This window comes from Balaenoptera musculus, chromosome 13 (genome assembly GCF_009873245.2).
Source record: "Balaenoptera musculus isolate JJ_BM4_2016_0621 chromosome 13, mBalMus1.pri.v3, whole genome shotgun sequence".
Taxonomy (NCBI): domain Eukaryota; kingdom Metazoa; phylum Chordata; class Mammalia; order Artiodactyla; family Balaenopteridae; genus Balaenoptera; species Balaenoptera musculus.
Window position 1 is genome coordinate 74,788,096 of NC_045797.1, and position 123,256 is coordinate 74,911,351.

General features: G+C 38.7%; 1 protein-coding gene across 3 annotated transcripts; it reads left to right on the top strand.

Annotated features, from left to right (window-relative positions):
* Window positions 1–22,608: 22,608 nt before the first annotated feature.
* LDAH (lipid droplet associated hydrolase) lies at window positions 22,609–116,413 on the top strand. 3 transcript variants are annotated; one of them, XM_036873250.1, is made up of 8 exons: window positions 22,618–22,688; window positions 34,139–34,294; window positions 44,018–44,161; window positions 55,438–55,607; window positions 86,878–87,112; window positions 99,858–99,940; window positions 112,641–112,877; window positions 116,103–116,413. In XM_036873250.1, the coding sequence occupies exons 2-7, from the start codon at window positions 34,141–34,143 to the stop codon at window positions 112,830–112,832; spliced, it is 978 nt and encodes a 325-aa protein (XP_036729145.1). In that variant the 5' UTR covers window positions 22,618–22,688; window positions 34,139–34,140; the 3' UTR covers window positions 112,833–112,877; window positions 116,103–116,413. The 3 variants fall into 3 exon arrangements, with proteins under 3 accessions (XP_036729144.1, XP_036729145.1, XP_036729146.1); XM_036873249.1 differs by lacking the exon at window positions 116,103–116,413 and having other exon boundaries at window positions 22,609–22,688; window positions 112,641–116,061; XM_036873251.1 differs by lacking the exon at window positions 116,103–116,413 and having other exon boundaries at window positions 112,779–116,061.
* The last annotated feature ends 6,843 nt before the right edge of the window (window positions 116,414–123,256 follow it).

Below are 123,256 nucleotides of genomic sequence, written 5' to 3' on the forward strand. Positions count from 1 at the left end.
ACCTCTTCTTTCTTTAACCGGACAGTCACCCATTATCCTGAATTCCTATGATGCTTGTACATCATTTTACTCACTTATTTGATCAAAAACAAAATCAAAGTTGGGCCACCTCCCTGAAGTTTGAAAAAATCATTTAATCCCTTAACATCTCTGAGCTTCAGCTTCTTCTTCTGTAAGAGTAACAGTTGGAACATGGCAATTACTATGCCTGCCTCACAGACTGTTGTGACTATCAGATGAGACAAATCAGGGAAAATGCTTCAAAATTTAAAAAGCAAAGAAAATCACAGAATATAAATTATTATATTGTCAGATCTGCCTTATACTGAAAAAATTCAGAAAACAGAAATTTTGTCTGTCTTCCCTTTCAATGTCATCATTCATCCCAAGTTCAAAATTTTGAAGTCATTTTCAATATCACTCTTTTTCATTCTCTAGTCCAAAGGTCATTAAACCTTTGAAAAAAATCCCCTACATTCTTCTTTCACTTTCCATCTAGGATGTTCTCAAGGCTCTCTTTAATTCTCCCCTACCCACCTCAGCCAGCAACTTCCAAATCCAATCATTGTGACACATGACTGCCATGTTAGTCTTCTTAAGCCATTTATGTTTAGAATTCCATTCCCCTCCTCAAGAATTACCAGAATCTCCTCACTTTCCTGTAGGATAAACTTCAAAGACCTTCACTTATCTTATCTTCCACTGCTTCTCTTTATAATTTGCCCAATCAGTAAAATCTTTCCTCATGTCTTGGTCATTCCAATGCTCATAATCTCTAATACTTTGCTTATAAACTATTTTTCTATACTGGATGATCCTTGTTTTATCCCATTCTGATAAGAAGTCTAATGTGGTTTATGGTGCTCAGCTCAGCCATGAATCATTAGAAGAAGGAAATGTTGGTTTGTGTCTGCTCTCATAATAACGCTAGTTCCATCAACATCGCTGATGTCCAGCCTCTTTGTACATATGAATCCGGGTAAGATGCTTGATTAGGTTTGTAAGTACATCTTGTCCTACAAGACTAAGCCAACAAGGGTAAAGACATTTTATTGAACAAAAAATGTCCAATGATTAAGAAAAATTAGTACTTGCAGCAATCAACCACATTCCTCTCTGTTTACATCTAAAGTTATGACCACTTAGAGCAATGGAAAAAATTTTGTGTTCTAGAACAGAAAGCAACATTTTAAAAGTATAAAGTAAACAAGGAGGAAAAATGTCAGAAAATCATCTCAAGAAGTCCGCCTCATCTTAAGAAGTTATCCACTTAAAGTATAATTTCAAAAAGTTAAAATGACTTTTAACTTGCAAATACAAAATGAACACAAGTCAAAGATTTTATTCAGTATTTTATTTTACTCAAGCTATTAATTAGTAAGAGAAACAGTAAGATATTAAGACTAGCTTAAAGGAGAATTTGAATATATATATGTTCATATATATGTATATATATACATACATATATATTGAATTTATATTTCTGAAATATCTTTGGAATCCTGAAATCGATTACCTAATAGATGTAAAACTGATTAATATTCTTAAGCCCAACAAGATATTAATGTTTAGGCTTCTCTTTTTTACCGAGAGAAATCAATTTTACCTCTACCAGACAAAATTCATTTGCATTACTAAGGACAATAATCATATGTACTACAATCAGTTTTTTATAAATTACCTTCTACCCCTATAGAAGGCCCATAGAAAACCAGTGAAAGAAGCACACCTGTTTTCAATTAGACAACCCCCAAGTATACACTAGACAATATCCAGCACTACACCGAAAGGACATACATCAATCTCTTTTGCCCATTTCCATGTCTGGGACAATGTTTCCTGATGATCCCCATGTAAGCAACACTCCACAGAGAAGTATAATAGGGAAAAAGAAAGCAGGGGTGGTCTGTAGTTAGATCAGCCAAGGCCACAAAATAGAAAAAGAGGAAGGGCAAATTAAAGCTGATGCCCCACTAAAGCACCATGGGTGGGCAGAGGTGACATCTTGACTTTCAATCCGCTGCTTCTAGGACCTTTGTTACTGTCACTAAGACCTTGCAAACAACCCAGACTCCTATTTGCAACTCCCTAAAAACTTCCCAACTCAGTCAGACAATAGAGGAGTGCTATACCACAGGCCAAGATGTGGTGGAGATCTTGAGCTGATTCTGATCAGTTCAAACTAAATGTAAGTCACAAGTCTTTGGTCTCACTCACCAGGATGCTGCCTTCCTTCAGGAGGATTATGGATGTCCTAGGACACCAAGTAAGAGGTAGTCCCATACAGAGTGGTTGGGTACCTTCCAATCAAAAGCTCTGAAAAGAAGGTCGTAACTCCTCCTGCTGAGGGGTCATGAGTGGCAAGTTGACCACTGCTAGGGAGTTTCTTATTAGGCAGCTAAACCCAAGGGCAAGTAGTAAAGCTCCTCAACCCAGGGGATGCTCAAAAGGAGAGACAGCCTGTGGACACTGGTCTAACTCCTTTATGGCTCATGGGTAGTGAATACTTTAATTGCTTGCTCAAGCGGGACATGGAATGGTCTCCAGATGCCATCTGTCTTCCTTTCCCCATGGTCCATCCCAGTTCCACCAAGCTCTCCCTTAATTGGTTGTATCTTCCCCTTTCTCTCGCAACCCTCCCAGACTAAAGAATGTCCCCAAGCGTCCTCTTATCAAAAAGTCTTCCAATCTATAGTCCAGTCACTTGAGTTTCTCCCCTTTCACTGAGGCTTAGAGTTTTGAAACAAAAACAAGGATGGCTTTCTTTCTGTCTTCTGCTGTGTCTTTCCTACCCTGATGCAGGGAATGTGGACTGCCCATTTGACTGGGTGACAGAAGGACCAGAAGGACACAATAGGAACAAAACTGAATCAGGTACTATTTCAACAGCATCATACCACAAATATTGTCTCAAAAGCATGGAGTGGATTTGAGACACCAGTGACCCAGCCAAGATGACTGGCGACATAGCTTACACCATCCACAGCTGCACTCAGAGTCAATGCTTCTCTTTCACAATGTTGTTTATTCATTCATTCATTCAAAGATGTTAATGTTTTGATATTTTATTTTGTTAACTACTTTGTCCAAGTAAAGGAAGCATGATGCATAAAATATCAAATAAAAATAAAGGAAAAAATTACTTTGGAGGTGAATATAATATTCAGAGTCAATATAGGTCAGAAACCATACTGGATGAGAGAGTTTCTGAGTTCAAATCGTCATTTGAACTGAGAAAACACTTGTGAAGAACAAAGGAAAATGTAACTGACTGAAGTGCCCTGGACCTTGCAATACAATCAATGGTGATAGAAACAAACTTCCATCTCTATGCAGGTAGAATCGGATACAGAAAATCCATATACCTCTGAATTGAGCACCTACTGTAGGAAAGGTATTTTCCTGTTAAAGCCATAAGTAAAAGTAAGGTGAGACATCAAAGGAAGAAGATTTCTGTGAGAATAAAAGCTACTTTTTCAGGAGAAAATCAGTTGGTAAATGGAGTTGGGGGGTGGGAGGGACTTAACGTGTTGGAATCTCATTCACAAGAGCTTGGAAAGCTGGTGAAGAAGTTGTGATGAAAACTGTCATCCTCCCAGAACTTATTATTTATGCTATGGCTCATGGATGCTCTGGCAAATTTGATTTTAAAAAACTGTGAATTTCTTCTCCCTAAAAATGCATAAACACACAACTTTTAAATGTTTTATTTCATTGAAAATTGACTTGTTCGATAACCTGGTATCAATATTGCACAATGGAAAGAATATTGAATGGGCTCTGCCACTGACATAGGTGAGTTCATGTAACCTCTGTGGGTCATCTGTAAAATGAGAGGGTTGGACTAAATGACCTCTATATGCCCTTCTAGAACTAACATCATACATGTTTGTAATTGAAGAGAAATTCCATATTCCTTAGCGAAGGATCTTGCATTGAAAGCAGGTACTCTTGGGGAAAAGGGTGTCTTCCCCCACTCACTCTTTCCTCCTGAGTTCTCCCTTACTCTTAAGGTCCCTGGTTGACTTTTGTAGTTACCATCATGCTGACTTCAGAAGGACTCTGCATATCCTCATGCCCAAGATGGACACAGGCCCTTGCCTTGGTCTCCTGAATAATGCTTAGATGCACCTGAAACATTTAAAATGGAAATACACACAGAGAGTAGCACACATCTAGAATAAATTGACTCATAAGCTATGACTTACTCATGCTCACTTTGTGATCTGCTACAGGGGTCCCACTCAGTCTACATCCTCATGGGCCTCCAGGGATAAAAAGGCAAACTTGAACACTCCTCACCTGAAGGTGTCCTTATAAAAACCTAGACTCCTCATAGTTCAGGTTCAGAGAGGGTGAGAAAGGCTCAGTTATTTCTTTTATCCACTGAGTTCCCCCTTACAGTGGTTCTGGCCTCTCATCTATATGACAGACACCAAGAATGATCTTTTGAGACCTGAAACCATAAAACATCTGGAAGAAAGCATAGGCAGTATACTGTTTGACATCGGTCTTAGCTAAATTTTTTTGGATATGTCTCCTCAGGCAAAGGAAACAAAAGCAAAAATAAACAAATGGAACTATATCAAACTAAAAAGCTTTTGCACAGTGAAGGAAACTATCGACAAAATGAAAAAGGCTGCCTACTGAATGGAAGAAGATATTCTCAAATGATATATCTGATAAGGGGTTAATAGCAAAAATATACAAAGAACTCATACACTCAACATTAAAAAAAAAAACAACCAACTTGATTTAAAAATGGGCAGAGGGGGCTTCCTTGGTGGCGCAGTGGTTGAGAGTCTGCCTGCTAATGCAGGGGACACGGGTTCGCGCCCTGGCCTGGGAGGATCCCACATGCCACGGAGCAGCTAGGCCCGTGAGCCACAACTACTGAGCCTGCGCGTCTGGAGCCTGTGCTCCGCAACAAGAGAGGCCACAGCAGTGAGGGGCCCGCGCACGGCGATGAAGAGTAGCCCCCGCTTGCCACAACTACAGGAAGCCCTAGCGCAGAAACGAAGACCCAACATAGTAATCAATCAATCAATCAATAAATCTTAAAAAAAAAAAAAAAGAGTCGCTAAAAATGGGCAGAGGACTTGAATAGACATTTTTCCAAAGAAGACATACAGATGGCCAATAGGCACATGAAAAGATGCTCAACATTACTAATCATCAAGGAAATGCAAATCAAAACCACAACGAGATATCAGTTCACACCTGTCTGAATAGCTATTATCAAAAAGACAACAAATAACAAGTGTTGGCGAGTATGTGGAGAAAAGGGAACCCTCAGGCACTCTTTGTGGGAATGTAAATTGTTCAGCCACTATGGAAAACAGTATGGAGATTCCTCAAAAAGTTAAAAATAGAACTACCATATGGGGACATCCCTGGTGGCACAATGGTTAAGAATCCATCTGCCAATGCAGGGGACATGGGTTCGATCCCTGATCCAGGAAGATCCCACATGCCACGGAGCAACTAAGCCCGTGTGCCACAACTACTGAGCCTGCGCTCTAGAGCCCGTGAGCTGAAACTACTGAGTCTGTGTGCCACATTGACTGTAGCCTGCGTGCCTACCACCTGTGGTCTGCAACAAGAGAAGCCACCGCAATGAGAAGCCTGTGCACCACAACGAAGAGTAGTCCCTGCTCGCCACAACTAGAGAAAGCCCATGCGCAGCAACGAAGACCCAACACAGCCAAAAAAAATTAATTAATTGATTTTTTTTTTTAAAAGGGAAAAAAATCTTAAAAAAAAAAAAAAAGAACTACCATATGATCCAGCAATTCTACTCCTGGTTATTAATCCAAAGAAAACAAAACCATTAATTTGGAAAGCTATATGTACCTCTATGTCCATTGCAGCATTATTTACAATAACCAAGATATGGAAGCAATCTAAATGCCCATAAATAAATGAATGGATAAAGAAGATGGAGTACATACTTACAATGGAATACTACTCAGCTATCAAAAAAAGAATTACATCTTGCCATTTGAAACAACGTGGATGGACCTAGAGGGTATTGCACTAAGTGAAATAAGTCAGACAGAGAAAGACAAATACTTTGTGATTTCACTTATATGTGGAATCTAGAAAACAAAACAAAGGAACAAACATAACTAAATAGAAACATAGTCATAGATACAAAGTACAGACTGGTGGTTGCCAGAGGGAGGGGGTGTGGGAGAAGAGAAAGAGGTATAAACTTCCAGTCACAAATGAGTCACAGTATGAAATGTACAGTGTGGGGGAATATAGTCAATAATTATGTAATATCTTTGTATAGTGACAGATGGAAAAAAAAAAAAAAAAAAGGCAGAAAAGAAATGAATGACCTTTTGGAAGACCTCACCCTCACCACCACCACCAATTCAAGAGTCATGCCCTGGCGGGATTCCGTTTGATCCTTCTATTAGAACACAACACAGTAACCCCAGCTCTCCTACTGGGAAATAACACAGGAAAGATATCTATGAAAGTAGACCAGTATTATACACTTTGGTAAGTGCTGTAAGGCATATGTATCGGTCAAGATTAGAGTTGGTGCACGTAACAGAAAACCTAAATAGGGCCAGGTTAAAACACAATAAATAAACCTCCATCTCTCATGTGAAGAGTTCAGAGGTACATAGTCCAAGGCTGTTAAGGCAACCTCACAGTGTCAATCTTAGATTTCTCCTTCTTTCTGCCCCACCATCTCTAACACATGGTATTTCTTCAAGGGAGCCTTGTGGTCCAAGATGAATGCTGGAGCCCCAGCCAATACATCCACATTTCAGGCAGTATGTAAAGATAAAAAAGGCCAGTTCCAGTTTTCGCCTTCTGAGAGGATTTCTTAGAAGTCCCACTCAGCATCTACTTGTATTTCATTGGCCAGAGATTGATCACTTGGCCAAAAGAAGTTTAGGAATTGGGCACACTGCCACTCCAAATAAAATCAGGAATCTCTTACGAACAGAAGAGGGGAGAAGGGATATTGGATTGGCTGTAAATTAGCCGTCTTTACTTCAGCAGGTGTGTACAAAATACAGTGGGAACTCTGTAGGATGCCTGAGGCAGGGTAGGAAAGGCTTCACTGAAAAGGTTTAGAATTTGAGTTAAAACAAAAGGAACGAAAGGAATTAATTAGCTTCCCCAGTTGGTGAAGAACATCCCAGGCCACACAAATAGGATGTGCAAAGACAAAGGGATCAGAATATAGCTTGTAGGGAAACTCTAGAAAGTTTAGACTCCTGGAGGGTGGAGATGAGGCCAGAATGGAAGATTAGGACCAGACCGTGAAGACCTTATTATGCTGGATAGAGTGTGGGTTTCAGCTTTTAGGTAAGAGGAAGCCAAGAAGCAATATTAAGCATGGGAGTGACACAGTCTAATGTTCACAACTCAAAGATCATTCAGCACTCACGTTAGGATATGTCCATTAATGAGTGGTGCAAGGGGAATTCTGTCACATCCTAAATGGTTCACCCCAATAGAGTCACTAAGAGATGTTAAGAACATCTCTAGTGCTGGGAGAAAAAGGAAGGAGGAGCAAGGCAAACAACTGGGCTAAAAACACTTTCCAAGACTTCCTTCCAAAGACACACACACACACACACACACACACACACACACACACGCAACACACTACAGACAAACCCAATATAAACACATTTCCAAATCTGCAGAAGTTTACAGGGAATCCTGGGGCTCAGATGAACATAAAGGAGGGAAAAAATTAAGAGACGGATAAAAAAGTAACACTTAATTCTGATCTATTCTTTTGTTCTGTCTTTTATAGATCAGTCTCCCCCACCACCATTTAAATCCTATCTCACTCTTAACATAATGGAGAGCCAATTTTTTAATCAAAAGCCATTTTAGGATCAAAGAGAAACATATTTCTAGGCGGATATGTATTTAGTTATATCTTGTAACATCATATGGTAAGGGGTATTCAACTAAAATTAGAGATGATATTCACTGAAATTCTCAAAAAAATCAAATGCCTCCAAATCCAGGGGGGGAAATTGAATCTTTTTTCTTCCAGGATATTTTTCTCAAGTACCAGCGGAAGTGCTAATGAGAGACAGGCCTCCTTGCCATTCAGTGACAAATGTAATAGGTTACATGAAACCACAGAAAATGAGTCTATTTAAAAATGTCAGATACAACACTAAAGGAAAACTAGGTCTTGTATTTTTTCCTCTTGATCATGGTCTAATAGAGACAATTCAGAAATGATTTCTTCTGAACTTGGTGATATTCATGATTGAAATAGTGTTGCTAATGATAACAATGTGTAGAATTATTACATGGAAAGTACTAATAATGCAAATCATATGGCCTGTAGTTGCAGTTCCTCTGCAGATTATTTTTTCCTAGGCATATTTGATTACTCAGAGATTAGCATACTAAAACTCAGATTTGTACTAACATATAGAGAATTGGGGTTTATAAGAACAAAATTAGACAATTAACCAAATTCTCACTTATGCCAGCTTTGCCATGTAAAATAATGACAATGTAAGGCAGGGGGCACTGAACCAAAAACATTATATTCAAATATTTTTGACATCTTACATTTTTGCTTAGATCTATCAATAAATATTTAATATTCTATAAGACATTACAATATTTGAAAAATTTATAAGCACTTGCTAAATCAAAGGCACAACTCTTAATTTATTGTGTTAAAAATAAGATGCATATTTTGGAATCTTTAAATATTGCCCGACTTCTTAACTATGTTTTCAAGAAAAAAATAGAGTATTTTCTTTTCCCTGTTTAGAATTTTTTAAACTATCTTCATATCCCACACTGTTTATATATCTGATGGTTATAGAAGACCATTTTTTTCCTTCTATAAGAGAGATCATTTATAAAGATATATTATATCACTATGATTACAGGTCATTTCCACTGGTTTTAAGGAGTAATAAAATGAGAATTTAAAAATTGCAAAAAGTAGAGGCAGTGTTATTTTTCATATTAGTGAATTTCTATAACCATGTCCCAAAGCTGACGGGTATAGAGCAATGGGATTTTCTCAAAGAAACAAACCTGTAATGGAGGAACTTTTTTTTTTTTTTTTTTTTTAAACGTGATAATCCATTTATTTATTTATTTATTTATTTATTTATTTATTTATGGCTGTATTGGGTCTTCGTTTCTGTGCGAGGGCTCTCTCCAGTTATGGCAAGTGGGGACCACTCTTCATCGCAGTGCGCCGGCCTCTCACTATCACGGCCTCTCTTGTTGCAGAGCACAAGCTCCAGATGCGCAGGCTCAGTAATTGTGGCTCACGGGCCTAGTTGCTCCGTGGCATGTGGGATCTTCCCAGACCAGGGCTCGAACCCGTGTCCCCTGCATTGGCAGGCAGATTCTCAACCACTGCGCCACCAGGGAAGCCCTGGAGGAACTTTTTTGACCAAAGGCTTGGAATCAAACAAATCATGACTATGACCACATATGTGTCATAAAAGCAAAGACACAACTATAAATTTTGATAAAATTTAATTAGCAAAAATTACATCTTAAGTTCCATAAAATATACATTATTTGTTCAAAAGATGTTACTATGCCATATTTGAGTATGCATATTATATGTATATGTATAGTATATAAAGGTACATATAAAAGAATATATATACATAAATATATTCAATATATGCTGTGTCAGACAGTTTTGCCAGCTGATTATGCAATAACAAAAAACCTCAGAAATCTCAGAAGTTTACAACAACAAAGATTTAGTTCTTGCTCCCATTACACATCCTTCACTGGTTGCTTCCACCTCTATTCCATGTCTTCCTCATTCTGGGACCCTGGATAAATGAACAACCCCAATCTGGGACATACTGATCTTGGGGCAGAGAGATAAGAGGAATGACAGAATCCCACAAGGGTAGAAACGCTCAATGGACCATCTGTTAACATTTCATTGTCCAAAACAAGCCACAAGTTTGATACCAATGGGACACAAAATACAATCTCTCAATGGGAAGGGCAGAAAATTATTGGGAATAACTTTATTGCTTAAGAGACTTCCTGGAAACATGTTTATCCAAACAATGGACTGTTCAGCTCTCTTCTTCACAGGACAGTAGGTCTCTCAACTGGGCAAATCTGCCTGCTTATCAAATGACTTTACCCATCAGTACATCAGAAATATGGGATAGAAGCAAAGCAAAGCTCAGAAGAAAATTCATAGCTGGAAAGTTTATATTTACAAACAAGTCTCAAGGTAGGAAAAAAAGAATGTCAAGGAAAGCAGAAGGGAAGAATCATAAAAAGTATTCAATAATGAATTTGAAAAGAAAAAACATAAAACTATTACATAAATCCAAGAGCTGCTTCTTCCAAAAAAAACATAGAAATATATAAACACAAACCATTAGGTCATCTGATCAAGTGGGGAAATGAGAGATAGCACAAAAGTACAAAAGTTGAAAATGATGATGGAATAACCACAAACACAGAGAAAACTGAAAGGTTCATAAGTGACTACTTTGCTCAACTCTAAGCAAATAAATATGAGAGCCTGAATTAAAAGGGTGATTTTTAGAGAAAATATAAATTATTGATAGTTCCAATACTATTTAAATTGTTCCAGAGCATAGAAAATAAAAAGAATGAAAGCTTCTAAATTCTTTTTATAAAACTAGTGTAACACTGGTAACAAAACCCCTAAAAGCCACAAATTAATCCCACTTAAGAATATCAATGTATAATTCTATGTAAAATATTAGCCAATAGAATATAGCAGCGTATTAACATACCATTTTATTATTATTTATATTTTTGACAAGACCCCCAAAATAGTACCCTTCATCTGGATTCTGAAAAAACTGAGAAATAAGACCCTAGTCTTATTTATGCTTACAGAACACCTGGAGGCCTAAATATCATCTTGATTTCTGATAAAGGCTATATTAGGGCCCATAGCTAGCATGCATATCAAAAGGGCTTGCAAAGTGAACCCCAGAATTAAACAGACTTACCCACTCAGTCAGAGGCAATCTTCTACAGGGGTGGAGAGTTGCTTAGGTTATATCATGGAAGAGCAAAGACCTCCTACTCCCTATGGGATGCTAGCTCCCAGAAGAAGAAAACAGAAATGAGTTAACCATGAATAGTTTATTCTTCCAAAAGTTACGTTATCAGGCAAGTCACTCCACTTTCCCTTGGCAGAGTGCAGAGGGGCTTGAGAGAGGCCAGGACTGTTAAATTAATTGAGGTCCTTCATTTTGAAAAGAAACATTGCGAGCGATAATTATAGTCCAGCTTGTTGGTTTTGTTGGTTTCTTAAAAATTCATTTGGTTTGACCATTAGCCTATGGTCTATATCCATCAAGAGAGAGACCCAATAGGAGAGTATTGCTCCCACCCTCAGGAGGCTATTCTACCAATAACTACTCTTTGGATGTCCTTCTAGGACCACTGATGGACGAGATAGATTTTGCCTCCAGAAGGCTATCAACTTCCTTAAGAGTACATTATTTAATAAATCCAAGGCCATGCTATGATTCATGCTCAAAGCTAAAACTTTATTTTATCTACATTTTATTTTCCATTTAAAATTTTGTCCTTGCTACACTGTCTAAAATAGACCATCAGAGGCTCTACAATGAGAGTAAATGACAACATTAATATACTCCAGTGGTAAAATGCAAACACTTACTGTTGTCCTAGGAGCCCCAGATTGGAACCATGAGAACACAGTCAGCTAGATCCATTTTAGAGAAATTGAATACGAGATGGATATTTAAAAACATTACAGAGCTATTGCTAATTTTGTGCAGTGTAATAGTGGTATTGTTGCTCTTTCTTTGAAACTCCTTATCTGTTAGAGATTCATACTGAAGTATTTAAGGTTAAAATAATAGTGTCTGGAATTTGCTTTTAAATGTTCCATCAAAACAAATAAACAACAACAACAAAAAAAACCAGTCATGTGAACATACTGTAGATGTAATAAATGTAAGACTACAGATATGTTTAAGGTATCTTGAAAGCCAAGTAGTCTAATTCTGCCTAGGAAAGTAAGGACAGTGATATTTGAGTGTTGAAAGTTGTGTAGGAATTTTCTGGGCAAATGGGGTAGGGTTACCAGGGAAGAGAATAGCATTCCAGGCAGAGGACATGAGATATGTAAGGTCACGAAGGCTTGGAAAGTATGTTGAAATGGACGTGAAAGGAGCACAGGGCAATTCTCAGTAGAAGCTGTGAACACCTTAGGGAAAATATTTGAGGTAAAAGCATTATTTGTCTTATTCTCCAGGATAGAGCATATCTTGGGTCACAAATCAAGCCTTGGTAAATTTAAGAAAGTTGAAATCGTATCAAGTATCTTTTCTGACCACAATGCTATGAGATAGATATCAATTACAGGAAAAAAAACTATAAAAAATACAAACAACATGGAGGTTAAACAACAATACACTACTGAATAACCAAGAGATCATGAAGAAATCAAAGAGGAAATTAAAAAATACATAGAAACAAATGCCAATGAAAACATGACGACCCCAACCTATGGGATGCGCAAAAGCAGTTCTAAGAGGGAAGTTTATAGCAATACAATCCTACCTCAAGAAACAAGAAACATCTCAAATAAACGACCTAACCTTACACCTAAAGCAATCAGAGAAGAAGATTAAAAAAACCCAAAGTTAGCAGAAGGAAAGAAATCATAAAGATCAGATCAGAAATAAATGAAAAGAAATGAAGGAAACAATAGCAAAGATCAATAAAACTAAAAGCTGGTTCTTTGAGAAGATAAACAAAATTGATAAACCATTAGCCAGACACATCAAGAAAAAAAGGAAGAGGACTCAAATCAACAGAATTAGAAATGAAAAAGGAGAAGTAACAACTGACATTGCAGAAATACAAAGGATATGAGAGATAATACAAGCAACTAATGCCAATTAAAATGGACAACCTGGAAGAAATAGACAAATTCTCAGAAAAGCACAACTTCTGAGACTGAACCAGGAAGAAATAGAAAATATAACAGGCCAATCACAAGCACTGAAATTGAAACTGTGATTAAAAATCTTCCAAAAAACAAAAGCCCAGGACCAGATGGCTTCACAGGCAAATTCTATCAAACATTTAGAGAAGAGCTAACACCTATCCTTCTCAAACTCTTCCAAAATATTGCAGAGGGTGGAACACTCCCAAACTCATTCTACGAGGCCACCATCACCCTGATACCAAAGCCAGACAAAGATGTCACCAAAAAAGGAAGCTACAGGCCAATATCACTGATGAACATAGATGCAAAAATCCTCAACAAAATACTAGCAAACAGAATCCCACAGCACATTAAAAGGATCATACACCATGATCAAGTGGGGTTTATCCCAGGAATGCAAGGATTCTTCAGTATACGCAAATCAATCAATGTGATAAACCATATTAACAAACTGAAGGAGAAAAATCATATAATCATCTCAATAGATGCAGAAAAAGCTTTCGACAAAATTCAACACCCATTTATGATAAAAACCCTCCAGAAAGTAGGGATAGAGGGAACTTACCTCGACATAATAAAGGCTATATGACAAACCCACAGCCAACACTGTTCTCAATGGTGAAAAACTGGAACCATTTCCTCTAAGATCAGGAACAAGACAAGGTTGTCCACTCTCACCACTATTATTCAACATAGTTTTGGAAGCTTTAGCCACAGCAATCAGAGAAGAAAAAGAAATAAAAGGAATCCAAATCGGAAATGAAGAAGTAAATCTGTCACTGTTTGCAGATGACATGATACTATACATAGAGAATCCTAAAGATGCTACCATAAAACTACTAGAGCTAATCAATGAATTTGGTAAAGTAGCAGGATACAAAATTAATGCACAGAAATCTCTTGCATTCCTATACACTAAGAACGAAAAATCTGAAAGAGAAATTAAGGAAACACTCCCATTTACCATTACAACAAAAAGAATAAAATACCTAGGAATAATCCTACCTAAGAAGACAAAAGACCTGTATGTAGAAAACTATAAGATGCTGATGAAAGAAATTAAAGATGATACAAACAGATGGAGAGATATACCATGTTCTTGGATTGGAAGAATCAACATTGTGAAAATGACTATACTACCCAAAGCAATCTACAGATTCAGTGCAATCCCTATCAAACTACCACTGGCATTTTTCACAGAACTAGAACAAAAAATTTCACAGTTTGTATGGAAACACAGAAGACCCCAAATAGCCAAAGCACTCTTGAGAAAGAAAAACGGAGCTGGAGGAATCAGGCTCCCTGACTTCAGACTATACTACAAAGCTACAGTAATCAAGACAGTATGGTACTGGCACAAAAAAACAGAAATATAGATCAATGGAAAAGTATAGAAACCCCAGAGATAAACCCACGCACATATGGTCACCTTATTTTTGATAAAGGAGGCAAGAATATGCAATGCAGAAAAGACAGCCTCTTCAATAAGTGGTGCTGGGAAAACTGGACAGCTACATGTAAAAGAATGAAATTAGAACATTCCCTAACACCATACACAAAAATAAACTCAAAATGGATTAAGACCCTAAATGTAAGGCCGACCCTATAAAACTCTTAGAGGAAAAACATAGGCAGGAACACCCTATGGCATAAATCACAGCAAAGATCCTTTTGGAGCCACCTCCTAGAGAAATGGAAACAAAAACAAATAAACAAATGGGAACCCCTAATGAAAATTAAAGGTTTTGCACAGCAAAGAAAACATAAATAAGATGAAAAGACAACCCTCAGAATGGGTGAAAATATTTGCAAATGAAGCAACTGACAAAGGATTAATCTCCAAATTTACAAGCAGCTCATGCAGCTCAAAATCACAAAAACAAGCAACCCAATCCAAAAGTGGGCAGAAGACCTAAGTAGACATTTCTCCAAAGAAGATATACAGATAGCAAAAAAACACATGAAAGGATGTCAACGTCACTAATCATTAGAGAAATGCAAATCAAAACTACAATGAGATATCACCTCACACCGGTCAGAATAGCCATCATCAAAAAATCTACAACAATAAATGCTGGAGAGGGTGTGGAGAAAAAGGAACCCTCTTGTACTGTTGGTGGGAATGTAAATTGATACAGCCACTATGGAGAACAGTTTGGAGGTTCCTTAAGAAACTAAAAATAGAACGACCATACGACCCAGCAATCCCACTACTGGGCATATATCCTGAGAAAACCATAATTCAAAAAGGGTCATGTACCACAATGTTCATTGCAGCTCTATTTACAATAGCCAGGACATGGAAGCAACCTAAGTGTCCATCGACAGATGAATGGATAAAGAAGATGTGGCACATATATATACAATGGAATATTACTCAGCCATAAAAAGAAACAAAATTGAGTTATTTGTAGTGAGGTGGATGGACCTAGAGTCTGTCATACCGAGTGAAGTAAGTCAGAAAGAGAAAAACAAATACTGTATGCTAACACATATATATGGAATCTAAAAAAAAAAAGAAAAAAATGGTTCTGAAGAACCTAGGGGCAGGACAGGAATAAAGATGCAGACGTAGAGAGTGGACTTGAGGACACGGGGAGGGGGAAGGGTAAGCTGGGACGAACTGACAGAGTGGCATGGACCTATATACACTACCAAATGTAAAATAGATAGCTAGTGGGAAGCAGCCACATAGCACAGGGAGATCAGCTCGTTGCTCTGTGACCACCTAGAGGAGTGGGATAGGGAGGGTGGAAGGGAGAGGCAAGAGGGAGGAGATATGGGGATATATGTATACGTATAGCTGATTCACTTTGTTATAAAGCAGAAACTAACACACCATTGTAAAGCAATTATACTCCAATAATGATGTACAAAAAAGCATTATTAGTCTTGATTGTGCAAAGTTGAGACTAGAGTCAACTTTTCTCCACAGGATCATGCCACTTAGACCATTTAATTTAGACTATTATATTTTGTTAAATCAATCTCCTCATCTAGAATGCCATTTTCTTTCTCCTTTATGCAAATAGTAGCTATCTTTCAAGGCAGGACTCAAGAACTCCTTTCAGTCAAAAGCTCTTCTTACCCAATTTGTAGTTCAGTGAATTCCCCCTCTTCTAACTCTTAAAAGCATGCTATTCAATATGGCACTTGATGATGAGCTTGTCTACAATATCAGGACAGTTTTATGTGGGATACTCTCATTTCCTCAGCTAGAAGGAGTTACCTTGAACCAAGCCCAGCACAATGCTTAGGATGTTATAAAATTTATCATGTGGAATATTTCCCCAAGCATTGGGAGAAGGCCAGATGTGGGCAGCCAAAAGTTCAGGCATCCACTCGGTCCCCAGAGATACTCTTTGTGGTCCATATCTCAATTTTACCATGTGGGAAAAAAAGATCAAAAAAAGCGAGAGAAAAGGAAAATGAATGTGGTTCTCTGACCTCTCTGAAATGTTACAAAAATGAATGATGCTTAAACTAAAAGTTAAGATGCTTTAATAATGTCAGAAATTCAACATTAAAAAAAATTTTTTTGTTTAATGCTATCAATTTCAGTAAGGAATTCTAAAGAAGACCATAATGAAAATGTACTCTGTGCTAATGACATGACTACTTTTTAGTTTTCAGGAACTAGACTATGAAAAGATAGGAAAGCATGAGACTCTTTTAAAAGGATCTAAATCGAAGAAAGCAGAAGTTGAACAGAGAAACCATAATAACAGAACAAGAGAATAGTAGACATTTTAGTTCCCCTGTTGTGTGGTAGCCAGCATTGTGGAGAACAATATCTCCATTGGATAATTCACAGAGAGCTAAATCATAGGCCTGGGCCTCATTAAGGTTGCTACTGAGAGTGTGAAACAATACGTTAGTCTGCTTGGTTTGGACTGAGAATAGAGTTCCTTTGCAGTTTTAAGGACACAACATAATGAATTTTTAAGCTATAAACTTAAAAACTAATACACATGGCTAAGCCAAAAGAAACTCAAACATTAGAGGAAAACATAAATTAGTCAATTAGCTTTCTCTCTATCAAGATTAAACACTTATCAAAAGTCACATGAAACAGGAATACAGTCGTCCCTTGGTATCCACAGGGGATAGGTTCCAGGATTCTGGCACCTCCAATTCCAAAATACGCAGATGCTCAAGTCTCATATAAAATGATGTAGCACTTATTCAGCAAATGGCATAATGGAGGAACAATGAAAGAGAAATGGGCTTCTGTCACGTTTGGAAGAAGAGAAGTCATAGGATTTGGGTAACAGCCTGTACTCTGAAGACTGAATTCTACCTGGCTAATATTATTCACTTGTTTACAAAACAGAAATGTCTAAGCCTTTATTTAGTTGGTATATTAGTTTCCTATTGTTGCTGAAACAAATTTATTGGCTTAAAATTTATTATATTACAGTTCTGGAGGTAAGAACTTCAAAATCAACTTCACTGGGCTAACATCAAGGTGGTGGTGGGCCTGTGTTCCTTTTGGAAGGCCTAGGGGAGAATCCATTTCCTTGCTTTTTCCAGCTATTGGCTGCCTGCATTCCTTGGTTTGTGGCCCCTTCCTCCATCTTCAAGCCAGCAGCATAGCATCTTCCGATCTCTCTCTGACTATGACTAGTGCTTTCACCATCACATTTTCTTCTCTCCTTCAGCTTCCAGTGTCACATAGCTTCTCTGACTCTGGTCTTCCTGTTTCTCTCTTATATGAACCCTTGTGATTACATTGGACCCACCTGGATAATCCAGGCTACTCTCCTCATCTCAAGATCCATAACACATTTTAATCATATCTGCAAAGCCCTTTTTGTCATGTAATGCAGAATACTTACAGATTCCATGGATTAGGACAAGGACATCTTTGGAGGGCCATTACTCAGTCTATGACGGTTGAATAGATGGATAATACAGATAGACATTTTGATTTATGAAAAACTCCATTCTTATTTTACTGGGGAATATAAAATCTCCATTAAAAAATAAGAAGGAACGATGTGTAAAATTTCTGTAGCAGTATAATTAGCCCACAAAAACCTTGTTGAAACGAGCAATTAGTTTCTGAGGAACCCAATAAAATGGGAACATACTATACTCTCAGGAGATATTCATCTGTAGCTAGTCCCAATCTCTACTTTGTTTTTAATTTATAGAGATAGTTGAACTACATTTCCCATATTTTTCTTATCCTTAACATACCGTGCTCTGCCACTAAAAGCTTCTTTATGGTATGGTTTCATTGAGGGGGACTAATGGATCATATCAATGGATAACAGTAAAACATTTGGAGCTGCAGTTATATAACATGTGGTGAATGACCTTGAAAGTCTTAAACTAAAAATATTATTCTAGTCTCTTTCATATATACGCATATATATGTATATATATATACATATATATGTATTATTTTTGATGGCCTTAACATCTAAATGTTGATGTTTGCCAGATTTTTTTTAGTTCATTCTTTTTATTAGCCAAGTGCCTCTACGAAGGCAATGTTATCAGTGAACAGTCCTATAGTGAGACACTCCAAGTCTCACAGTTCAGGTGTGCTGGCTTTTAGGACCAGCTATCTCTTGGTCAGGAGGAACAGTATAACTATAATATGGGGGTTAAATGTGGTTTTGTCGATTTTTAGCTACTGATTTTAAATTTATGTTTAAGAGAATCATTATGTGGACTTCTTGACCTAAAATGTTTGAAAAAAGACATTTATGTAGATCTCAGGGTACACCAGAGCCATCTTAAGGAGGCTGCATGGAGCAATGGTATTTTTACAAGCATTTAGAATTATTTACACTTAAAGATTTACAAATGAGAAAATTCACTATTAGAACCAGTGGAAAACCACAATTCAAAATTCACTGATACTCTCTCTAGAATATATATTGAAGATAAATCTTAGTTGTCTTCTACACTTAGAAATAAATCTTTATTTTTTTCTCTTATTTCCTTGCTCTTTTCTTCTTTTTCTTTCTCTTGTTCCTTTTTATATAATATTCAATCTACATATCTTAATTCAAAGGGTGTCTAAACTAAGAGTTTTAACTTTCTGTGTAATGGAATAATAAGGAAGATGGGAACATACTTTATTAATAAGTGCAGGTCCTTCTAACATTCTCATAACATCCACCAGAAATATTCTTTCCTGTTTTTTGAAACAAAACAAAACCACACTCGTAGATACAGAGAACAGATGGGTGGTTGCCAGAGGGGAGGGAGTTTGGGGGTAGGTGAAATGGGTGAAGGTACAAACTTCCAATTATCAAATAAATAAGTTGTGGGATGTAATGTACAGCATGGTGACTATAGTCGATAATATTGTATTGCATATTTGAAAGTTGTTGAGAATAAATCTTAAAAAGTTCTCATCACACACACACACACAAAAGAAATATTCTTTCCTATCAGAAAGATCTAAGTGTTACCTACCACTCTGTCTCACTCTCATTGCTATTGTGGGCTCTCAATCACTTCTGCAAAGTGTCCCCAACTACTCTCTTACCTCTGCTAAAGTGTCCCCAACAGCTGTGGCAGTTTCTAGGAGCTGTTTTTAAATATCCCTGCATAGTTGATCTGGGCCATATCAGAAATGCAAACTTTTTATTTTTTTCCTCTTTCTCTTCAATGATGTTGCACAAAAAATGGCAGGAGGCTGAGACACTACCTCCCCTGCAACTTCTTCCCTGTAAGTGCTACATGTGGTTGACAGTCTCCTTAAATCATCCCCTGTCCACGGGACACTGCACAGCTTCTCTGCTCAACAGAAGGCAGGTTTCCTTGGTACTCTGTCACAGTGGTTCCTGAGCTGCATTGCCTTGGGATCCCAAAATCTCTCAGAGATTTTGTGGGAAATTTCTTCTTTCTGCTTCCTGCCATAATCCTTCTCTTGCTAGGACTCAGACATGAATCCATATGGTTTGGGCAAAGAGGGGACCATTTATCTCAGACCATCATTCTGAACTCTGTCCTCAAACTTCTCTTTCCCTTCTAGACCTATGTAAAGCATTTAGCACAAAACTTGGCACAGTAAATGTTCAGGAAATATTAGCCATTACTCTCATTTGACAAAAGTCTCTCCTTCTAGTAATTTACATTCCTTAGAGTTCCATAATTAGAATAATTATTCTACATAAGCCTAAATTTACCTTTTGAAGCTTTCTTTCCATAAATTATTCCTTGCCATGCAGTCATGAAGTTAAACAGTCAGAAGATACCGCACTGCATCTCTTTGTGGACACTGCTAGATTAATGAAATGTGGAGTCAGCCTCTGAATGCTTTTATAATGAGTCCCCAGATGCCCCTGGAGTAGGTCAGCCTCTGGCCAACAGCCAGTGAGGAACAGTGGCTGGCTAACAATCACGTGACTGAGCTTAGTGCTGGATTTTCCAGCCTCAGTGGAGCTTCGAGATATCTGCAGCCCTGACCAACCAGCTTGGCTGAAACCTCAAAGACTTTGAGCTCCACGTAGGCTCTCTGGGATTCCTGACCCTCAGAAACTGTGCGAGATAATAAACGTTTTAAGCTGCTATGTTTTGGGGTAATTGTTAAGCAGCAGTAGGTGATGAATGCACTCCTCACTCTCTTTTACCCTGCCTTTTAGTTCCTCTTCCACTGTCACTATATGTCAATGTATTTAATTTGTTTATTTTGGGTTTTGGTGACAGCAAGTGTTTTTCTCTCTGGGTTGCCTTTGCGTCCTCTGTGCCTGGAAGAGTGTTTGGAATGTAATAGGTAGTCAATAAACATTGAATGAGTAATGAGAGTCTAAAATTCTTGTAAAAGGGGAAACTGTTTCAATTTCATTTATCATTTTTAAATCAGTATACAATGGTCTAATTTTATAGCCATGTCTGCTTGTAGTAGACACCTTTGTGGAATGTTTGCCTGCTCACTAAAATCCCCTTAACTGTAGCAGAGGGTCCCTGTCTACAAGGTACAATATGACCCCTAGTGCTTCTTACTGATGATTGGACAATTGCTGACAACCAGACCCAAGACAAGGCAATCAGAAAGTCTCCCCTGAGCATTTAGAATTAAAATCAAGAGCGTGAGAAGAAAGATCCTCTCTGTGTGGCTGTCCCTGTGTATCAATTAGGACAGGCTACATTGTAAGAACACCAAAAGTAACAACAGAGGTTTCTTTCTTTCTCCGAAGTATTCATCACAGGATGGTCAATAGGCTTTATGTAGCAGCAGCTACTGAAGGACACAGGCTCTTGGGACAGACATCATTCAAATGTTGCCATCACCTCACCAAAGGAAAAAGTGAAGTTTTGGAGCATCTCACACAAGAAATCAACTGCTCAGCTGGAAGTGACACAGCATTCTCCTCACAACTCATTGGCCAGAATTACTCACATCCCCTTGGTCCCTCCCTTCCTCCACTCTCCACCCCTGAACTATAAGGGAAGTGCAATCCTAATAAGTGCCTAGAAGGTAGAAAGTAGAAACTATTTGAACAGCAAATAATATGGGGATAATAACACAGACTGGCCAAAGGTCTGGAAAGATAGATTAAAAAAAAAAAAAAGGAACCTCTTTGGTTAACTTTTCTGGTACAGCCTTATTTAAAGAAGTCAGAGACACAAATCACTTGAGCAATGCACCATAAATGCATATGCAAGAATTGAAAGAACTGCTGCATTTGAACCACACTTATCGGAATTTGCACACATTGAGCCTGTGCATAGTACGAGGGACAATACCTTGAACATACCATGTAATGTCACTGCAATGTAATCATTCACTAATTTTGTGCATTTGTCTATGTTTCCAACACTATATGTTTCACACGTTAATACTGACCTCATTGGGGTTGCTGTGAGGATTAAAAATGAGTTGATTTATGAGAAGCTCTTAGCACAGTGAGTGGCATCTTCTAAACTCATTGGGTTAACTATTATATTTAGGAAGTAAAGTGAAAGCAGGGAAGGTAACGAAGAGGTACCAGTCAACTTCCAACAACTGGTTGGAAGGTGGTGCCTATCACTGAGATGTTGAATGAAAAAGGATCAAGTCTTCTTTTCTATGTGTGGGGGAGATTACTGATTTGCCAGTCTACTTGTCTGCTTCTACCCCTGGCTATAAAACTACTTTGTTTTCTCTATTGCATTTTTGAACAGATATATGCCACTCACCTATTACGTGCCAGGTGCTGAGGATGCCAACAGTTCGCAAGATGAATATGACCTTTGTCTTCATGGAGTTTGGATGTGGTAAGCTCGAAATACCTCTGGAATAGGCATTTTCAGCATTTTGCTAAAGGGCCGAGTAGCAGAGCCTGGGCATATTAATGCTAATAAACAGGGCAACTGAGAACCAGCTTCCCTGTGAATGTGGGGAAAGGAAGGGAAGAGATGCAACCAGTAACGTAGGAAGGGAAACATGGGCATGGGGGAGAACTGGAGAAAGGGAAGCTGAAGTGTATCAAGGATGACTAAAATAAGAGGCGGATGAAATTCAAATGAAAGGGAAGAGGCAGTTCCAGCATAGCGACAGCTTCCCAGCGGTCTCGCTGGATCTGGGCCACAGGGCCCAACCCAGGGTCAAGAACCTCCCAAGCCCCGCCACACCACGTGTCCTAAAGGTACCAGTTCCCCGGGAGCGGCGCGCGGCGCGGTGCTGTGACGTCAGAGAGAGGCGGGACTTCCGGTCCCGGTGACGCCTAACCAGGACGGCCACGGTAGAGCCAGCTGCCTTCTAGGCTGACAGGTGAGGACCTGCCTCCCACGCTCGGGGTGACTTTGTAGGAGAAAGGACGGCCGGGCAGGCACGCGGGAGCTGGAGCCCTTCCTCTCTATGGCTCCTCGCAGAGCCCGTGCTGTCCTTAGCCAGACGGCTGCGACCGCTCGGGGGTTCGGGGCCACTTTGGCCGGGAGCCCCTTTGGCTGCTTGCCCAGCGGGAACGTACCATTTGTACTGCTAACTGTAGCCCGCCTGTGGAGAGTCTTATGGCGGCCCCTCTGGGGGGTAAGGTCCAGGACGTTGGGCGACTGGCAGGGAAGAAGTGACTAGAAGTGACTAGAGTCTGGGCCGGGGACTCCAAAGGTCTGAGTTCTTGTATCAACCAAGCCTCTAGCCCTGGGCAAGTCACTCTCTTCCCTCCCTGGGTCTCAGTTTCCAACCTTGTCCATTAACGGGCTCTTTTGGTTTGGAATCGAGTTTCTCATCAGGATCAACTTCCTTCCCCACGCCTCTCCCAAATTTGTTACACCAGGTATCCTTGAGAACTGACTCTTGCACCAATCTCTGAACTTGACACTCCCCTAACCAGTTGTTTGAGGTTCACTATAGCTGCGGTAATATTTCTCCGTGGCGCCAAGGTCAAAACGGCGCTTGCTCCCTTGAATTTGGAGTGCAGCATTTTGGGGGAAACAATTGCGGCTTTGTTGCCTCTACCGAGTGCCATGCATCATGGTATTTTTCAGAAATAGTCTGTCTCATTTTTTCTCATGTATAAAATGGAGTACAGTAGTAGCCACTTGATAAGATTATTTTATTAACTGAGATAATTCATACAACACTTGGAACAGTGCTTTACATGTAATAAGCACTCAGTAAACATCAACTCTTAAAGAATGACCCATACACTGACTCTCACAGCTCTCTTGAAGTTCTTTGCAGCAGACCCTAGTGCTCACGCTGCTTTTCATCCACACATAGGCCTTACTGTAAACTGTCACCCTTGGGTTTTTTTCTTTTTCTACACGAGACAGGTTGCATAATTCCTTTAAGATCCATCCAAGTTGTTGAGTGTGTCAATAGTTTGTTCCTTTTTATCACTGAGTAGTATTCTATGGTATGGTTGTACCACAGTTGGTTTTACCATTCACTTGTTGAAGGACATTTGCGTAGTATCCAGTTATGGGCTGTTACAATAGAACTGCTGTGAATCTTTGCTTGAAGGTTTTCTGTGAATATGTTTTCATTTCTCTAGGAAAAATGCCCAATAGTATAATTGTTGTGTCATAGGGTGTGCATTTAGTTAATTCATGTGATCATATGTTTTTCTTTAGCATCTTGATATGGTGGACTACACTGATTGATTTTTGAACGTTGAATATACATGGAATAGATCCCACGTAATTCTTCTTATACATTGCTAGATTCTATTTGTTAATATTTTGTTAAGGTATAGATAGGAGAGGTATTGGTGTGTTGCTTTGTTTTGGGTTTTTTTTTTGGTTTGTTTGTTTCTTTGTGTTTTTTTTTTGGCCACACCGCATGGCTTGTGGGATCTTAGTTCCCCGACCAGGGACCAGGGTTTGAACCAGGCACAGGCAGTGAAAGTGACGAGTCCTAACCACTGGACCGCCAGGAAATTCCCATGTAGTTTTCTTTTTTTGTACTGTCTTTGTCCAGTTTTGGTATCAGGGCAATAGTATTGTGTAGGGTCTTTAGTGATAACCCCTGTTTCATTCCTGATGTTAGTATTTGCATCTTCTCTCTTTTCAGTGGTGGTTTATTGATTTTATTGATCTTTTTCAAAGAACTAGCACTTTATTTAATTTTTCTTTTTCAATTTTATTGATTTTTGCTCCATCATTTTCTTCTGCTTGCTTTAGGTTTATTCTACTATTCTTTTTTCTAGTTTCTTGATTATTAATTTGAGACCTTTTCTTGTTTCTAATGCTAGCATATAGTGCCATAAATTTCCCTCTCAGTATTGCTTTTGTTGTATCTCACAAATTTTGGTGTATTGTCTTTTCATTTTCATTGAGTCTATGTATTCTTAAATTCCTTTGCAACTTCCTGTTGGACCCATGGATTATTTAGAAGTGTGCTCTTTGGTTTCCAAGTATTTGGAGATTTACCTGTTGTCTTTTCTGTTACTGATTTCTAGTTTTATTCCATAATGGTCAGAAACATAAGCTGTATGATTTAGTTCTTTTAAATTTACGTTTGTTTTCTGGCTCATGATGAGGTATATCTTGGTGAATGTTCAATGGGCACTTGAAAAGAATGTGTATTCTGCTGTTGTTGGATGTCAATTGCATGTCAATTATATCCTGTTGGTTGATGGTATTGTTAGGTTCTTCCATACATTATTGATTGTCTAGTAGTTGTTTCATTGCTAAAAGTTTCCAACTATAATTGTGGAATTTCTCTTTCTCCGTTTAGCTGTATGGTATTTGCTTTATGTATTTTGAATGTCTGTTGTTCAGTGCATGTATATTTAGGATGTCTTCTTGGTGGATTAATCTGAAATGTCCCTCCTTGTTCAGTAATTTTCTTTGCTTTAAAGTCTACTTTATCTGATAGTTGCATAGCCATTGTGCTTTTTAAAAAAATAATATTAGCATGATATATCTTTTCCCATTCTTTTATTTGCAACCTACCAATGTCATTATGTTTGAAGTGAGTTTCTTGTAAGCAACATATAGTTAGGTCATGTTTCTTTTTAAATCCATTCTACCAATCTCTGCCTTTTAACCAGTATAATTAGACCATTTGTATTTTAAAATAATCATTGATATGTTAGGGCTTAATTCAGCCATTTTATTATTTATTGTTGTTGTTGGTTTCCTCTGTTATCATTTTTCTGTTCTCTTTTCTTGCCTCCTTGTAGGTTACTTAAATGCTTTTTAGAATTTTATTTGACTTGTTTACATTCTTGAGTATATCTCTTAGTATACTTTTTTTTTCATGGTTGCCCTAGGTATGACAGTATATATACATAAAATCACACAGCCTACTTTTGTATTGACATTTTACTACCTTAAGTGAAGTGTAGAAACCTCACTTACATTTACATCCTTTTACCCTTTCCATTTTTTAAATATAATTATCAGATTTCCTCTACATACACTGAATACCACATTAAACTTTTACTTCAACCATGAAATATTATTGAAGAAGCTAATGACGAGAAACATAATCCATTATATTTACCACTGCTTTTACCTATTCCATTGTTCTTTTTTATCTGAAGTTAAACCTTATTCACTTATTCCTTTCTGTTTGGAGAACTTCCTTTAAGAGACCTTACTTAAGAGGTAGCTATGTTAGTGACAAATTCCTTTAGTTTTTCTTCATTTGAGAATATCTTTATTTCTCCTTCATTCTTGAAGGATAGTAAGGATAGTTTTTTCTGATAAGGAATTTGGGGTTGAGAGTTACTTTCCTTCAGCACTTGAAAAACGTTTGCCACTTCTTCCTAGCCTCCTTGGTTTCTGATGAGAAATCTGCTGACATTCAAATTATTGTTTGCCTGTAGGTAATATGTCATTTCTCTCTGGCTGCTTTTTAGATTTTTTTCTTTGTTTTTAGTTTTCTGAAGTTTGACTATGATGTGCTTTGTATTGTATTTCTTTGGTTTTATCCTATTTGGGGTTAACTCAGCTTCTTGAATCTGTAGGTTTTATGTGTTTTGCCAAATTAAAGAGGTTTTTATCCATTATTTTTTTATAACATTTTTCAGCCCCATACTCCTTCTTCTATATCCCTGGGACTCTGGTTATACAAACGTTGGGCCATTTGTTATTTTCCTGCCAGTCCCTGAGATCCTGCTCATTTTTTAAAAAGTCTGTTTTCGTCTTGTTTAGATTTAGTAAATTCTATTGATGTGTCTTCAAGTTCACTGATCCTGTTCTGTCAATTTAACTCTACTAGTGAACCCATCCACCAAGTTTTTAAAAATGTATTATACTTTTCAATTCTATAATTACATTTGGTTCTTACTTTTGTAAAGTATTTTATCGTTTAAGAAGAATTACTTTGAATATCCATGTAATTTCTGAGCAAAATTAATGATAGCTGTGGATTATTTGTGCATATAAACTAATCATCTTACTCAAGATTTTAATCTTCTCAGCAGAATTATTGCTGTAATTAGCAGAAGAAAAGTGAACAGATGTAATTTTTCTCTCCTTGTTTCAGGCAATTTCATATTAGAAACTAATAAAAGGGAAATGGGGAAGGAATGAAGAAGGAAATCTAGGCCTTGGTAAATGGCAAACTGTAGTATCCCACTAGCAGGTGGAGCGGGAATTTTGGAATTCTAGAAAAAAGAAACCAAGAAGCAAAAATGAAATGAAAAATTTACATTTGCTTACTAAAACTTTTAAAGGAGTTTTGTGATATAGTTCCAGATTCAGAAAGCCCCCTCCTTTCCCCCTTTTTCCCTTGAATAACACTGACGATTTTAAGTACAACAGATAACTTTCACTGGCCATACTTGAGATTTAGGTAACGTTGATTCTTGGTTTTATTGGTTCGATTTCTACCCTTACCAAATAATTAAAAATTAATCATGGACCCAGTTGCCAGATTCATTGACATTATAGCACTGTGATTAAAAACGTATTTCCCTACCCAGATATTTCATTAAGTGAAAAAAAGTGAAGATTATGTAAAGTGTGCTACCATTTGTGTGAGGAAAAAATAACGTGTAAATGAATATGGTTCTAAAAATGCTTGAAATATCTCTTGAAGGATACTCAAGAAATTGATAACAACAAGAACCTAAACAGCTAGGAAACTGAGAAGAGAAGGATGCTTACTTTCACTGTCTACCCTCCTTACTCTTTGAATTTTGTACCATGTGTATGTAATACCTGTTCAGAAAATAAAGTTTTAAAAAATTAAAAAAAAAAAAAAAAAACAAACGTATTTCCCAGTAAGTATGAAAATTTAATATATGAAAAAGTGGGGAAAAGATGATTTTTTTAATTAAATAGGATAAGCACAAGTAGCTCTCTATTGTAAGAAAAACAAAGTTGAATTCTTATATAGATGGTTTAAAAGTTAAAATGTAAAAACTAGAATAATAAAAATTAAAATAAACGTCTAGGAAGCTATATGTTAAATATAGGAGTCCAGAAAAGGCTTAATATCAGCAATATACAAAGTTGTCTCACAAACCAATAAGAAAATGATAAATAACCCACTTGGAAGTCAGGCAAAGGATATGAATAGACAGTTCACAGAAAAGAAAGTCCAGAAGGCCAGCAAACATGAAAAGATGTTCAAATATACTAGTAGTCAGAGAAATACAAATTAAAGAGTGAGATATTTTATACCCAAAGACTACAAGAATTAAAAGTAATGGTACTGCTTATTGATGATAGGATTGCAGTGTTTCCATTCCCCTCATCTTTAGCATCAGAATCCAAGTCATCTTTGTCACTTTCCCTTCCCTGGATTCCCTTACAGAATTATTACCAAGACTTTAGTCTCTCATTCACTCCTTTCCCACTCTTGCCCTTATTTCTTGCTTAGGTTATTTTGATAGCTTCCAAACTCTAATGAAATCTTGTGTTTTTTCTGTCTTTCACAATCTTCTTAATAATATAATTTGAAAGGGTCTGCAGAACTAAAATCTTTGTTTAACCTATTTTGACAGATTGTGTTTTCCAAAGTTGGCTACAACAGTAACTCCCATACCACATACTATTCATATGATATGATACTTCCCTTATTTAGAGAGGTCCATTTTGCTCCCCTTGCATATGGGTGAGCTTGTGGCTAACATGGAAGTAATGCTGTGTGACTTCTGAGACTAGGTCTTAAAAGGTGATGCAGTTTCAGTCTGGTACTCTTGAGACAATTGCTCTTGGAACCCAGTTCTCATGCTCTGAACAAGCCCAAAATAGTCCATGTGGAGAGACCATACAGAGTAGACATGTATAGATATTCCTGGCCAGCAACCTATCTGAAAGCAGCATCAGTCATCAGACATGTGAATAAAGATACTTCCAGAGGACTCTCACTTCCAGAGGACTCTCACTTCCAGAAGACTCTTGCCCCCATGGAACATATCACACCCACCAGTGACCACAGGAGAAGCCAATAATAATATTAATAATAATAAAGATAAATAAAAGAAATAATAAAATAAAGAACCATAGCACAGCCCTTGTTGAGGGCAGTGGGAGAGGAGGGGCTGCTCCGAGTGTGGTCCTTGCCTGGATTTTGACACAGCAACTTTCTGTAGTGAGCACTTTGTATGAATTGTGGACTTCCTTTTCTCAAGGTGTGGGTATTTATTCTGTCATCTGTCTAGAGCACACATTGAAATCCAACTTCTAATAAACATAATGGTGCATTCCCCGCCCCCTGCCCCCCGCCCACAGTAAAAAGTCTCCTCAGCTAAGGCCACCAGATATTACAGATTAGAGATAGGCTATTCTTGCTATGCCCTTTCTTAATTCCTGACCCACAGAATCCATGAGTATAATAAAATGGTTGTTTTAAGCCACCAAATTTTGGAATAATGCAACAGGCATAACTAGAACACCCATATAATGTATATAATATTGGTGTTTGTGACTAATGACAGCTATCTTTCTTCCTATCCAATCTATATATATTTATTTCTCTTCTGTGTCTTATTACATTGGCAGAGACCTCAAGTACACTGTAGAATAGAAGTGTTGATAGCAGACTTTCTTGTCTTGATGTCAAACTCAGAGGTGCTTTTAGTATTTCACCCTTAGTAAAATATCTGCTGTAGGTTTTGTTGTTGTTGTTGTTTTTGCTGTAGGTTTTTTATAGATTCTTAGATTCTGTAAAAGATAATCCCTCTATTTCTTCTTTTTTAAGAGTTTTTCATGACTGTATTGTATTTTATCAAGTGTATTTTCTATATTGGTTGAGATGATTATATATCTTTCTCCTTTATTCTACTAATGTGTTACATTGATTACATTTTGAATGTTTAAACAACCTTGCATTTCTGATTTATACACAATTTGGTTGTCATGTATAACCCTTTATGTATCACTGAATTTGGTCTACTAATATTTTGAATAGAGTTTTTGCATCTGTGTTTCTGAGAGAGGTTGTCCCATATGTTTCCTTTCTTATAATGCCCTTGTTAGGTATTATACCAAAGTTTACTGGCCTCATAAAATGAGTTGATAAATGGGCCCTCTTTTTCTGTTCCCTGGCCAACTCTGTAAGATTGGTATTATTTCTTCCTTAAGTGTTGACTCTCATCTGGACTAGGAGTTATGAATTCAATGTCTGCTGGTTATAGGACTGTAAAGATGTTTCTAGCCTTTTTGTGTTTGTTTCAGAATTTGCCCACATCAAATTTATTGGCATAAAGTTCCTCATAATATTCTTTTATTATCTTTTTAATGTCCATGAAATTTGGAGTGATATCTTCTCTTCACTTCTGATATTGGTTATTTGTGCCCTTTTTCTTGATGTGTCTTCTCAGGGGTTTGTTTATTTATTTATAGGTCTTTTCAAAGAGCAAACTTTTGGCTTTGTTAATCTTTTAAAATGTAAACTTTCTTTTCCTATCACATTAATTTCTATTTTTTGTTATTTTACTTTTTCTATTTTATTTATTTGGATTCATTTAGTTTTTCTAACTCCTTAAGATAGATAGTTAGATCATTGATTTCCAGCCTTTTTTTCCTACTATTTTAGAAAATATTTTAGAAAGTATTTTAAGACTTTAAATTTTCTTACATTCATGCCTTTGTCTGTATCCTATACATTTTGATATATCATATTTTCATTATTTGTTTCATTATTATTTAGTTCTAAATTGCATTGTGATTTCTTCTTTCCCTCATCAGTTATTTAGAAGTATATTGCTTAATTTCCGAAAATTGGCAGATTTTCTTATTATTTTTGTTATTTAGTTTTGGCTTAATTCCACTGTGGTTAGAGAACATCCTCTATATTATTTCAGTTCTTTGAAATTTGTTGAGTCTTGCTGTATGGCCAAGTATATGGTCAGTTTTGGTAAATGTTCCATGTACACTTGAAAAGGATATGCATTTTGCACTTATTTGGTATAGAGTTCTATATATGTCAGTTATGTTGATTATGTTAACATAAATATTAATTATGTCAATCAAAATTTATATATTTTTGTTGATATTTTTTTCTGTGCTCATTCTATCATTCTAAGAGGTGTGTTAGAATCTTTCACTATGATTGTGGATTTGTCTATTTCTCTTTTTACTTCTGTCCCCATACAATGTTGTTACAATATTATTGACCATATTTCTTATGCTGCATATTACATCCCTGTGACTTATTTATTATATAACTGGAGGTTTGTACCTCTTAATCCCCTTCACCTATTTCACCCACCTTCCTACCCACTTCAGGATCAAACTTAATTTTAATGTACATTTTAAACTAAAAAAGCCTCTCTAATTTAAAACAATTCCTAGACTCACTTCTATTATATACCAAACATTTAATATACTACAGAGATAACCAGCATGTCAAAGTTTGCTACCAGGCTAATTTAAAAAAAAAAAGAACTTGGAATAAAGCTTCCGCTGCCAATTTTGTATGTATTTGTACTTCTTATATTGTGTTTTGATAACAATTACAAATTTTGTATCTCTTCCCTGGGCCTTTAAAAATTTAATCCTCACTTGTCTAGTCACTAAATACTTTACAAGTAGGTTTAGTACTATGCCCAGGAATACCACTAATTAATTGCCAGTCAAAGTGCAGATACATGCAGAGTGTATGCTCTGCTTTGTGTAACTATGGGACAGTAACACAGGTCACAACTTATATTTGATAATAATATATATAAAATTTTTGTCATTTGAAGAAGTTTCAGCAGCTCCTTATCTGCCTTATATACATGATAAATAATACAAGTTATTTTTAGATTTTGTTTGTGCTTTAACTTTGAAAGAAAAGTATCTTACTGTCTCTTTTTCAAATGTAATGTAGTTTCATTGAAGACTACCTGGACATTGCAACGAGTTTTTTAAAAAAACTTTTTTATCATGTGCAGTTCTTACATGATGGATAAAGTAGAATTCTGAGTAGCCAAAATAAAATGCAGACATTACTTGGATGGTGAGGGACTCATTTATAGTGATCAAATGCTGCTTTTCAGTTTTGTGTATTGTCTAGGTTTGTATAAGATTTAATTGGAAAAAAATTCTTTTACTAAATAAAGTTAGAAACCCATTAATATAAGCAGATGAACACCTATGCTTAGCTGAGTAAGGATTGCCTAAGTTGTACAGATTATATCTACACTGTACATATGGTTTTTATCCAGGCTAAGTCTTGCTGTTTATCAAAACTGATCATTAAAATTGCTTGTGGGTGGCGGCTGAAGGTGGGGCCATCAGCCTTTAATAATATATATTGGAACACATTGTCCTGTCTTAACCTGCCCATTGTTGGCAGCATTGAATTACCTTGGGTTCTTAGGTAAGGAAGAAAGTAAAGTTTTTCTTTACTCTTTTTATTTGGCTGTGTGAGATTCAGAAACATAAGAGTGCAGTAAAATAAAAAGATGCTTTACAAATACATACATTAACTCAGTGTTTCTCAGTTGTATTTTACTTGAAGTGTTTTAGAGTTGTTACTTTTTTGTTTTCTGATTTTCATAGACTGTTTAAGTTTCATATCTACTTGCATTCTCATTAACTTTGTGGCTAATCAAACTCCTAAGATGTCATTTACTTTGAAGTTAAGTATTTATGAGTTGATTACAGTTAATAACTTTGGATTCTCTTGTGGTGCAAATCTTAAATTTAGCCAGTGTTCTCTCTGTCAGTGCTCTAATTTAATACTGTGTATAACAGTTAAATCTAATATTGTTTCTAACACTTTACAAATGTCATAAGACCTTTATAAATATACTGTATTTTGTGATAGTTTCAAAGATTGGGCTACAGTGACATTTATAAGTGAACTAAAAATCAATCCACAAGAAAAGGTGAGATGATACTTTTATTTATTTAGTCAGTCAGTATATTCTTAATATAATTTTGAAAGGAGACCCCACTTTTTAAGTGAAAATTTTTCATTCCAGGTATTTTTCCAACCTTGGCACTGTTGACCTTTTGGGCTAGTGATTCTTGGTTGTGGGCGCCGTCCTGTGCAGTGTAGGATGCTTAGCAGTACCCCTGGCCTCTACTCACTAGATGCTGGCAGTAACACCTCCCCTGATGCCAAGTTGTGACGTTGAAAACTATTTTTATTTATTGCCGTATGTCTTCTGGGAGCAAAATTGTCTCTGGTTGGAAGTCACTGCTCTAGAGAGACCTCACAGCCTGAGCACGGGGGTGAGGGGACAAGTGCTCCAGAAGTCTTCTGAGAGGGTACATTGAAACCAGGGGAGAAATCCTTCTTCCTGCGGTGTCTCTCTTCCAGTACACTCTTCAAGGTCAACATCATATCAGTTGGCAGAGGAAAAATATTTAAAAGACCCAGATCCATTTTTCCAGAGAAGGCAATGAAGGATGAATTTGGAGGCAATAAATTGATAAGTGGCACAAGGGGGAAAGCATTCCAGAAGTGGTGGCAGAGTAAAACCATTAGCAAAGGTATAGGAGCAGAAAAGCATGAAGACACTGAGGAAATGCAGGGACAAGATAGACCAGAGTACAAGCTTGGCATAAAGTGGTAAGAGGAGAAAAAGCTTTAAGGGTACTTATAATCTAGACTCTAGAGGGCTCTGAATGAAAGGAGGATAGTTGAAGAGGAGGATAGAAAGACCAATGAAAGTTTGGGACATGGTCGTGTTGATAGACACAGGGAAGGCAGAGGTGGAGGGGTAATATAAATAATTTGGGACTGCATTTTTGCACATATCTTGATTATTCAGAAAATTGTTCATGATGTTATCTCATATTCTGTTTTCTTCCACCTATCCATTTCATAATTTAATAATGTAATGCTTTAAAAATTTATAAAAACATACAGAATTTGGGATGAGAGGATTAATAGAGGAAAACTCAGAGCTCATCAAGGAGTTCACTGTCCCTCTTTACAGTTCTATCTGAGAGAGTACAAGGGCAGCCATAGCCTCTGTATTTTTTCACCAGACTTCACCAGGTGAAGGTAGGGGGACTTCTCTCACTGGTAGAGCATATAGCTATACAAGAATTCCAGCAGAGGGAAAGTGGAAGTTAGCCATGGATATTGTCAATTTAGACTGGAGAGGAGAGTGGTGGGATTTTTGTTTTGATTCACACTCCTCTGTAGTCTTTAATTTCACCAAAGACATGCCCCTCTTTCTCTCTTCTCTTGTGGTTTAATTTTTTTTTTCAATCCTGTAATCTAGAATAGCTGAATAGTCATATATCTCTCATATCTCTTTGTGACATTTCCTTCTAGGTATATTGAATTTTGTCTTTTTTATTCTCGAATATTGTCTTTGGCTCAAAGTTTTATATTTTAGTGACTCTTCTTATTGTTCTTCTCCACTTATTTAGAAATGGACTCAGAAATCAAGGAAGAAATTCCTGTGCACGAGGAATTCATTCTATGTTGTGGAATTGAAACCCAGGTTCTAAAATGTGGGCCCTGGACTGACCTCATTAACGATCAAATTGCCAACAGGCCTAAGCTGCTTATTTTCATTATTCCTGGTAAGTTTAAAAATCTGGATGAGAAGACTGTATACAGATACTTATAACTATTTCTGATTTTAAGAGAATTTGATAAATATAAAAATCCTTATAGAAGGAAATAGAATCACTCAAACCATTGATAACAACCACCCTTGATACTTTAGTGGCTGGACATTTTGTTTGTCATCTATGCATTAATAGTACATATATTATATACATTTTTAAAATCACAATGTGTGCCATAAGTAGTTTTATAATCTGCTTTTTAAAATTTCTTAACAATATTTAGAATAATTAGAACTTTATCAAATAATATTTTTTGACAGTTTTCTAAATAATTTTTACTGTCTTATTTCAAGATGATTGTAAGTTTATGGTAGAACATTTATTTATTCTGGGATTTGTCAGCTGGGTCATTTGTGATTTATGCTGGATCAGTATCAATAGAATGTTAGGGGAAGATGCTTGATTGTAGGTATTCGAAGCACTTTTTAAAAATATGAGCTTGAAAAATGTATGTGTGTGTATATATATATATCAGCCTAAAGATTAAAAATGAAACTGTTAATATGTATCATATTATATCATCTCATGTACACAGCTAGGCCTATGGGGTATTATGATTTCTTTTCTTGTACATTTTTGTTTGTTTTCCCTGGATCAATGGTTGTCCCTTTTATTTGCTTAGTTTTCTGTGTTTCAATCGGTAATTTATCCTAAAATTATTCTCCAGAAGTGAAAAAAACTTCTCAGCTTTTGAGTAATAGGGTTTCTGTTTTGTTTTGGTTTGCTTTTTGGGGCTGTCCCTCCCAGAATTCTGTGTTCTTCGGCTCCAGTCTAGACTGGTTGCTCTCTAGGCTTCTTACACAGGCCATCCTGGGGACTCCTTTCACTTTTCTCCTGGTTGGATTCCTTGTTTCCTGGATCCCGTATTTTTTTTTCTGGGTTTATTCCCTTGTTTTTGGTGGAGCATACCTTCTAGGAGCTTCCTGAGAAGAGGTGCATGGGAAGTAGTCTTTTACATTTCTAGCATGTCAGAAAACGTCTTAAGAGTTCTAGGTTGGAGATCGTGGTTTCCTTAGAATTTGGAGGCCATGTTCATTGTTTTCCAGGGTTCAGACTGTTTTTGAGAAGTCTTGATATTATTCTGATTTTTTATCTTTTGTATGTGAAGCTCCCCCCCTCCCGCAGCAAAAAAATATTTTAGATCTTTTCTTTGTTCTAAGATTCTGAAATTTTATAGTCAGGCACCTTGGTATGGCTGTTTTTCATACACTGGATTTTGGTGGACCTTTTTAAGCCAGAAACTTATCTTCAATTCTCAGAGCTCTGTGTTCTTTTCTTTTTTATAGTCTTCTGTTTCATGTGTTTTGTGGGTGCATTATCTCTTTTTTTGGCTTCCTGCATTGTTAGAGTTTTTGCTGCATTCCTTTTTCTGTTCCTATTAGTGTTTGTTTTTCCTCAAATGTTTGATCATCCTTGACTACCCTTTCATTTTTAAGGGGAAGACGTAAAAAATTTATTGGAAGCTTGTATTCAGGGGTGGGGCTTGTCCACAGGTATGCCTAGGGTGACTAGCCATCCTAGTCTGAGGCGTTTTCGAGGACACATGACTTTCGGTACTAAAACCATGACAACAGGATGGGCAAATCGGAGTGGTTGGTTACCTTAGGTAATCCTCACCTTAAGGTGATTGGGTAGGGACTCAGCATTCCATTGGAGGATTTCCAGCTTTCAGTATCTGTAGCTGTTTCTTGGATTGTTCACTTTTCCAGGAAGGAATCTTCCAAGTATCCTATTTGAGGAATGGAAGCCTGTCTGCTAATGTTCAGATCTGAACAAGGGAGAGGAGGTTGGAGTTTCAGTGTTTCTTCTCAGTGTAGTGCTTTTGTTCTCAACTGGGCTAAGACTTCTGATCCAGAATCTCTCTTTGGTTTAACCTGTTCTGAAAATAAACTTCCAGTGTTCTGCCATGATGTAACAGTCTTTTTGGAAAGCAGTCTGTCAGCATCTATTAAAATTAAAAATACAGGGACTTCCCCGGTGGCACAGTGGTTAAGAATCCACCTGCCAGTGCAGGGGACACAGGTTCGATCCTTGGTCCGGGAAGATCCGACATGCCTCAGAGCAACTAAGCCTGTGTGCCACAACTACTGAGCCTGCTCTCTAGAGTCCGCAAGCCACAACTACTGAGCCCGCGTGCCTAGAGCCCGTGCTCCGCAACAAGAGAAGCCACCACAATGAGAAGCCCGTGCACCGCAACGAAGAGTAGCCCCCGCTCGCCGCAACTAGAGAAAGCCTGCGCGCAGCAACAAAGACCCAACACAGCCAAAAATAAATAAATAAATTTATTTAAAAAAATAAAAAATACATATGCTCTGCCAATAGTGAGGGAGAGTTTGAAATTATAGGCATGACAAGTGCTATTATATGAAGCGGAGATTTGGAGGCAATGGTGGAGTGTGGGATTGAGAAAATAATTAGAAACATTATATTGGACTGGAGAAGGAATATCTTTCTGAGGCTAGAATGAAGGAGGTGACGTTGGTTACTGTAATGGAGAAGTGTGAAGGTGTGTCAGAGGAAATAAAGTAGTTCCTGCCTCCTGACCTCTGTTTTCTCTGTTAATTAAGAGTTGAGGTGATCTGTGGAGAATAAGGATGGCAGAGGGTGGATTGGGGCCTTAAGGAAATTGGTCAGCATTGAAAATAGCAGACATTCAGGATGAAAGGAATTATTATTATTATTTTTTTAAACTTTGGGTTTATTTATTTATTTATTTATTATTTATGTCTGTGTTGGGTCTTCGTTTCTGTGCGAGGGCCTTCCCCAGTTGTGGCAAGCGGGGGCCACTCCTCATCGCGGTGCGCGGGCCTCTCACTATTGCAGCCTCTCTTATTGTGGAGCACAGGCTCCAGACGCGCAGGCTCAGTAGTTGTGGCCCACGGGCCCAGTTGCTCCGCGGCATGTGGGATCCTCCCAGACCAGGGCTCGAACCCGTGTCCCCTGCATTGGCAGGCAGACTCTCAACCACTGCGCCACCAGGGAAGCCCTGAAAGGAATTATTGACCAAAAACAAGTAGATAGATTTTGAGCAGGGCTGTGATCAAATAGCAGGTATATTGGGAGTGAAGTCTAAAAGGGTCAAAGATTGAGCTGGAGAAGGGCTATCAGAGTTAGGATGCTTTGGATGTAAACCATTTCTGGGTAATGAAAAGACATAGGCCTGTCATTGTTAAAGTTGTGGTCAGGATCAGCAGCATCACCTAAGAACTTGTTACACATGCAAGTTTTGGGACCCTATCCTAGATCTTCTGAACCAGAAACTCTGGGGGTGGGGCATCTGGGTTTTAAGAAGCCCTCTAGTGGATTTTGATATGCACACCACTGATCTAGGCTGTGGCTACTGGAATTAGTTGCTTAAATTGGATATAGGTGAAGTTCTTTGAATTTGATCGAGATAATGAATTATGGGACAAAGGTGTTGGCTCAGTCAGGCCGCCCAGATTTTGAAATCACCTAACTAATGGAATGGCAAGTGAAACTGACATTTAAGGGTCAAGGTTTTCAGGGAATGTGTGAGAATGACTAGAAAGTTGATAGATGGAAGCAGATGGCTTCAATCTTACGGGAGGAGAGGTTCTTACAGTAGGATGAACTATAAGTGGAGCAAACAGCCCACTCTATACTTCCCCACTCAGAGGTGTTTTCACTCACGCATTGGTATTAGGTGCTAGGAGTGGTGTGTTGCAAAAAGCCTTTGCTCTCATTGAGGTATACGAAGTGTTAGAGAATAGTGAGGTCTCTTCTGCAGGGCCGTGAAAGGAAGAGAGTCCATCATAGGGGAGAGCCAGGTTTAAGATATGGTGAAGAGATAGAAGGAGCATTCATTGAAGACACTGAGGAGAAAGGGAAGTTTAAAACACTTATTTTTTAAGTGTCATTGTTTTATAGTGCTTTGACATTTTCAGATCATTTTGTTTCCTGGTGTTCTTTTATGTTTGCCCGTCTATTCTCCTCCTGCCCTTGGCCCGTTTCCTTGGGCTTTGTGCAAGCTGTAGGCTCTTGCTGCTCTTTAGTTTGCAGAATTCAAAATTGTATTTTATTTGGGGAGCTAGTCCTTTTATACTGTGGGGAAAATTAAGATGACAGTATTTCAAAGATTGTTAAGCCACTATAGACCTTATGTTTAGTCCATCTCTGATAGACTGACGTAACATTTTATTTTAAATCACTTTTTTTTTAACATCTTTATTAGAGTATAATTGCTTTACAATGGTGTGTTAGTTTCTGCTTTAAAAGTGAATCAGCTAATCCCCATATCTCCTCCCTCTTTCGTCTCCCTCCCACCCTCCCTCTCCTACCCTCCCTCTCCCACTCCTAAAGGTGGTCACAAAGCACCAAGCTGATCTCCCTGTATTATGCGGCTGCTTCCAACTAGCTATCTGTTTTACATTTGGTAGTATATATAAGTCCATGCCACTCTCACTTCATCCCAGCTTACCCTTCTCCCTCCCCATGTCCTCAAGTCCATTCTCTACATCTGTGTCTTTATTCCTGTCCTGTCCCTAGGTTCTTCATAACCATTTTTTTTTAAGATTCTATATATAAGTGTTAGCATATGGTATTTGTTTTTCTCTTTCTGACTTACTTCACCCTGTATGACAGACTCTAGGTCCATCCACCTCACTACAAATAACTCAATTTTGTTTCTTTATATGGCTGAGTAATATTCCATTGTAGTGCCACATCTTCTTTATCGATTCATCTGTCGATGGACGCTTAGGTTGCTTCCATGTCCTGGCTATTGTAAATAGAGCTGCAGCGAACATTGTGGTACATGACTCTTTTTGAATTATGGTTTTCTCAGGGTATATGCCTAGGAGTGGGATTGCTGGGTCACATGATAGTTCTATTTTTAGTTTTCTAAGGAACCTCCATACTGTTCTCCATAGTGGCTGTATCAATTTACATTCCCACCAACAGTGCAAGAGGGTTCCCATTTCTCCACACCCTCTCCAGCATTTACTGTTTGTAGATTTTTTGATGACGGCCATTCTGACCAGTGTGAGGTGATTCCTCACTGTTTTGATTTGCATTTCTCTAATGATTAGTGATGTTGAGCATCCTTTCATGTGTTTGTTGGCTATCTGTGTATCTTCTTTGGAGAAATGTCTATTTAGGTCTTCCGCCCATTTTTGGATTGGGTTGTTTGTTTTTTTGATGTTGAGCTGCATGAGCTGCTTGTAGTATTTTAAATCACTTTGCTTATACACATAGCAAAATTAGTTCATCACTTTTAAGTTAGTAATGATAATGAGGAATTATTTATTGGAAGCCACAGATTGAGTAGCTTTTAATTTAGTTTCATCTTTTCCAATGAACTTTTGTTGTAGAATTTCTGCTAATAGCATCCTTGGACTTCCTTTAAGTAGTGAAATAAGCAAAGGGAGGCAATATGAGAACTCAGTATAGAACATATTGAATCATTATAATTCTCAAGTGGTCATATGGGGATAATGGAATCATGTGGCATGTCCTGTGTTGTGAGTACAGTGATTGGAGATGGAGCAGAGAAGGCTCCGTGGAGAAGCCCAAAGTTCTGTCCACATGACAACCTTCTCTAGATGCCATGCCACATTAACTTGATATATGGAAGTTTTGTCCCCTACAAGATTAACTAGAAGGCATAAGTCTACAATTGCAATGTTAAGTAGTTAAGGGTTTATTGGCAGTCAGGGTCTAGAGATGATCACCACAGCCTCTGTTATACGTTGCTTAGGCATTTCACTATGTGTATGTTCAAGCATGTGTTTATAACACCTTTTGATATCCTTTGATAAAAGGTATAACTTGCATTTCTGTATTGGAATGCTTTTGAACATCTTTACACCTGGAGATAGATATATATACATACATCTATATCTGATTTTAGTTGTATAAACAAGACCCTTTTAATTTTCTCTGTGATGTCCTAACCAGGAAGTTTAGTTCATGGTTCATAAAGTGTAACATAAGCCATAACATTTAAGTGGTGAAGTATGCAATGACATTTAAATGTTTTGCATTATATTTTCTACCTCTGTCTCTGTTGTAAGTTGGATCTCCATGCTACTGGCCAATGTGGACTGTCTTCAGGAGTCAAGCTCTTTATTACTTGAGGGCCTTTGCACCTATTCTTCCATCCTAGTATTCTTCTCCCTCAAATCTTTACATGGTGGATTTCTTCTCATCTTTTGAGTTATAGCTAAATGCCACCTCCTCAGACATTTTTCTCAGGCCATCCTAATCTTGTCCCTTCTCTATCATATGATCCTGTTTATCTCCTTCATAGAAATTATCACACTCTTGAACTATCTTATTTACCTACTTAGTTATGTGTATATATTCTCCTACTAGAATATAAATTACGAAAAAATAACTAAAAGAATACAGTAAGTCCCCTACATACGAACGAGTTCTGTTCTGAGAGCATGTTCATTAAGTCCAATTTGTTTTTAAGTCCAACAAAGTTAGCCTAGGTACCCAACTAACACAATTGGCTATATAGTACTATACTGTAATAGGTTTATAATACTTTTCACACAAATAACACATAAAAAACAAACACACAAAAAAGAAAACAGTTTTAATCTTACAGTACAGTACCTTGAAAAGTACAGTAATACAGTACAACAGCTGGCATACAGGGACATGTTCGCATCTTTGAAAGTTCGCAACTTGAAGGTTCATACGTAGGGGACTTACTGTATTCCAAAGAAGCTATAGTAGTGAATGGAATAAATGGACATGGAGTAGTTGGCATTATCATTTACTTCATGGTAATAAAATAGTAAATCAGAAGGTTTAAGGGGATTTGCTTAAGATCTTACAGTCATTAAGGGAAAGAACTCAGACTTAAACCCGGAGATAGAGAGAAAAAGTTGTTTTTTAGCAGTTCCATTATCTAGTACTCATTTATTCTGGTTTTGTGTATCCTGTCATTGCAACTATTGTGTCTAAATCATGTAATTGTTATCTTTGGATTCTCCTTAAAGTTAAACCAGTTTAACACTCTCTACATCCTAAACTTACAGAATGCTACATGTTAAATCTATTCAACTTAAAAAATTAAAAATGTAATAATAATTGTAGTCATAATAGCAATGATAGTAGTAATAATAGTAATAATAATAATGGCTGTCCACTCATTATCCTTGGTGATAATGTCAGCTACTTTATAGCGCTGTTGTAAGATTAACTAAAACAAGGTATGCAGAAGATCCTAGACTAGGTAATTTTATGTTCTTTTCAAAATTCAGTATTATTTACTTTTTATGTTCTTTCAGTCTTCAGATATTTATTGAGCACTTATCATTTGTATGATAACACTGGTAACACCTTTGGCAAGTTATTTAACCTCTCTACCTTAGTTTCCTCACCCATAAAATGGAAATAATAATAGTACTACCTCATGTGAGGACTAAATGAGTTAATATATATAAAACACTTAAATACTGCCTGGCATGTAATAGGTTATAGCACTTAAAAGTGTTATTATTTTCTAGTCCTATGAAGAAAACTATAAAACTTTACTGAGAGACAAAAAATATTTGAATATGAGACATGACACATTCCTAGAAGGTTATACTCAGTAATGTGGAAAATATCAAATATTTCTAAACTTATGTATAAATGAGATAAAATTTCAATCAGAATTCCAAAGAAATTTTTAAAACTTGAAACTGTTGAAAATAATTCTAAGGGCCTACCAGTTACTGAAACATTAAAAAACAAACAAACAAACAAACAAACAAAAAAACACAATGTAGTAATCAAGACAGTATGGTGCTGGCAGAGAAGAAAAGGAAAAAATAAGTGGAATTATTTGGAATCAGAAGTAGCAAACAAATGTAAGAATTCAGTATTGGATCAGAAGACATTTCAAATCCATGCAGGAAGAATGGGTAATATAATAAATGCTCTTGGGACACTTGGCTATTCACTTGAAAAGAAGCTGGATTACTGCTTTGTACTTTACACTCAAGAATATTCTAACCATACTGAAGATTTAAATATAAAACATGAAACAGTGCCATCACATCCACCATTGATGTTACAGTAACTCTGTGCTGATACACACCCTGTTTCCCTTCTTTCTCTAGCTGCACAGCAGACAATTAATCAGGTGACCAAAGAACACATTACTTTATTTGAGGAAGTCTTCACCTATTTAACAAAGATGACACTAGCACCATCACAAAAAGGAATTTGGAACTTGAGTCACTAGGTCAGAATGCAACAGAAGCAAAGTAACAATAGGGGTGATAAGGCCTTCATATATTACCATCATGGCTAGACACTGATGACAAGTTTGAATAGCTAACATTTATACAGCAAGCAGTGTATTGAGCAGTGTTTAAGTATTTTACATATATTAGTTCACTCAGTTCTCACATGAGGTAGTATGATTATTATCCTCATTTTATGGACAAGGAAGCCAAGGCCTGAGAGGTTAAATAACTTGCCAAAGGTCACACAGTTGGTAAGTGGCAAAGTAAGAAAACCATCCCAGGCAGTCTGGCTCCAGAGTCTATGCCCTTAACCACTTTGCTACATTGCTTATCTAGGAAACTAAAAGATATAGACAATGAAGAAGAAATCAGTAAAATTTGACAAGGATGGCAGAGGTTACATCAGTACAGCAAAACCCTGTCATGTAATTGCAAAGAGGAGAAAACCTAGCAGCATGAAGAAATAGATAAATTGATTGGAGAAATAGATATTGGTGGAAATGGACTAGTATTTATGAAGGTGTTATACAGATGATGATTGGAAGATGAAAACACCATTTCACTTTTTTCCCCCAAAGATGTATCAGATTGACTATTTTTAAAAAAGATCATTTATTCATTCTGTCTCTTTGTAGCAAACCCGTCTCAAAAATACCTTCTGTACATACACAAGAAAAATCTACATGTATTAGTTGGTGGTCTTTTCCCCCAAAGATCAAACTATACATCTCCACAATATAAGTACTTGTGATAAATGACCAGAAAACAATTCGTAGACTCCTTAAAGTTTTCTTTGTGAATGATTCTGACACTGATTGGTTTTTATGCAGCTTGGTAACTGATCATAGTCAAACCTTGAAGGGGCTGACAGGCAGTATTAATGATTTTAGACAATGCGAAACCACTGGAAGGTGTTTAAGTAGGGTACTGCTGTGATTCAATTTGAGGTTTGGAGATATCTCTCTGGGTACCCTGAAGAATGGATTCCCAGGGGACAAGAGTAGATAGAAGACCTGTTAGGAGGCTGTTGTGGGAAACCCAGTGGGAAGTGATAACACTAATGGAGAGAATTGGACAAAGTTGAGATGTATTTTGGAAGCAGAGTTGACAGGACTTATTGATGAATTGGATGTGAAGAACAGGAAGGAACCAAGAATGACTCCTGCTGTTAGGACTTGAGTATTTGATTTATGATTGGTGCTTCCACTTATTAAGATGAGGAACATGGAGGAAGAATTTATTTGAAGCAGTTGGAGAACAAAGCAGGAGCAGAAATTTTCTAAATGATAATTCCCAGACTTAAGGTATAAAAGATATTAAAATTGAGTTGTATGGGTAAATGTTACTACATTTGTATAGTAACATTTAGGGAAGTTTAAGGAGAAATAGATCTTTCTTTTTCAGTCAGCACATTGTCTTATGTGAGTTTATTGCTTTGGTTAATCTAAAAGTCTGTTTCTTTTCTTAGGTAACCCAGGTTTTTCTGCCTTTTATGTGCCATTTGCAAAGGCTTTGTATTCTTCAACAAAAAGACGCTTTCCAGTTTGGGTTATCAGTCATGCTGGGCATGCCTTGGCCCCCAAAGACAAGAAGATTCTTACAACCTCAGATGGTATGTGTTTGTTAACATCTGCTTTCCTTTACAGTGAATGGGTGTTCATATTTCTAGAAAGCCTGCTAAGGTTAAGAGTTATACCAGTGGAAACCTCCACTTGTGGCATTGGGCCCATGATGCCACATTCTGGTAATTTTAGGATTTGGGGGGTCATTTTAATCATTCTGCAGGTAATTTTCTTTAAAAGTTTGGGCAGATCAAACAGTTTGTCTAGGACTTGCCATTGGTATTTACCAACTAGTAACCAACTATATGTTTATCGATCATGTACTATAGTTCCAGGGTTGTATTAAGAGGAACGGTGAAGTAGTGTAAGATGACATGGTCCTTAGCCATGGTTCCTACTCTAAAGAAGCTCTCATTCTCATGTTTAGAGAGTGATTAAGTGATAAACTCTGGCCTGCTGATCATGTGGATACTTAAGGAGTAAACAAAGGAGAGAGTAAAAGAGTTTTAACAGTTGAGTAGAATTTGGAATTGAGGGGTGGAGGTGGGTGCCTTCTGTATAATAGGCAGAAGGATTAACATAGCAGGAAGAGAGATTCAGTAGGGACTTGAGTGCTAGGCAGGGCCAGATTGTATTAGTTCAGACTCCCATAACAAAACCCATAAACTAGGTAACTTAAATAGCAGGAATTTATTTTCTCATAGTCTGCAGACTATAAGTCCAAGATTAGAGTTTCAGCATAATTGTGTTCTGATGAGAGCCCTCTCCCTGGCTTTCAGGTGGCTGCCTTCTCTTTTTGTCCTCACATGACAGAGAGAGAGAGGGAGAGAGAGAGGGAGAGGGAGGGAGCACGATAGAGCAAGAAGGAGTGCAAGCCAGCAAGCTCTCTGGTGTCTCTTCTTATAAGGGCACTAATCCCTTCATGAGGGCCCCACCCTCATGACCTCCTCTAACCCTAATTACCTCCCAAAGTCCCCATCTCCAAATACCATCACAGTGGGGGCAGGGGGGTTGTTCAACGTAAGAATTTTAGGGGACACAAATATTCAGTCCATATAGTCATGAATGGGAATGTTATGTATTAACATTTTAAATCTGATCACAGGCATAGGTCAGCATATACATATGACATTGTACCTGAGCAATAGTAGAACATACAAATTATCTCTTTTTTTTTTTGCTAAATATTTTTTTTTGGCTAAATATTTGTTCAAGTTTTATTAGCTTCCCTTTGGTCCATCCTCAGAAGTATTACCTTACAGTTGTTAGAAGCAGGCCCTTTGAAGCCTCGATCCTGTTGAGTAGCAAAGGAAAAGTTTCTGTTCTAAGTGGCAGCTCTTTCCACAGTCATGAACATCTGCAGGCAAGCTAAATTGTAATAATTTTTTTATTTGAAGAAGTGGGTGACAATTAAGAGGTGATTCCTATTTTTATCCATGTCCTATTTTTGGCTGTTAACTGATACATATGGTCAAGACACATGTAGTTATTGCAGAATTTAAGAAATGAAATCACCCTGTGCATACAGAGTAGATAGATACTCTTTGGTTCTGTAGTTAGCATGGGATTTGGTTCTCTTTTCTTTTCCCTCCTGAAGCCATAGCTCAAACTATTCATGTGTCATCTCACTGTGAACATCACAACTCCCTGGCTCTTGATCTCTTCTCTTAATTCTTACATATCGTGGTATAGATCAGCTTCCTGAAATTTTAGTTCTGGTTCCAGAATCCTGTGTTAATTTTAGATTGACTTTAACATCAGATGCCAACTCTTGAGAATGGAATTTAAGCTTTCTTTTTTCCTAATTCCATTTACTCAGTTTAATCTTTTTTGAGTACCTGCTGTGAACCTGCCTCTTTGCTAGCACTTATGGAAAAATACCTCGGTGCTTAAAGCAAATCTGTTGCACTTACATTGTTTATTATTAGGTTATCTCACCACCCAGACTTCCTGTGTCTTTCTTTTTAAGGCATCACATGTAAGATTACATTTATCTTGGCTAATCTCCTCCTCTCTGTTAAAACAGTTTCCACTCTCAGTGATCAGGCCCTTGATAAGCAGGATCATCCAGATTTTGTTTCAGCTCTTTAGTTGCTCAGATTTCTTCTACTACCACTTTCACCTACTTTATCTTTTTTATTTCCCTAATTATCTTCTATTTAGAATTATAAATTTACAGATTAAGTGCAATCCCTATATAAATTCCTACAAAAATTACAGCTGCATTTTTTCACAGAAATAGAAAAAAAATCCTAAAATTTGTATGAAGCCACAAAAGATATCAAATAGCCGAAATAATCTTGAGGAAGAAGATTGAAGTTAAGGTTCAAAGGTGAAGTTATTACAATTCCTGATTTCAAACTATATTACAAAGCTAGTAATCAAAACTGTATGGTAGTGGCATAAAAACAGACCAGTGGATCAGAATAGAGAGCCCAGAAATAAACCCACAAATATAGGGTCAGCTAATCTTTGACAAGGGCACCAAGAATACACAATGGGGAAAGGATAGTATCTTCAATAAATGGTATTGGGAAAACTGGATATCCACATGCAAAAGAATGAAATTGAACCCTTAACTTAAACCATACACAAAAATTAACTCAAAATGGATTAAATACTTAAATTTAGGACCTGAAACCATTAAACTCCTAGAAGAAAATGTAGGAGAAAAACTCCTTGACATTGGTCTTGGCAATGATTTTTTTGGATTTGACACCAAAAGCACAAGTAACAAAGGCAAAAATAAACAGTTGGGACTTTATCAAACTAAAAAGCGTCTGTACAGCAAAGGAAACAGGCAACCAAATGAAAAGGCAGCCTATAAAATGGGAGAAAATATTTGCAAACCATATATCTGATAAGGAGAATTTCCAAAATATATAAGGAACTAATACAACTCAGTAGCAAAAACACTTAATAGCCTGATTTTTAAAATGGGCAGATTTTTCCAGAGAAGACATACAAATAGCCAACTGGTATATGAAAAATGCTCAACATCATCAGTCATCAAGGAAATGCAAATCAAGACCACGATGATATTATCACCTCACACCTGTTAGGATGGCTATTCTCAAAAAGATAGAAGTTAACAAGTCTTGGAGAAAAGGTCACTTGAGCAGTTATCTAGGTTACCCAAAGCTTTCTGAAAGGGAAAGCCTTCATGGGTGGGGGTGGCCTAGTTCCTTATCTGGTTGTTTTGCTAGTAGCTGGGTCATTACAGCTGGCAATATGTTTATTGAAAGTGGATGTCTCATCACTCAAAAGCTTAATGTCAGGCACTTACACTCAGTACATGAGGTGATGGATGTGTTACTCAACCTGACTGTGGTAGTCATTTCACAGTGTATATGTATATTAAGTCATCACCTTGTACACCTTTAAAAACAAGCATGTTGTACAACCTAAATATATACAGATTTTATTTGGCAGTCATACTTCAGTAAAGCTGGAAAGAAAAAGGAAAATAATTTTTGAAGCTGGACCATGGGTACATGGGGGTCTATTATACTATTCTCTGGACTTTTGTGTATGTTTCAAAATTTCCACTATTAAAAAAAGGTTTTAAAGAAAGGAAAAGGATTATAGGATCTTAGAGCTAAAAGTATCTACCATATGATCCAGCAGTTACACTCCTGGGTATATAACCAAAGAAAGTGAAAACACTAATTAGAAAAGAGATATGCATCCCAATGTTCACAGCAGCACTATTTACAATAGCCAAGGTAATGGAAGCAACCTAAGTGTCCTTCAGCAGATGAATGGATAAAGAAGATGTGATGTGTGTGTGTATACACACACACACTGTGTTTTACTCGCCCATAAAAAGAATGAAATATTGCCATTTGCAGCAACATGAATGGACCTGGAGTGTATTATGCTTAGTGAAATAAGTCAGACAGAGAAAGACAAGTACTGTATGTTATCACTTATATGTGGAATCCAGAAAGTAAAATGAATGAATATAACAAAACAGAGAAAGACAAGTACTGTATGTTACCACTTATATGTGGAATCCAGAAAGTAAAATGAATGAATATAACAAAACAGAAACAGACTCATAGATATAGAGAACAAACTAGTGCTTACCAGTGGGAAGAGGAATGGGGGAGGGGCAACACAGAGGCAGGGGGTTAAGAGGTACAAACCACCGTATATAAAATAAATAAGATACAGGAATATACTGTACAGCACGAGGAATGTAGCCAATATTTTATAATACTTTTAAATGGAGTATAATCTATTATATAAATGTTGAATCACTGTGTTGTACACCTGAAACTAATATAATTTTGTAAATCAACTATATTTTAATTAAAACAATCAACCTAAAAAAAAAAGTATTTACATTAAATTCCATCTTGAACCCTTATTTTTCAAGGAAGGAAAGTAAGGCCCAACAGGGCTAAATGACCTTGTGCTGGTGAGTGGTAGAACGCAGACAGGAAGCCAACACTTCTGACCCTGAGGTCAGTGCTCTAGTCCTGTGGTAGGTCATCTCAGGTGGCTGGTGCAAAGTGCTAGTGATTAGCCCTTCCACGGTCACAGATTGTACCCTGGTCTGTCACCCTTTTCCTGCCATGTCTTGTAAGGGGGACAGGATAAGTGGGGTGTAGATGAAACTATGCAACTCATGGCAAATGCTTGCCTAAATACCTCAAAGTGCCTCTTTTCATAGTGTCTTTTTCTATCTGTTTACGTGTATGTGTGTGTGTGTTCCTCTGTGAATGCAATTTACTTTCGAGCCTTTTACACTTCTCTTAAAGACTAGGGTATGCTTTGAAAGGCAAGCAACTATTGATTACCTAGCAGTGAGAGATTTTGTGAAGTGAAACCGAATATACAGATTTTATTGCCTTGATTAAAAACATCTATTTCAACAGCTATCACAGAAATGTGGCTGAATGTGAATCAAATGTATAGTATATACTTGCTTTACCTTGAAATAGTTTAAAAGATACATATTTATTGAGTTATTTCTTCATATATACCCAAAGAAATTTGGGGGTTTTAATACCACAGTTTTTCCTCTGTCAGGAAATTTGTACGTCTGCTTAGAATGTGCTTTGGCTATCTTACGTGGTATTGGAAAACAGAGGTGTTAAAAGAATTCTTAGAAAACAGGCTTGTTTAACATGCTAAATCTCGAAAAGCTACCAGTTTTGCTGGCCTATTATCTTAACTCTGGCAAGAGAAGAGATAACCAAGGACAGGAGGAGCTAGGAAGTAGTGGAAATACCTCATAGCACTCATGAAGGATAATACCTCTTCTTTCATGGTGCTCAAACTTAGTGATGATTAGCGAACATGTCTTATTCCTATATTCTTACCTCAGTGAGAACGGTCATCATAATAGAAGCTATATATTGAATTACCTAATGAAAGCAACATCCACCTCAGTTATCACAGTAAGCCCTTAAGTCATACTTGAAGACAAAACAAACGTTGAGCAGAACATGAGTAGCAACTTTGAAAGTTGAAAATAGACTCAAAAGAGTAACCCTACATCAGGGGTTCTCAAACTTTGGCTGGCATCAGAATCACCTGGAGGATTTATTGAAACACAAATTACTGGATGCTACCTCTTGAGTTGTTGATTCACTACAAGTGGGGTAGGACCTGAGAATTTGCATTTCTAACAAGTTCCTAAGTAATATTGATGCTGCTGGTCCTGGTACCACATTTTCAGAAGCCCTGCTGTAGATCTTCACCAGTAAACACTGGTGGGGAAAACCAGCAGAAAGTATCTATTGTGTCTGAATTTCTGAGAAATGTCTTTAATTCTTGTTTTAAATTGACATATTATTTATAACTTTATTTCGAGTATGCTTATTGCTTAGGCTGCTTGTGTGCTGTTGAGTTAATGACTTAGTAATTAGAGCCTGGGTCTTTTGCTACTAATGAGAACAGTGCCATCTAGAGGCATTAGCCCAAAGGGCCACCACAGGGCCAAAGGAAGCTGTGGTTTCTAGAGGGGGGTGAAAGGGCAACTCATCCATCATCAAGGATTTATCGACAACCTACTAGATTATTATGTGTGGTGCTACAGAGGTATACAAAGAAATGAAAATGCTGCCTTTTAGTGACTTTCCATCTGTGTTGTGAGTAGCCCAAAAGTTCTATAAAGGGCACATGGGGCTCTGAGCTTCACTAGTCCCCCCTATTCAACCAGAACAGTTCTGCCTTCATCTGTTTTACAAATTGGAGGTTATGTTTATAAATGCATGCTACAGTAGACTGAAATGGATAGGCAGGACAGATATATTATTCATCATCCAAGATTATTGTTCTAAAGTACAGGTTTTCTGACATGCAAAATCTGGTGTGAAAAATATGTAATCATTGAGAGAAAAGACATAAGCTATAACCACACATCAAATGTTGAAAGTACGTTTTGCTTCATATTAGCACATGTTAAAATTATGAACAGTTGGAAATAATATTCTAGTTGCACCACATTATCACAATCATAAATTGGGTATAATTGGGAGAACAGATGTTCATCAGTGTCAGAAGGAGGTGACTCAGGAAAAAAAAAGTGTGAAAAGAAAATTTGAGGAATTAGAAGTATAAACTCTTTCTGGCTTTGATTTACTATGGAGTCAGCTTACTTGATGGCAGATTCATTATCAACTATTTTGTCATTTGTTCCAAACGTGTAACAGAAAAGCTAGAAATCATAGCGGTTTAGTTTCAACTGGTAAAACATTACCTAAAAAAGTTACATAGTCTTTCAACTAATGATGAATTTGCGTCATGTTTATCCCGAGAATCATTAAACCGCTCCCACTCTAGTACCCAAAACTGAAAGAAAGAGAAAAACCAGTAGGGCTTTCTCTTGCCAGGACTCTGATTGGCAGAAGAACATGGCGGCTACAGGGAATGACTAGATTCTCCCGAGGCAGGGACGGTTAGTCAAGTCTCAGGGCTCTCAGTCACTAGAAATAAACAAGTAAGTGTCTCAGTAGGTGGGAAGAAGCAGAAAACCAAAGGGTAGAGCAAGAAGAAGAGTTAAGAATCGAGCAAACTGTTAGATTCTCAGGGAAGACAGAAGTAAGAAGCAGACAAGAGGAGGGAGAAAAGCATTATAGCTGATGTCCTGTAACACAGACCGGATCGTTGTCCCTCCCTTTGAGATCCTTGGGCATCTTCTCACTGCTCACACAGTGGAGTCCAGACTCCTTAGTGATGTTCAGGGTCCTACTTGATCTAGTCTCAACCTTCCTTTCTAACCTTATTTGTTCCATCTCTCTCATAACCACAAACAGGCACAGTACTCATCGCAGGGTCCAAAATTACACCTCACACTTGTATGCCTTTATGTTCTAGTATCATGAATTTAGAGTAAATTTCATTTCTCTTTTTTAGTTATGTATATGTAATGCTAAACAATACATGATATTGTTTTGTGTGTTTTTTAAAGCTTGACCTAAAGAGTAAACTGTATATTCGTCTTGCTCAAAGCATTCTTTAAAATAGGAAGTGCTATTTTTAGCCTTTTAATCTCCACGTGTAAGTTGTATAATTAAAGTTATTATTAAGGTATAGCTTTGGAGTAATGATGGGAGCAGGATGGAAGACTTCACTAGTTGAGAAAATTCTGGTGTAAGATTTAGAGAGTTTCTGTCTGCAGACTCAGTCCTAGCAGAAGGCTCATGTGGCACTAATCTTTGGTCTTGTTGGCTCTGTGGTCATTGGCGACTTGTAAATACTGTTTGTGTGACAATGTATAGTAAAACTTATGCATTTATATTCAATGTGTATCTAGATAAACATATATGTGGGTGCGTTGTTAAAATATGTGTTGTTAAATTTAGACCATTGTGATAGTATTCAAATGTGTAGTTAAAATTACACAGTTATAGTAATGTGCATGTAGTAAATAGTATTTTCCAGGTATCTCTCTTGGTTTATTTGGAGAAAGGCATAGTACTTTTTATGAATTCAAAGGGGCATTACCTTTCTATTTTGATCCAATAAAACCCTCTTAATTTCTCAAGGAAATGCTTGAGCTATACTTACTTCAGTGTTTTGTAATAATGTTTTTATCTACTTCTGTTTCCTCTTATTAGACTGTGAGCTCCTTGAAGGCAAGGGAGTATATTGTATTTATATCTGTGTTTTCAATATTATCATGGGCCAATTAGTCACTGTTTTCTGTCAGAGCAGTCAGTTTAGTTCATGAGAAATGGAAGAAAATAATAGTTATCAGATGTACCTGTGTCCTGAAGCTATAAGGGATGCATGATATTTTGATCCAGAATTGACAGAATTTTAATAACTGGATCAATCAGTTTGAACAAGTAGATGAAAAGTAAATGTGAAGTACTGATATTACTTAATTCCCCAAAGAACTACTTAGGAACAGATTATACATACCTTTTGAAATAAACTCCAGAATCAGTAAATGATCTATGAAGTGAATTCCATTGAGATGGGTCTAAGAAACAGGCTCGGGTTCTAAAAGGCAATTGTCAGTACTATATTCAGGACCATATATTGATAAAGAACTGATGAATTGGATTGCCATCTATCAATTCAGGCAGTTTTCAGTTTAGAAACAGTTTACTTTCCAAATATACTTAGTTGATCGTAACTTGGAGTACATTTTCCCTATAAAAAGAACGGTATAAATCATTTCCATATTATCATTCTGATTGTGATACAATTGAATGTGATTTTTTTACAATATTTTTATGGAGAGTAAGTAAATGATTCCTAGAATTTTTTCAGAGTATATTAAAATCATAACAGGAGAGAAAGTATAGAGTATACAGTCCAGTATATAGATATTCTTTTAGCTTTTAGTTTTTGCTAGTAAAATAATATCCAGAGAGCACATTGAAATTTTCTATCATTGATTATTTATTTATAGAAAGTACTTTCCCCATTAATCTCATTACTTCAGAAAACACTAAGTAGTGTGTTTATCTTGGAAATCTACTGAGCAATTCCCAGAGGTAAAGCCAGACTTACCTCTGAAATATTCACTTCGGTAATGATTTGAATGATAATGGTCATTAAAGTTCATCTGAAATATGTTTTAGGACCTTATTTCTAGAATCAATGAAGTTTTTAAATGTTTATTATATTTAGCTCATTTTCTTTCTCTTTGCTCTAACCATATAAATGTGTATTTGAGGGAGGCCTTAAATGACAGGAATTGAAATGATAGCAATCATAAGTTTCATTTCTCAAATAGTTTATGCCAGACACTTCCTATGTGCTTTAAAGTGTTATGCAAGCAACATTCCTCGGAGGCTAGAATTACTATCTCTGTTTTATATATGAGGAGACTGAAGCCAGAGGTCAAAGTATTTGCACGGAGTCACATAGTAAGGTGCTTAGCTGGGAGTTAGAACCAGATTTATCTTGTCTCCAACGCCCTTGATCTTTGTAATACACCATACTGTCCCAATGAAAGGAAGACTTCAACATTTTCAAAAGCTGTATATTTTGAAAAATAAAGAACTTGGGTTGCAAATATTATAGGTATTTGTTTTGGGGTATCAGAACAATATGATGACTCCTGGGTAGAGTGATCAGAGAAGGTATATGAGAGAAGTGGAGTATAAACAACTCAAACTTAAATAGAATATTAAATAAATAAAAACTTGGATTTGGAGCCATCAGAGGCCCTACGAAAATCAAATTTCCAGATTCTGTCTCTTCCCAATTCTGTTTTATGGGGAACTTCCTTGTTAAATAGAGAATGAATTCTAGGCTCACCTGGGAAGAAGGGTTAAAGCAGAACATGTCTCACCTGGGAAATCTCCTGTTTCAGTAGTACCACTGAAATGGGGAACTAAGCCTCATTAATTCAATAAAAAGCGCTTCAATAACTGTATGCCAGGCATTGGAGAAAGAGATAAGCAAGACAGGAAGTACAGAAGTAAATTAGGAGTAGTGTGGTGAGACAAACATGGGATGTGGTGGAAACTGAAAGGAAGGCTACTTTACTCCTCATCTACTGAATCATAAAAAGACTTCTCAGAGGAGGTAACACTTGTTGAGAGTTTGAAGGATAAAGAGGAGTTAGCCAGATTAACAAGGGGGAGCTGAGCACTGAAGGAAGAAAACCAGCATGTACAGATAAAACTGAAGAGCAGTTCTTCGTAATGAGTTTTGGGTACCTTTATTATAGTTTGCATCAGTACCTTGCAGGAGTCATGAAGGCAAGAAATTTAGTGTTCCAATGATTCCAATTTCAGAAGGCAATTGACTACCTTGTGATATCTTGAAATATTACACCCTGTCATTGGGGTTGTATATATGTTCATAGGGAAAGCCTACTGAAGTTTTCTCCGCTCATAGAATATTAGAGCTGGCAGCTTCCTCAGATTGTCTAGTCATTTCATATTTTCAATCAACAATAATATTTACTGGGTGCTAGTCACAGAGGACACAGAAATGAAAGATGGACCTTGCCTTCAAGGAGCTCGCAGTCGAAGGGAGGAAACAGACAGTTATACAAGTATGATAAAGTGCTATAATAAGAAGTGAATACTAGTTAAACACAAAGGAAGGCTCATTTATTTTTCTTGAAGATTAGCTAGATAAAGTTTTGAGTAGATCTTGAAGAATCTTAAAGACGTTCATTTGTGAAAGGAAGAAAGGATATTTCAGGTCAGGACTGTGCTGGTTAAAAGGAACAGTTTAAAACATTCCTACTTATGCCTTTTAGTCTTGACTTCTTTAAACAAAGATTATCTAAAATAATGAAGCAGTGTCATGGATTTTCTTGGTTATATATTAATCATGTAACTTAGCCTAACCAGTGGTTGACAATGTGTGGTCCTGGGACCAGCAATATCAGCATCTTCTGGAAACTTAGAAATGCAAATTTTCGGGCTCCAGCCCAGACCCACTGGATCAGAGACTCTGATGGTGAGGCCTAGCAATGAGTGTTTTAACAAGCCTTACAGAGAATTCTGATGCATACTCAAGTTTGAGAACCAGTAGCCTAAACTGTAGTAGTTCATGGAGTAGTTGAGAGTTCATGGGCTTTGAGGACAGACACCTGGGTTTGAATCTCACCCGTCCCACTTAACAGGTATGTAACTGCCAATCTATCACCTAACGTCGGTGAGCTTTGGGATTTTCATCTATAAAATGAAGATAGGAACACTTCCCTTCCAGGGTTGTTGTGAAGATTGGTAGATATACTTTAAATAAAGTGCCAACACTGTGGCTTGCACATGGTAGGCTTTCAATAAATGATAACTACTGCTATTGTTATTGGTTTTTTTTTTTTTAGATATTTTCCCCAGTGAAGTGATTGCTTTCACTTACTGAATGAAAACATAACTTATATTTTTTCTTTTAGATCCAAATGCTCAAGAAATTAAGGACATCTATGGACTCCGTGGTCAAGTAGAACACAAACTAGCTTTCCTGAGAACTCATGTGCCAAAGGAAATGAAACTTGTGGTCATTGGCCATTCCATAGGCTGCTATTTCTCCCTTCAGGTTCTGAAGCGTGCCCCTGAGCTCCCGGTAAGTACGCCTCAGGAGGTGACTGTCGGTGCTTGATTGTGCACTCGCACAAATCCTCTCAGATTTCCTTTGCTTTTTTGTCTCGTACTGAATTGATAAATAAAACACAGAGAGGGATACTTGGCAGCTGCCTTTATCCTTATCTCTGTATTACTGTGGGCCTGTGTGAGTGTATGTTCATACATTTCCCATAATATTTCAAAAAATAACGCTGAAGGAGGTAGGAATTTTCTGAATAAATGCGTCTTCTTTTTAAATTGAAGTATAGTTAATTTACAGTATTTTATTTGAACAAATGCTTTTTAATCTAGGGTTATCTGGAGTTCTTAAGTTACATACAACTTGCTGTTTTTGGTAAAGGAATATGTCTTTTTAAATATTTATTTATTTATTTTTTGGCTGTATTGGGTCTTAGTTGCAGCATGCAGGCTCTTCGTTGCAGTGTGTGGGCTTCTCTCTAGTTGTGGCACGTGGGCTTAGTTGCTCCGCAGCATGTGGGCTCTTAGCTCCCTGATTAGGGATCAAACCAGTGTCCCCTGCATTGCAAGATGGATTCTCAACCACTGGGCCAGCAGGGAAGTCCCTGTAAAGGAATATTTAAAAGCAGTCACCAACTAGGGCTGAGGCAATAATCTTGTCTAGGGAGAGTATTATGCAAATATTCATGCCTCCTCTCAAAAGGAAGAAAAATTATTATTATCACCATTGTTGATAGGCAAACAGTTATTCTTAAGGAACATTAAATCTTTATTTAGTCATAAGTCTGAATCCTTATCTGTTCTATAGCTTGGCAGCCTTTTTGAGACACTCATTTATTCATTCATTCATTCATTCACAAATACTTACTGGGTGCCACTATGTGCCAGATATTAAGTGAGACACTGGAGATATAAAGACCTATTTAAAGTGCCAGGAAAGCTAGTGAACTATACAACACTTCAAAACAAAACCAAACCTCATACTTTCACTGACATATACCATTGAAATGACCCATTAAATGAATGTGATTCACAACATAAATTATTTCTTCATTCAACAAACTTATATTAAGCACTTGCCATGTATCAGGCCTTGTGCTGTGTTTTGAAGACATCCCAGTGAATAAAATAGTCTTTGAGGTAAGAGAACCTGAAGTCTAAGAGAGGACACAGACGAACCCATAGGTGTGATACCTACTTCTTATGTAAATAGAGGGTGTGTGAGATCATGAAGGAGTGCTATTTAACCTGGTAATCTGAATACAAGATAGGAAGTGATTCCTTCCTGGAATCTCCCTATCCTAGGATACTGACTTTTCTCACTCTATGTGGTAAAATATCTTCAGTGGAGTCTTGGAGCTCACTAGGAGTTTGCTTCTTTTCCCACCAGCTTGACACACTTACTTCTTACTTATAATTAATTGTCTTTGGGAAAAGTACAACTATAGCCTCCCTGGGTGTGGTTTTTAATACCAAATGGAGGCTGTTAATTTCTTACACTGGCTATCAGAAAGTATATTTTTCATTTCTAAGTGTGAATTCAGTAAATTCTAGATTGCATTCCATTCACTATATTATTGCTTCTACCCTGGTTTTTTTCCCCCTAGATAAGGCATCTTAATCAGAAAACGGGCTTTCCTTTTGTTTTTAGCATTTTGCATGGCTTCTAATCTCTGTTGTGCCTCTAAAGCTCCTCTGGTACCATGTTATGAGGTTACTGTTTCCATAGTGTCCAGTCTTAGCCCTTAGCAGTTCTCTTTGCACAGTTGCCACAAGTCCTCACTCTAGAAACAAGACACCTACGTTCAAATACTTGCTGTCATATTTTGTCTTGGTGACCTTGGGCAAGTTATTGAGTCTCTGTACCTTTGTTTCCTCATCTGTAAAAGGGGGATAGTAGTATGTTCTTCAAAGGATTTTTGTGAGGAATTATATAAAGAATTAAGAATGGTGCCTAGAACTTAAAAGTTCCATATAAGTGTTAGCTATTATTATTATAATGGAGATGACTGGAAGCACTGGCTCAGTAATTAGGTTAACTACTGTGTTAGTGATCTACAGCTGTGTAACAAGTGACCTCAAAACTTAACAGCATAGAACAATACACATTTATCCTCTCACAGTTTCTGTGGACCTGGGACTGGTCACAACTTAGCTAGGTTCTGTGGTTCAGGGTATCTCACAAGACCGTAATCAAAGTGTCTTTCAGGGCTGTGGTCTCATGTGAAGATCTGAATTGAGGAGGTTCTGCCTCAATTCACTCCCTCAAGGGTTGTTGGACGGAGGGCCTTGGTTCATCACTGGCAGTTGGGTGGAGGCCACCCTCAGTTCCTTAGAATGTGGGCCTTTCTAACTCGCCCCATGAGAGCAAGTCTGGGAGAAGAGCCAGAGAAAGAGTCTGCTGGCAAGATGGAAGTCACAGACTGTAACCCAATTACAGAAATGATATCTCATTACTTTTACAGTATTCTCTTTGTTAGAAACAAATCACTAGGTCCAGCCCAAACTAAAGGGGAGGGGATTACACTAGAGCATGAATATTAGGAGGTGAGGATCACTGGGGACCATGTCAGAGGCTGCCTACCCCACCACTAACTACAGTTAGGATTTCACTTGTGTGATGTACCATCAAGCATGTAGATATATAGGTATATATCAATATATAAATTAAAATACTGGATTTATTTCCTGGTGTAGGAAGTAACTTGGTCCTGTCAAATAAAATGTTGCAAACTGATATGACATATAATTTTTGGCTATTAGTTGTTCCAGGTGTTTTAAAAAGAGTACTTGCATGTTTGCAATAATAATAACATTATTATTTGTGGTGGTTAATTTTACATGTCAAGTTGATTGGGCTAAGGGATACTCAGATAGCTGGTAAAACATTTCTGAGTGTGTCTGTGAGGACTTTTCTGGAGGAAATTAGCATTTGAATTGGACTGAGTAAAAAAGATCTGCCCTCACCATTGTGGGCGGGCATCATCCAATCTGTTGACGGCTCAAATAGAACAAAAATTCCCAAGAAGGGCAAATTCTTTCTCTCTTCTTGAGCTGAGTCAGCCATCTTTTCATGCCCTGTGACAGTGGAGTTCCAGGTTCTCAAGCCTTCGGCATCATCTGTTCCCCTGGTTCTCAGGTCTTCGAACTCGGACTGAATTATACAACTGGCTTTCCTGGTTCCCATCTTGCAGATGGCATGTTGTGTGGGACTTCTTGGCCTCTATAATTGTGTGAGCCAATTACTATAGTAACTGTTCTTTTATCTATATCCATATATATATAGTCTGTTTCTCTTGAGAACCCTGACAAATACACTACTCTAAACATAGGGAAGAAAGTAACCATTTCTGAGTCCTTCAGTTTGTTAACTTAATCAGAGATCTTTCCTTTTGGTTTTTGTTTGTTTGCACCACATCCATTCTGCATGTAATGTATAATTTCTCTTATGCATATTTGAAAACAGTTGTTCAACACATTTGTTTTGAACCCATCTCTCTTTTTTGGCTTGCGTTCACAGTGTCTGTTGGGAAAGAAGTACAATGCGTCTTAAGGTTAATGTAGCTTCTTATAGCTTCCTCAGCTCTATAACTTTCTAATTAAGGCTCTGCTTTCAGGTGTTCTTACCTTTGCAGGAATAGTGGTGAAAAGGAAAAAGGCAGATGAAACATGAGCTTAACCTAGTCTAATTGTGAAGACATAAGTCATACTGTGATCATAGAGTTTTCAGAGAGACATGAGAAAGTGTGTTTTCTTATAAAGGGTGTACTGTAGAAAATAACGCATGCAATAAATTGTCCACAAAGGTTACCCGGGGAGGAGGGCGAACATCTGTATGATTTTTTTATTATTCAAAAGCTTTATCTGGTTTCAGTTAACTACATTATTGAAGTCCACCCCCGCCCCGCCCCGCTTAAACACCTGGCCCAGTTAATATTGGTGGTGTGACCCCAGCTGAAGTGTTGAAATTTCAGTGTCTCTGGGCTACTCTAAGATGGCACAGCGCCTGCATGCCTGAAGTTAGCACGACACACTCCATCTAAGATGCATTTGACAATCAAATAAGTTTGTATTAGCCAGAGTGTTGCAATCCCTAATCATTTTGCCAAAAATAAGTTAGCTGTTATGTTTTACAACATATGAAGTGTGATAATAAGAAACTTGTGTTTCCATCTCTGTGTTATTTTTACTGGAATATTTGACTCCTATAAGATTTTAAGGACATATGTGTAGTTTAGTAGCTGGTTTATTTGGTTTTATTTTGGTTTAATTCTTTATAATATTTTTGTAACTAATTATAGGAAACTTTGGTCTTAAAATTATTTTAAGAGACTTACTGCATATTTTAGACATAATGTCTGACCTATGTTTTCGTATGCTAAAGAAAATAATTGACTCTTAAAAATCTGGTAGTAAAAAAAATCTGGTAGTAAAAATTTTGTTTGTTTCTTTAAGCAAATTTGGAACATAGAATTATAGAAAGTCTTCATATATTGTGACAGTAATGTCCAGAATAAAGAACTTAAAAAAGAAACTTAAGAAAATAGATAATTGGAAGATTGTTAAATAGTACTGTCATGACTTAAAATAATAAACACAATTTCAGATTCATAGGATTTTTAGAGACAATCTAGTCCCATCTTTAATTTTATAGGTAGAAACTGAGAGAAAAGTGCCTTGCCAGGATCCAGCCTCGGCTCTGTCTTAATCTAGGGGTGGGGTACGGTTATGTTAGCTGTGGATATAAAGACAGTCTACAAAGATATCTGATGGTTCTCTCAACCTTTGGATGATGGCAGAGACTCCAGATAGTATGGCGTGTTCCTGGAGTGTTCACAGCTAGCTCCACGTGACTCATTACATTGCAGCTCAAGGAGTAGGAGACCCCATGAATACTGTTCTAGCAATTTGGGGCAGATGGGGTGACATGGGAATAAAAAAGTAATCATCTTACCCCCACTATCTAGAATCTTCTTTCCCTCAACATCAATCCTCTGTATGTTTAAAATGTTCCGTCTGATTTTGCCAATAAATTGCATAAAGTTCAAGGTTGGGAGTTGAAAGCGCTCAATTCTTTTTTTTTTTTTTTTTTTAATAAATTTATTTACTTTAGGCTGCATTGGGTCTTTGTTGCTGTGCACGGGCCGTCTCTAGTTGTGGTGAGTGGGGGCCACTCTTCGTTGCGGTGCACGGGCTTCTCACTGCGGTGGCTTCTTCCGTTGCAGAGCACGGGCTTCAGTAGTTGTGAAAGCCCTCGGCTCCTAACTGGGCACTGCACTAAGTCATAAAGTGAAATTCAAGTAACTTAACTATTATTTTCCTCTAAGAATTTATATGGCATTTAATGATAATACTTCCTCCCCTTCCAGGGGTATCATATCCTTCAAAACTTAATTTTTTATGTTATTTGGCCTTCCTTCGGGAAGATGCACAATAACATAGACCTTCCTTTGTCTGTCTGGTTGGCAAAAATATCTTCTCCCTAAATGAAATTTCCAGATTACTTAAACTGACTCCTTTAAGCCCCAGACTATTTTATCCAGTTGGGTAAAAATTTGTCTAAAATATATTTTTTACTTATCTGCCTTCTTCAACAATGTAGGTTGATTATGGAAGAATTTTTCCCTAATGATTCAAGGACATCATTTTGATACTGTTATTATACTACAGTAAAATACAATTAAAGGGATTTTGCCTATGTCCTGAAATTTCTTAGGTGATAGTGCTTCGTTAAAAAAGAATTCTCATGTCTGTTTATTTTATAGTTTTTCCATCTCCTCTCCTAGTGTTAGGTGCCATTTCTCTTCCCTACTTACACTTTGTTGCTACTAATTTGCTGCAGATAGAGAAAACAGATAACCATGTTAGAATTTTGTCTCAAGTAAGAATGAACACATCTTAAATGAAGATACGAGAGTAAAATTGACAAAATTAAGTAAATGGATTTCGTTATTGTTCAGAGCAATAAAAAAAAACTTTCTTTTGTTTCTTTTGGGATCCCCAGTGGTGTTGTACATACTCAGAATTTTAGAGACTCAAAACACACCACAGGCACAGCTGAGAAGCTTGAAAAACTTTACCGAAAGAGTCAAAATAGTATGTTAGATCATGTATGTGTTGAATCAGGAGTACATCTCATCTAAATTAGGAAAAAAATAAATTCACATATTCTGGAAGTAATGAGATCATTGAGCCTGTGGTGTACTTACACTATTCTGATGAACCTGCGTATCTGCAAAGTTAGACATGCTTGTGAGAAACATTTATATGACGTCACTAAGTTGTGTTCAGCAGTCAAGATAATCTGGAGGTGGGGGGAGAATAGGAGATAATTCATTTGTCAGAGTAACTGTTGTCAGAGTCCTGTCCCTAGATTAATTGATAAGAAGCCAAAGGCAAAATGAGGAAGTACCGTGAGGCTCTGAGTGTTTTAAAAAGAGAGATGGCTTGTAACTGGGAAGATCAAAAAAAGCATCATTAAAGAGCTGGTATTTGAACAGAGGAAGGATGAGTCAGTATTTAGAAGTATTTATACACAGAATTTGATGGGGTTTTTGGGCGGGGTGGGGGTTGCTATGCCTTCTAAGCGGTAGGAAATGTATGAAGAGAAGAGAAATGGGCTTTAGCACTGGGCACATGAAGAGAGCATTGGGTGGTCGGATTTGGATGCAACGCAGTGTGTGTGAAGGGAGCAGTGGGACAGCAGAACCTAGGCTGATAGAGTGGAAAGGCAAGAGAGTTTGCACTCTGTTTTCTGGACAGCAAGGAGCCCCTGAAGGATCTGTGATAGTAATAGTCATTCATCGGGTAAATTAATGTCTCATTGAAAAGGAAAATAAAATGAAGAGAGAGTATAGAGTAAAAAGTGAACAACCAAGTGATAGGCAAGTTTGCTAGTCCAAATGAGAAATAATGAAGACAATATATGGGACTTGCCCAGGGAAGTTGTTAAGAGAGAAAAGAAACAGGTCATAGATGTACATTAGGGGAGTGACTTTATTTGGTGGAAAGGAGGATGAAGAGGAGGAAGCAGAGAAAAAGGCAAAAGGTATAATAATTTTCCACGCTGTTGGCTGCAGTCTATTAGTGGGTCCTGTATTCACTTCAGTGGGTTGCAACTAGTGGATTAGTCAAGATGCAGTAGACTATGCCATGGTAACACAGTGTTAGTGGCTTTTAACGACAAAGATTTGTTTATCGCTCATGATATAAGTCCTTTGAGGGTGGGCTGCCCTTGTGTAGTTCTCTCCATGCACTCTTAGTCCAGAATCCAGATTGATGTAATAGCTTCTATCTGGAATATTCCAGTCTCGTGGCAGAGAATAAAAAGGAAATAGTGAACTACATGCAGCATTCTAAAACCTCTGCCTGGAAGAAGTAACATTTGTCACTCCTCATACTGCATTGGACACAGCAAGTCACATAACCAGGTCTGCCAACAGGTATTGGTAATCGAAAGGCCATTAATGGTCTGGAAGAGAACATTTTTAGTGAAATAATGGGAGAAGGAGTTTGCAGGAAGTTAGGTGATCCAGGAATTGGCCAGTGAAGGGGAGAAGACAAGAAGATAACTTAAGGAAGAAGCTGGTCAAGGGAACATCTTTTCCCTGTAATTGGGAGAGAATTTAGCATATGCTGGGGGGAATAACCCATGCAGAGAGAGAGATGCTGAAAATGAAAAAGGAATAGAAATGTTTATCGGAGCAGATTTCCTTCTCTTTGTCCTTTAAGCCTGCACACTTGAAAACCAGGAAAATTGGATTTTTCTTAATCTTCACATCCTTGCAAAAGTGTTTTGGTGCCTTATACTTGGTTCTTCATTTGAGCCCAGAAACCTGAAACAGTTAAAAATTGAGGTTATTGTCATTACTAACAGTTATACATGCATTTGAAATTTACAAAACATGTTCATATGTAACAAGGTTATTTAACAACCTAATTTTTTCCCATTTTACAGATGAGACCAAAGTTCCAAGGAGTTATGTGTCTTATCCATATGTCAGTTAGCTAGTAAATGGCAGAACTAGGACTCTCTATTCTGTTCTCTAACTTTTCCATCATCAGCCTTCAGGTGAGTTAGTTAGGAAGGTTACGATTATAAATAATTAGAGCAAGTTACTTTGACAAACCATCAAAACCTATTTAACCTAAACTTAAGTTTTCTACTGTTATTTCTTTAAGATTTGAGGTCTTCAAATACACAAGGAGGGTTTTAGCAGTTAGTGGGTGAATGCTTTCGGGGGGAGGTCAGAGAGAATTGGGAGAAATGAGAACATGTCTTGAGTGTCTGGAGCATAGAAGATCAAGGGAGCTGGTAGTGAGGTATGGACCAAGGGTAGAAGTTAAACTCTGAAGACAGTGAATCAGAATCCTAGAATTGTGCTGGGACAAAAGGAAGATTCGAATTTGAAGGGAACTGGAAGATTCTGCAAACACAGTGCACAATAGTCTGCAGTTGTGTCTGCATAACCCGTTAGTGAACCCCAGTGTGTGAAAACCACAGGGGTCAGGCAGTCGACAGCCACTCTGGGTTTGTGAAAGACTTTCCATTTCAGAAAACAACACATCTCCTATTCTGAGGAAAGTTCGTACTGAATATGATGAAATGCTATTTTTCTAATCACTTATGCATTTATTTAAATATATATATGTTATCTGTTTATGTGTACACACACACACATTATCTTTTCTGAATTACCCACAGACTACCTTATTGAAAATTAGACACATGGAAAGTTTCAACTTTTCAACTTCAGCCATTTTTTAGTTATCTGCATATTAAAAAAAGATCCTGAAATTGCTTTGAAAGTGGAAAAATTGTGTGGGCTTTTTTCATTTTTCATAACTCAAAAACTATTTAATATATTTTTCTCAAACTTTGCAAAAAAAAAAAAAAATCACCTTTGGGCTGAAACCAAGCATGGAAAATTTCACCACAAAGGGCTAATTTTTTGGAAAGCTGCAAGAAAATGAAAACAGTGGTTTATAATAGAACGTTCTTCATGCATGTTAATACTTAGTACTTTATCTAATGCATTTCATCTGAGAATTTCTGAACACTTTTCAGATTTAAATATTGAGCCATTTTAATATATGTGTATCCGTGATAGACTGTTAGATATGGAAAATTCCCCCCATGCTCTCAAAGGTCCAGTATATATTGGGAGTTAGTGAGATGTGTTTAAAGGGACAGGTAGGACAAATGATGTGAAGTGGCTACTAGCCAGAGAAAGCCTTACATTTACTGCCTAAACATATTTTAGCACCACCTCTTCCTGGCCCAGGAGTAGTTGTGAGTAGAGTATACTTGATGACGTAAGGTATTTGATTCATATATCTGAGCCAGTAGTTCTCAAACCAGTATCAGCATCACCTGGGATCTTGTTCGAAACACAAATTATTGGGCCCCACCCAGACTTAAGAATCTTAAACTCTAGGGCTGAGACTCACCAGTCAGTGTTTTAACAAGTACTCTAGGTGATTCTGATGCATGCTCTAGTTTGAGAACTAGAACTTTTTCCAAAAGCTTGGAACGTAGAATATTCTGAGATGTTACGGACAATTAAATCTGTCCTCGGTCTTTCCATACATGTCATCTCTACCTTCTCATATTATTCCTTGGAAGCAGGAGGAATACTTATCAAGTTCTCTAAAAGAAAGATCTTCTTTTCTATATTTCATGTTCTCTAGCTCTTTGCACCTATGACCTTATCCACAAGCACAGTGAGCCCCCTTGAGTAAAATGTTGATATAGGGAAACAGCACGGCCAAGACGTATTTTCTCATTTCCATAATTCAAGCCTGGGATGGGACCATATATTTCATTCTCATTTCTTTGAAGTCTTAAGATCCAAGATTTAAGCAGCAAGGTAGCAGAGGTCTGTCAGTGGAAGCTGAGTTAAGCCCTGCTCTTTTATGGGCAAGTTCTTAATCTTAAGTTTCGTAGGGGCCCTCTGCATTCCAGCAAACTCCAGTGTCGGTATTTTTGTGTGTTTAGGCACTGAAGTAGTTGTGTATGTGGCATTGTAACAAGTTTTGAGAATATTCTCCTGATGACAGAAGTGGACTTTTAGCTGATCACTGGTGCCCCAGCTTGTAAGGGTGAAGCTTAGGTATAGCCTGGGAGAGGTGTTTAAGCAGTTTAAGGTGTATGTCTTCAGTTGCAACCCATCTTGACAGAAGCATGAATATAGCTATCTAAGCTAATATCAATGGAAAGGAAAAAGAGACATCTTTTTTAATTGATCATTTAAAATTTTTATTATGAAAAGTTTCAAACAGAAAAAAAAAAAAAATTGTATAATGAATCTCCAGACACCCATTATCTAGATTAACATAGCTACTAATATTTTATCTTTACCTCATTTTTTTTTTTCCTCAAATACTTTCAGGTAGATTACAGCCCTCATAATATTTCACCCTTAAAAACTTTATTGTGCATCTTTTAAAAAGGACTTTTTCTTATATAACTACCATGTCATTATCACACCTAGCAAAATTAATGGTAATTCTTTGATATTATCTAATACAGTTCATATTCAGATTTTCTTAGTCCCCAGAATGTCTTTTTACAATTGGTTTGTGAGATCTTTCTTTAAATTAGAGGCTTTTCTTTCCAATTATAAAAGTTAATATATTTGTAAATTTCAGGCAGGTAGGAAAAGCAGTAAAAAAAAGCAAATGTGCCTTTGAGGATTGCTGTAGTATCCAGAGAGACATAACATACTTACCACAAATTGCTTTTATAAAACAACAAGTAGCCTCTTAAAACAGAATGTGAAATTGTTTAAAGAAAGGTACCAGTGGGTCTGAGAATAATTTGTTACAAAGAAATTTGATGTAAGAGTTCATGATTTTAAAAGTAATTAATTTGTTCCTTGAGTTTTCATGCTTAGACCAGAGAGGATAATGCAATACCCCTTTCAATTTTGTTTTTATTTAATAAGAAAAAAAGGAAAATGTGGGATATTTTTGCACTATTATTTATTAGGGTGTATTTAAGATACTTAATTCCCTTATAGATATTTAGCATAATTAAAGGTTAAATTATTATTAACTGTTTTACTATAATTATTATTTATTATATTACTATAATTATAATTTAAGGACCTTATTCTTTCAACAGCTCTTGAAGGGGGTTATTCTTTTCCCATTTTATGCGTGAGGAAACTGAGACTTAGAAGGACAGAAGTAACTTGTTCAAGTAGACAACTAATAAGGCTGTGCTGGGATTTGAATCCACATTTGTTTGGCTCCAAAGTCCATGTTCTTAGCCACTAGGCTAAAAGTTAATTTCTTATTATAAAGAATTTGCGGACATCAGTAAAAAGAAGAGCAACTTCTCAGATAAAGGTGCAAAGGACATGAACAGATAGTTCACTGAAGAAGAGCTAGATAATAAAGTCTATCAAAAAATGTGTACTTAGCACAATGTATGACACAGTGCTTAATAAACTAGCGTCTGGTAGTAGTTAATAATGTCTGCCTATTAACTGAAAAAGTTCAGTGTTGTATGCGTATACTTCTTTATGTATTTTTAGACAGTCTGAACAGGTAAATACCAGGTGGCTTACAGTGGTTATCTCTGGGGGTTAGAGGTAAGGGTATGTATAGGAGGTGGAGACTCTACGTTGTTTCTACTCTTTTACAATGATCATGTGTTACCAGAAAAAAAATAGTTCCTATAAAAAGTGTTCATAGCCTTTGAACCTACTAATTCTTTTCTTTGGAATCTATATTAAGAAACTAATCTCAAAAATAAAGAACACATTTGTGTACAAACATTATTTATTGTATCAAAAAAATTGTAAACATCCTAATGTCCAACTCTAAAGGAAAGTTTGAATATGGAATTTGCAACTATTAAAATTATATTTTCAAAAGACATTGTAATACATGAAAGTTAATTGTAGAATATTAAGGATGTTAAAATATAAAGAGAATATAGAGTACAGCTGTATGTCAAAGAAAACATACATTTACAAGCTTGAAAATAAAATGACCAAAATGAATACAGTGGTTATGTTTGAGTGGTGAGTTTTGGAGTGATTTTTTTCTATTTATTTTTTGTCCTTAAAATTTCTTTTAATGGCATGTATTTTTCTAATGATTTAATGGTTATGTATTTCCTTTCCTTTTTTAAAAAGCAGTTTGATTTTATGACTTCATAACAGAAAGTTGGTTCAGGAGAGATAAAGTTTTCAGTAACTTGTTACACAGCAAGAGACAACAATCACAAGGGGAAAGTAAAAGGGTAATGTAATGTCAGCTCTTCACGGTTTCTCTGCAGGAAAACCCACCCCCGAGACCAGCAGTGGCCCTTGGTCGGTAGCAGCATCTTCGGCAGTAGCAGCCATCCTAGCCTTTTAACTCATCCTACTCTACTCAATTAGCGAGGCTTTTCTCCTTCCTTGCAATTTTTTATAAACCCTGCCTTCCCCCCCTTCACAGAATAATTTGGGTTGTCGCTAGGTACATATTTTGATGGCCTGCCTCACGATCATTGTTTGAATGTGATAACAAAACCACAGGTTGGGATTAGCATCATCATTCATCCTACTGCTGGGGTGACGCAGACCTTATTCAGATCTCACTGGACTACAGGTTTCAGAGTGGCTAGGACTTCAAGAGGGTCTGGGGTGTGAGTGAGTGAGTGGCCCATGCTAAGGCAGAGATGTTGTCTTTGTGAGTACCCTAGCAGTTGGATGGATACAGGTCTGAAAAATACAGCTTGTGCCTTGCTACATTTAGACCTTGTTAAGCCAGTGAACTGGATGTTCACAGAAGAGCAGATTCTCAGAGCCTCGGTGGACGGAGCGTAGCAGTCAGAAAAGAGATAACATAGAAGAAAGTAGAAACAGATGAGCAGAATTCTGTGAAATTGTTTTTTTGTGGCTATTGTTGATTCCAGCCAGAAGATTCTTTTCAGGCCTATCAGTTTGTGGAGATGAGAACTATGAATATGATCTTTAAGGAAGGAAAAGACTCTTTAACATGGTTACCCTGTGTGCATGAGGCTGTTTTACCCTCCCTTCTTGCTAGTATGGAAAATCTGTGAACAATATGCAATGTAGGCCACAAAAAATTCCCTGAAGTGGAAAAAGCCTGGCAGGCACTAAATGAAAGATGCTTCACGAGAATGAAATGTGGTTGCTTTGAGATCTTACATTCTGAGCCAGTTCAGACCAATTGTATTTGGTTGGGAAGAAGCCAGATTATCAGGTATCAGGGAGGTATATTGACAGACGGATAAAGACTGAAGCCAGCGTCATTTCTGACAACCTGTTCCTAGGAAAACAGACAGTAAATCATTTCCCATTATCAGTCATACAGAGACCAGAGGAAACATGCATGAATGAAGTCTGTAGACAGTCCAGAAACTCCATTTCAACAAATAATTTTATCTCCTCACCAGTACAGTTGTGGGAGCTTCTGTATAAGGCAAACTGAGTGTTAGAGATTCAGCCTTTTCCTCTTTCATAACCTACTACCTTCAGAAAAATGCTGAGGAGTTTCTTGTGCCTATTGCAGAGGAGAAAGGTTCTAGGACTTCAGTAATATTACACAAATGTTGATTGATAGTGATTCAGAAGTGATTTCATAAAATCTTAGGGACGATTCTGATTATCTGGGTGCCAGGGGAGTTCTCCTCAAGGTCCTCTGAGGGAGATGGCCTCAATTTGTCCCCTTCGGTCGCAGTCCCTACGCCTGCCCTGTACATACCTGGTACTCCTCCTAACTATTATTATTTCTTGTTGCCCACTTCCTTTCTGTTTTTCCTGCCACCACCTAACAGATGGCGTCTATCCACCTTTTCAAGTCATCTCAGTGCAAACTTCTGTGTGAACTCTTTCCTGATTCTTCCCAGTTATTTTTACTGTCCTTCCTTTATAACCCTTTTTCTCAAAATTCTACCTTGTATTACAGGCATTGCATATTTATTTGATTCTCCTATTAGATCTTTGAGCTTTTCTTTTTTAAAATTAAGGTGTAACTTTCACACAATAACTCTTTTTTTCTCTCCCTGCTTCAATCTGGTTATTCTGCCCTATTTTCCAGTTCACTAACCCTCACTTCAGCTGTGTATAAACTCCTTTTAAACCTATCTGTTGAATTCTCCATTTCATTCATTCTATTTTTTGCTTATAGAATTTCCATTTTATTATTATCATAGTTAACCATTTCCTAAAATTCTACATCTCATCATTTCTTTTTTTTAAAAATTAATTAATTTATTTATTTTTGGCTGCGTTGCGTCTTCATTGCTGTGCATGGGCTTTTCTCTAGTTGCGGCGAGCGGGAGCTACTCTTTGCTCTGGTGTGCGGGCTTCTCACTGCAGTGGCTTCTCTTGTTGCGGAGCACGGGCTCTAGGCGCACGGGCTTCAGTAGTTCTGGCACGTGGGCTCAGTAGTTGTGGCTCGCGGGCTCTAGAGTTCAGGCTCAGTAGTTGTGGCACATGGGCTTAGCTGCTCCGCGACATGTGGGATCCTCCCGGACCAGGGCTCGAACCCGTGTCCTCTGCATTGGCAGGCAGACTCTTAACCACTGCGCCACCAGAGAAGCCCTTGTCATTTAATTTCTTGATCATATTAATCACAGTTAATTTGAAGTTCATGTCTGACTTTATTCTCCTTTGTACTGTCAACAATTTTTTAAAGTACAATTTTACTCTTAAAAAATAAAATTCAGAGGTGAAATATTTGAAATAAAAATAAATGAAAATCATAACTGATAATTCTAGTGTCTAAGCCTCTTGTAGTTACATTTCTTTTCTGCTTTTTCCTTCTTTGTTTTTGGTCATGTTGCCTTGTCCCTCAGTATGTTTGTATATTAGTCAGGGTTCTCCAGAGAAACAGAACCAATAGGATGTGTGTATACATAGAAAGTGACTAACCATAAGGAATTGGCTAACACAGTTATGGAGGCTGACAAAGGCAAGATCTGTAGTCAGTAAACTGGAGACCCAGGAGAGTCGATGGTGTAAGTTCTTGTCCAAAAGCAGGCCAACTCGAGACCCAGGAAGAGTCAGTATTTCAGTTGGAGTCCAAAGGCAGGGAAAAAAAACAGTGTCCCAGCTCAAAGGCAGTCAGCAGAAGGAATTCTCTCTTCCTCAACCTTTCGGTTTTATTCAGACCTTCAGCTGATTGGATGAGGCGCACTAACACTGGGGAGGACAGTCTTCTTTACTAGGTCTACTGACTCAAATGTCAATCTCATCCAAAACATCCTCTCAGGCACACCCAGAATAATGTTTGACCAAATATCTGCTAATCCCATGGCCCAGTCAAGTTGACACAGAAAATAAACCATCACTGCTTGGTAAGGTTCTTTTTAAATTGAATACCTGACATTATATATGAAAAATTATTAAGACAGTATGAGGCTTCTGTCTTCCTCCAGAGAGGATTTACCTTTGCTTTTTTTTTTTTTAAAGTCAAAGATTTTTATTTATTTATTTATTTATTTATTTATTTATTTATTTATTTATGGCTGTGTTGGGTCTTCGTTTCTGTGCGAGGTCTTTCTCTAGTTGCGGCAAGCGGGGGCCACTCTTCATCGCGGTGCGCGGACCTCTCACTATCGCGGCCTCTCTTGTTGCGGAGCACAGGCTCCAGACGCGCAGGCTTAGTAGTTGTGGCTCACGGGCCCAGTTGCTCTGCGGCATGTGTGATCTTCCCAGACCAGGGCTCGAACCCGCGTCCCCTGCATTGGCAGGCAGATTCTCAACCACTGCGCCACCAGGGAAGCTCTACCTTTGCTTTTGACTAGCAGTTATAGTGAGGATCGATCACTTTAATGTGATAAGGAATTGGACTGAATCAAAACTATCTTTGTGAGGCCTGGTTCATCACTGCTTCTAAGGGGTAACCCTTTAGTAGTTCCCACTGAGAGCCCAGGTGCCTTCTCTTTAATGGGCAGCAAACGCCCAAGTTTTGACCCTTGAGCCACAGAAGATTTTCAGAAACTGTTCAGCTTCTTGGCCTTATAGCCATTGCTTGCAAATTGGTAAATAACTGAGAAGAACTGTTTCAGCACACCTCTCAAAGTTTCCTTTTTCTCTAGAATTTTGGCCCTTCAAATCTCCTCTGCCTTTGATGCTTCCAAAGACACTTTAAAAAAATGCTTTTTCCATCTTTTCTAATTGTTCTTGGCAGGCAGATGGCTCTGCAGTAGGCTAGCCTGCCACGCCCACTCCCCATGGCCACCATCACCACTGCGGCCTAGCTTCCAGTTCTTCCGGCTTTGCCCTGAGAAGTATTCCCTTTCGAGTTTTTTATTCTTTATGTGACCTGTTTTTTCTCTGGACAGTTTTAGAATCTTCACTTTATTCCCATTATATTTTGTGATGATACTCCTTGCACTCTTTATCCTTTTTAATCTGGAAACTGGCATCCTTACGTACTGAAAACTTTTCTTGTATTTTTTTCTTCTTGTTTTCTGATTATTCATGTGTTAAACCTCCAGAAAAGATTCTCTTGATTTATTTCATTTTCCATTGTTCATCTTTCTCTTCTCTTTTAAAGTTCTATACGATGAGAAATGGATATTTTTCCCAGCCTTATCTTGGAATTCATCTAATTAAACTTTTGATTTCAAGCCTTCATACAAACAATTTCTAAGATAATTTCTTGTTCTTTGTTCCCTTTTTGTACAATCCTTTTTATTCATGGGTATTTCTCTCTCCCTCTCTCTCTCTGAGGAAAGCAAATTTTGGGGGTTTTGCTGTATTCTTGCGCTGTCTCTATTCATTCTGAATTTTCTTTTTCACGTTTTGCTTATGTTGATCTATAATAGAAGGTTTCTCAGATGTCTGATATTCCTTTTTATCTATTCGCATTTGGGAATGAAGCATTGGAAATCCTAGGAGGTTTGTGTGGGGGAGTGGGCCTTGTCAGCGGGGCAGCTTCACCGCAGGGTCATGGGACAGGGGTCCTGATTTTTTTTTTTTGATGTTGTTTCCCAGTGTCACTATTAGTATGTTCTTTCTCTAGAGCCATTCAATTTCTCCCCCTAAAATCTTCAAATCTCCTGCCTGAGAGCAGCATCATCTAAGTGAAACATGAGAGGCTGGTGTTTGCTTGTGAGAGTGTCAGTATTCATGTTGGGCTTTCACTTAATCCTCCTTTCCATTGATGGCCCTTTTCCCCAGCCATTCCCTATGCCTGGAAAGCTCTCTCCTTCAACTTCTGTACACAGTAAACCTCCATGCCCGAGGTGCAGCTCCGGAGGAGGAGCTGCTTGGGGCTACTGGATGAGGCAGTCAACCTGGAGACCCTGCCCCTTAGCCTGACTTTCATTTATTCAGTTTGCTGTGTCCTTGCACTGTCACTGAGCACCTGGTATGGACTTGAAGGCACCCATGATCAAAACAGGAGAAAAGCCCTGACCTTTCAGAGGTCATAGTCTGCTAAGGGGAGATGGTAAAAAACATAAAAATTAATATGTTCAAAGGTGAGACTGCCTTGATAAAAAGTGGAGCAAGATACGGGGATTAGAAGTGCCATGGCTGGGGGATAGAGGGCAGTGGTGGACTGTACTTTATTTTTTAATACTTTATGTGGAAATAATTTAAAACTTACAGAAGAGTTGCAAGAATAAGAATAGTACATAGAACACCATATACACTTTATCCCGATTTACTGTTGTTAACATTTTACCTCATTTTACGTGTTATTTGCTCTCCCTCTTCCACCCCCTACTGCTCTCTCTCTCTCATACATATATATGAGGGGAGTAGGGAGAGTAAGTGTGTGTGTGTGTGTGTGTGTGTGTGTGTGTGTGTACACATACATATAAGTGATACATATATGTATATATATATATATAATATTTCTTTCTGAACTATTTGAGAGTTAGTTAAATATATCATGGTCCTTTGAGGTGAATGAATGTTTTTAGTTGGTGGCTAATATTTGAACTGGTAACAGAGTATATGATTCCCATTTTCATCATACAGTATTTTCAGATACCATGGGACATTTTTAGTTGATAAATTAGTGACTATCATATTTGTATGTCAAGTGCAGCGTAACAGTTGGCAGTTGGCAGAGATGTTTAAAGGCTCTCGGGAATGCAGGCCAATCCTGTTAGTGAAGGTAGGGCCTCCCCAGGGGCATTTGGCCACTCTCTGAGCTCTGTAGAAGCTGAGGCCTCAGAAGCCCAGTGAGGCAGAGGTAATAAGACTCAGGAGCTAGTGCGGTGTTTGGCTAAGCCTAGGAGTTATCATGGTAGCACCGGGATGGTTGCTACCCTCAGGAAGCTGGTGCGTCTGGGTGACAGTGGGAGAGGAAGCACCCCCTTCAGAGACCTGTGAGGGAAAAGATATGTTAAGATATGTACATCTCTGATACATCTTTATTTTTTCCTGAATTGAAAGGAGAGATTCTTACCTGTTTCATTATCATAGCTGGTATTAGGGTTTATGGACTTTCTTCAATTATTTGGGCCTGACTTTTTGTTGTGAGTTAACTGCTTTTTTCCCCAAGTTTTAATCTGTATCTCACGGGGTCTTAGCTTCCCTAACTGTTGGAATTACCTGCTGTCAGATAAAATGGGACATACTTTGCCGTACTTTGTGCCTTCCTTTTGACTTCTGAGAAGCTAGGAGTGTTTACTGGGGCAGCTTCTGTGACAGAAATCCCTTGTCTGGTGCTTTGGCCTGCACCCAGTGTGTGTCTCTGCCATGGGCCCTTTCATTGTCTCACTCTCCCTAGTCTGAAGCCCTGTGATGGATACCTTTGCCTGGTCTTCGTACAGGTATGAAAGTGGTATTTTAGTATATGGAACTGAAGCGTATACATTTCACAGTGTCTTTCAGCAAAGTTAAACAGGAAAGAATCTTTTTTACTCATTTCCCTGGATAACCCTGAGGTCTGTCATCAGCACTTTGCTTATGTAGATATTCAGTGAATGTTTGTCAAACAGTTTCTCTTTCCATGGCCCTTTTCAAAGGTTCCTAGGTGCCAACTTAAAAAAAGTGCAGAACGTGAGAGTTGTGAGTTAAGTTTTATTGGGGGCAAAATGAGGACTATAGTCCGGGAAACAGCATCTCACATAGCTCTGAGAAACTGCTCCAAAGAGGTAGGGGGAAAGGTCAGTATATATGTGATTTTGGTGACGGGGGAGTACATACAATCAGGCACATATTTTTTGCAGAAGGTTTCTGCTAGTCTCGTGAAGGTTACTGCTAGTCACAAGGAGCAGACGTCACCATGAAGGATTTTAGTGTTTTTCTAGATATTAGGAGATACAAGAATTGGGCTCATAAAATCAACTCCTGAAAATATCTAACTATCTGAAGACCTGTTCTGCCAGTTTTTCCCAGAGCACAGACTGCCTCATTTCAGCTCTGTACCCTGAACTCCTTTCAGGGGGTGTTGGAAGTCAGCAGCTGCAGCAGCACATGATTTAATCCTTGTAGAGGTAGATGGCAAGTGCCAATGGAAAATGCCAATTTGTAGTTGACATACACCACAGTGAATAAGAGGCTTCTCGTGCCCATTTTATATGTCTCTGTGGTACTCTTTATTTCCCGTAGCCTGGTACCTATCGTGCGTTACTGTAGATACCTCTCCCATTTGACTTTAAGTTCTCTAAAAGCAGAGGCTCTTTCACCATTTTGTCTCCAGCACTCACCACAGCATCTGGTGTATCGTAGGTGCCAATATATCTTTAATGAATGAACGAATTAACAAACTAACAAACAATCAGTAAACCCAGTGAACGACTCTTCCCTCTCAAGTGGCTTAAGCTTTTAAAGACTGGAGTTTCTAACTTAGAACCCAACCCCATTGTCAAATAATCATGTTTCTTGCTTCCTGACTCACACAGAGTATTCCAGCTCCAAGGTTAAGGAATTGCCAAATAACAGTATTTTGATCAGCAAAGCCATTCTTTCAGATTCTGTGTAGCTTTGCCATTATTAACCCAGAGAAAGCTGATGTTGCCAAAGGCCATAGTAGCTACATGAGAATATCAGAGCTGTAGACATGAGGATGGGTTTGTTATTGTCACCATTCACTAAATTCTGAGGCTACCTGGAAAACACTGTTCAATTTGGAATAACAGTTGCTCTGTAATAGATTGCTGTACTCCAGAGCAGCTTGAGCATCATTAATTTTCTGTTTCAGTTCTTAGTGATTCTGAATCTGAAAGACTCAAAAGGAAGTAGATTACAAGAGATTTTAAGCTGAGGAGAAGAGCATTTTGCTTTCAAAAGAAAATAAATCTGAAGTGTATAAAATGACAGAAGCTTGAGAAGAATGGGTTATAGGAAGAATTTGAAGCTATGTTTCAAATATTTAAGTGTAATCATATGCAAATATCTCTGCAAATATGCAGCGTTCCTTGTAATTAGCAACCCTGACATGTAGATTAAATGCATGAAATGGCTTTTTTTTTTTTTTTTTTTTTTTACATTCAGGTAATTAAAGTGTAGAAAAATCTCTGCCCCAGAAGATCTGAGTATGATTCACATGAATGGGAAATGGTAAAAGTGGTCAGTTTCATGAATGCCATCTATCTTAAGCAAAACATATTGAAGTGGCATAATTTTTTTTCAGTATCAATTTTGAAGGATCTTCCTTCTTAGGATTTAACGTTATTTCTGAAGCTGAATGATTTGAAACACTTGTAAATATTGGCCTATCTCTAGCAATAATGGTAGCAGTTGTTTAAACCACAGGGAATTATGTCACCAAAAATAATTATTAAGAAATTCTTTTGTCTGCAAGTATGTCACCAAACAATAATAATTATTAAGAAATTCTTTTGTCTACAAGTATACGGTGTAATTAATGATTAATGGCATGGGCTCTGAAGTTACCCTCCTTGGGTCCATACTTCATCTTTGTTATTTAGTAGCTAAACCTCACTTTTCTCATCTATAGAATGAAGAAACTTACTTGATGAGGTTGTTATGCATATTAAATGAGATTATGTATATAAAGTACATCAGCCTAGTTCCTAGAAGATAGTAAGCTATCATTACTACTGTTATTCTAAGCAGTTCCCTACTGTGGGGCATATTCCTGTCTTACTAATGTATGAAATTGTTAAGACAATATAAGATCTCAAAAAGCAAGCTCTTGATCATTAAAATAGAATGGAGTTTGCAGTTTATAAACTGAATACATATGATTAAATAAGCTGAATAGTCTCATCCTAAAGAGAGGAAAACATGGCCTTTTGGGGAGAAGAGATAAACTAAACTAGGATTATTCCTAGGTCTGCGTTTTGACTACTAACAGCTTTATCTTTGAAGGCTGCCTGGTTTATATTGCATGTTCTCTGACATGTCTTAACAATGTTGGCAGTCATACGAAAGGAAAAAAACTATGTGCTATGTTTTCTTGTTTTCAGCTTGTTATAGTAGGGAAGTACCCTGCCATTACTGCAGCAGGTGGGCTCAGCTGATAAGCAAATAGGGAAAGTAGCAGTGATGCCATTCTTTCAAAGATGTTGAAGTACTGTTTATCATGGCTTCATTTAGTCAGAACACACAGGCATCATTGCCGCACCCCAGAAAAATAAGCTATCTGAACAGTATAAGTGTATTGAAGATGTTTTTTAGATTTTACTGTGTTTAAAAATAAAATGCCTATTTAATGAAACAGGTTGTACAAAAACCACACCTGAACATCATACTCCTTACTTTATGGCTATACTTCAAATTGTTTCCTAACTTCCTTTCTGGAAAATGATTAATAATAATAAAAAATTCAGGAAAAATAAACATCAAAATACTGTCTCCAATTCCCCAAACGTACCCTGTATAAAAAGTTCCACTGTGTATATTTGCTTTCCCATACTAGTCAAGAAAACATGGTTGTGCTTCATTATCAAAAGTTGACTCAGATTTCAAATGAAAATGTGAAATATATAAAAATGTTTCCTTAGAGTAGAATGAATTGGCCAGCCTAGAAGTTCTTTCTTTAATGAGACAGTAACATAAGAAAACGTTTTGTCATGTACACAGATTTGGAAACTTTCTCTGCACAGCTGTGTTATAAAATTGGGTATACTTCCTTGACCTCAGTGATTTTTTTGCCAGTAGGTGTCTATATGAATAAAAGAAATTTTTATTACTGTTCCTTAACCTATCATATTTGGACTATAAATTTCATTGAAATTATTGTTATGGTATCTAGGAAAAATATAAGTTTCACCCAACAGGTAATAACTGTTGCTCTCCAAAGGCAAGAGAGGAAAACCAGTCTCACCAACTATTAGTTGTGATAAACAATCTTTGGTTTTCTTATATTTTTGAGAGGCAATGATGCCTTCAGAGTACACGTTAGAACTTCCTTATTGTTTCAGTACATTCCCATGATTTCAGAGTGCACTTTAATTCTCAATTTATTATTGATATAGATCAACCAAATGTAACCCTGTAGTTCCTCATGTATTTTTAGAGTTTTTCCTTGCATGCAGTTTTGTTTAACACAGGTCACAGTAATGGATCGTTTATACAAAGTAACGGATTGCTTCCTCTTTCTGCCAGCTGATTTGATCAGCCTGAAGTTCCTTAGATACTGTGGGTTACATAACTAGTATGGAATCTGTATGGTACATTTTTTAGTATGACAGTAACTGTATTAACCATTTAATCCTTTAGGACATTTTAATAAACACAAGGAAGCCCGTTATTTTGAAGTGAATAAACTTGAAACTAAAATGAGCAATGAGTTACCATACCGGACTCAATTACCAGACTTCTTGGAAAACAGATTATTTTCATTAGTTGATTGTTCTGGTTAACTGTGGATTGGCCAGGAAAAAAAAGACAAAAAACAAAAACCATTTCTTTCGAACTTTCCCCTTTTAAGTGTTTGTAATGTGTTTTAGCATATTCTCCTGCTTTTATAAGCAGAGAACAATAGAACATAATTTAGTTTTACTTTCCTGAAGAATTTGTAGCACCTGAGAGTCCTAGTTCTGAATATTTTCTCTTATCATCTCTGGTGCCATTATAAATGCAGAAAGTTTGAGAGTTGAATAGTTAATTTCTAGTCAGTGGAGACTGCATTATTCAGTGACATCTAATTTTCCAGGTATCACTTACAGGATATAGTTGAAGAACCTGAAAATAAGCAAAATTACCTTTGTCCTTTCAGAATAAAAAGTTCAGAGAACATATGAGCCCCAAGGCTTAGAATGTCTTCTTTGAAGCTTGCTAATTCCTTTTAGTCATAATTCCAACTAGTTGGTTTCCAAGAAGAAACAGAATTTGGACCCCCTCATTGTCAGCACATGCGAATCTGCCTGATGTTCATTATAGCATAGTATTCCATTAAATGGATATATCATAATTTATGTAACCAGTCCTAATTATGGACATTCATCTCCAGTCTTTTGCTATTCTAAATAATTCTGTTTTCCAGTTTTCCCAACTGCATTTATTGAACAGCTCTTTTTTTTTTTTCTCCACTGATACCTTTATCATAAACTTAATTCCCATATATGTTCAGGTCTGTTTCTAGACTCTTTTTTGTTCTTTTGAGCTGTATGATCCTTTTCTGATCATACAGTTTTAACTACTGTAGCTTCATAATATGTGTAATGTTTAGTAGACCTAATCTCCCCTCTTTCTCTTCTTTTTCAGAATTTCTAGGTTTAGTGCCTTTCATTTTCCAGATAAACATTAATATAATTTGTCAAATTTCAAAATAAAGATCATTTTTTAGTATTTTAATTGGTATTGAATGAACTGAATTGATAAACTAACTTGGTGGGAGAATTTATATCTCTTTTGCAATGTAAGAACAAATGTCCCTTTGGATTTTAAAGTTTTCTTTAAGTGTAGTACATTTCTTTTTACAGTGGTATTTAGCTATTATTTTTATACATGAGATTTTGTTAATGTTTAAAACATAAGCTGAAAATAATGGTAATTTTACCTTCCCAATATTTCTAACTCTTACTTTTTAAAAAATCTTGTCAAATTTCATTGATATAGTACTTCTAGGACAGTATTAACAATACAATAACCAGAGTAATCCTATTAAGATGGAAGTCAAACATATCACCCCTGTTTTCAAAACCCTTCAAAGGCTTTTCAGTTACTCAGAGTGAAAACCAGAGGCCTATGGGACAGTCCATCGTCTGCTGCCCCTGTGATCACAGCTGCCACAGCCTGAGCTGCTGTCCTCTCACATACTCGGCTCCAACTGTACTTCTTGCTTTTTACTCAAACACCAAATTAGGTTCTGTTTTATGGCCTTTGCACTTGCTCCTCCCTCTCCCAGAAAAACTCTTTTCCCAAATATCATCAGCCCACTCCATAACTGCCTTTGCACAAATGTTACCTTTCACTGAAGCCTTCTGTAAACACCCTATTTAGAGCTACACCACCACTTCCAGCAATTCCTAGGCTTTTTTCATTATCTTATTTCTTTCCTACCCCACCATAGGACTTGAGATTTACTAGTATTATACATCTCTTAATTACTTATTATTATTTTATTTTTATAATTATTCATTCCTTAGATTGTCATATAATTATTTTTAAATTATTAATCATTTATTGTGACTTACTAACATACATGTTTTATTCATTGTTATATCATTTACTCAATTCTTTATTTAGTATTTACTGTCACTTATGTTTTTATCACTTATATCTTTCTCATGCAAAAAATGGTAAGAAAGAAGAAAAAATGGAGTAAGGAGATACAAAAACTAGAAAGCACAAAATAAGATTTTAGATTTAACTCCAAAATATTGGCATTTTTTAAGTGAAAATGTAGTAAACGTATTAGTCATATTAGTTAAAAGACATAGACTGTCAGATTAGATAGAGATAATAATCCAACTATCTTCTAAATATAAGGCTATAGAAAGGTAGAAAGTAGAAGGGTGGGAAGGGTATATCTTGCAACTTCTAACCAAAAGAAAGCTGGTATAGCTATGTTAACATTAAACAAAATAAGCCCTAAGGGAAAAACATTACTAGAGATGAAGAGAGTTCCTTCATAATTGTAAAAGGTTTACTCTATCAGGTACTAATAGGCAATAACAGAATAAAAGAGGTAATATCACTACTGGTGGTCCAGAGATTGAAGTATAATAGCAGGATATTATAAATAACTTCATGTCAATAAATTTGGAAGTTTAAATAAAATGGATAAATCCCTAGAAAAAGATAACATCAAAACAGATTCTCAGGGAGAAATAGAAAGCCTGAACGGTCCTAAGCCTTTAAAGAAATTGAATCAATCAATAGTCAAATCTTTCTAAAAATAAAACTCTAGAGATTTCCCTCGGTGGTCCAGTGGTTAGGACTCGGAGCTGTCACTGCTGTGGCCTGGGTTCAATCCCTGGTCAGGGAACTAAGACCCCATAAGCTGTGTGGTGTGGCAAAATCAAAACGAAACAAAAAAACCAAACTTTAGGCTTCACTGGTGACTTCTATCAAATATTCAGAGAATAAATCATTCTATTATATTACAAAATCCTCTGAATAATGGGAAAGGAAACCATAGTCTCCAACTCTGTTTTCTCAAACTAGCAAAGCCTTATATCCAAACCTGGAATAAATAATATAAGAAAAGCAAATTATAGGCCAGGCTTACTCATCAACATGCAAAAGCCCTACACAAAGTATTAGGAAACCAAATATAGTAATATAGTAACATATGAGAAGGATGTATCATGACCAAGGTGGGTCTATCCCAAAAATGGAAAGTTAGTTTCACATTAGAAAATCAATTGATAGTTTACCACTTTAATAAATGAAAGGAGAAAAATCATACAATCATTTCAATAGGGACAGAAAAGGTATTTTATAAAACTCAGTATCCATATATGGGTTTTATCCATATAAAACTCATATCTGTATCCAGTGCAGAGAGCCAAAAATACTCAAGGCATTTTTGAAGAACAAGAAAATGGGGTTTAAGTTACTCTACCAAATATCAAAATATAAAGCTTTAGTAAATAAGATGTGTGCTCTGGGCACAGAGTTAGAAAAGTAGGCCAGTAGGACAGATTATAGAACCCTGTAAAGGACCTATTCACATATACACAGGATTTACAACAGAAATGTCACTGCAGAAAAGCAGGAAAAGGGCAGTCTTTGCAGTTAATAGTGCTGGAACAATTGAGTTTCCATACGGGAAAAAATTAAATTAGACCCGTATTTCACACCACACATAAAAATCAGTTTCAGGTAGATTATGAACCAAAAAGTGAAAGACTAAGACATCGAGCTTTTAGAGATATTACTGAAGAACCCGGGCTGCCGAGGAGGCTGCAGTGACCGTGAACCGCGGCCGACCTGGCTTTCTTACGGTATTGTGTTCCCATAGCTCCAGGTGGGAGTGACAGACGGGAGCCCAGCTGAGGCTGAGAAGTCAGTTTCTTCATCATTGTCTTTGCTGCCGCTGCAGCTGCTAACAAGAAACCTGCTCTTCAGCCTCGAGGGAGAACTCTTCCTGTGGGGTGGGGAAGGGAGCTCCTTCTTAGCCCTTCAGCTGGGAGGCCTCAGCAGGGCAGTGAGAAACCCTGCCTCTCTCAATACCAAAGAGTGCTTAATACAAATCCACCCCTGTTTGAAATCTCTCAAGACTTAAGTCCAACAGAACATTGGTAGCACTGACAGGAGTTAAAGGACTCATGATATTAGAATTACGTCAAGAGATAGGGGAAGAAATCTGAATTCGAAGGTATAAAAGTCAGTGGTTAATTGTAGCACCACTCCAGTTGCTAAAAGATTTTTTATCGTTTCTACCCCTCAGAGTCTTAAAGCGTGCTGTTTGGTATCCAAGTGCAATGCCAGATCCCTGAATTAAACTGCTAACATTAGACAATATGATAAAATTTACTTTCTATGTGAGCTCCAGACACCCACCAAAGAGATCATACTTTTCGAAAACAGAAGAAGAAAGGCTAATAATTAATGCCATATTGTTTAAGAGTTCTTGTTGATCCACATCATTAGTACTTGGTATTGTTAGATTTCTTATTTTTTGCCAGTCTGAAGGGTATATTCCATATCTTTAAGAGAGACAGCAGCCCTGTTTGACTTTGAGCCATTGGGAGCAGTCCTGAAGAATATCTTTGGACAGAAAAGGCAAAGGTGAAGCAGTAGCCTACCCACTGTATATGGAATACGAAAATACGGAGACCTGTTCAAGAGCCCTGGAGACATCGGGAAGCTATCAGTTTCTTTACTTATGCCTCCCAAGACTGAAGGTAACTATCGTTAGGATGCTCATGCTACATACTCTGCTTACCCTGTGTCCTCAACACCATGGTCATCACTGATGAATCAGGAATGCTGTGTCCCTGTGTTATGCTAGAAGGGGAAGAAGAAGGTGACCAAGTATCAGAAGTCCCAGGATCCCGAAGCTGATTTCATTCCTCCTGTGTTTGTGTTCAAATGCATTGAGTTAGGGACTTCCCTGGTGGTGCAGTGATTAAGAATCCACCTGCCAATGCAGGGGACGTGGGTTTGATCCCTGGTCCGGGAAGATCCCACGTGCCACAGAGCAACTAAGCCCGTGCATCAAAACTACTGAGCCTGCGCTCTAGAGCCCATGAGCCACAAGTACTGAAGCCTGCGTGCTCTAGGGCCTGCCTGCCACAACTACTGAGCCCCCGTGCTGCAACTACTGAAGCCCACGCGCCTAGAGCCCGTGCTTTGCAACAAGAGAAGCCACCACGATGAGAAGCCCACGCACCGCAACAAAGAGTAACCCCCTCTCGCCGCAACTAGAGAAAGCCCGTGCACAGCAACAAAGACCCAACGCAGCCAAAAATAAAATAAAAATAGAAGTAAAAAAAAAAACAAGACAAATGCATTGAGTTAGAGTTCACACTGAAATTGGCATCCAGGGAGAATGATTCCTTTAACTGACTTTTCTTGTCCAGTCAGACTTCCCAGAGATCCTGTAAGCTTTGTGTGAATCTTTATATATAACCTTTGTATAAACCCATTGTAATACAGGCAGCTGGCTCTGACTGGAAGATTCTGGATCATCCCTGACATTCTGGAGCCCACAGTGATCTGCATCACAGGTGCCCATGAATGCCGCATAAAGGCCCCAAAGGCCTTTATTAAGCACAGTCCATCCAGCATCTCCTCTGCTTTGTGCTTGAGAAGATGCCAAGGTGGCAGAAACTCCCATATTCTGGCTGAAACTCAGCATTCATTCAAAAAGCACATTATGAGCACTTTGCCATGTGTTGTTACCAACCCAGCATTTTAAAAATCATCTGAAAAGGCTGTGCCTCCCTGCTCCCAAAGAACGTCAAGACCACAGGGAACAGTACATTCTTACTTATGTGACAGAGGAGGAGATCTAGTAGAGATCAAATTACTGTGACCAAAAAAGAAACAACTAAAATATCTCAGATATTGTTGAGAGAAAAGGAAAAGTCTGCAGGAAATGGCTAAGCACTTATCTGATAGATATGACCAAGGAAGAACAAGAAGATATCATAATTAGAAAGAAGAGTCCTCCACAGTTTTCACCCTCAAATTCCTGTTCTCTATTAGTGAGACAGACATGAAGGCAGAATGACAGGTGTTACCTGATCAACTTTAACATTTGGTCAGTGCCATCAAATAGGTTACTATGAAAAAGGACTGTCAACAGTGGAAGTTGAAAAAGAGACTGAGTCCACAAAACCCCACCTTTACTATCAGGTCTACCAGGAAAAGTGCATCCAGTTCATCCAGAAGGAAGAATGTAAATACATAAGGGAAATGGCAAATCACTGATGCCTGAAATCAAAGGAGCAGACTCACAGCTGAAGTTAAACACAGCCCAAGGCTTAAATCCACATTGTAGAACAGATAAGAGGTAGCATGAAAAAATAATATCTTCTAGAATTTCTTAAACCACAGACAAAGAACAATAACTGTAAGAGAAAAGACTGTTAAATTCAACTGCATCAAACTTAAGAGCTTATCTCCATTAAGAAAAAAAAAAAAAAGAATAAGGGTTGAACAGGCAAGCCAGGAACTGCAACATGACAAAGGACTGGTATCTAAAATAAAAAGCAACTTCTACAAATCAATAAAAAATAAGACAGTCTAATAGAAAAATGTGAGACTTAAATAAGACATTTGCAAAGGATATATAGAAAATGTCCAAAAAGCATATAAAAGGCTTATTAGTCATCAGAGAAACACAAATTAGAGCCACAATGAAATACCTCTAAACACCAGGTTGGTCAATTACAATTATAATTACAAAGTTTGCCAGTACCAAATGTGAGGAAATGTAACAATATGAACCCTCATGTCTGATGGTAGGGGAGTAGATTGGTATAAGTACTTTGAAAAACTATTTGGGAAATTGGGATTGACATATACACTAATATGTATAAAATGGGTAAGTAATAAGAACCTGCTGTATAAAAAAATAAATAAAATAAAATTCAAAAATTCAAAAAAAAATTTGGAACTACCTACTAAAGCTGCACATGTGCAACCATATGACCCCATATTTCTACTTCGAGGTGATATAGTCAACAGAAATACATGCACACATGCACAAGAGATGTGTGTAAAAATATTATAACAGCATATTTGTAATAACACAAATATCTGTCAGTAAAATAAATTGTGTTTTGTTCTTACAGTGGAAAACTGTATAGCAAAGATAATGAGCTATTGCTACATGTATCAGCATGGTTGGATGTTATAAACAATGTTGAGTGAAGGAAGTAAAATACAAAAACACACTGCATGATTATATCTATATAAAGTTCATTAACAGACAAAAATTAACTATGGTATTAAGGGATAGGTATTAGTCTGCTCGAACTGCCATAACAAAATGCCATAGACTGGGTGGCTTAAACAACTGACATTTATTTTCTCACCGTTCTGGAGTTTGGAAGTCCAAGATCAGCATGCCAGCATGGTCAGTTTCCAGTGAAACTTCTTCCTGGCTTGTAGATGGCCACCTTCTGTCTGTGTGTTCGCCAGATCTCTTCTCTGTGTGTTCTTGGGATGAGAGTAAGCTCTCAGGTGTCTGTCCTTATAAGGATACTAATCCTATCCATTAGGGCCCCACTCTTATGACCTTATATAACCGTAATTACCTCTCTCTACATGCAGTCACCTTGGGAGTTAGGGCTTCGTCATATCAATTTGGGGGTGACACAGTTCAGTCTATAGCAGGTTGATAAGCATTAATATAAAGCAAAATAAGGAAGTGATTATAGTATTAAGGAATGATAAGTATTGATACAAAGAAAAGTAAGGAAGTCAGGATAGAGATTACCTAAGATGTGAGCAGAGGAAGGGGTTGTGATTGGAAGATGCCATGCTGGCAGTGTCTTGTTTCTTGACCCACACAGCTGTTCATTTTATAAATTATTTGTTAAATTGAACATTTATGTTTTATATGCTTTTCTGTATGTATGTTATACTTAACAATTTAAAAGGTTTTTTAAAAACTAAAATCTTGTGTCCATTCTCATTTCCTGTTCTACAGTCTGCTAACATTGTCGAGCTGTTCCATGTATGTTCCATTTATGTTATCCTATTATTAATATGGATTATACTTAACTATTTTGACTTTTCTGATCCCCCATATAAATTATTTTTATATATTAATTTTTTAAATATTAATATGGTAAATAATGGTAAATTTTAAATGTTTTAGAGATGCTCTTTTCTTCTGGTATATTATTAAAATATATTTCATGATATTCTGATGAATTGAGTTGAAATGATATTTTTGTCCTTAAACATTTTCCCACATAGGTAGAAATTCCCAGCTTCCTTTGTCCCTGGCCTACACTTTATTGAGGTTGAATCAGTTGCTAAAAATATATTTGGTCCTATTAAAGATTATCTTTGGCTGGTAAGATTAAGGAATAGAGGAGCTTTTCAAAAGTGAACTATCTCTAAATATAATCAATAAAAGAAATTCTGACTAGAAATGGAGTCTTTTATGTAGCTTTATTCTCTTTTGGCATCATTAGTCAGTCAAGTTGGTATAACTATTAAAATGGTACATTCATTTCTACTTTCAGCAATCCTTCAAAGGGATTGTGAGTTGCTGTCACAATCAAGAACTTATCTAGGAATCTGATTTCCTCCTCACCCTGAAAGTTAACCCCAGCAACTTAAGGGACATCCTTATATCCTACCCAGGTCGGTTGAGGGCTGAGAAGGCAGTGGGTGGTACTTCTTCTCAGTCTGAATAGATTGTTAGCCATATTCTAAAACTCAGTCATTTGTGGATACTGTATAGAAGAAACAGTAAAGCAATGACTTATCCCTTAAGAAAACTTCTCATCAAAGTGTTTTTTTTAAATTTTTTTATTGTAGGTAATTCGCTCTTTTCTGCTCTTTCCAACAATTGAGCGAATGTCTGAGTCACCCAAAGGCAAGCTGGCCACTCCACTTCTGTGCTGGTTTCGATATGCTTTCTATGTTCCTGGCTACTTACTACTTAAACCGTGGCCTGAGAAAATCAAGTCCTTGGTGATCAGAATGCTCCTTCAAAGGATGAACCTACAGAGTGAATTTTCGTTTCTGAATTTGTTGGAACCGTTCTGCCTCAGTAAGCACATTTTAAAATGTATATGTTTATTCTTGTATCAGAAAGTGTTAAGAGAATAATCTCAGTGGATGAGTATCAAGCAAGGAATTATTTGTTGTATTTTTCTCCCCAAAGTTTAAAACTAGAAATAAAAAGAAAATAGTGAGGGGTATTCTAAATGACAGAAAAGCCTCATCATGCTTTAATTTTAAACCTTATCCTTCTGATTCTCCACTCTAGCTACAGGATGATGAGAAAGAATTCTTCTGTATCGAGTATATATGGAGTCCTTACAGGAATCCAGGGTGTGCCCTGTTAAGCTCAGTGTGTGAACTTTGCAAAAATCAGCCCAAGAAAATCAGGCCTAATATTCCCATAGAGTGAACAGGCTATGATTTTACTTTGCTCTTTAAAAGTTCTTGGAGAAGTTTAAGTTATAAAACTAACAATAAATAATAGTCATGGTAATGTAACACTGGATGCGTTACTGATTATAGTTTCTGAATGTGCTAGGGAATGTTTTTGCTACTTTACTTCTTGGCTTCAAATGTTGCTTTTAAATGTAATTTATCTGTTTAGTTAATACTAATAATAAAATATGGTACTTTCTTAAGCCATAAAATGGGATAATAATATCCCATACCTCAAAAGATTATTATAGGATTAAATGTGATAATATATGCAAAGTGTCTATCTAGTATTTTATTTGTAATAAGCCTCCAATGAATGATATAACAACAGTTGCAGCAGCAGCAGCTAATAGCTGCTGTTCTAAGCTTTAACCTGTAGTCCTCAGAAGAACTAATAAGGTTTAGGTATTATTATTGTCCCCATTTTACAGATGAAGATACTGAGGTTCAGAGAAGTTACATGATTTGCCTGAAGTCACACAACTAGTGGGTAGTGTTCAAACTCCAGCAATATGCCACTGTGTTAAGCTTCCTTTTACCATAGCTGCTGCTATTATTGTCTCTTTGCTCCTTTCAGTCATAAAAGCAGGACTCCTGAGTAAAGTTTACCATGCTCACCTACATCGAGTGCCACGAGATCATGTGCATAGTGAATCCAGAAACAAGTCACAGCCCTGCCTTTAGAATTGTACAGCTACAGATTGTATGGGAAGTGTTTTTCTAAATATGTAGCAAGAAGTAGTCATCACAAATACAAAGTTCAATATATTTTCTGTATTTGTGGATTTTTATGCTCTCCCCAACTCTCATTCTTTGTTATAGGCTTAGCATAGCAGCAGCAGAAGATGAGATAGGGAGTAGGGAAGCAAGGCTCAGGACAGTCATAAAAATTACCAAACATTGAAGTTGGAGATGTCCCTTGAAGACCTTCTGGTCCAGCCCCTTATTTTTCCCTCATAGAAGAGAAAGAAATGGCCTAGTAAGTGAAAATGGCACTGACTACAAGTCAGAAAACCTCAACTCTCATTTTGGTTTTGCCTCAGACTCCCTCTGTGGCCTCAATTTAGTCCTTTCCCCTCTCTGGTTCTCAGTCATTGATCAAATCAAGAGTTAGACTGGACACATTTGGAAATTGAAATCAAATGGAAATCACTTGAAATTCTGGCAAACATATATAAAACTACTCCATGTATACTTCAGTAAGTCATTACAGTTTACAGATTTTTTTTTTCCTTCTTTAATCTTTTTCATTTTACCCTTAGAAAGGATTTTAAAAAAGCATTCTCTAGTTAAGGAATCCATTTTCCTCCAAGGACTTCTGCTTCCAGGAAGATGAAATAGATGTATTCTTTTCCCTGTTTCTCCTACTAAGTGCTAAAAATCCTGCATATTATATGTAAAACAAATATAAGACTCTGAAAGGTGGAGAAGAAAGCAGACTATGTAGGGACCTTGGGACCCACAGAGCAACACAGTGGTAAGTTCCCTGGGTTTTCTTTTTACCACGTATATCCTAGACTTGGAGCCAGTGACCCAGAAATACCAATGGGTGTGGATTTTTTAAAAGCCCTGAAAAAAGCCTGCACTCTGTAGCCAGAGCACCAGGAAAATGGCAACCTTTCTAAAAGAAACTTTTGGATAATGACTGCCCTAATCTAGCCATGCACCATAGTAAAAACCATGGCCTTATCCTTACCCAAACCAGCAAAGGCCAAGTGGGAGGCCTGGACTTTACCCTACATCCAACAGTAATGAGGCACCCCTCTCCTTCCTCACTAGGGTGGTGTCCAGAAGAGGCTGATTGGAGAGGCAGGACTTTCACCACTGCCCAGCAGTAATGAGGCTACTACCACCACCACTCCTATGAGATCAGTGGGGATCATGTGGGAAAAGCAATAAGGCAATTCTACCTCTCCTAGCTGGGATGGTAATAATGGAAGCCTAGTGGGGAGTCAGAATTCCTACCCATGCCCAGCAATAATGAGGAGCCCCTCCACCGCTTGGTTGTCAATAGAAACCAAATGGAGAACCTGGATTTCTGCCCCACCTGGCAGTAGTGAGGTGGCACTTCTCCTTCCCCACTTCCCTTGCTGAAGAAATGCCAGGGGAAAAAAAAACAAAAAAAACAAAAAAAAAACCCCACCTAAAATAGAAAGTTTAAATAAGATCAGGAGTATCATAATATCCCAATTGTCCTTGTTTTAGTTAAAAATCACTTGTCATACCAAAAACCCGGAAAAGCTCAATTTGAATGGAAGAAGACAATAAATGCCAACACCAAATGACAGAGATACTAGAATTTTCTGACAAAGATTTTAAAGCAGTCATTATAAAAATACTTCAATGAGCAATTAATAAACATGTTTGAAAAAAATGAAAAAATAGAAAGTCTCAGGAAAGAGAAGGTTTAAAGAAAAACTGAATGGAAATTTTAGAACTGAAAAATATAATAACCATATTAAAAACTCAGTGTTTGAGCTCAACAGTAAAATGGAGGGGACAGAGGAAAGAACCAGGGAACATAAAGATATAACAATAAAAATAGGAACTTTCCAAATTTGGTAAAAGACATAAACCTACAAAATTCAAGAAGCTAGATGAACTCCAAATAAGTAAACCCAAAGAAATCCACACCAAGACACAGAAACATTTGAAAACTAAAGCAAGGAAAATATCTTGAAAGCAGCCAGAGAGAAATGATACATATTTATAGAGGAAAATCTATTTGAGTGACAACTACTTTCTCTTCAGAATCTATAGAGGCCAAAAGAAATGGCATATATTTCAAGTGTAAATAGAAAAGAACCATCAATACAGAATTCTATATCCAGAAAAAATGTGCTTTAGGAAGGAAGAGAAAATTAAGACACTCTCCAATGAAGGAAAACTAAAGGAATTTGTAACTATCAGGTGTATCCTAAAAGAATAGCTATAGGAAGTTCTCTAAACTGAAAATAAATGATCAAAGAAGGAATCTTGAAACATTTAGAAAGGAAAGAACAGAAAGAAAAAATGTGGATAATTACATTTTCCTTCTCCTCTTGAGATTTCTAAATTATGTTTAACAGTTGAAGCAAAAATTATAACATTGATATGATCTAGGTGTATACAGAAGAAGTATTTAAGGCAATTATATTATAAATAGGGGAGGGTAAAATAACATAAAGGGAAGTAATATACTTCTGTACTTCACTTGAACTGGTAAAATGTCAACACCCGTAGACTGTATTAAGTTACATATATAATGTAATACCTAGAATGACCACTTTAAAATCTATAAAAAGAGACATACTCCAAAACACTATAGGTAAATCAAAATAGAATTCTAAAACATTTAGTAAAAAATATAGGAAGGCCAGAGAAAGAACACAGAGAAATAGAAAACAGACAACCATCAGAAAACAAATAATAAAATGGCATACAAGCTGTAACATACCAATAATTACATTAAATGTAAATGGTCAAAATATACCAATTAAAAGATAAAGATTGACAAAGTGGATTAAAAAACATAACCTAAGTATATGCTGTCTTCAGAAAACTTGGTTAAAATATAATCATATAAGTAGACTGAAAGTAAAAGAATGGGAAAAGATACATCATGCAAACATTAATCAAAAGGAACCAGTAATGACTATATTAATATCAGATAAAGTGGACTTCATAGCAAAGAAAATTACCAGGAACAGAGAGTGACAATACATAATAATAATAATAATAAAAGGTTCAATTTACCAAGGAGTTATAGCAATTCTAAATGTGTATGCACGAAATAAGTGAGCGGCAAAATATATGAAGCAAAAACTGATAGAACTGAAAGGAGTAATGGACAAATGCACAATTATAGTTGGACGCTTAAACACCCCTCTCTCAACAATCAGTAGAATAATAGAACAGAAAAAAATTAGCAAGGATATAGATAAATTAGCAACAGTATCAACCAACAGGATTTTTTTTTAATTAATTAATTTATTTATTTATGGCTGTGTTGGGTCTTCGTTTCTGTGCGAGGGCTTTCTCTAGTTGTGGCGAGCGGGGGCCACTCTTCATTGCGGTGCCCGGGCCTCTTCACTATCGCGACCTCTCTTGTTGCAGAGCACAGGCTCCAGACGCGCAGACTCAGTAATTGTGGCTCACGGGCCCAGTTGCTCCATGGCATGTGGGATCTTCCCAGACCAGGACTTGAACCTGTGTTCCCTACATTGGCAGGCAGATTCTCAACCACTGCGCCACCAGAGAAGCCCCAACCAACAGGATTTAATAGATATTTATAGAACACTCCACCGAAAACATCTGGGTTCCTGATAGGCATTAGATAGGGAGCTACCTGTGCTTTCCTTCTACCTCTTTAGAAATACTTTCTAAACCCAAATCAGCACATGGGATATAAGAAAGTTTTATTTGTTTTTCTATATATATTTAGTGACTATATAACACATCACATATGACATATGACATGTTTAATGTTTTTTCATTAAAATGGGTACTTATATAAAGATTTATTTTCAATTTTTCTACAGCAGAATTGTAAACACCCTCTTGAAGAAGTAGGCTCCATAAGCTGCACTTGAGAGAAAGGAATCTTCCTTTCAGCTGCAGTGATTGACCTCTTACTGAGTCTTCCTGGAGCCCCAAGTGCAGGCATCAAGGAGCAAGACAGTTTGGACCTAGGACACATTCCCCTCCCTGACTCAAGGCAACCAGAGCCTTCCAGCTGCATTGTTGCTTGGGGAACCCTGGGATTTCTTTCCCATAGTAGAGTTATATTGTGTGCAAAATAGACTTTTAGACCAGACTAAACACTCAGCCACACTGCTTTATCTCTGTTCCAAACAACCAACTTGCAAACAAACTTTTGGAGCACAGCCCTTTTGTTTCTGATATCCTTTCCTTCTCTGATTTTCTGTTCTCTTCCTTCTGGATCTGCCTTTCTGATATCCAAGTAACTAGTACTTCAGTAGTCTCTTTTGTTTCCCCATTACCCACCCTGTCTGTATAACCTTGGGTAAAGAGAAAGGAAGCAAGAATTACCTGTCTTCTTGCTGCTTTGTGTTCTTGGTTTATTCTCTGCATGGGTACTTAGTTCAATCTCCTAGTAGTGACCGTAGGCTAACCCTTAAGCAAGCATTGCAATCGTTCTAGCCGGCCTCTTTATACCTCTCCCCTTTGGGTCCCGTGTCACCCCTGCCTCCTCTTGCAACAGCTACCACAGAACCTGCCTTTACCCAGGCTTACCCTGGCCATCCCTCTAGTGATTCCTTTTCTCTTGCTTATGACAAATGCTAGAAGGCCCCCGCGGAGAGGGACTGATACTCATCAGATAAGACCCTGGCCCTTGTGGATGATTAGTGCACTCCTCCCGAGCTTGTATCCCATGAATGGTGAAGGGTAATCGATATTCAAACCAGTCACTTGAGTTGGTGACATGATTTTCATGACATGATTTTCATGTTACACAAACAGAGGGGTCATCAGGGGAAAGGAATACCAGGTCTGAGATCATTTTCAGTGGTCAAATCTATGCCATCCGGACCTTCCTCCTCCAGACCTGCTTCTCTGTGGCTTGACTGTCATCCAGACAATGACCTTTAGCATACCGGTTTGACTTTTAGGAGGACTTGGGGTGTTTTCACATTATGTAATGTCTGTGCTTCAGTAGAAATCTTATGGAAACAAATGGAGGAAGTTTGCCAGTCCAAGTAGTGGATAATAAATCCTGACCTATCTGGATAGAAACTGATTTTCTGTATCCTTTAGTTTATACACATATTTTTTTATTGTAGTAAGGTCTGAAAAATTCAAGGAACCAAAGTATTCAAGTATTTCAAATGCTGTTGTCCTTGTGGCAAAAATGGTGCTTCTTATAGGCTGAGATGCTATGTATTAGCCTTCTTCAGCAGACTGAGTGAGTAAAACATCCTTTCCTATCCAGCATTCAGGATAGAGTAGCCCTAATTCAATTAGGATACTTTATAAACTTTACCACAGTGTTCATCAGTTCAATTGATACAACTAGATTGTTTTGAATGTTATTTTTAAAGAAAATATATGGTTTTTTTCTTTAATTTTAATTCTGGAATATTTGCTACTACATATTTTCTTTAGAATAGATGTTCTTCTGTTTCATGAGAAATAAATTTTTCACTAAGACAGCTGAATTGGATTTTCTGATCAAAGCTAAAAGCAAATATATTTTAGCTTAGCAGTATCACAGGTCAAGATAATTAACGTTAAAAAATATTTTAGGGTCTTTTTGTTAGGCCAAATTGATGTTTTAATTCCTTTCAGTTACCTAACTAGAAAAACACAGTGCAGACAAAGGGCATTCCTGGTAGATTACGTTACTTCTGTTGCATACATTCTTGTAAAAGACACTTTCATAATCTTTCCTTTCCTTAATCAATATGGAAATAACTTTTAAAAACATGTACAGTGATATGAAATGAACAGAACTATTCAATGAACTGACACATAAGCTTCACTAAAAAATCACAAATTTCTTCTCAGAATATTTTTTACTTAATCCCAGAATAATATTTTGAATAAGACAAAACCAGACTGCCATGTTACCTATTCTCTCATTTATGTGTGTAGCTTAGGAAAATCCATTTATAAAAGCCAACTTCAGCCTTAGTTATTCATAGAAGTTTAGCCTAAAATTCAGCAATGAAAGAAAAGATTTTGAGTGTGTGTGGTCAGTATTAGGATTTAGGGCAAAAGGTGATTAGATACAGTACTAGAATATCATCTCTGGTTTAGAAGTAAATGACTCAGTGAAAGTTTTATTATTTTTTTCTATAGAAATTTATATATATATATATATATCTTTAAATTATCTGCCACTCCAAAAAGTTGTATTATTTTTTAAAAAATCATACACCTTGAGTTGTGTGTTTCACTTTGGTGAACTCAGTGTCACATAGATAAGACTATCTGTTTGCAGACTAAATCAATGGTTATAATAACGAAAGTCTTGGCTTATGGAGAAACATATGTGAATAGTAAACACTCCAAATTACGCAGAAATTTTAGAATGGGAGAATTACTTTTTCAGATCTGGTTTTCACATTGTTAAAAGCCACAATTGGCACAAATAGAAACGGTAGAAAACGATCGGGAAAAAAATAAAGACCTACCAAAGAACTGGCCCTTGTAAGACTTCATCTGGGTTTCTGAGCATGTGTAGTCCTGCTTAACTTCTGACAAACTCTCCTGGTTTATGCTTCTTGATTGCCTAGCCTTAACTTTGCCTGAGCAGCTCTGGACGGAGCTCTGCTGGAGTATGGGATACTCACATCTCCAGGACTATCCAGTTTCACAGTCTGTCCTCAGCCCCAAGAATTTTGCTAACATGCAGCCCTGCTTGGCTCGCACCTAACTCTTCTACATTCGGCAACATCTTGCCAGCCTCAGGGCCAGTTAGAAGATGTGCTAGGAGGGGCTATCCTTGGAACGGCTTTTTTGCAGTCAGCTCCTACCTCTTCCCTACTATAGGGAAGATCTAGTATGTATAGATAAGGCTTGATGCCACCCTGCTCCCCTACTCAAGTACCAGAATCTGATAGGAAGTTGACAACAACATCAACCTCTGTTAACCAAAAACACCCAGAAAATCCAGAGACCCCATTTTTATTTGCTTTTATTAGCTAAGGCTGAGTTTGGCTATAGATAACAGAAAACTAAATTACAGTGGCCTAAACAGATAGGGATCTATTGATATTTTTCTCATGCACCAAGAAATATAAAGGGGAGAGTCCAGAGATAAATGGTATCTCAACAGTGCCATCAAGGATGTGGGTTCTTTCTAGATTTCCACTCTTTGTCCTCAGCACATTTATCCTCATGCTCGTCATCTCATGATCACATGATGACTTCTGCTACTCTAGGCCTCATGTCTGACATTCAGATGGAATTAAGGAAAATGGGGCAAAAGCAGAGGCTTATTCCTGATGAGGCTTTGGCTTATTTAGGAAGAGAAGTCCTCCCCTAGGAACCTTGTCTCTACATTAGTAGCCAAAACTAGGCCATATCCCTAGCTATAAGGGATGTGGAAAAGCCGTATGTTTTGACTTTCCCATGTCTCTAGTCAAGGAAATGAGGGGTTTTTTATTGGCTTTTGGGTAGGTACTAGTATTTACTACATCCCTACTTCAAGATGGTCTTGGACCTACCTACCTACTCATCTTCCATGGACCTACCAAACACCTAGCTAGTTAACTCCATCCGTACTAGTTAACTAGTAACCTAGACAGTTAACTCCATCCTCTTCACCGTAACTAAAGTCCACCACAGCCATGTCCCCTCCAGAATGTCTTTGGGCTTCACTAGCCCTGACAAGACCACCTCAGACTGGGGTCTGCAGTTTATTTATGGGAGACCCTCTTGGAAGCACATCTAGATGCACCTATCCACAGGAGAGCCTGTCTTGGTTCCCATGATTATTAGTAGTACCCTTATTATTTTAAAGAGAATTTAAATGAAAACTTTTTGCTGTTTACCTCTATTTGTGTGCTTACTAATGACTTCTGCCCTCAGCCACCCTCCCATCGTGGAGGTAAATATACCAAACCCTTTTTCTAATCCAGCAAATCTTGTAAGGAGCATTTTTTTAAGAGACTGTTTTTTTTCTTCTAAACCTTATGGCATACTTTGGACATACAGAACCTAACAGCCATTTTAAAGAAAATTAAAGTGACTAGAAATAATATCTTGGTCAGAACAGACCAGGAGTAACAATCACATTTTACACTGCAGTGTACACACCCATGTATGGGAGATTTCCTACCTCCAGATTTCACCTGCCCTAATTAAACTGTGCCCAGTTCAAGTAATTCCCTTTGCTTCAGCACCATCAACCCTCCCTCCCCAATATAAAGGCAAAACTGAACAAACTGGGGCATTTCTACTATGAAACTGCGCTAATGGCACTGGATCACATACCACCAAAACAGCAGGACAACTTGGCTTCCAACCCCCAAGTTCTACTTCAGAAAACTGTTCATACATCTCCCCCAAACCTCCTATTGTATCATTAATTGTGGTTTTTCTTCCCTCTGCATTTTCCCTCACTGCTATGGCCAGTGCTTTATGTGGCCTAGTTTGGGGCCAGTCTCAACAGAAGCTCTTAGATTGCCACTCTTGCCTGCAATGATTTGTCCCAGTTTTATACCAGTACCTGCCAGCTTGGCTTACCATGTCAGTGTTCTGGCCTCTCTTGTGATGTCAGCTCTTGCACCACTTCAAGGAAGGCAGCAGGTTTTTCCTCCTGACTCGTTTCCCTCCTACCCCCCCCCCCACAAAAAGAAAAACACTGGCCGAGTCCCTTCTCATTTATTTTATTTAACAACCCTTAACTCACAGCTGCCATGAACCAAGCACTTGCATAATCACTGGAGAGAATAATAAATGAAATATAGCTGCTGCTATATTTATATATATATATATATTTATATAGCATGGTAGGGGAGATAAATGTGAAGAATTTTAACATATCACAGTTACGACTTTTATGAATACAGATACAGGTCAGGAATGGTACCAAGAAAAGGAGAAATTAGTTCTACCTAGATAAGTAAGGGAGAAGACAAATGAATTTGGACTTGAAGATGAGTTGGGAATTTTCCAGACAGACAAAATGGCATCAAGATAGGTGATTGAGTTAAACAGAAGGCAGCCTTCTATTGTAGATTATGTGTACTTGGAGAATTTAGTGGTACCATTTAGCCCGTGAGGTGAATGTTCTATTGGTCTTCCAACTTTAGCCCTCACTCATTTCGTTCCTTAGCCACTCCACTGTGAGTTGATGTCCTGTAGTGATATTTAAACACTAAGCAGATTTCAGAAGAAGATGGTAGCAAATAAAATAGAACATTAGACTCAGTGAGGTTTTTATTACACCTGTATTTAGATTTTTAATGAAATAAAAGTAAATAAGTACCATTCTTCTAAATCATTCTCTTCCCTTCGTGTTTTGTTTCCATTACTCCTGCTCCTAGATACCTTCACTATGGTGCTTGAAACTGTGAATTCTGCCGGGTTTCCAGGAATGCTGTCAATAGTCATTGCCAGGAGAAATGTGTTTTCCCCTTAGGAAATTACACTTCTATTTAGTATTATTGTTTCTGACCACTGTGCTGTGTTATGAGCATTTTTGAGGAAAGAAAAAGATAATTGCTTCCTTGGAGCTATTACTGGAAAGGACACTGGTATTCTACTTTCTAAAAACAAACAACAAAAAAGTACACTTAGATGGGAAATTACCAGGAAAAACAAGAATAAGAATAAAGGTGAGGTGAGGTACATTCCCTGAGGAAAAATTTACTTTTAGAAATGTAAGATTGCTTGCAAGGTTTTTGAATGTTTATATTTTTTCGAATTCAAGAATAACACTACAGAAAAGTGCTTAAGACATAAATGTTTGCCTCCATGAATTATCAGGAAGCAAACTCCCATGTAACTCCCACCCAGCTCAAGGATCACCACTGCCTGGATCTCAGAAGCCTCTTTTATACCCCTGCGTATCCCACAGTCCACTTCTGAGCTCATTCAGGTTGTTGGCAGAATCCAGTTCATGTGGCTTTTTGACTGCAGTCCCCATTTTCTTGCTGGCTGTCAGCCAGGGGTCCCTCTCAGCTCCTGGAGGTCACTTTCAGGTCCTTTTCACATGAGCTCCATTTTCAAACCAACAGTGGTACATTTAGTCCTTTTAGTGCTTTGAATCTGTGACTTCTTCTTCTGCCACTAGCCAGAGAGAACTCAAATTTTGAAGGACTCGTGTGATCAGGGTAGGTCCACTGGGATAATCTCCCTTAAAGTCGTCTCAACTTTATAACATAACCTAGTCATGGGAGTAATATGTCATCATACTCAACAGGTTTCACCCACACTCAAAAGAGAGGGATTGTAAAAGGGCAAGGAGTATTTGTGTCATCTGGGAATTCTGCCTACCACAGACCACCTGTTCTCTGCTGCTCTGAAATGCTACCTTTGTCAAAAATTACATATCTATATATGTGTAGTCATTTCTGGAAGAATTTATTTAAAATCAATATTATTTCTTCCTTAAATGTTTGGTAGAGTGGACCAATGAATTCATCTTGCCCTCGAGTTTTCTTTGTGGAGAGGCTTTAAATTACAAATTTAATGTCTTTAATAGATATAATACGATTGAGGTTATCTATTTATTGTTAAGTGAGCTTCAAATTTGTGTCTTTGGGCAGACTGGCTGTTTCATCTAAGTTATTGAATTTCGTGACATAAAGTTGTCCACAAAATTACTTGATTATCCTTTTGATATCTGTATTATCTGAAGGGCTGTCATTTCTCTTTCCTGATACTGGTAATGTTTTATGTCTTCTCACATTTTTTCCTGATCAGTCTGGCTAAAGATTTATCAGTTATTGAACTTACTTTTAGTTTCATTTAGTTTCTCAATTGTTTTTCTGGTCTCTCTTTCATTAATTTCTGCTGTGAATTTTATTATTTACTTTATTCTGCCTACTGACTGGAGTCAGACCAAATATCTTTTATATCAATATACGTAAGTATGTTAAGTCCCTTTATTTAAGAGAGAGAGACTTTAAATTTTGTTTTTAAAGAAATCTACTTATGATTTCAAGAGACATACTTAAAACAAAATGGCAAAAGACTAAAAATAAAAGACAAATAGGCAGATGATGCCAAAAAGAAAGCAAAGTAACAATAATAACACCAATCAAAGTAGAATTCAAGGCACAAAGAATCAAACGAAAATTTGTGTAGTAGTACCAGAAAATCACATAAACTCATGTTATCTCTGGCTTTCTTCCTTTTTCTCAGTTATTTGACATCTTGAAAATGAGGGTCACTCTGCTCATTCTGCAGTCAGTATAATAGAACTAACCCTTATAAGCAACTCTTAAAGATCATTTAAACCTGTTTTAAAATAAACATTCTTTTTAGTTGTGTCCTTTTTAAAATTATTAAGATGGTTTCATGTTCGTAACTATGTGTGGTTTCCCTGGTATACATGATTTATCTATCAAAATTTGTGATTCTAAACCTTAAATCATAAAAATGCCTTGATCGGGTATGATTACACACATCTGCTGTGATATCTGACATTAGGCCATCATACTGCTAACGTTGCTATTGAGAAAGCCAGGTGAGGGTGAGAGAGATTCTTCCACAGGGCATGCTCTTGTTTCCGGTGACAGTGCATGTTACTGACTCACATGCCTCTCTTGGCCTCACTAATATCTCACATCACATAGCACTTGGCAAAAGAAAAGACTAAAACAGGAATATACTACAATTAATTTGACGTTTGTGTTTGTTCTATATATTCTAAGTGTTTGCCTTTTTTTTTTTTAATGTAGTTAATGCTGCCTACCTTGGGAGCCAAGAAATGATGGAGGTGGTGAAGAGAGACAATGAAACCATAAAAGAACATTTATCTAAGGTAATCACTTTAGTGCTACAAGGAAGTAAGTAGATGGGCAGAAATACTTACTGAGGATGAAAGGCTAGAGTTGGTTAGAATCTGTAAGACCTCAAGGGTTTGTAATTTTCAGATCAAGTTCTACTTCTAGTTAACATTAAGGCAGTCCTTGAAAGTTGCATAGAAAGTAAGTAAAGCTGACTGCATAGTTACTTAAATATGTTTTACCACCTGTTTTTGTTGGGTTTATTTTTAGAATCGATACTTCTCTCTAGAGCTTTGTACTGAAAAGACTCTCAATAATATTTATGGAAAAAATGAGTTATATTAAAATATAAGTGAAACGTTGGAAAAAAACTAACATTCCTATGATCTGATGATCCAGTGAGCCCGTCTTTCTTATTCTCCAATGCATTAGAGTAGGAATGCCCAGCTGACACCAAGGCGAGTTTTCTATACAAGCAGGTGCAGAAAGGCAACAATTGAAATATTTAGCATTTTTGAGTTGCTGCTGTAAGTGCTAGAATCTTAACACAGGCGTATTTGGAAGCACAGTTTCTGAAACTGTGAGGGGCCATGGTTTAGAATATGTCTAAGCACCCTAGAATTAAGGTGGCCCTGGTACTCCCATGACATCATTTGTCTCTCTGTCCATCCTGAATAGGATAGAGCTGTACCATCTAACACAGTAACCACTAGCCACATGTGGTTATTTGTGGCTACTCTGAATTGAGATGTGCCATGAGTGTAAAATACACATTGGATTTCAGAAACTTAGTACCAAAAAAACAAATAAAATAGTTCATTAATATTTTTTTTTATAGCTACTTTTATTTTTCATTTATTTATTTATTTTTGGCTGTGCTGGGTCTTCGGTTCGTGCGAGGGCTTTCTCTAGTTGCGGCAAGTGGGGGCCACTCTTCGTCGCGGTGCGGGGACCGCTCTTCATCACAGTGCGCGGGCCTTTCACTATCGCGGCCCCTCCCGTTGCGGGGCACAGGCTCCAGACGCGCAGGCTCAGTAGTTGTGGCTCACGGGCCCAGCTGCTCCGTGGCATGTGGGATCTTCCCAGACCAGGGCTCGAACCCATGTCCCCTGCATTAGCAGGCAGATTCTCAACCACTGCGCCACCAGGGAAGCCCCATTAATATTTTTATATTGATTAGCTGTTGAAATGATAATATTTTAGATACGTGGGGGTAAATAATATATATTAAAAGCAATTTCATTCATTCCTTTATACTTTTTAAAATGTAGTTACTAGAAATTTTGAAATTACCGGTGTGCCTTTGTATTTCTTTTGGACTGTGCTAATATAGAGCTTTGCAGTCCAGTGCTGAACCGTGACATCTGCTGGCTGCAATGAAACGAGCCCCACTGAGTGACCACTCTTACAGGGCCCAGGAACCTACAATCTGCAAGTAAAATCTTAGATATCCTGCTGGGTTTAGAATCTCTTCATAAACTTTGAGACATTTGACTTAAACTTGCCTATAGTGTTAATTCATATTTCTATAACTTCCCAATACAATTATCTTAAAGCAAGAAATGTATATGTTCTTAAAAAAATATTTTTAGAATATCGATCTATCCGTAGCTTCACCTAGAGAGGACTTTTGAAAGTGCCATTCTGGGTTTGTCTTATGGCCATAGCGGTCATCATATTTCTAAAATAGCAATTGGCCAGAGGTTGAAATTTTGAAGACAGAGGAAACCCTCATTAGCTGAATGGGGGAGGTTGGGGCCTCATAAGGGCCCTCTTTCCAGGGCTTTCAACTGTTTCCACTCATTGACGTATGTGAAAATGCAAGAAAAACAGTATTTTATTTTTTAGTTAAATTATAAGTGAATTTGTTTCAAAGCTGTGCTTAAGTTCTCAAGGCTGGAAGTTCATAAAAACAACTCAGTTCCCAGTTAATAATAAGACTGGCAGATGCTCATTTCCAAAAATCACACTTGCTGAATGAGTAGACCCATCATGTGTCAAAGCCCGTCTTACCACCTGTGGAAGCCAGCTGCTGTAAAGTACTCGTCATTCCTGGATTCTGTCTGTATGTTGTGCTCAGAAGGAGGGCAAAGGAAGGTGCTAACCTATTCCTGTCCTAAGTTAAATCCATATGCAAGTGTAATCATTCCCCGATAGAGGGCTGCTCATGGTAACCATGTCAGGACCGTACTTTACTGAAACTTTTGTGGGAGAAATATGGGGGTATAATGGTAGATGGCAGGCATTTCAAGGTTGATATTAACACACGGTCACAGGACTAAACTTTTCCAACTACAGGGAATGGTTTTATTTTGTTTTTAAGATAGCATGACATGTACTTGTGGAGTTTGGGAAAGCAAGGCATTGTTGAGTTTAATGATGCACAACTACCTGCAATTAATTGAATGTCCTTTCTACCAGCTAAGTTTGAACTCTCCACTAGAATAATACAATTCCAATTCCTAAGTGAAACGAGGTATAGAAAGACAGGAAGTTTATTGCAATTTTTTTGTTTCTGTAATGAAAAAAATGGGAACATGCTGTAATTTAATATTGGTAAAAGTTGAATCAACATATGTCTCAGTCTGCTTGAGAAAGTAAGGAAACTTAAAAGGGCACATAGTTCTAGCAAAATAGTGGGCATTTTCCCCTGCCTTCCAAAGAACCCTGATAATTAGTCAGACTTGAAAATCAGTTCCCAAGACTAGACATACCCCTACTTTAGATATTCTAGTCAAGGATACTCTGTCTCATTTCTGCCCAAATACAAGCCTTCAGAATATTTGTAAAGTTATATGTAAAGTTATAATATCACATTTATCACACAGTATTTAAACAGTCGGTTTTCCCCTCTCACCCACCTTGAAGGTTTTTCTCATCTTGGTATCCCTGTGGCCTAGCACAATGCATGATACCTGGTGAACAATCAATAGATGTATACTAGATGGATGGACAGGAAAGCTGTTACAGATTCTAAGCCTTTTTTGTGCCATGGATCTCTCTGGCTGTGTCGTGTATGGACTCCTTCACAGAATAATATTTTAAAGTGCTTGAAATAAATACATGGGATTACCAAAAAAAAATTATATTGAAGTATAGTTACCAAAATATATTAAAAGCAAATTTGTGATATATAATTTGTGCATCTTTATTAACAAACTAAATAATGAGATATAATAGCAGTCAGAATTACTATTGTAAATATGTAGTGATGTGTATAAACTTTTAGTTACTTAAAACAATTTTACTGTAATTTGAAAATTTCAGTAATTTTATAGATGACAAAAGGTAGGTATTTCTAATATTTCTGTGGTTTGTTGCCTGTATTCATAATTGAAGGAAATACTAAATTATTGTTAGAGGTTAGCAAAAAAAATGATATATTCTTTTTCCCATCCAAGTTTACATTACTCCGCTCCCCTCAATTGCCACTGCATCTACCCATGAAACTGCGTGGACCTGTAGATCCCAGGTGAAGAAGTTGCTTTGAGGCACTAGAAAAGGTTAGGGAGCATGGTATTGTGGTTTGGGCACTGGCCTGAGAACAAGAAGCCATGATATGCTACACTAAAGAGACTATTTTGAGTTGTTAGGGAACCATTGAAGGATTTAAGGAAGGGGGTTATAATCAGGGTGATACTCAGAATGTTTGACAACCATATGACATAACCACTGACCCATCAGAACATATGCCATCTGTGAACAAACAGCCAGTTCAGAGGTGCCAGTTCATATCAGTTAGTCCTAGGAATGTGGCTAGATTAACCAATGAGAGGGATTATTTGGGGGAAAATGTGTATCAGAATGTTGGAAAAGAATGAAATTTGAAGTGGGAAAACTCTTTAGAAGACTTTTACAAGAACGAAGGCAGTGGAATTGGGGATGAAGAACAGGTAGAATTTGGAAAGATTTAGGAAGTAGAATCAAAGACACTTAGTACTCATAGGATGTGAGAGAATGGAGATGGAGTCTAAGATTATTTCTCTGTATTTGGATTTTGTAACAAGATAGGGAATATGGGAGAAGTGCCAGCAAGTTGTGGGAGCTGGTTGAGAAAGTAGTTCATTTTGGTACTTTTGTTTGAGATACCTGTGGGACATCCAGGGGGACACATGTCTGGCAGGTAGCTGGATATATAGGTGTGAAGCCTAGAAGAGAAATCTGGGCTGAATTTTGATTTGGGAATGATGAGGATGTATTTGGAGTCATGAGCATGGAAATAGTAACCCAAGGAAGTATGTGGTATAAGGAGAGAATACATCTAAAGGTTGACCCTTGGGAACACAATTTAAAGGTTGGGAGGAAGGAGAGGAACTAATGAATAAGGCGGAAATGGAAGGGGGAGGGACGGGAATGAGAACCAGGATGGAATAAACCAAAGTAAGAGAATCAACTGTACATTTTCACCACCCCAGTCCCAATCCTTCTGGGAGCCACTGGGGTATGCTCTGCATTATGAGGCACCTGGTGTGTCTGAGGCAAATAGGAGGTCAGCATTCCCGTTCTGTCATTGTTCTCAGCTATAAGGGGATGTATTCTCATTCAAAGAAAAGTGAATTAGTGTTTGGTTTAGAAACTTGAAGTTTTCATTTAAAACTCACTTAGGAGGGAAATTCTAAACTGCCGTGACCATCCTTGGCCTAGGCTTATGGAAACAGCTGGTGTGTGCTACTGCCAGACCAAATCTGAGCTTCACTATCAGTCAATAGGGGTCTGAAATTGTTCCCAGCGAGAGCACGTGAGACGCTGCTTTCTGATGAAGGTGGGCAGCGGTGCAAGGACTTCCTGCAAAGTGGTGCTGCCCCTGCCCCCAGAGGGCCAGCCTGGGGCCAGCAGTGTGGTTGGGAAAGGGGCAGGGTGTCCTCAGGAACAGGGACCCCTCTGCTACGACTCTCCCCATCCTGCTTAGCCCGCCTGAGCCCAGAGGCACATGTTGCCTTTAGGAACAAGCAAACCTTGCACAGTTGTTTGCAGATCGGGGCATGCAAATCCTTCGGACATGCACACGTCCCGCTTAGTGGAGCATAGGATGTGCTCTCTGGACCAGCTCACCGGGACTGCCTTTCCGCCAACCTCGGTCTGAAACTGATTGTGTTAGTTCTGCCTGTTTAATTTGAAGCCTGTTCAGAATATCATAATCATCCCGGAAATAGATAGGTTTGTTTGTATCTCAATCACTTTGACCTTGAGCGCTTCATTTTAGGCACTCCTTCGTGTCAGCATACGCTTGAGTGTTCTAGTGGAGCGTGATCGGAGGGGGAGGAGCGTAGCGGGGAGCAGAGTCTTCAGAGGCACAGCCCGAGGTTCACACTCCAGCCCCACCATGTGCTTACTTACGTGACCTTGGTTAAGTTGCTTGGCCTCACTGTGTCTCCTTTCTTCATCAATAAAATGGTTTAATAATACTATCTACTCTCATACAGTTGTTCCAAAACTATAATGCTATATGCAATTCATATAAAGACCTTGCAAGAGTGTCTGGCATGTACTAAGCATTCAATGAAAGTTTATTATTATTATTACAAAGTTAGTTATATCCTAGATATGCCTCTGAGTACTTTAAAAAGACTTTGCCTAACTTTTCCTCCCCCTGCACACCCCTTCAGATATTTTCATTCTATAATGAAAGATTTTGGTAATATTAAATACGTAGCCACGTGACCCTGGAATGCCCCAGTCCCATTCTGGCCGCTGCTTCCCATAAAATGCCTAAGGGAGATGTTGTGTAGGAACAGCAGTGAAGGAAGACACAGTAGTACTTGAACTTTACCGGGACTTGGGCCCAGTACGGAGAATTCAGATGAACTGGAATTGGCCATTTCTCTAAGTTAGTTAAGCAAGACCCTTCCCAGCACGTCTGCCAGTTTCCTGAGGCATATAACCAAGGAGAAACAGAAGCACAGGAGGATAAATTTGCTCCCAGTGCCTCATACTCTGCTGCCTCACCAGAGGAAGATAGATGCCTTGGGTCAGCTTCTCACTCCAGACCCAGGTAAGAAAGAGACGAAGCTAGTTACTCTGGAAGGAGCAGTGACTTCCGTTTGGGAATGAGCAGGTTCTGGCCCTTTACACTTGAATCGTGCAGAAAGAAGAGAGCCCCACTTTGCAGGGCTTTTGATGCATGATTGTTCCAGCTACTGGAGAGTGGCCCAGCCTCTAACCCGCTTGGACCTCCTACTCCTTTCGCACCCAGTTCCCACTGCTCCCTTAGATGCTTTCAGGGGGAGCAGGGCTCGGTGCTTGTGAAGGATTGTGTGTTCACCTCTGTCCTCGGCCACTTTTTTTAATTTTTAGGGATTTTAATTCCCTTTTTTTAAAAATAAATTTATTTATTTTATTTTTGGCTGCCTTGGGTCTTCATTGCTGCACGCAGGCTTTCTCTAGTTGCGGTGAGCAGGGACTACTCTTCCTTGCGGTGCGCGGGCTTCTCATTGCAGTGGCTTCTCTTTTTGCGGAGCACAGGCTCTAGGTGCGCAGGCTTCATTAGTTGTGGCTCACGGGCTCTAGAGCGCAGGCTCAGTAGTTGTGGCACACAGGCTTAGTTGCTCCGCGGCATGTGGGATCTTCCTGGACCAGGGATCGAACCCGTGTCCCCTGCATTGGCAGGTGGATTCTTAACCACTGCACCACCGGGGAAGCCCTAATTCTCATTTTTTTTAAGAATGGTAATTGAGCCAGTTCTAGATAAAAGAAAGAAAGGAAACAAGGTAAGTCGGAAAATGAATTTTCTAAACTATCTCCCTGTCCTCAGCAGTTGTTCAAGTTCTTAAAAATGGTTGCTCAGAAAGGCTGCAGTGAACTGTTAAAGCTTTGTGACTGCTACCTCTCTGTTCCTGAGAGGGATGGGATTTTCAAATAACTGAAAGGAGATGCTTATGTTACAGAACAGGTTTCCTTTAAGGTTGCAGGGTCGAGGCTTAAGTGTCTGACTTGGCGGGGAGGGTGGAAGCAGCAGCCTGTCGCTCCTGTGCAGCAATTCCTGTAGTCCCCGTTGACGACTGAATAGAAAGAAGTAATTCAGATAGAGATTTTGTTTTCCAGTTTTATTGAGATAGAATTGACACATAACATTGTATTAAAGTGTACAACGTAATGATTTAATACATGTATATATTGCCCAGTGATTATCACAAGTTTAATTAACATCTATCACCTCACTTAATTACAGTTTTTTTTCTTGTGATGAGAACTTTTAATGTCTACTCTCTTAATGACTTTCAAATATACAGTATAGTGTTAACTATAGTCACCAAGCTGTATATTACATCCCCAGAACTTATTTATCTTATAACTGGAAGTTTATACCTTTTGACCACCTTCACCCGTTTCCTCCACCCCCTACCCCCTGCCACTAGTAACCACCAGTCTGTTCTCTGTTTCTGTGAATTTGGTTTTTTGTTTTAGATTCCACATGTAAGTGAGATCGTACAATATTTGTCTTTATTTGTTTGACTTCACTTAGCATAAAATACCTTCAGGGTCCATCCATGTTGTCGCAAATGGCAGGATTTCCTTCCTTTTTTATAGCTGAATAATATTTATTATCACCAGATAGAGACTTCTGTGTGTGGCTTTTTTCATGTTTAATATTTTAAGATGTTGATATATCATTGGAGGTGATTTTTGTTAGTTATTAGCTAAATCAAATATATAAACTTGTATCATAAGGTGGTTTCTAATATGTCTTTTGTTCTTAAAATAAATCCTCTATTAGTAATACATAAAAGCCAGCAACTCAGTGTATACTAAAACAAAGCTCTGTTGCATCAATCAGGGCAGAAGTCAGGTTTTCCTGCTTCTGGCTCCTACAGTACTTTGTTCATACCTCTCTCTGCCTGTCGTGTTTAAGGGCCAGCTTGTACATGCCTGAGTTCTTCGCTACTCTGGAGCTTCTCCAGGGCAGAGCTGTCTTACTTCTGAATTTCAACCACTTTAGCCAGTGCCAGATGGGAGATAGGTTTAGAGTCATTTTGGGTGGAAATGCTGGGAATCTGCAGTTTCAGGAGCAAAAAGTTAAAAAAAAAAAAAAGCCATTGGAAAAGACGACTGTGGCTGCTCTGTGGGGGCAAGCTGCAGCAATTTGCAGGGACATTTCAACAGGGACATGTTTCCTTAGGGGCAACTGAAGAGTTAAAGGAAAATATACCTGTGAGCACAGAGACTATCTGTGATAACTGTGGTTATCACAGTAACCATAATTCCACCTTACTGTAGAAGGTACACAGAGAAAAGCAAAATCCTGGGCAATCAAAATCTAGAATTGAGAAAATTAAATGTTATGTTTAATAGAGAAACAATTACTTAACATAACAATTTGGAAATAGAATAATTTCCATCTCAATAATGTATACTCTTTATCAACTCTCATGCATATCAAAGCAAGTGCCAAGGAGAAATAAACTAGGAAATAATTTATTTTCTTGTAAACATTTGATTTAAACATCCTTCTGATAGCCTGAGATCCTTGGTTAACAATTCCAGTATTTTCATCACCCCCGTGGCATGCAGCACCCCAGAAGAACTGTATACATCAACTTTGTGCGTGTCGGTGATTGTCACATTCAGGTAGTTTTCATAACCAGTTTAAGACCTCTCAGTCTTCAGGTTTGTGTTTTCACACCATGGTTCAGTTTATTCTTAATTGTAAATAGTAGTAAAAGGTACTGATTAGGAATGCCATCCCTGGATTTATAACTCAGTTTTTCACTGGGTTATATTCACTAATTGTTTCAACTTAAGCAAGTTAGTCTCTCTAAGCCTAAGTTTCCTTTTCTGTAAAACAAGAATAAAATACCTTCCTCAGAATATTATTATAAGGACTCAGTGAACACAAAACTTAGCATAGAGCCTGGCAAATCATTCTCAGTTTTCATCAGGTCATCGTTATTTGTTGTGAGTCATTTTTACATATCGACGTAGTAGTAGTGTACCCTCTTCACCACTACGCTTTGGTGTCCGATTATTTCTTTCTTTCTACCTCACCTGTCCTTCCCCGTCCCCCACCACTACCACCACACACCCCATACTTCTCCAGTTTCCTGTTTCAGGTTACAGGTGCAGAGTCCTCTGTTCAGATCTATTGCCTGTGACTTATAATCTGTAGGGATCAGGAAGTATCTTGAGCCAGTGTATGTAAAGGCAATAGAAATAACCACGTGTTTGACTTGTAAGCCAAGATTTTCTTACAGAGCCCTTCTTCTGAAGAAGAACTTAAAAAAACAATATAAAACAAAACAAAAAGACCTTACCCCACTATCACTTAGAAACGTAACCAAATACAGCCCCCTCAAAATGATTACAGTATGGAGGATTGAGAGGTAAAATCAGATGAACATATGGGAAATCTGTGATCCTCATTGTTACGCTGTCTTGAACACTGACGTCACTTTGTGTTGAGGTTCCTAGCGTATGCCTTGGGCAGCACGTGCCCCATAACTACTTGGACAGGACTTGTCTCTTGACACCTGAAGGTAGGGGTGGGTTCCTGTAATCCATATTTACTACTCCTGCTCAACTGTCTGATACCTTCATGCATGAGGGAAGGAATGGCGTTTCCCCAGTGCTAAGGCTCATCAAGCTGGACTTCTCAGTGGAGACAGTTACAGTTGCAATTGCCTGACTGAAAAGGAAACGCTCCATAGAAATAGTCTTTGAAGAGTTAGGCAGAAAGTAACAGCAGGTGCCACAGTGATGCTTTCCTCCTTGTCAAAGAGACTTCATTGGGGGAGGTCTTTCCTGCCTTGCTTTCCTTCTAGTTGACCCTTTTGTATTAGGGTTTTTCACAAGACCTCACCACCATAGCTTGTACTGGTGTGAGGACTTCCAGAGTACCCTTCTCAGTGTCCCAGTGTCTTTGGGCAAGAGAGTGCAGTGGAGCAGAGGAACAGACCTGATGGACACGAGCCCAAGTCTGAATTTTGCATTTCTAGATTTCTCAACACTGTTTCGTACTCTGAGGAAGTGCTGAACAACTGTGCATAATGACTGTTCCAGATGCTATTTCCTGGATATAATTTAAAGGATTCTTGGTGCTAAGAGTAGGGAGTGGTTTAGAGAGAATCTAAAGTTATTAGCCCTATTGGTAGATCATTAATGCCTGCGGAGAGCTTGTACTCGCAGCAGTATTGCAAGGGGAAGCTGTGGCAGGGTGGTTGCTGAGAAATTCTGAGAAATTTATTTTTTCCACAACTGGCCAGAATAGTCCCCCACTGGTTGTGAGGTTGCAACATTTTAGAGAGACCGGCACCAGGAGGAAGAACCAGGCAACTGCCAGGCTCTCCTGTTCTCCAGGAATCAAAAGGAACTTCCTACACTGCTGAGAGCCCTGGCAAAATGAAGTGTGGCTTGGGGCCTTTGGCGTGCCCAGAAATGGTTGTAGTGACAAAAACAGGAGAGTAGGAAGAGGAAATTCAGTGAGAAATCTGTGAGCCACAGATCCTTTGCAGCTTTCAAAACCAAAACCCAGGTGAAAGCCAGAAAAATCCCTATGAAGTGTTTTGGAATAAGTCTACAACTCAAAAGTTTATTTGTTAGTAATTGACTCTCTGGAGTACTACATTAAATATTCCCCTCTTTAAAGTGTTTTTTAATTAACCATCTCTTTAAATGTTGGTTACATCATAACATTACTGTAATAAAAGCTGGTATTTTTATAAGAGTGATCTCACCTGTCCATATTCAGATAATGGATTCAACGATCCAAGTAGAAAATTATCCAGTGGGCAATAAGACGTATTTCCCATATCCTCCTCCCGCCTCTGCTTGATCCCCTCCAATCTCTTCGTCACTGCAGCCAGAGTAAGTTTCCTACCATACAGACTTAATCACGTCACTTCATTGTGTGAAGTCTTTTGTTAGCTCCTGTGGACTTCAGAACAAGGTACAACCTCCTTAGTGGGGCACAGAGGCTGTTCATGACTTCATCTCTCTCCACCAGCTCTCCAGACTTATCTCCCATATTCCAGCCTTTTTTTTTTTTAATTAATTAATTTATTTATTTTTGTCTGTGTTGGGTCTTCGTTGCTGTGCGTGGGCTTTCTCTAGTTGCAGCGAGTGGGGGCTACTCTTGGTTGTGGTGTGCGGGCTTCTCATTGTGGTGGCTTCTCTTGTTGCAGAGCATGGGCTCTAGGCGCATGGGCTTCAGTAGTTATGGCATGTGGGCTCAGTAGTTGTGACTCACGAGCTCTAGAGCGCAGGCTCAGTAGTTGTGGCGCACGGGGTTAGTTGCTCCACGGCATGTGGGATCTTCCCAGACCAGGGATCGAACCCGTGTCCCCAGCATTGGCAGGCGGATTCTTAACCACTGCACCACCAGGGAAGCCCAGCCATTTAAAATTACTTCCAATTCCCAAGCGTGCCATACTCCTTCATACTTTTTATTTGCTTGGTATACTCCCCACAGTGTGCTCCCCCAACTTGAAGACTCAACTTGGACATCAGTGCTCTAGGGAACCTTTGCTGCCCACTGGTTCCCACCAGATGCCCTTATCCGGGCTAATTGTCTTGTGTACGTGGTGCCTCCAGTCCTTCCCTCCCCCAGAGACTGTCTTATTATCTGTTTTCCAGGTTCCTAATACAGAGTAGATGCTCAATAAGTATTTGCTGAATAGATTAATGATTAAGTGTTTGAATGAGTGAACAAATTTGGTGTGTTATGGAAACTACAGGTGACTGTAACTAACCACTTACGGCATAACTCTTTTTTTTCAGTGATAACAGATGTCAGAGGGGCCTTAAAATTTAGTTTTTGGGTTTTTTTGGTAGAAATTACCAGTATGTACCCTTCTGAATAGGATTTCATTTTTGTTGCCTTTTTTTTTTTCAGAAATACAGAAGTAGAACATAGTTTTTCAGTGAAGAACAGCAGCTTAGAGCTAGACGTAGAGATAAAGATGTGTGTGTGTATACGCTTATGAATGTATATGTGTATATACATATATATATACATAGGTGGTGTATATATGCTTATGTGCCCATACATATGTACACATTATGTGTGCATATGTACACATTTGTATGTGTATATACATATATGTGTCTGCATAAACGTGTGTGTGTATGTGTATCAGGGATTGGTACAGATCAGTAGTCAATAAGCGTCTTAGTAATGCCTCAGAGGAAGCTCTGTCTCCATCCAGCCTGCTTGCTGTCACCTGAAGTATGATTGTAACACCTCCCCACTGAATCAGCACACTCTCCTGCTACCTGGAGCCTATTCCTAGAAATGTCATAGACACTCTCAGGGTTCTGATAACATTTCATCTGCTACATTAAGAAGCAGAGTCCATCTGATTCATCTTTGCATACATCCAACAAACATGTCCCATATGCCTAGCATGTGGCTGTATGAAAACTATTAAGTGTATAATGAATGGTTACTAGTTACTCAGTGATTATGTCTCAATAACTCTTCCTTGCCCTCATCGGCCATCTCTCCAGTGTCCATCTCAACCTCAACATACACAACTTTGCTGGTGAGTCCTTTTAGTGAATCATGGGTGATGTATCACACCAGGCTCTCCCTACATGGGTTTCTTTCCATCAGATGCCAAGGTTCGCTCCCATAAACCATGAAAGCTCACTGCCTTGAGAGAGCCACTCTCTGGAGGGAGCCTTGGGACTCGCTTATAGGGCCAGGTGCAGGGGCTGTTTTCAAAGCATTACAGGTTGCTGGTGTCATATCCGTGTTGGGAGGGGAAGTGTTTTCTAATAAAATGTTTTTGTCTTGTCTTCTAGCTTACATTTTACTATGGTACTGTAGATGCTTGGTGTCCAAAAGAGTACTATGAAGACATGAAGAAAGATTTTCCAGAAGGAGATATTCGACTCTGTGAGAAAAAAATACCTCATGATTTTATCCTCTATTTTTACCAGGAAATGGCAGACATGGTAGCTGACTGGCTAAAGGATGATCTGTCCAAAATATAAATCCTGACACAAGGAGCAAGCACTGACAGCTAGTACATAAAGGCAGTAGGTGTACTTAGTAGTAAGTAGTGTACTTAGTAGGTAAATGTTTAATTTTAATGTTGGATATTAGAAGAGAAAAAAAGTGAGACCCTCTTGGCTTAAAACTATCAGCTCCCAGCTCCCCATGCTACAGACTGAAATAAACACAGTTGATCAATATTCCATAGGATTAACAACACATTTTCCAAGACTCAGGGAACACAGTGATCTAAACATAGTCTCTTATGTTTGCACGAGATGCCCAGTGGCACCATACAGTTTACTTTGGTAGGCAAGATCCTTGCAGACAAAAGGAAATCTAAATTTAGTTGATTTTAATTGAGTTACAATGTAGAATAGGTTCCCCTAGAGAAAATTATGAAAGACCTACTAGAAAATGTAAGAGACCGGTGAATGTTAAGTGTGTAGTCGGATATGTGAAGCATATGAGATCATGAGAAGGATACACTCAAGTCCAGTAGCAGGAAGTGATGAGCAGTGGACCCGGGTCTCTCTTAAGGACAGAAGCTGAAGGTCAGCCCAGACTAACTTTGCACAGGTCTTGGCTGAGATCATCAGAATCAGACTGGGTATCAGGACAGCCTGCACACCCCACCTGTTACTACCTTGCAGCATGTCTCCAACCACCAAGTCAGCCTTCTGTCTGGCCGCCAGTGGCACAAGCCCCAGCAGAGCCAGTGGCAGGGGAAGCACTGCTTGTCTCCTTTCCCGAGGAGCGTGACTTCCCGGTCTGCCTGCAGTAGTCAGCCAATAAAGCTCGTCAGACATTCCTCTGGTCAACTAACAGCTAATAAGAGTTATTGAAGGATCCCGATTTCTGCCTTCCTCCACAGACAGCCAGCAAGCTCTGGCTGTGAGCTCCCTGCAGGCTCCTCTTCTCCAGAGCCAGGGTGGGGAGGCCCTAGGCTGTCCCAGTTCAGCCTTGTACCTGCCACATGCAGCTGCCCCTTCTGTGATTTTTTTCAGTCAAACTCCACTGAGGACCAGCAGTGAACCAAGTACTATAAAGGCATTGTGGATAGATTGTTAGCTACATTATGATTCTTTTCTTCTGAAAATCTTCTAGTAAGTAATTTTTGAAAGGGCATCTTTAAATTGCTGAATAGAGAATTACCATAAATGATTTCTCCATTAGTTTTGTTAGTTGGAAAGAAATTGTTTTACTAATGAACCAAAACAACCCATTAAATTATGTGAATTCACCCTCTCCGGGCACCTTGAGGTCCAGTAAAGAAGAAACTTGTTCTCTGGCCTAGAGTGGGCTAACAATATTGCTTCCTTCCCTAAACTGACTCAATCCTGGGACCTTAGGAGCCAGTAAGTCCCGCTGACTGCAGAGATGGTTGATGATAGATAGAAACATTCCATTTTCTCCTAGAGGACATCCCTCATGGTGTCCCATTCGTTAAGGACAGTGGGATGTTGTCCTTCTTCTCAAAACCTAAAGCCCCCTGATGAAAGATTCACCTCTGATATGCTGCCAACCCAGTGGTGAGCGTTGTATGAGTTATGACCCTTTGGCGTGGCTTCTGTGTCAGAGCAAATGACTTCTCAGAGGGGAGGAGCCAAGCTCCAGGCAAGCAGTGCTCTTGGCCCCGGAAAGGAGCCAGTAGATGCCTAAGCCACTGGGGCAAGGCTGCATACAGAGTCCTTATTGGCAACTGTGTAGGGAGGCCTTCTAGAAATCTGATGTTAGGAGCTCGGTCTCATGGCTCTGAAGTGCCTTGCATACAGGAGATGCTCAATAGTACTAACCCGAAGCACTTAAGCAAGTACTGGGTAAATCATGCCACTGGGATGAAGAATAACATGCCCAGCTTTTCTTTTAGCGTTACTTTACAACATTACTTCCTATTTCAGGAGTCCACGTGTATGAAATTATGTCTGATAAACCAAAGGCTACCCGAGCTTAAAAAATGATAAGAAGTAAAATGATAAAGTAAATTTCCTGTTTATCATCTAAGCACCAAATGAATTTTCAAAATAAGTGTTTTACCCGCACTTTCTGACCTTGCCTGGCCTGATCTCTGTGTGTTGGGGGAGGAGGGGTACAATCTTGGCATCCTCCTGAGTTAGACTCAGGTCAGAGTCTCTCTGTTAAATTGAAAAGCCACTTTCTCAGTGCTTCTTTTAGAGAAGGAAGAATCAGATTTCAGGAGATTGAAGTTCATTTTATTTCATTAGGAATTAAGCAAAAATGTTTCCGTGCATATGTATGAGGTGATAGGGTATGTGAACTCTGGAGGCCTTACTGTCTGTGTGATTTTAGACAACTTCATCTAATTTCTCCATGCCTCAATGTCCTCATTTATAAGATAGGATTACTAATAATATGTACCTCATATTGTTGAAGAATTCAATGGGATGATTAAATGAAAGCATTTAGCACAATGCCTGACTAAGAGTATCTTCTCAATAAAGACTGGCTATATTAATAATAATTATTATTAAACATCATCATAATAAAAAATAAAAGACTAAAGTTGGTAAGCAGTGGATGAAATCCATTTTCCAGAAGCATTTCTGCCTTTATATCCCGGTCAGCCACTTGAATGGCCCTTGTCAAAGATTTAATAACTTCATCTGGGGTTATCTAGGGCTGAATGAAAGGCCTAAACTGGAAATCATGACCATTTGTTCCCAGTCTGCTCTGGACCGTGGGGGAGAATCTCCAGAGGCAGCCCCAGTGGCTTTTCGTGGCCAGGTGTCCAAGGCAGCAGCCCTCTCACCATTGGCCTCTCCACTCCACCCTTGGAGAGCCAGTGACCTCCAAAGGCTTGATTTTTCAGTATCCTACATTATATTAAAATTAAATTTAATTCCAGACGTGAGGAGACACAACAACTTAATGTAATACCTGATTCTGGATTAGATGTTTTTGTTATTAAAAAAAAACTGTTAGGACAGTTTGCAAAACTTCATTGAATGGGATCTGAAGAGTAGATGGGAATAAGAGACCAATGTTAATTTTCTGATTTCACTGGTTGTATTGTGGACAAGTAGGAAAATGTCCTTATTTGTACTGAAGACACACAAGTGTCAGGGAGCCATGGGGCATTATGTCAATTTACTCTCAAATGGTTCAGAGAAAAAGAAAGTTCTTTGTTCTTGCAACATTTTTGTAAGTTTGAGATGATTTTGAAATGTATACGAATAATTATTTTTAAAAAAAAAAAACAAAAAAACACACTCTCCTTCTGCATCTGTCTCTTATTGCTTCTTTTCCAGAAAGTGAATTACTTCTTCTAGGAAGTAAATGAAGACTGGGGTTCAAATCCTGGATCTGTCATTTATCAGGTTTGTGATGTTCAGAGGCTTAACCTCCCTGAGCCCTCTCCTTCACTCCCCCACTGGCCCTCATCTACAAAAGTACTTGCGTTAGCTTTTGGACTTCGGAAGGGTTTTTGTTTGTCTTTAATGGGGTCAAACGAGGTCTTGCATATAGTATTTAGCACCCTGTCTGGTAGATGCTCTATTAAATGGTACCTAAAGGAGAAGGATAGCAAACTTGTTTGTCTTTTACACTCTCTTCTCTTTGGTGCAATGGAGGACTCCTCGATATCCCAGCTTCTGCAGTGTTTCACCCAGCCTGAAATTTGATTCTAATCGTCTCAGCGTTTCTGGTTCATATTGGTGAAGGAGGCCACTCGCTCACCTGATACAGCTTTCTGACCCCAGGCCATTGCAGGCCTCCCACCACAGCCCAGGACACCCAAACATCCCCTCGAGGAGCTTATAGTCCTTTGAAAAGATGTAGGAAGCAAAGTGTTTCTTAAATAACACGAGGCATCATCTTTGTTCCTGGCCCCCTCTTGCCAGAGAGAAGAGACGTCCTTGGACTTCTCCTTTCCTTGCTGGGTGGGGCCTAAGGAGCGGGCAGTGCCTGGGACTGAGTGAGCTCTGTGAACTGGTACATCTCTGAGGACTTGAGGCGGAAGCTCTCCTGTAGGAGTGCCGAGGACAGGGAAGATTTCCGTTCCCAAGGGGCTGAGAGCCGTGCCTCTGTGCCCTGGAGGTGTAGGGGAGTGATCACAGTGGCCCACGTGGGGAGCCGATGTGGGACATGGGTCTGTCCTCTCCAGCAGGCTGAGGGCATCTCCGGAGCAAAACGGTGAGGGCCGGAGAAGGCTCCGGGTTGCCGCAGTTCTGTAAAGAGAAAACTGCTGGAGGGAGGGTGTGGCAGGGCTGCTCCTGGTGCCAGAAGGGCAGGTGGAACTTGGGTGGGTTTGGAAGAGAAGAGAACAAGTCCAGAGAAAGAATGTGCTGCTCACCCTGCACTTTCACAGCGTCTCATTCAGGCCTCACAGTCGTGTGTTACCACGAGGGTGCCAAGCGGGTGACGTGCTCAAGACCTCACAGCTACTGAGTGACAGCTGGGCTCTGCCCCAGCGACACGGCTTCAGCCCTTCCCATGCACCGTGCTGCCTCCTGAAGGGGACAGCAGGCAGGCCTCCAGAGGAGGGGAGGCTTGGGGAAGGGGTCACTCGAGGGCCGGCGAAGGCCAGGTTGTCAGGGGAAGGGAAGAGGAGAGGGCTGGGAACAACTGAGTAGCGTCAGAAGAACAGAGGATACAACAGACACGGCTTTGGGGTGCGGGGTGCGTATCAAGCAGCAGCCTGTGCGGGTCAGAGCTGGGGCTGAGTCCCGCATTCCGGTCTCGGCAGCTTTGCTACGGCCACCGGGTGCTCCAGACGCACTTAACTTCCCTCTGCTCCTCCAAACTTGTGCTGTGCCCTGAACCTTTGGGATCAACTGCTCCAGCTTTGAGAGTTCCCGTGCCTCGACCCTTCCCCAAAATACAACCGCTTCTGCCCCACAGAGTGGCCTCTCTCTCTCTCTCCCAACCTCCTCTCTCTCTGTGTCTCTCTCTGTCTCTCTGTCCTCTCTGTCTCCCTCTCTCTCTGTCCTCTCTCTCTGTCTGTCTCTCTGTCTCTGTCTCTCTCTGTCCTCTCTGTCTCTCTGTCTCTGTCTCTGTCTCTCTGTCCTCTCTCTCTCTCTGTCTCTCTGTCTCTGTCTCTCTGTCCTCTCTGTCTCTGTCCTCTCTCTCTGTCTCTCTGTCTGTCTCTGTCCTCTCTGTCTGTCTCTCTGTCTCTCTGTCCTCTCTCTGTCTCTGTCCTCTCTCTGTCTGTCTCTCTGTCTCTCTGTTTCTCTGTCTCTCTCTGTCTGTCTAGCTCTATCTCTCCCCCCTCCCTCCGTCTGAACCCTCACGGTCCCCTGGTCATGTCTCTATTTTCTCAGGGCTTATAGAATAGGGCCTGTCACACAGAATAGTCAATAAATATTGTTTCCTAAGTTAATATAAGTTGCTGCCATAGGCAGCAGCATAGCATAGGTTGCCTAATAGGCAACCTCTCCAGAAATACAGTTCCCTCAGTCAGTCAGACTATCAGGGAATCACATCGCTGGGACTCCTTGTCCCTCAGAACTGAATATGTAACTGGACGTATGACATGGACTTGCTATTTTATCCCTTAAGCATTTCCTCAGTCTTGCTCTGCACAGTTGGGTCAGACAGATTCCAGGACATAGACTGTTCACTATCTGGCACTAGCAAGGCCACGGCACGTCGTGGCCCATTCTTCAGCCCGTCCGACTGCAACTGTTACTTCCATTCTTCTATGATTAGAAAACCTCTGGAGTTTGGGTATTAGCAACTACCAAGTATGTGGTTATTATTTGTTGAGAGCTAACCCTGTGCAACACCCCAAGTGGGAATTACAGCAACAATACACAAGAGCCCGCTCCGGGACAGCAGAGCGTTTTCATTTTGTATCGCATTCCTCAGACACTCTGGCAGAGGGGCTGTGCTGACCTCCCCACACTGGGACAGACTTCCTTGCTGGGAGGGTCTATGGGAAAATTCCTCTTCCCGGGGATGGGAATGTGACCCTGTGACTGGGCGTCCATGACAGCCAGGAGTGCGGTGCACCTGCAGGGCCTCCCTCCCTCACAGAGGGACCAGGATCCCACCTCTGCAAACCCACTCTGCTCGGGCTTCGCAGAACATCTGGGCTTCCTCCCGCTGGCCGCGGCTGCAGGGCCATGCACCTGCATGCGATTAGGGCTCAGCAGACGCCCCCAGCCTCACGGTCGGCGGCTGCACACTGGTGACACATCACAACGGATGAGTTTCTCCCCAGATCACTGTTCCTTCAGAGCAGAAGAGCTTCCCGGGGGCACAGGAGCACAAGGCATCCACAACCAGGTCAGGCAGCTCTGCCCTCAGCAGGGCAGCAGTTGGTGGCATCTTTGCTTTGACCTGCCTTGGAGTGAGCAGAGAGCGGGCATTCCCAGGGATACCAGGGCCAGGGAGAGCGGAGAAGTCAATCTTCGCCTCCTTTTAGCGTCAGTCGTTGCAGGGCCTATAGACCGTCTCGCATCAGTGTTCGGGAAATAGGATAAAATTTTAAGTGCCACCCCTGACTTTGCTTTCTCCTTGTAACAAGCCCTTCTCAACTGAAAGTGTACTCCTCTAACCACAGAATTCCGGGGTAGGTCAAGTGGAGAGTGAAAAATAAGAAAATGAAGAACTGACCAAGGATTGTTAAAGCAAAGCAATGTAAGACTTTACACTTTTCAATGGCAGAGTCATAAAGCTTATACGTTTACAGCAACCTGCCAAATGAGTGAGTTACAAGGTGCATTTTTATTCCAAAGAAAGAGACTTCTTTATTTGGTAGTAATGAAAGTAAGAAGCAAAAAGGGAGCAGACTTTCTTGATTTACCTTTCACCAGAGCAGGACACATGACCAAGGGGACAGGCAGTAACACCCTGCAGGAGCATTGGATTACAGCGGATGTGTGCTGCCATCGCTTTGCGAAAAGGTGTGTCACACTGGCCTGATTCATATCCCAGAGGAGGTGATCCTGGTAACAAGTCATTAGTGAGGGCAAGTCCTTGTCATCTTGCCACAACTGCTGTTCCATCACTTATCCTCTCCCACAAATACTTAGGAACAGATGAAATAGCTTTCTCCTTCAACTATAGGAAACAGGTGTGAGAGCCAGGGCAGCAGTGGAAGGCTGTGTGGTCGGTCCTCTCTTGCCTGGTGTAGGAGAGATGCTGAAGGAGCCAAGACAGCATCACAGAGCACAGATCTTTGTACTTGTCCAGAAGAATACTGAGCAAAAGTATCCTGCCAAATTCGCTGTAGGACTTTGTTGGTTTCCCTAGAATATGTAATTGGCCTTGCAGAGGAAGCTGCTGCAGTTGGCTTCTGCCACTGGAATTCAAAGGCACAACTGTGGCCTCCAGAGTGGGAGTGCTCAGGCTTTCTAGATCCTGCAGCAGCTTGATATGTCTGAAAACAGAAAACCTTTCCACTCACACTGTGCTTGGAATGACAACAATCACTCATTACAAATGCCAGCGCTCGTTTTCCAAAGAGAAAATGTTTTCCACTGCATTTTGGCCTCTTCTCCCCCGAACCCAAGCTGGATTCTTCTACCTTCCCATGCAGTGTCTTCATACGGTGTGGGGCTGCACAGCGTCCTATGCAGTGTCACAACAGTCACAAAGACCCAGGAAGCAGCAGCCCCATGCCTGGGGCCCCCATCCTCCTGGACTTAGAGCCTGAGGTGTTTCAAGGGGGAGTGGTCAGCTTAAAGACTCATGGGCCCAGAACCCCTGTTTCAATGCAGTCACTCCTAACGCCTCAGTGGTTGGCTGTTGTTCTTAACATGGGAAGGCCGGATCTCAAAAAGTAGTTCTTTAAAGACCAGTCAGGAGCAGTTTTATCAATAAAATATTTAATCAACTTATCTGTACAAAATATTAAGATGGTTAATGAAGAGTACACAAGCATGTTTAACAAATATATACTGCTATATCGTTGTCAAGAAAAATAGAGATTGCTGTTTTACAGTTCATTTACATTTCATTATGTACATCTATTTAAATTTGAGAATACATATACACAGTGGATTTGTACCTGCCCTCAAAGAGTTCCCTGCTGGCCGGCCTGGGCACGGGGGCAGCGTTCTCGACGTCAGCTTGCACTGCCCAAATGGCCAAGCAGGGCAGCAGGGAGCTGGCCCGATCTCCAGCCCCCAAGCCTCAGAGTTCTGCCCTGGCCGAACCAGAGCTGGAAAACAGGTGACAAAGGAGATTCCGGCTTGTGTTAAATGAGTTTAAAAACCTCTCCCCCTTTCCCACCTTACTCCCAAGCCAAGCTGAGAAATACTGTGTCATTGCAAAATGAAAGGGACTTCTATCCCTCCCCCCAAATAATTAATTTTGTCTTCAGCTGTTGAGGGAATGGCGTGTCATTGAGCTGTGATGGCATCACCGTCACTTCGAGTTTTGCCCGTTTCCTTAAAATCACAGTATTGGAGTTGGAGTGTGTGTGTTTGTTAAGGGGCAGGGTGCCCATCACGTCAGATGCCACTGTCCACCCAGGGCCCGCTTAAACAGCACCGCAGGTAAGCTGGTGCAGGACTTCTGCAGAAGCCTTCACGGTGAGAAGAACTGCTTCTTTATATATTAAAAAAAAAAAAATTCTATCCAAACTTTTCAGAATCCCCTATTGTCATCTGCTAGAGGACAAGTAAAAATCGTAAAAAAAAAAAAAAAAATCCTTGTAAAAAATCATTAACTTTTCATTTGGGGTGAAATATTTGCAGCTAAAAGACCTAAAGTGACTCGATTATGATTCTTTGTCGTAAAAAACATAAAAGCTGTTCGCACTACAGCATAAAGCGAAATACCAAAAACGAAACAAAACGAAACAATGACTCTAAGGATGCTGGTATTCAATCCGTGATTGATCCAGGTGGAGCGTGACCGAGAAGTTCCCCTCTCCAGAGCCTCTGTTCCTGGCTTGGAACTTGAGTATTTCCCAGCCAGAAAACACATTTTATCACGAGCTTGCTTTCTCCCTGAACTGTATCATCACTTTCGAAACAGAATGCTGAATGGCTGACTTTGCTCTGACTCTGACAGGTCCTGACCCAGAAATATAAGTTGTAAAGAAATAAGCCCGACTCATGCATGCACTCCTTCCTCAAGCCAGCCTGCTCACCTCAAGCCAAGCTGCTGCTGCCCTGAGCCACAGGGATACGTGCATATTTTTCTGCCCTTGGCAGCCTTCAGTCACTCAGAGATAAACATGCAGACAAGGAAAGGCCTTCGACACACCTTGTCGGTGCTTTTCAGACCCACTCACCCCACTGAAAAATCCGGGTGAGGGCCGCTCAGGGGTGCGAGGTCTGAGAGAAAGCAGGCTCGTCAGAAAGAATGTACAAGAGGCACAAGTTGTGTGCAGCTGCACTGAACCACCAGCTAGAGGCTGCCCTTCCCCATCCTGCCGCCCAGGGAACGTGCTCAAGGGAGGTTCAGCCTGTGTGCTTCCGACGGGTTTGTGTTTACCTCCAATTCCGCAGGACTCCTGTGAATAAGCCTGGCAGGGTGGGAGTCTTGTCTCTGTCAGCCATGAGCACACCTCAGCCCCAGAAGGCTCAGCCGAGGTTCTAGATTCTGGCAGCCAAGTGTCTGAGCAGAGTCCAGCTGGGAGCAGACACCTCGGCCCGCCTCTAGATGCAGTAACCGCTGGTCAGGTGGAACAGCACAGAGACGAAAAGAAGTGGCTGCAAAGGAGACAGCCGCTGGCCCACCCCCGCCCGGCCAGATCTCCAGTCACAGCGCCACCACACTCCTGCTCCCCTGCATCTTAAAAGACAGTGAAAAAGAAATGCGAAAGCTAAACGGCTGGCTGCGTCCCAGAAGGTCTGTGCCACCAGGCCTAAAGGTGCCTGGGACTTGACCATCAGAAGCTTCTCCGTGTTTTTCAGACAATTTATTTCACATCTCATTACTGACTTAGAAGATAAAAATTTCTGCACTGCCCTAAACTAGCAGGAGGAAGTTCATCAGGAGAAAAGAGTGAAAACTGTGCTTCATACACCAGCAGGCTAAGCTGCCCTGCTACAGACTTACCTGCCTGCAGAAACCCCTCTCAGGAAGCTGCCGCGAACCTGCAGCCCTCTTACGTGTAGGGGGGTGCGTGTGAGAGAAGCCAGTCCTTTCTTCTGCCAGCACAGCACACACAGTATATACCAGAATGTACTAGAAGGGGCCTGCAGGACTGCTCCCGAAAGGTCCGCACAGGCAAAGAAGCGGACCACCGCTCACTGCTTGTGCTGCTCTGGGGATGCATTTGTACTTTTCAACAACTATAAGCATGACTTGAACTGCAAACGAATTTTTCAACAACCTCACACCCTTCGGTTCCTCCCTGGGAGGCCTGGATGGCTCTGCTGTAGCCGCTGCTGCTGCCATGAAGCCCCAACGCGAACACTGCCTACGGCTAAGCCCCAGGCCCGGGGCACCCACGGCACCCAGGGTGCCGGCAGTTGCGGGGCGGATGGAAGAGGCTGAGCTCCGG

Bases quoted from the DNA above. Each gene is read 5' to 3' on its own strand.
- LDAH (XM_036873249.1), top strand. From the start codon at position 34,141: ATGGACTCAGAAATCAAGGAAGAAATTCCTGTGCACGAGGAATTCATT. The intron at 44,162-55,437 runs GTATGTGTTTGT...TTTTTCTTTTAG, and splicing joins GATTCTTACAACCTCAGATG to ATCCAAATGCTCAAGAAATT. The intron at 99,941-112,640 runs GTAATCACTTTA...CTTGTCTTCTAG, and splicing joins TAAAAGAACATTTATCTAAG to CTTACATTTTACTATGGTAC.